Below are 139012 nucleotides of genomic sequence, written 5' to 3' on the forward strand. Positions count from 1 at the left end.
TCTATTTTTTATATTTATAAAACTTTCAGCGCTCTCCCTGAGACAGCACTTAGTCTCAGGGAGATGTGGCATTCGTGAAAGAACGCACTTTGACAGCTGGGGAATCACTCCCTCCCCCACACAGGAAGCACATAGCGCTTCCCGTTGGGTGGCCTGCCCACTCAAAATGGCGGTGGGGCCTGTTTTGGCGGCGACGATTGGCTGCCCAGCTGCCCAGCTGCCAAGCCAGTGGGGCCTGCCCACCCATCAAGGGCAAAATTCTGCTCCATGTTTTTAGTGACCATCACCGCGCATTGCAAGTGGATGGATGTGTATGAAGCGAGATCACCTACATCGTGTGCAACCATTGAAAAGCTGCACCAATGTTTTCATGTACATGGCCTACCAGAAGTCATTGTTTCAGATAATGGTACTGCTTTCACTAGTATGGAATTCCAGAGATTCATGAACTTAAATGGGATTAAACCTGTCAAAACAGCACCATATCATTCCTCATCCACTGGGTCAACAGAAAGAGCAGTACAAACTTTTAAATCAGGCATGAAGAAGCTATCCGAAGGAGCATTAGAAACACAAATTTCAAGCTTTCTTCTCAACTATCGCACAGCTCCTCATGCAACTGCATGTTCAACACCATCTGAATTACTACTGAAACACCACCTTCATACAAGATTGGGTCTGGTGTTCCCTAACTTACAGGGGAAAGTGGAGAAAAACCAGAGTAGTCAGAAAGTGAATCAAGATATTCACAGTAAGGATTGAAAATTTACTGTGGGAGAGAGTTTTTTTGTGTGAAATTTTGGGAATGGACCTAGATGGGTTCCTGGTATAATTGTCTCAGAAACTGGACCTTTGTCATTCCAAGTGGAAGTGGAAAACCGGGTTGTTCGAAGAAGTAGAGAGACAGTCCAACAAACAGTTACTCCATCTGAAACTGATCCCTGAGGTGCCAGATCGACATAGAATAGACATACCCGATGGCTCTGTTGAAGTAAATAATTCTGAACTGCCATTGTCCAAGGATGTCCCTGATGCTGCAGTTCCTGATCAAGTCGATCCAGTGGAAGAACCTCAAGCCGTAGAGTTACATCACTCTACCCGAATCTACACCTCAGAGACTTAATCTATAATTGCATGAACTGTAAATATTTGTATATGTTATGGTTTACGATATTCTTGTAAATAAGAGGTGTAAAACAAAATTAAAGGGGGAGGAATGTGGTGATTGTAAGTAAAACCTTACATACTGTTTTGGGGGTCATGTGACTATACAGACTAAACACCTTTAGGGTGGGTAATCTTAGGGGAGGAGCTTTCCAGTCCTGGACCTTGTTCAAGCATTTAGCCTCATCATGAGCTCTGTAAATAAAGTTTACTGTTTCTAACAAGAAACCTGTCTGGCACGCCAAGTTTATTACAGTTTCTTTGCAAACAGTTCGAGTTCTCAAAGTCCCTTTTTATGATTAAATTACACGATTCAATCAAATTACATTTCCACAAGGCAGAATCGACCAGTTGGGCCGAATGGCCGGGTCAGCGCTGTGAAATTCTCTGTGCCGATAAGAAAAGCACTGTTAAAGGGCGGCGGGGTTGGGGGGTGTTAAACAATTTTGCTGTTTGTGGGGCTGGGGAGTTATATTTTCTTCAAAGTTTAATAATAATAGTAACAAAAAGCCCAGAATCAACGATTCCACCCACTTCTCAAGCGGTATTAAATCGCTGGATTCGTTTTGCAGGTCTAAATCTGCTATTTGCTTTCTGTTTTTTTCCATTTCTCTCTCTCTCTCTCTGCCGCTGGTCCCCTCAGTTCCAGTCGATTTGTCGATAGATGGTCTATATTTTCGATGCATTTTAAAAATACTTAAATAAACTTAGACTCCCCCCCCCCCCAAAAAAAAATCACGAGGAACAGGGAGGAGGGGGATTACGCCGAAATTCTTTTGGTGGTGCTTCCTTGGTCGGACGATTCCTGCGAAAATCTGGAATATTTCCGAAGGAACTCGCCCTCTCCCCGTGTCCCTGGTCCACTTCCTTAAAAAAAAACCCCTCAATGCACGTATCAACGTTTCTGAGCGAGACTGACCGCTGCTTTCACCTAAAAGTAACACCAGAATGTTCTTGAAACAAACGCTTTCGCTTGGTTCCCCCTGAGTATTTCCACCCTACCACCCCCCGCCCATCTAGTTAATCTAAGGGAAAGATAGAACGATTTAAATCAGGATTTAAAATCGCGATTCAAGTCGACTTCTGCCGGATTTCGATGCTTATATTCCGTTTGGGATTGGGGGGCTGCAGTTTTGATTGAGTCTGTTTGCAAAGCCCAAAAGTCAGGGGGGGAAGTTTGTAAAGTGCGATTAAAAGAAAATATTTTTCTTGAAACCAGGTGTTGTATCTATTTCATCCTAAAAATATACCACCTGAAAGGCTGATTATTTCTGTTGTTTTCCCTAAGGGCAAAATGTTGAACAGTTTAGTTTCACTCTTTTGTCCGCTCTCGTTCTGTTAGAAGTGGGAATATGGTGAAGATTCCAAGCCTGAAATAATAAAAGAAATGTAAAGGAGCTAACACATTCCATTCTGTTCCAACACTGAGCACAGTGTCCAGCATAAAATGATTCACATTGTGGCCAGTTATTTTTGTCTCTATTTTTTTGCTCCGTTTCAATACAGTTTCTCTTCTATATTTAATTTAAAATTGGTTTCAGATTTATTTTAAAACACAGTATTTCAACATTAGTTTTTTAATAAATTTGACTGGTTTGATTTTTAAGTCATTCTCGTTCAAACTGATTCAATGTTCAATCATTTTAATTTAATTTGATATTTTTAATTTCAATCGATATTTTTTAATTTCATTTGATATTTTTACTTTGTCGCTATTTTTAATTTCATTCAATATTTTAAATTTCATTCAATAATTTTAATTTCAATCAATATTTGTCATTTCAATCTATATTTTAAATTGCATTCGACATTTTTATTTTCCTTCAATATTTTTAATTTCATTCAATATTTTTAATTTCATTCGGTATTTTTAATTTCATTCGATATTTTACTTTCATTCGATATTTTTAATTTCATTCAATAATTTTAATTTCATTAGTATTTTTAATTTCATTCAGTACTTTTAATTTCATTCAATATTTTAAATTTTGATAATTTAAATTTCATTTGGCATTTTTAATTTCATTTGATATTTTTAATTTCATTCAATAATTTTAATTTTATTAGTATTTTTAATTTCATTCAGTACTTTTAATTTCAATCAATATTTGTAATTTCAATTGATATTTTAAATTTCATTCGACATTTTTACTTGCCTTCGATATTTTTAATTGCATTTGAAATTTTTAGTTTCATTTGGTATTTTTAATTTCATTTGATATTTTACTTTCATTTGATATTTTTAATTTCATTGAATATTTGTAATTTCAATTGATATTTTAAATTTCATTTGACATTTTTACTTTTGACATTTTTAATTTCATTTGATATTTTCAATTTCATTCAATAATTTAAATTTCATTGGTATTTTTAATTTCATTCAATATTTTAAATTTCATTCGATATTTTTAATTTCATTTGGTATTTTTAATTTAATTCAGTATTTTTAATTTCATGTGATATTTGTACTTTCATTCAATATTTTTAAATTTCATTTGGTATTTTTAATTTCATGCGATATTTGTACTTTCATTCAATATATTTTTTAATTTCATTCCGTCATTTTAATTTCGTTCAAAAGGTTTAATTTCATTCGATATTTCATGAGGTGTCCACGGCTGAAATACCCAAGCAAAAATTTAGCAGCAAGACGTGTTATGGTGCAATTTTAATCCACATTGAATAATCTGATGGAATTAAACGGGACTAGGTTCTCTTTTTCTGTGAACGGCTGGTTTTAGGGTTCATTCCGCCCAATTCCGACCGGGTTTAGGCGGGGAATGGGTTCGTAACCCCAGCCTATTCGGAGTCTTAAATATTTTTTCAGCGCTGTCCTGTGTTTGAAGGATGCTTTATAAACTTCTGCTCAGGGTCACCTCGGTTCTGGTGTCTTGTCATTGTTAAAAAAAAGGGGGGTTGGGGGGGAAGGATGGTAAACGACGTCGGAGCAAACTAGAATCTCACGAATTATATAATCTTTAAAGAAAAAAATATTACAAACACACTCACAGCTCCGGACTCCACCGTATTCGTACTCTGCCCTCCTCCTCCCTGCACCCTGCATTCAACCAGTTTCTGGGTGACTTCAGTCCATTTTTTTCGGCGGTGAAAATTGCCGAATTTTCCTACCCTTTTCAAAACTGGGAAGGTCACCCTAAATTGTCAGCCGGAGCCGGTGGGAGGGGTGGGTAACTAGGAGACTTAACAGTGAAGATGGTGAGAAAGATACCGGAGGGCAGGTGAGATTTGTTATTTTATATGTATATATATATATAATATAGATTGTTAGGGGTGGAAAGCCCCATTCTCTTGTCTTTACTGGGCTGTGAGAATGGAATCAGACTGGAGCAGTTTCAGTTCAGTTTCTGATGGGTTTGAGAGTGAACTCTGCACTGTGAGGCAAACAGCTCAGACAGAATGGTCGCACGGTGGGTGGGGATGGGGAGATTCGGGGGGAGAAGCCCAGCGCCACCATCCAATATTCAGAATGAGCAAAGGGGATTTTAATCGCCGGCTCAGACACCCGTCCTGCAGGGAAATACATCGAGAAGGCGCCCGTACATGATGCAGACTTCAGCGCGGAATATGAGGATTGTGAAACGTCCTCCTAGTGAGGTGGGGGGGGGGGGGGGGGGGGTCGTCTTCAATAAAATAAAGACACCCCCCCCCCCAACTCAACAGCAGGAAGTGAAAAAACCCACCCTGACCAGTTAGTTTTATCCATGTTCAAAGCACAGCCGCTCCTCTCCCCATTTTGTCTATTTTGTCTCACTGACCCTCTCTCCTTCCCACTCACTTTCCTCACTCCCTCCTTCCCTTTTTCTCTTTACTCTTCTTCTCACTCCCTCTTTCCCACTCTCCTCTGCTCTTCTTCTCACTCCCTCCTTCCCTCTCCTCACTCCCTCCTTCCCTCTTTCCCTTTACTCTCTTCTCACTCCCTCTTTCCCACTCTCCTTTGCTCTTCTTCTCACTCCCTCCCTCCCTCTCCTCACTCCCTCTTTCCCTCTCCTCACTCCCTCCTTCCCTCTTTCTCTTTACTCTTCTTCTCACTCCCTCTTTCCCACTCCTCTGCTCTTCTTCTCACTCCCTCCTTCCCTCTCCTCACTCCCTCCTTCCCTCTTTCTCTTTACTCTCTTCTTCTCACTCCCTCTTTCCCACTCTCCTCTCCTCCTCTTCTCACTCCATCCTTCCCACTCTCTCTTTCTTCTCCTATTCTTCTCTTTCCCCCCTTCCCTCTCACGTTTATTTCTCCGAGATCTTTGCACTCCTCTAATTCTGGCCTCTCGAGCATCCCCAATTTTAGTCGCTGCACCATTGGCGGCCGTGCTTTCAGCTGCCTGGACCCCAAGCTCTGGAATTCACTCCCTAACCCTCATTGCCTCACTTATCTCCTTTAAGACACCCCATAAAACCCAATCCCTTTGACCAAGCTTTTGGTTATCTGACCTGATATCTCCTTATGTAGCTCAGTGTCTTACATGTTTAATGATGTTCCTGTGAAGCACCTTGGGGCTTTTCATTATGGCTAAAAGTGCTATATAAATACAAATTGTTGTTGTTTTGGTTTAATTAGTTTACGGATTCTTAAGACACCGGATCCTCTTTACTGGATCGATCTCAATATTTCAAGCTACATTTCCTCAAAATTTTCCACAAATCCTCATGATTTTAGCTCACTCAAAACCCAGTCGATAAGATTGAGTTAAAATCAGGACCAATTTTGGGCTTCTTGCAGTATACAAAATGAAGCAAGAGATTTGACACAGTTGATCACTGCACCAAAAGTGGTAGAAATCGATTCACTCCATTTCTCCTCCGTGGGATTCCAGGATTTTTCTCAATTGATCGGGGACCTCATTTCCCAATTCCACATTTGTTGGAAGGGGTTACGGTGAATGGTTCTGCTTTTGTTACAGGTTATCTGGGAATCATAGCCACATTCCAGGGACTGTATCATAATATTCCACCCATTATTCCATTAATTATGTAGAATACCTTATCGGGAGCTGGGACGATGTCAGGAAGCAAAGGGAAAATAGTTTTCAAGGTCCCATCTAATGTTGTTTGAAGGCAGCCCTTGAGCAACAACTGACTCCTAACATGACATTATATCAATTTATTTATCTAGGGACTTATTGCTTGCATTATGCAGTTTGAAACTATAAATTAGTGCTGAAAGTAGCGACATGTTGTCAGTTTTTCATCTTGCACTCATCAGGACAAATACAAGAATACCAAATTTCAAACAATCACAACAATTTATACTACAGGAGAAAAGGAGTGTTGATTGGTTGGCAAGTCAAATGATTGGCCTAGGCATTGCCATGGAGAAAACAATGGAGCACTATAGGCTGCTCATCCTTCTGGGTAATTTTTAAAAATGGCAACACTTTGGCCAATCAATTTTCTCCTGCAGTACATATTGTGTGTTTGAAATTTGTCATTCTTGCAATTTTCCTGATGAGGGCAAGACTAAAAACTTTGACTTTCAGCAATATTTAAGTTTTGTAAATTATTTTTATTCTTCAATATCCTGCATTTACTTACAATATAAAGAAATACTTGCATTTATATAGCACCCAAAGTGTTTTGCAGTCAATGAGGTCCTTTCAAAGTGCAGTCACTGTTGTAGTGTAGGACACATGGAAGCCAATTTGCACACAGCAAGCTCCCACTAACAGTAATGTGATAATGACCAGATAAAATGATTTTAGGGATATTGGTTGAGGGGTAAATAATTGTCATGACACTCCAAGAACTCCCCTCTTCTTCCAAATAGAGCCATGAGATCTTTTGCATCCACCTGAGAGGACAGAAGAGAGCTAATGAACTGAATGTCTCATCCCATTTCTCGGTGCAGTGCTGCACTTCCTCAGTGCTGCACTGAAGTGTTGATGTGGATTTTGTCCTTGGAGTGGAACGTGAACCCATAACCTTCCATCTCTAAAACACAAGAGTGCTACCCATAAAACATTCAACATTTAAACACTGATCTCTGTTCTGCTCACAAATAGAGTGGCCAAGGTGAAGATCCCTCCAATTTTTTTCTGACAATATGAAGTTTGTCTGAGATGTGAGGTGAATGCTATTTTTTAGATATGGTTGATTCTTGCTTAAATTGTTTCCAGTGGTGGGAGGTCAGTCACCAGTGGACACAGATTTCAGTGACTGGCAAAAGAGTCAACATAAGGAAACCTTGTTTTTAACAGCAAGTTGTTACGATCATTTGGGAATTCAGAAGAAACATCTACACCCAGAGAGCGGTGAGAATATGGAACTTGATACCACAGGGAGTGGTTGAAGCAAATAGTATAGATGCAATTAAGGCAAGCTAGACAAGGATATAGAGGGAGAAGGGAATCGAGGGTTACAATGATAGACTCAGATGAGGAAAGATGGGAGGAGGCTCGAGTGGAGCATAAATACCAGCATGGACTGGTTGGGCTGAATGGCCTGTTTCTGTGCCATATATGCTATGATCTGGAATGTGCTGAAGGGCCGGTGGAAGCAGATTCAATAGTAACTTTCAAAATGGAAATCAATAAATCCTTGCAGGAAAATTATTTATAGGACTATGGGGAAAGGGCAGCAAAGTAAGTGGGATTAATTGGCTAGCTCTACCAAAGAGCTTGCACTGGCATGATGGGCCAAATAGCCTCGTTCTGTGCTGTATCATTCCATGATTGATCAAATCTCAAAGTTAACGATCGAATTCAACTGCTGACACAGAGTGAAAACAAATATTACCTCACCAGTCTGGATGGTGTGTGTATGCAGGGGAAGAACTCTTTCCAAGAGAAATGTTTAAATACATTTTTCTAACTTAGCTCCTTGAAGGTGCTAACTTTTACTGGTTGTAAATCCACGGCAATATCCATCACTGAAATCTCAGTCACCGGTGCTTATTCTTCCATTGTCAGTTACAGACATTATCCCTCATTTGTTCTTTACTCAGTCCAACATTCTGACACAGGCACTAACCCACCAACATGTTGCCTCCTACAGTAGAAGCAACCTCACGCCAACCCATTCAGTGCTCGCAAATTGGCCTTCACACAGTGATCATTTTCACACCCACCCCCGTAAACTCCCCTTCCCTCACGCGCCTCGGTAAACACTGAAAGCCAGGGTAACGAAGAGACAAAACTCTAAGGACTCATGGTTGTTTGCAAATCCTGCCTCAAAGTTCGGTGAAATTCCCAGAACTAGTTTTCCTGGATTTTTTTTTATTCTTGAGGCTAATTCAATTGTGGCTTTCAAACGGGAATTGGATGAGCAACTGAATAGGGGAAATTTGCAGCACTACAGGGAAAGGAAGGAGGAGTGGGACTAGCTGGGTTGCTTTCGCAGAGAACCAGCATGGGCCTGATGGGCTGAATGGCCTCCTTCTGTGCTGCAACCATTCTATGATTCCATTCTCTAACTAAATACAATTTTCTAATTGTCTAATTTGTCCCAAAACAAAATGCCTACTGTTAGATGTGATTCTGCAGGTGAGGAGCACTTGCTGAACAATCCTGGCTGTGCTAATAGCTACACTAACAACTAATTTGAGATAATCATGGCTCATTTATGCTTGCTAGAAGTGACATAGAGAGACCCATTCTCTGCAAAAAAAAGGAATATGTTCAAGCCTTGCAACATTTTTCAATTACCTGGGAGCTATAGTTTCTCAGCTAATCAGAGATGACTTGCCAACCAGTCAGCACCCTTTTCTCCTGTAGTATAAATTGTCATGTTCATTTGAAATTTGGCATTCTTGTGTTTGTCCTGATGAGTGCAAGACAAAAGGCTTTGGCAACATGCCTTTTCAGCAATTTTCTTTCCTTCTCTATCGACTGTTGCTGGGGTAGAAAACAGTTGTGTTGCCGGGGGTGCAGTTTTCTTCATCAAACCTCCTAACCATCACTCAGACCTGGTGTTAAGGTTGGTATCATTGGGCACTTGCTTACACTGGATAGGGGCCAGTCTCAATGAGCAGCAGGTTCCTGAGCTTGTGCCTCTCAGATTCTGCTGGTGGGATGTAGGAGGTTAGGGTTAGGGTTTTAACAATGCCAGTGCACACCTACTACTTCCCCATGTGACAGGGATCCTTTGAGACTTGAGATTGGGGGTTCTATGAATCGCTCTCTGCCAAGGTGTACAAAATTATGAGGGGAATAGATAGAGTGGACAGGATAAAATTGTTTCCCTTGATGGAGAATTCTAGAACCAGTGGTCATAGGTTCAAGATAAGTGGCAGAAGGTGTAGGGGGGACATGAGGAAGAACTTTTTTACGCAGAGGGTAGTGGGTGTCTGGAATTCGCTGCCCAAGTTGGTGGTAGAGGCAGAAACTCTAAACTATTTTAAAAAGTACCTGGATCTGCACCTAAAGTGCTGTAAGCTGCAGGGCTATGGGCCGGGTGCAGGAAGGTGGAATTAGAAAGGGCACCTGGGTGTTCTCGGGCTGGCATGGACAAGAATGACCTCCTTCTGTGCTGTAACTTTTCTATGGTTCTAATTGATTCTTGCGATGTGGGGCACAACTGCCAAGGGTTGGCGTTTGTCCACCTTTAGTCGCCCTCTTTTGATACCGAGTGGTGTGCTAGGCCACTTCAGAGGGATGTAAGTCAACTGCCCTATTGTGGGACTGGTGCCACACACAGACCTAGGTCTGGGTAAGGGGGCAGCAGATTCCCTTTCCCGACCACCCATCACCCCCTGTGCTCGCTGACCCACATTGGCTCCGGGATTTTCCGGCCGTGCTGCGGCGAAACTCACCATTGGAGATCCAGCGGTCCAGCCAAAAGCCCATTGCATTTTGGCTGGACCGGGAGATCCCAGAGGCAGATGGGGACCAGAAAATCCTGCCCCTTGATTTTAAAATTCCCATCCTGGTTTTCCAATCCTTCCATGGCCTCTCACACCCTCCCGATCTCCGTAATCTCCTCCAGCCCCACAGCTCACCGAGATCTCTGGGCTCCTCTAACTCTGGCCTCTTGAGCATCCCCAATTTTAATAATTTCATCACTAGTGGCCGTGTCTTCAGCTGCCTGGGTCCCAAGCTCTGGAATTCCCTACCTCACTTTTAGCTCCGGCCTCTCTTTTGAGGCGTTCCCTTAAAATCCTACCTCTTTGACCAAGCTTTTGGTCATTGCCCTAATATCACTTATGTGGTCTGGTGTCAAAATTTTTCTCTCGAACCCTCCTGTCAATGTTTGGTTCTGCGGAAGGTGCTACATAATGCAAGTTGTTGTTGTAAAGCACATCAGTGAACCAGAGATAAAAACAAAAAAACTGCGGATGCTGGAAATCCAAAACAAAAACAGAATTACCTGGAAAAACTCAGCAGGTCTGGCAGCATCGGCGGAGAAGAAAAGAGTTGACGTTTTGAGTCCTCATGACCCTTCAACAGAACTGTCGAAGGGTCATGAGGACTCGAAACGTCAACTCTTTTCTTCTCCGCCGATGCTGCCAGACCTGCTGAGTTTTTCCGGGTAATTCTGTTTTTGTTTTACATCAGTGAACCAGTTGGGTGTCGTGACAGCAATCTGACTTCCCTTTTATTGATATTTTAACTCCCAGATTTCAACTGAAGTTTTTAATCTCCCCGGGTGGGATTTGAACTCACTACTTCATAAACCCCAGTGTCCAGATTACTGATACTGTGACTTTACCCTTTAATGCTGCACCTTTGGAACAGCATTGCCCTCCAGTGGACAGTGCAGGACTAACAGTAAAGAAAGCTTCACTTCAAGATGTCACACACATAGACCTTCTAACAGGAAAGCAAGCCACTAGGCCCAAGTCCCTGTCAGATTCCTCTGACACCCTACATCATATCAACAATTTCCAGTTCTCTGGCCCCAAATGCCTCCTCTTCACCATGGATTTCCAATCCCTCTACACCTCCTCCCCCCACCGGGATGGTCTGATGACACTCCACTTCTTCCTCGAACAGAGGCCCGAACAATCCCCATCCACTACTACTCTCCTCCGCCTGGCTGAACTTGTTCTCTCACTGAACAATTTCTCCTTAGACTCCTCTCACTTCCTCCAAATAAAAGGTGTGGCTGTGGGTACCTGCATGGATACCCATGTGACTATAGGCCCCAGTTATGTCTGTCTCTTTAGGGGGTATGTGGAACATTTCTTGTTCCAGTCCTACTCCGGCCCCCTCCCACAACTCTTTCTCCGGTACATCGATGATTGCTTCGGTGCTGCTTCATGCTCTCATCTGGACCTGGAAAAATTTATTAACTTTGCTTCCAATTTCCACCCCTCCATCATTTCCATATGGTCCACCTCTAACACTTCCCTTCATTGACCTGTCTCAATTTCTGGTGCTAGATTGTCCACCAATATCCATTACAAGCCTACCGACTCCCACAGCTACCTCGACTACAGCTCCTCACACCCCGCTTCCTGTAAGGACTCCATCCCTCTCAGTTCCTTCACCTCTGTCGCATCTGTTTTGATGATGCCACTTTCAAAAACAGTTCCTCTGATGTCTTCCTTCTTCCTTAACCGAGGTTTTCCACCCACAGTGGTTGACAGGGCCCTCAACTGTGTCCGGCCCATCTCTCACGCATCCGCCCTCACGCCTTCTCCTCCCTCCCAGAAACATGATAGGGTCCCCCTTGTCCTCACTTATCACCCCACCAGCCTCCGCATTCAAAGGATCATTCTCCGCCATTTCCGCCAACTCCAGCATGACGCTACCACCAAACACATCTTCCCTTCACCCGCCCGGCGGCATTCCATAGGGATCGTTCCCTCCGGGACACCCTGGTCCATTCCTCCATCACCCCTTACACCTCAACCCCCTCCCACAACACCTTCCCATGCAACCACATAAGGTGCAACACCTGCCCCTTTACTTCCCCTCTCCTCACCATCCAAGGGCCCAAACATTTCTTTCAAGTGAGGCAGCATTTCACTTGCACTTCCCTCAATTTAGTCTACTGCATTCATTGCTCCCAATGTGGTTTCCTCTACGTTGGAGAGACCAAACGCAGACTGGGTGACCGCTTTGCAGAACACCTTCGGTCTGTCTGCAAGCATGACCCAGACCTCCCTGTCGCTTGCCATTTCAACACCCCACCCTGCTCTCATACCCACATGTCTGTCCTTGGCCTGCTGCATTGTTCCAGTGAAGCTCAACGCAAACTGGAGGAACAGCACCTCATCTTCCGACTAGGCACTTTACAGCCTTCCAGACTGAATATTGAGTTCAACAATTTTAGATCATGAACTCTCTCCTCCACCCCCACCCCCTTTCCAATCCCCCTTTTTTCCAATAATTTATATAGTTTTTTTTCCCAACTTTTTCCATTATTTTTAAATGTATTTCCATCCATTGTTTTATCTCTATCTTTTAGCCTATTTTGATTCCTTCCCCCCACCCCACCCCCACTAGGGCTATCTGTGCCTTGCTCGTCCTGCTTTCTACCCTTAATGTCACCGATAGCACATTTCTTAAATAATATCACCACCATCAACACCCCTTTGTCCTTTTGTCTGTGACATCTTTGGCAATCTCTTCTTTGCCTCCACCTATCACTGGCCTCCTATCCAGCTCTACCTGTCCCACCAACACCACCCCCCCTCCCCGCCCGCACTCTGAAACCAGCTTATATTTCACCTCTTTTCTATTTTTCCTTAGTTCTGTTGAAGAGTCATACGGACTCGAAATGTTTACTGTGTTCCTCTCCGCAGATGATGTCAGACCTGCTGAGTTTTTCCAGGTATTTTTATTTTTGTTTTGGATTTCCAGCATCTGCAGTTTTTTGCTTTTATCTAAGTCCCTATCAGCATTTAGCCACATATCCTTCCAGCCAGTTTAAAAGGGGTGTCCTATTTAAGACAGAGATTAGAAGAATTATTTTCTCTCACAGGGTCGTGAACCTTTGCAGCTCTCTTCCCCTGATGGTGGTGGAAGCAGGGTTAGTGAATATTTTTAAGGTACAGGTAGATAGATTCTTGACTAACAAGGGAGTCAACGGTTATTTGAGGTAGGCTGAATGTGGAGTTGAGGCCACAATCAGATCAGCTATAATCCTATCAAATGGCGGAGCAGGCTCGAGGGGCCGAATAGCCTACTCCTGATCCTAATTCGTATATTCATACATACCTCAACCATTAACCCTGGAAATTAATTCCATAGCCTCACAATCGTGAGCTGGACATTAGAAGGGAGAGCAGGATTGGACATGCCAGTACTGTAATGCCTTACCCAGTCAAATAGCCTACCAGGCTTCAATATCTTAGGTTGACATAAGAAATAGGCACAGGAGTCAGGTCAGTGAATAAGATCATGGCTGATCCTCCACCTTTCCCGATTATCCTCATATCCCTTAACATCCATAACTCTGCCAATCTCTGACTTAAATGCACTCAACAACCAAACTTCCACAGCTCCCTGGGGTAGAGAATCCCAAAGATTCCAAAACTTTCGAGTCAATGACATTTCTCACCTCAGTCCTAAATGGCCGACCCCTTATTCTGAGTCTACGATCCCGTGTTCTGGATTCCCCAGCCAGAGGGAAAAAAACATCCTCCCCACATTTAGCCTGTCAAGCCCCTCAAGAATTTTATACCTCTCAACGAGATCACATCTTCCATTCTTCCAAACTCCCAGGGAAAGGCAAGTAAGGCGTCAGAGGGAGAGGTGACATCAGGTGTAGAGGTTCAGCGATCTGCATGGTGCAGCTCAGGAGCAGCGGGGAGGAGACCCATTCAGCATCCTCCTCACCGAGCCGTGGTATCGCAAATCTGTGTTCCCAAATTCTAGAGCGGGTACAGCCTGTCCGGCGGTTCGAATCAAACCCCCTCCCCTTACAGCACTGCCAAGGTCTTATTGTGGGATGGCTGGTGAAACAAGGAAGAACAATCGTCTCAATTGTTTAGCTTCATGCATAAGGACAATCAAGAGGTTAACTGCTCAATATAAGCGTCCCTTTGCTACAGCGGAGTTTTATATATGAACACACGCAAATACGGACAGTAGTAGGGCTGCAGCATAACAATCCTCATTCAGGAGGGTAATGGGGTATAAGCACACCTCCACCATTGATGGGAATCTACAGGTAAACAGTGTAGCGTTGGTGGAATTTAATTTAAAAAAAAAAATCTTTCTCCCCACAAAATTGTTGCAACACAGGTGTCCATTCAGCTCATCGTGTCTGCACTGGTTCTATGAATGACTAATTCACTTACTGCCATTCTCCCCCTAACCCTGCACATTCTTCCTCCTCAGATTTATTTTATCCTTTCACAGGGTGTGGGCGTCACTGGCAAGGCCGGCATTTGTTGCCCATCCCTAATTGCCCTTGAACTGAGTGGATTGCTCGGCCATCTCAAAGGGGCATTGCTGGGATCTGCAGTCACATGTAGGCCAGACCGAGTAAGGGTGGCAGATTTCCTTCTGTAAAAGGACATTAGTGAACCAGATGGGTTTTTAAGCGACAAATCGATGATAGTTTCACCAGCCACCATTACGGAGAGCAGTTTTCGATTCGCGGTTTAGGAAATCAATTTAAATTCCACCCGCTGCCGTGGTGAGATTTGAACCCATGGCCTCTGGGTTACTAGTCCAGTGACATTACCAGGACTTCACCAGCAGGTGACAGTCTCAGTCCATTTTTTTAAGGCTCCAATTGAAACTGTTTTGAGGTTACGGAGGGGCGTTCCTTCATTCAGCAAGACATCGGTTCATCCAAAGCATCAGGGAGTTTCGCTTAACAGCTCTCCATAAAACCTACTGCACCAGCCTTGCTGTGGTATTAGTCCTGGTGCCACAGACAGCAGGGGTGAGGTTTGCATTAAAAAAAACAGGGGCAAATACAAACAAAACAAAAACAGAATTACCTGGAAAAACTCAGCAGGTCTGGCAGCATCAGCGGAGAAGAAAAGAGTTGATGTTTCGAGTCCTCATGACCCTTCGACAGAACTTGAGTTCGAGTCCAAGAAAGAGTTGAAATATAAGCTGGTTTAAGGTGTGTGTGTGGGGGCTGGAGAGATAGAGAGAGAGAGAGGTGGGGGGGGGTGTGGTTGTAGGGACAAACAAGCAGTGATAGAAGCAGATCATCAAAAGATGTCAATGACAATAGTACAATAGAACACATAGGTGTTAAAGTTAAAGTTGGTGATATTATCTAAACGAATGTGCTAATTAAGAATGGATGGTAGGGCACTCAAGGTATAGCTCTAGTGGGGTTTTTTTTTATATATAATGGAAATAGGTGGGAAAAGGAAAATCTTTATAATTTATTGGAAAAAAAAGGGAAGGGGGAAACAGAAAGGGGGTGGGGATGGGGGAGGGAGCTTACGACCTAAAGTTGTTGAATTCAGTATTCAGTCCAGAAGGCTGTAAAGTCCCTAGTCGGCAGATGAGGTGTTGTTCCTCCAGTTTGCGTTGGGCTTCACTGGAACAATGCAGCAAGCCAAGGACAGAAATGTGGGCAAGAGAGCAGGGTGGAGTGTTGAAATGGCAAGCGACAGGGAGGTTTGGGTCATTCTTGCGGACAGACCGCAGGTGTTCTGCAAAGCGGTCGCCCAGTTTACGTTTGGTCTCTCCAATGTAGAGGAGACCACATTGGGCACACTGCCTGTCCGCAAGAATGACCCAAACCTCCCTGTCGCTTGCCATTTTAACACTCCAACCTGCTCTCTTGCCCACATTTCTGTCCTTGGCTTGCTGCATTGTTCCAGTGAAGCCCAACGTAAACTGGAGGAACAACACCTCATCTTCCGACTAGGGACTTTACAGCCTTCCGGACTGAATATTGAATTCAACAACTTTAGGTCGTGAGCTCCCTCCCCCATCCCCACCCCCTTTCTGTTTCCCCTTTTTTTTTCCAATAAATTATAAAGATTTTCCTTTTCCCACCTATTTCCATTATATATATAAAAAAAACCCCACTAGAGCTATACCTTGAGTGCCCTACCATCCATTCTTAATTAGCACATTCGTTTAGATAATATCACCAACTTTAACTTTAACACCTATGTGTTCTATTGTACTATTGTCGTTGACATCTTTTGATGATCTGCTTCTATCACTGCTTGTTTGTCCCTACAACCACACCCCCCCCACCTCTCTCTCTCTCTCTATCTCTCCGCCCCCCACACACACACCTTAAACCAGCTTATATTTCAGCTCTTTATTGGACTCGAATTCAAGTTCTGTCGAAGGGTCATGAGGACTCGAAACATCAACTCTTTTCTTCTCCGCCGACGCTGCCAGACCTGCTGAGTTTTTCCAGGTAATTCTGTTTTTGTTTTGGATTTCCAGCATCCGCAGTTTTTTTGTTTTTAGCAAATACAAACAATACAGGAAAGGAGAGAATGGTACAGACTAGAATAAGGGTGAACCATAACTGGATAGGGAATATATCGAGTTATAGAACAGGAGTTGGAAATAAAGTGAGAGGAATTGCAATCACGTTAAACTGTGTGTTCAGTGATACACAGTGCCCTTAATTCTACCCCCCCACCCCCGCATCATTCCTTATTTTCTTCCCTCCTTCTGCTGAAGACCACCTTCAGGTACAGGGGAGTCCTCGAGCACCCACTGTTGGTGCCCTCCCAGCCCAGGGTGTGGTTCACCAGTACCTTGCCCAAGTGGACGGCAGCTCAGCTAAGACTGTCTGGCTAGCCTCCTGATATGCACGGGATCTGCTGGTCACTGATTAAGTGAGGGACAGGCTAAGGAGATGGTCCGACAGCCAGTTATTGATCAACTGGGCCTCTACAATTTCATCTGAGACCAACAAGTGATTGGTGGGGTAGTGAGAAACAATCTTGTTTTTATCCTTTCAATGACATGAGCGTCGCTGGCAAAGCCAGCATTTGTTGTCCATCCCTAAATGCTACAACTGAGGGGCTTTACTAAGCCATTTCATAGGGCAGTTAAGAGTCACATGAAGGCCAGGCAGGAATGGTAGATCTTCTTCCCTAAAGGGGCATTAGTGAAGCAGGTGACAATCTTTACTGCTTATATTTTTATTAACTGAATTTATTAATTGAATTTAAATTCCATCAGCTGCTGTGGTGGGATTTGAACCCACGTCCCCCCAGAGCAACAGCCTGGGTCTCCGGATTACGGGTCCAGTGACATTACTACTACACCACCGTCTTCCCCTACAATCTGCATTAGCAACCCTTATATTGAGCACTTCACAACCATCTCAAGCCACTTTGCATAACCGTAGCAGCCAATTTTAATGCTTAGCGCGATCCGGTAACTAGTGACAAGACGAAGCTTCAAACAGCATCACCTTGAACAACCCCTTGAGCAGACGGCTTCAATTTCAGATCTCAGCTGCAGGGACGCACCTTCAGCGCTCCGTGTTCCAGTCCATCAAGCTGGCACGCGACACACTCCGTCGATTCATCCCGTCCTCAAACTCACCGCCTCCCCCACCCCCATCCCAAATCATACTGGGCTAATTAACGAGAATAGGACTGACAAAGAGACAAGGTCTCTGACTAATGGAGAGAGCGAGAGATAATGAATGAGACAGAGAACGGGAGGCGAGCATGGAATTAGTCACTCACGCTGTACAGAAAAAGACATTACAGACTCAAGAGAGGCACATGCGCAGAAACAGACATAGAACAAACCAAAAGAGAGAAAAGGAAAGACTTGCATTGATATAGCGCTTCTCACGGCCACTGTATGTCGACAATGAGATACTTTTGGAAATATGGTCACTGTTGTAATGTAGGAAATGCAGCAGCCAATTTGCGCACAGCAAGATCCCACAAACAGCGATGTGATAATGACCAGATAATCTGATTTTATTGCTGTTGACTGAGAAATTAATACTGGTCTGGACACTGGGGAGAACTCCCCTGCTCTTCTTCAAAATGTCTTCAAAATCTTTTACATCCACTTGAACAGGCAGGGCCTTAACTTAATGTCTCAATTGAAAGATGTCACCTCTAACTCCCTCGGTGCTGCACTGGAGTGGCAGCCTCGTGGTTTTTTTTCTGCTCAATCCCCAGAGTGGGACTTGAACCTAGAACCTTGTGAATCAGAGACGAGATGGAGGGGAGAAAACAGAGATACAGAAAGAAATGGGGAAAAGGCCATTTCACTGTTAGAGGGAAAGAGAGAGTGAAAGAGATACAGACACAAAGTGAGACAGACATTGAGTGAGAGACACAGACAGGCATGTGGAGGAACAGACACATATAAACAGGGGAGAAATGATTGACACATAACCATTGACACAAGAAAGACATAGAGCACTGTCCCCAGGAGACAGATCGAGGCATTCTGTGCACCAATCAGAGAATATTCACACTGTCGTCAAGTATTCAGTGCACATAGCATGCATTTCAGTTTGGTTGAAAACTTCCCCTCTCTGTGCAAGGAGTCACTCCTTTGACTGACTCCAATGTCCACTGCAATCCTCGTGGTGTCGTGCCCACCGTCTCGCTCGCTGTTACAGCCCCAAGTACTCCATTAGGAACACGCTCAGGATCTTGCAGAGGTTCTCGATAGTGGGCGGGTGCAAATTCTCCGCCGTGTCATCCATCGTGTGCCAGACGCGTGGAAAAGGGGTGGAAATCAGGTGCAGGATTGGAACTCCTGGAAACAAAACACAGGAGGCGTCAAAACCGGGGCAGACCCAAAACTGTTTGAGGGGCAAATAACTTCTCATGTTCCTTTATCTGTAGTATTAAAAATGCAATACGTGCAAACTGTTTTGATCAATTTCAGTTCCCCTAGCGATAATGGGAAACTCCTATGTAAACATATCACAGTGTAATTCCGCCCTCCCACCAGTGGAGGCGGTGCAGCGCCGCCACAGGCAAGAAGACGTACGTACAACGCTGCCACCTGGAAGAAGGTGGAATTGCAACCCAACCATAGCAAGTGAAGAGGGTCAGGACTGTGAAGTGAAAAGCCCGCGGCCAGCGGATTTCTCGGGTTGCCCCATCGCACCCCCACAACTCGCAGCCAGAGACAGATGTGAATCGCTCCCCCATCCGTCGCCCCACCAACCACAGATGTGGGAACCGATCGCCCTTTACCTTTCCTCAGAAAAGGAACGTGGTCATCTTCGATGGGGCCGTAGTATGTGTTTCCGTTGAAGTATGTCACCTCCAGAGGATGCAGTTGCAACAGCCCCAGGTTATGAAGCCTCTTCTCTAGACAGAAAGACTAATGTGAGTTTATGCACGCGCTCCCTCCCCCCTCGCAGCCATACATTTGTGCCCAAACCCACACATGTAAATGCACCCCCCCCACACTCAATGCAATCTCCACACCTATAATACAGCCCCCACACAAACACAACCCCACCCACAAAACATGCAACAACCTCCCCTCCAAATTTGCCTCACAAAGGCCCCAGCTCACACGGCAGAATTTACACTCCTCCGCCGGCGTGTTTGCAGGTGGGGGGGGGGGGAGGTGGGGTGGCGGTGAGGGTGTGTAAACCACCCCCCCCCCCCCCCCCCCCAAGGTGGTCTATCCCGGTGGGAGGAGTTTGGGGGTAAGCGGAGAAGCACAGCACATCACCCTGTTCAGCCCTGGGGGGTGGGGAGGGGGGAGCTGGGGGAGGGGCTCGCTTCCTTCAAGAACCCCTTTTCCACATAGGGTCTGCCCCCACCAGTCCCTCAGTGTGTTACCTCTCCCACCACTGCCCCCCACCCCCCCACCCCGGCCTCTCCATCGAGACCCCTGCCTCCCCCCCCCCCCCCCCCCACCCCCACACCATGAGACCAGCCGCACTGAACTGGTCATGGACTCCGGGACCTGCTTGCAGTCCCAGTCCCGGCCACTGCAGCCACTGGCACTGCAGAGCTTACAGCCAATCAGCTCTTTATGAGGCGGGACTTCCTCCTGAGTGAGGGGCAGACAATGAACACACCTCAGGGCATTAAGTGGCTGTGGGGATGTGTCCCCGCTGATGCCTCAGGTGGCAACCCCACCATCTGAAGAAACCTGCCCACAGTTCGGCTAGCTGAAGCCGTGTCCCGTTACCTCACCGAGTTTGGTTGAGTCTCAGTCCTCGAACTCATGGCTGGTTTAGATAAGGGAAAGCTGCTCCCAATAGCTGATGGTGGAAGGACTGAGGGACACAGGTTTAAAGCTTTGGGTAAGCCAAACACGAGGGTGGGGGGTGTGAGGAAGAACTTTTTTTTAATGCAGCGAGTGGTTATGACCTGGAACTCGCTGCCTACGAGGGCAGTGGAAGCAGAGGCAAGAAGGAATTGGATGGGCACTTGAGAGCCAGCATGGACTCAATGGGCCAAATGGCCTCCTGTGCCATAAGAAGGCAGAGCAGGATAAGGTTAGAAGGTGATGCCCTTTCTGATTAAGTCAGTCTGCCTGCCCGCACTGCCTGGACTCAAGTCACCACTTGGGTGAGAACAGAGCCCAGAGCCCATCGTCCTCCGGGATCCCTCCCAGAGTCAGCACCTCCTAGGGGATGGGAGGACATTTACAGGAAACGCTGCTGCATGTCTGACGTCCAGGCTTAAGGAGATGGCTTCTTACCGATTCCAACCAGCCGATTAAACCACTGGGCTGTGTCCTTGAAGTGATTCAGGAAGACCGGCTTGGCCACACCAAGAAGGTCCAGGAGCACAAACATGTCCTGAAACAGACGGAGGATTTATCAAGAATTCACAGGGATCCCCAAGAAAAAGGTTTCCAGGCAGCAAGATCCATCTCCACACAAGATAGGAGGAGAAGGTGCAGAGTACAGAGTTTAATAGTGACTACTGTGCAACACGATCACAAAATGGAACATAACGGACATCAAACACCCAGTAACATCATCAAACACTCCCAGGGCAGGTACAGCACGGGGTTAGATACAGAGTAAATCTCCCTCTACACTGTCCCCATCAAACACTCCCAGGGCAGGTACAGCACGGGGTTAGATACAGAGTAAAGCTCCTTCTATGCTGTTCCCATCAAACACTCCCAGGACAGTTACAGCACGGGGTTAGACACAGAGTAAAGCTCCCTTTACACTATCCCCATCAAACACTCCCAGGACAGGTACAACACGGGGTTAAACACAGAGTAAAGCTCCCTCTACAATGTCCCCATCAAACACTCCCAGGACAGGTACAGCACAGGGTTAGATACAGAGTAAAGCTCCCTCTACACTGACCCCATCAAACACTCCCAGGACAGGTACAGAACAGGATTAGATACAGAGTAAATCTCCCCCTACACTGTCCCCATCAAACACTCCCAGGACAGGTACAGCATGGGGTTAGATACAGAGTAAATCTCCCTCTACACTGTCCCCATCAAACACTCCCAGGACAGTTACAGCACGGGGTTAGATACAGAGTAAATCTCCCTCTACACTGTCCCCATCAAACACTCCCAGGACAGTTACAGCACGGGGTTAGATACAGAGTAAAGCTCCCTCTACACTGTCCCCATCAAACACTCCCAGGACAGGTACAGCACGGGGTTAGATACAGAGTAAAACTCCCTCTACACTGTCTCAAAGAACACCATCGACTCCAAGATTCTCCTCCCCAAGCCACTCAACATCCTGACTTGGAAATATATCGCCGTTCCTTCACTGTTGATGAGTTAAGATCCTGGAACTCCCTCCCTAACAGCGCTGTGGGTGTACCTACACCACATGGACTGCAGCGGTTCAAGAAGGCAGCTCACCACCACCTTCTCAAGGGCAGCTTGAAAAGAGCAATAAATTGCCAAACATCCCCGACTACAATTAATAAAAACTCACCACCGAGTCGATCAGTGTGGTGCTAGCAGTGTTTACTGGGTGTTTTGTCCTGCTCATGCGTTCAGCCAGATGACGGGAACCGTAGAGAGAGTCTGTGGGTGTCCAGCTAACAAGTGCCTCCTCACCATCCAGGAATAGCATCTGGAGAGTCAGATCCAGTTTCTGTACAAAAGAGGGAGAGAGAAGAATTTCACTGGTGAGAGCTCAGTGGGCAGCTCTTTTCTCTGAGCTCGAAGGGCATGTGTTCAAGACCCACTCCGGGATCTGACCACATTGGCTGAAACTCCCATTGCAGTACTGGGAGAGTGCTACAGCATTGTAGGTGCCGACTGTTAAATGAGGCCTTCAACCAAGGACTTGTCTGCCTTCTCAGGTGGGGATGAAGGATCCTATGGCAGTATTCCAAAGGTGAATAAGGGTGCTCTCCCAGGTTTCCCGGTAAATATTTATGTCTTAACCAACATCACAAACCTGGACATTATCACATTGTTGCTAAATCCAAAACAAAATGTCTACTGTTAGATGTGATCCTGTGATTGGACAGCACTTGCTGAACAGTCCCGAGTGCGCTAATAGCGACACTTACATCCAAATTAAGATAATCAGTCGAGCTTGTGACATGGCTCATTTACGCTTGCTAGAAGTGACATCCATTCATAGACAGGGATCACTCTCTGCAAGCAAAAGGAATATGTTCACGCCTTGCACCCTTTTTTAATTATCTGGGAACTTAGGGAGTCTATAGCTCTCTGTTGCTTCCCAGTGGCAATGTCTCGACCAATCAGAGTTGACTTGCCAACCCGGTGGCAATGTCTCGACCAATCAGGAGTTGACTTGCCAACCAATCAGCACCCTTTTCTCCTGTAGTATAAGTTGTAGCGATTGTTTGAGGTTTGGCATTCTTGCATTTGTCGTGATGGGTGAGTGCAAGATGAAAAGCTCACCACCACCTTCTCGAGGGTAATGAAGGATGGGCAATAAATACTGGCTTTGACATCGCCACCCATGTCCTGTGAATGAATAAACATTTTTTTTTAAAGAAAAGGCCTCTGATTCCTACGTCCCAAGTCTTAAATGCCCTCGCTGAGAGTTTTTACCTTGCCCTTGTGCTTAACTAGCTCTTTGTCCAGTGAGCGCGCCAGCTCCAGCATCATGGAACACGGCACAGCTGAGTCAGTGGCACCCACGTAGACTCGCCCTTGATCATCGCGCGGGAAGTACTTGGAGTCATAGTGACAGGCCAAGACCAGGCGGCGCCTAGCAGAGGGGTCGAGCGTGGCCACAATGTTGGAGAACACCAGCATGCCATGTGGAGTGCTGTCCTCAAAGGTGTCCAGTTCCACCGTCCACTGGGCAAGCAACGACTCTAGATGCCCCTGGATGTGCTGTGGGAGATAAACACAGCATTTCAGTTACGCCAGGTGTCAGCAATCTTTTTTCCAAGCCGAACATATAAAGAGACACTCACTGACACTGATGGTGGGTTGTGGAGTTAGGAGCTCTACATTTGCAAATGTCACATGCGTTCGTTTTCACCATATCCTTAATGATGCTGCTGGCATCGTCTTACATCTTCAATCCTCCCTCAGTTCACATTCTCAATCTTATCCACACATCTCATTTTTCTTCTTCCTCTTCTGCTTTTACCTTCAATTTCTCCTTCAATTGTTGCCAGGACAGCTGTTGGATATTTGTTTCCAATGTCCGTACTTGCTTTTCTTTCTCTCTCAAACTGTATTTAGGAACCCTTTTGAATCCTGATCTGACCCACTCATTTGTCTTTCTGTCTGTCCAGCTGATACTGAGCATCCTGCCCCATACCCACATTTCAAAAGCTGTTCTCCTCCTCTCATCCCAGAGTCCAACTGTCACATCTATAGAATTAGACACTCCGCACCAGAGACTGTACAGGGTGTTTTTTCAGCTTCATGCTGATGCTTTTGGGCTTCCAGACACTACTTGCCAGAGCTAACCCAACCTGGATTTCATTCGTGTAACGTCTCACTTTGTGAATAAACCTAAAACTGAGTGAGGGTTGACTTCTAGTCATCCCCTTCACCAACTGGCTGCAAGACGTTGAACACAGGATGCCTTTCAAGTTGTTGAGAGAGGACCATGAATTTGGAGACAGCACATAAACATTATCAACATCCCCAACAACTGAGGTAAAACACTGGAATTTATTGATAATTTTCACAGGGTCTTTATGCATTCTTGGTTCATGGAGCAAATATGTTCTAAAGAAGAGTCATATTCGACTCGAAACACCAACTCTATTTCTCTCTCCACAGATGCTGCCAGATCTGCTGAGTTTTTCTATACTTTCTGTTTTTATTTACCTATCAAGAAATCTATTTATTGGGAAAGTTAGAGTGTCAGGGGGTAACTCCATCACTGTCTTCTCGGTTTCCCTTAGAAGACAGAAACAGTATCATTACCAAGAACTGTATCTCATGTTTATCTATGGTATTAATTTTGTTTTGCCTGTATAATTATATTTCTTACAGTAAATTTAATTTACTGTTTAGCCTGAACCACTTGCATTTATAAAGCCCCTAACATATGAAAACATGTACAACAGAGCCTGTCAGTGCACTGTTGTTCCACTAATGTAGAGGTACCACACTACACAGAAGTGAAGAGAGTATTGGAAATTGACCTAAACTGCAACAACTCCTTTCATCTCCACTTGGCTTGAGACCTGAGCTTGGTCTTTTTTGGGACCCCCTTTGAAAATTGTGGGAGTTGATTCTGAAACATCAACAACAATAAGGGAGGAAACATTTTAGCTGCGAACGCACCTGCCGGACAAGTTTGATGCCCTCTGACCCTGGGTATCGCTCGATTAGCATTGGTACCAAGAAAATATTCCATAAGCGCTGGAAGTCGATGAGCGAGATGAGGTGTCTCACCTGACTTGACATGACACTCTTTGGTTTGTGTTCAAACTGTTTTAAAAAGAAAATGATTTTAAGATCTTAATTTTCATTCAACCTAAACACAGGAAACTGAGACTGTAATTTGCATTTATATAGCACCTTTAACATAATAAAATGCCTCAAGGCGCTTCATTGGAGAGTTATTGGACAAAATTTGATACCAAACTACATAAGGAGATGTTAGGAGATGCGATTGACAGAGAGGTTGGATTTTTAACCAGTTTAGAGAGGGAATTCCAAAACTCGGGGCCTAGACAGCTGAAGGCATGGTCGCCAATGGTTGAGTGAAGAAAATAAAAAAAAAGGATATACCAAAAGGTCAGAGTCGGAAAAATGAGACTATTTGGCCCATTAAGTCCATGCTGGTTCTCTGTAGAGCAATCCAGTCAGTTCCAGTTCTGGTTCCATTCAGTTTTGGTTCCCATTGTCAGCCAGTTCTGGTTCCAGTTCCAGTCAGTGCCAGTGCCGGTCAGTGCCAGTGCCGGTCAGTGCCAGTGCCAGTCAGTGCCAGTGCCGGTCAGTGCCAGTGCCATTCCCCTGCTCCATCCCTGTAGCCCTGCAAGTTTATTTCCCTCAAGTGCCCATTCAATTTCCTTTTGAAATCACTCACGTGTACAGCTTTAGGCTGTTGCACATCTTCATATCAAACAGCATCATAGTGCTCTCTACCCCTACTGTCCCAATATCCTTTCTATAATGTGGAGCTCAAAACTGTACGCAATACTTTAGCTGTGCTCAGACTGGCAGCCACATTCCCTACAACAGTGACTACACTTCCGAAGTGTTTCATTTGCTGTAAAGCACTTTGGGATGTCTTGAAAAGGCACATTGTAAATTCACGTCTTTAATTCATCTGGGGCCATCCTCAGGTTTTATAAAGAACATGCTTCTTACCATAAAAACTGGTACTCCATCTGTTTTTTTAGTGTCCTATTCACTTGAGGTGTTGCTTTTAATAGCTCATGGACTCGCAAATCCCTCTGCATAGGCCATTCAGCCCCTCAAACCTGTTCCGCCCTTCAAATAGATCATTTCTTGCATGTTATCTCAACTCCATCACCCACCCTTCCCCCGCCAAAGTATAAAACACTATTTAAAAAATACACCACACACACAGGCATTTACAGCACTGAAGGAGGCCATTTGGCCCATCAAGACCATGCTACCTCTCTGTAGGGCAATCCAGTCGGTCCCATTCCACCCTCTGCCCTGCAAGCTTGCTTGCCCAAAAACTTAAATCCATGATCCCTAGTAATCCCCTGACCACCAGCCCCCCCCTCCCCCCCCCCTCCAATAGGAACAGCTTTTCTTTGTCTACCTTATCTAAACCTGTTGCCACCCTGTACACCTCGATCAAATCTCCCCTCAATCTCCTTCGCTCCAAGGAGAACAGCCCCAGCTTCTCCAACCTAACCTTGCAGCTAAAACCCCTCAAGCCTGGAACCATTCTGGTAAATCTCCTCCGCACCCTCTCAAGTCACAATTAAAATGCCATCTGCCCATTTATTTGCCGAATTGTAACAATGAGTGATTTATTTAATTTAGGGAAAGAACAGGTTCTGTCTGCAGCATTAGGCTGCAAAATGGGAACACAAACGAAGGGAAAGTTGCTGCAGGCTCAGAGACCATAATGCCACAAACAGGGCGGGCACACGGATAGATGGGGCAAATGGTACAATTGCTGTCTCTGTGTGATTAAGAAATGACAACATGTTACAACAGAATTATACCAACTTTAAAGAAAAAAGATCAATCTGACTTTATATAAATGAAATTGTTTTTTTTTAAAAAAAAACGTATTTAGATTAGAGTTTAAGGTTAGAATTAAATTCATCCCAACCATTAAACGAGGGGCAACGTGTTGACCATTGGGTTTCGGTCAAGTCACACTGTTGCCGTTCTCAATGTTGCAAAGCTTCTGGTGGCAGCCACGTACCTTTCGCCGGGTCCAGTCCTCCTGTGGCTCTGCTGGTTGCTCAGCCGTGAAATACAGCCCCCATAAGACGCAAAGGACCGCCAGGGCGAAGGAAGCCGACAGCAAGAGGGCAACCCGGGGCACCCTGGCCAGACAGGAGCGCTTGTCGGCGCGGGAGGCGCGGTGATTCCTGGCTGACTTGGACATGATGTGGGTGGGGTGCAAGATCAGTTGAGCGGGTCGAATCAAACTTTAAATTTAAAACTCACACTTGCGCCCAAGGAGTTAAAAAATTAAATAAAGCAAAAAAAAAAAAAAATTCAAGGGGATTTCCTAAACATCAGCTCCGACAGGTTGGCTTCATGTCAAGTTGCTGTGCTTAGGATCCCTGCTCTCGCTGAACGGGTTTTTAACATCCCTGTTCGACAGGCAGCTGTGTAAAAGCAACGACGCAGAGTGATGACATTTTACTGTGGGTGTTGTCTATTCTTAAAAGAGGCACCTCCCCGAAGGCTGAGTTTACTGCTAACGGACAACCGCCTCTGTGACCTTGCATAATAATTGCATGTTAACATTGTCTTGTATGAGGCCCTTGGTTAGACCTGTGGCTTGAGTCAGATCAAGAATGACACTCTTGCTTTTAAATCATTCGCACTGCACCTCCCACGAGGGGAGTACTTTTGTGTCGTGTAGTCAGTCACTCGTGTGGGGTAAACGTGAAACGTTAACTCTGTTTCTCCCTCCACAGGTGTTTGTCTGACCTGCGGAGTATCTCCAGCATTTTCTTTTTGATTTCAGATTTCCAGCGCCCACGGTATTTCGCTTTTGTATTGATGACAAAAGTTAGGCGTAGTGACTCGACGGAGCGGGCAGGTTTCAACAAGAAACAGATAAACTTTATTACAGAGAGCTTTTCAGGTGCTACATGCTCGATCAGGAAGCCCTCACCACCTGCGGGGGGAGGGGGGGGGGGGGGGTTGGTGGTGGGGTGGCCAGGTTGCCGGCGCTTAGGGCTCGTTGGCCAGAGCTTCTCAGAACATCACATGACCCCTGACGGACAGCAGGAAACATAGAAACTAGGAGCAGGAGTAGGCCATTCGGCCCTTTGAGCCTGCTCCTCGATTCAATATGATCATGGCTGATCCTCTATCTCAATGCCATATTCCCGCTTTCTCTCCATACCCCTTGATGCCCCTAATATCCAAAACATGATCAACTTCTTTCTTGAATATACCCGGTGACCCCGCCTCCAAAGCCTCCTGTAATAGATGATTCCACAGGTTGACCACCCTCTGAGTGAAGAAATCTTTCCTCACCTAAGTCCAAAATGGCCTCCCCCTTATCCTGAGACTGTGCCCCTGGTTCTAGACTCCTCAACCAGGGGAAACATCCTCCCTGCATCTAGCCTCTATTTAGGAGGGGCTATAGCCTCAGTTACTACATTTTCTCCCCCTTTATATCTTTACAATTTTGATTTACAGAATATCCAACAATGTATATGTATATACAACTTCAGGTGTTTAAAGTTCAAGTCTCTGAGGTGCTCTCCTTATATGGCTAGAGTGGCGTAGCTCTCCCACTTGAGGTTCCTCAACAGGATCGACAGGATCTGGAACTGCAGCATGAGACACATCCTCAAAAAGTGGCAATTCAGGGTTTGGCAACTCTACAGAGACATCAGGCATGTCTATTCTAGGTCGATCAGTCACCTCAGGAATTGACGGTTCGACGTTAATCACAGGCGGGATAGTTGGCTGTTGGAATGTCTCTCTTGCACGAATATAATCTAGGTACTTATGAAAGGTTCTATCTTCCACTTGTAATTGGAAAGATAATGGACCAGTCTCTGAGACAATGGTTCCAGGAACCCAACAAAGTCCACTTCCGAAATTTTGCATGAATGATGTGTCACCTACACTGAATGTGCAAGCTTTGCTTTGTATGATGTGGTTAAAGTTTTGATTACTCTGATTCCACTCTACCTTCCCAGGAAAACAGTCCCAACTTCTCCAGTCTTTCCTCATAACTGAAGCGTCTCATCCCTGGAACCATTCTCGTAAACCTCTTCTGCACTCTCCCCAATGCGATCACATCCTTCCTGTAGTGTGGCACCCAGAACTGTACACAATACTCCAGCTGAGGTCTAACCAGTGTCTTATATAAGTTCATCAGAACCTCCCTGCTCTTGTACTCTATGCCCCTATTAATGAAGCATAGAATACTGTATGCTTTAGTAACAGCTCTCTTTACCTATTCTGCCACTTTTAATGACTTATGTACATATACACCCAGGTCTCTCTGCTCTTGCACAATCTTTGGAATAGTATCCTTTATTTTATACTGTCTCTCCATGTTCTTTGTACCAAAGTGTATCATCTCACACTTCTCCATATTGAACTTCATCTGCCACCTATCTGCCCACTCCACCAATGTGTCAATGTCCTTTTGAAATTCTGCACTGTCCTCCTCACAGTTTACAATTTTTCCCATGTTTTGCGTTGGCTGCAAACTTTGAAATTGTCCCTCGCACACCAAGACCTAGATCATTTATATGTATCAGGAAAAGCAAAGGGCCCCAATACCGACCCCTGAGGAACTGCACTACAAACCTTCTTCCAGCCTGAAAAATATCCATTAACCATTACTCTCTGTTTCCTATCCCTCAGCCAATTTTGTATCCACATTGCTACTGTCCCTTTTATTCCATGACTTATAACTTTCCTCACAAGTCTGTTGTGTGGCGCTGTATTGAACGCCTTTTGGAAGTCCATATCCACCAGATCAATGGCCTTGCCCTCATCAACCATCTCTGTTACTCTTCAAAAGACTCCAGCAAGTTAGTTAGACACAATTTTCCTTTAACAAATCCATGTTGACTCTTCTGAATGAATCCACATTTTTCCATGTGACTATTAATTCTAGCCTGAATAATTGTTTCTGGAAGTTTCCCCACCACCAAAGTTAAACTGACTGGTCTATAATTGCAAGGCAGGTCTTTACAACCTTTTTGAACAAGGATGTAATGTTAGCAATTCTCTGGCACCTCCCCGAATCCAGAGAACATTGAAAGATTATTGCCAGTGCCTCTGCAATTTCCACTCTCATTTCCTTCAATATTCTTAGATGCATCTCATCCGGTCCCAGTGCCTTATCAACTTTAAGTACCAATAGCTTATCCAATATCTCCTCCTTATAAATTTTAAACCCTTCTAGTGACTGAGTTTCCTTCTCTGTCACCATGGCCTGGGCAGCACCTTCCTCGTAGATAAAGAGAGATGCAAAGTATTCATTTAACATCTCAGCCGTGCCTCTTGCCTCTATGTGTAAGTCCCCTTTTTGGTCTCTAATAGGCCCTACTCCTCCTTTTACCACCCTTTTACTATTGATGCACTTATAGAATACTTTGGGATTTCCTTTTGTTAGCTGCCAGCCTTTTTTCATAATCCCTCTTTGCTTCTCGTATTTGCCTTTTCACATCCCTTCTGAATCTTCTGTATTCAGGTTCTCAGTTGTATTTGCTCCCTGACACCTGTCGTAAGCACACTTTTTCTTCTTTAACTTAATTTCTATCTCCGTTGTCATCCAGGGAGCTCTGGATTTGTTTGTCCTACCCTTCCCTTTTGAGGGAACCTTTTGACTGTGCCCAAACCATCTCCTCTTTGAAGGTAGCCCATCGTTCAGCTACTGTTTTTCCTGCCAACCTTTGGTACCAGTCTACCTGGCCCAGCTCCATTCTTTCCCCATTGACAGGTTGGATGATGCCTAGCTTTTCTAACTGGCACAGTTCTGCATCCACCTTCTCCTTCAATGTATAAGGCACAGGCCTGGCCTTAAAGAAACGTGATGTTGTCTGAGGATCCACATATATCTTGGCCTGCATGCCTTTTAACTTCCCTAAATCATCCCGAAAAATCACATTGTATTTCTTTAGCAGTTCAAGAACACCTGATTTCAAGCTTGATCTTCTGAAACCAGTCTCAGCCTAAAAGACTGGGTCCTTCTCCTTTCACTATTATCACAGGCAGCTGAGCTGTCTGTTGCCTGTAAGACACTGGTACTGTGGTGTTGTTCTTTACCTGAATAGACTCTCCCGTGTATGTTCTTAATTTAGCGGTTGTCCTCTCCAGGTATATTGGCTGTCTACCTTCAATCAGGTATTTGGAAGTGTGCTCTCCCACCACTGTAGTTGAGGCACCCGTATCCACCTCCATTATCAGTGGCTTCTCATTAGCTTGGATTGTGACAGTGATAGGTTCAGTTTTCAAAGTGGTTTTGTTATACAGAGAATAAATGTCAGTGTCGGCAGCTTCAGATTTGGCTGTATTTTTTAATTCAATCATGTTGGTTTGCTGCTTTATGGGCTGTTTCAATTTCACCCTGCATTGCCTTACTACACGACCTTTCTTATGGCAGTAATTACATTCTGCCTCCTTGAATTTACAGGTGTCCAGTCCAAGGTCACCCGCCCGCACCCGGCCCCCGCCCACCCCCCCCCCCCGCCCCAATATCGATAATAACTTAACCTTGGAGTCGCTGCTGAAGTGCTTCTACTCAGGCCTTTCCATGTTTCTAACAGCGGACATTGCCTCTCGTTTCGATGCTGTGGGTCTGGTTTTCGCGCCATGCTCAGCGGTAGGTTCCCACCCCACGTGAAGAATGGCGCCATGTTGTATGTGTTGCAAAGCCTGCGAGTCTCTCGCGGCACTTTCCATGGTGAGGGAGGGAGATTTCCTGGGCACGCTTCAAGTCGATGCCGACCTCTGCAAGTAAATAGCGCTGAACGGCTTCATCCTGAGCTCCACAAACTAATCGGCCCCGCAGCCTCTCATTTAATATGTCCCCAAAGTCCCAGCGTTCTGTCAACTGCTTAAAGTTCGCTACTTAGGTTGCGATAGACTCTCCTGGGGCCCTCACTCTGGAATTAAATTTAAAAGGCTGCATTATTATGGGCGGCTTCGAGTGGAAGTGCGTTTTTACAAGGTCCACTAATTCATTCCAGGATTTAGAACTGGGCGTGCTTGGGGCCATCAGGTTGCAAATGAGATTGCGTGTCTCATTGCCACATACACTCGAAAGGATGGCTTTCTGCTTTTCCTCCGCGGTAATTTCACTCGCTACGAAATAAAATCCGAGGCGCTCTACATGCTGGAGTCTTCCATAGTCGCATCATAAGGATCGATTCTGCCAGAGAGTGGCATGACTGGTGAGTAGTCTTTTCCTTTTTTTTTTAAAGACTCGATGGACTCATGGTAACAGGGCAAGGTGCAATGTCTGAGCTATTTTACCCTCGTCGCCAAATGTAGTGACTCAACAGAGCGGACAGGTTTCAACGAGAAACAGATGAACTTTATTACAGAGAGCTTTTCAGGTGCAAGCATGCTCGATCATGACTCTCGTCAAGAAGCACCCCTCCCGCATGTTGCCCGCGCTTAGGGCTCATCGGTCGGAGCCTCCCAGAACATCACATGACCCCTGATGGCCAGCAGGAGGCGCTATACCCTCAGTTACGACATTAGGGTTGGACTTGAGAGAAACGGAATGCTGCAGGTTCAGAGGGAGAGAGCTTAGAGCGAGTGAGGGGGAGCAGGAAAATTGAGACGGCTGATAGCACACAGAGAGTTCTCGATGAAAGGATCTGGAGAGGGTGAGAGGCCAGGAGAGGGGTCCAGGTGGAGCAAGAATTCTGCAGCTGTTCGGGGGGGAAAGAGTCCTCGTCGAGGACGTGGGTGTGAAGGCGATGGAGGAAGAGCTTGGTGTCGCACTGAACTTGCAATTCGTCGAGGTCGGGGGGGGCACATTGGATGAAGCTGAGGCCTTTGCTGAGACAAGGAGAAAGTCAAAGAGAACAGCAAAGTCCTGTTTCTTTTTTTAAATTCACTCTTGGGATGTGGGCGTCGCTGGCTAGGCCCAGCATTTATTGCCCATCCCTACTTGGCCTCGAGAAGGTGGTGGTGAGTCGCCTTCTTGAACCGCTGCAGTCCATGTGGTGTAGGTACACCCACAGTGCTGTTAGGGAGGGGGTTCCAGGATTTTGATCCAGTGACAGTGAAGGAACGGCGATATATTTCCATGTCAGGATGGTGTGTGACGTGGAGAGGAACTTGCAGGTGGTGGTGTTCCCATGCGTCTGCTACCCTTGTCCTTCTAGTTGGTAGTGGTCGTGGGTTTGGAAGGTGTTGTCTAAGGAGCCTTGGTGAGTTGCTGCAGTGCATCTTGTAGATGGTACACACTGCTGCCCCTGTTCATTAGTGGTGAAGGGAGGGAATGTTTGTGGATGGGGTGCCAATCAAGTGGGCTGCTTTGTCCTGGGTGATATTGAGCTTCTTGAGTGTTGTGGGAGCTGCACTTATGCAGGCAAGTGGAGAGTATTCCATCACACTCCTGACTTGGCCTTGTAGATGGTGGACAGGCTTTGGGGAGTTAGAAGATGAGTTACTCTCTGCAGAATTCCCAGCCCCTGATCTTCTCTTCTAGCCACAGTATTTATATGGCTAGTCCAGTTCAGTTTACGATCAATGGTAACTCCCAGGATGTTGATAGTGGGGGATTCAGTGATGGTAATGCCACTGAATGTCAAGGGGCGATGGTTAGATTCTGTCTTGTTGGAGACGGTCATTGCCTGGCACTTGTATTACTTGCCACTTGTCAGCCCAAGCCTGGATATTGTCCAGGTCTTGCTGCATTTGGACACGGACTGCTTCAGGTATCTGATGAGTGGTGGATGATGCTGAACATTGTACAATCATCAGCGAACATCCCCATTTCTGACTTTATGATGGAAGGAAGGTCATTGATGAAGCAGCTGAAGATAGTTGAGCCGAGAACACTTCCCTGTAAAACTCCTGCAGTGATGTCCTGGAGCTGAGATGACTGACCTCCAACAACTTTTCATTGGAAAGTTGCCCAATCTTAGCAGTATCTTGATCAATTGAACAACCAACACAGGAAATATTCCAATCAGGAGCAACAAATTAAACAGGGTAAATTAAATTTAGCCAACAACAACCTGAAGATTATGACCAAGGATTTGCTGAGATTCTGCATCACTCAGTCTGTTGTACTTAGTTACATGCCTGTCAGTTTTTCTTTATTCGCCCATGGGATGTGGGTGTCACAGGCATTTATTGCCCTTTCCTGATTGCCCTTGAGAAGGTGGTGGTGAGGTATTAACGAGTAATGGAAATCAAACAGCACGAGGGGGCTATTCATCCCATCATGCACATGCTGGCTCTTTAAAAGACCTGCCTTTTCCCGTAGTCATGTAAATATTGTCCTTTTCAAATTTTTATCTCTTTCACTTTCAAAAATCACTATTGAACCTGCTTCTGCTACCCCTTCTGGTAGTGGACTCCAGATCATCATAACTCATTATATTATTTCCCCAGTCAACCACCCCATCCCCTCTTGGATTTCTTTCATCAATTACCTTAAATCATTTGTTCCATGTTCCTTAAGAAATGGACTGGGGGACTGAGTTCCAGGATTTTCACCCAGTGACAGGGAAGGGACACTGATATAGTTCCAAGTCAGAATGGATACCATTGAATGGGAGACATTCAGCATCTCTGGATGAAGCGAGTAGTCATTTCATGTTCTCTGCTCCCTGGACTTTGCCTCTCGCAGGGTATGTATTCAAGAGGTGCTTGCCTGTGTGCTGCTAATCCTCCCTCCATTCTTCACGCAAGAGCCGAGGTGGTGTTGACCATGGGAGGCATTGCAGTCAAATCAAATGCATGTGTCTACAAACCTGGGTGGGCAGATTATTCAAAAGAGTGGGGAGAATGTTGAACTTACTACCATGTGACCTAGTTGAGGCCAATAGCATTGATGCATTTAAGGGGAAGCTAGATGAGCACATGAGGGAGAAAGGGATAGAGGGTTACTCTCACACAATGAGATGAAGTGGTGGGGGGGGCGATGGGAAATTTGTGTGCACCAGCGAGAGGTATGGGGCAGAATGGTCCATTATATGCTGTACATTTGATCTTAATCAAGAGCTGCAATTCTGGCCCCTCTCACCCTCTCCCCCAATCCACCCAACCAGGGGCCAAATGCAGTCTCCCTATCACCACCCCATTTGAGGTACCTCAGCATTAGCCAGGGTAGACAGGGGGAGGGAAGGCCTTGGGACCCCTCTAGTCTATATCACACCAGGCCATACATTCACTCACCCAAACTCACAGGGGACCTTGGCCAAGATCTTCGGGTCACTCCTACCACTTTCACAATTATAGTTCTTGTTTCTGCTAACACTTTGTAAAAAGAATACAAGGGTAAGATTGAGTGGCTCAGACTCTTTATTCTAGAAGAGAGATGGCTGAAAGGTGGTCTGACAGTGGTTTTTAAGATTACGAGTAGAGAGAGTAGACATGGAAAATGTGTTTCCATTTGTGGCCGAGGTCAAAACTAAGGGCCATAAAAATAAGATATTCACTAATAAATCCAATAGGGAATTGGGACAGTGCAGAGGGAGATTTACTCTGTATCTAACCCCGTGCTGTACCTGCCCTGGGAGTGTTTGATGGGGACATTATAGAGGGAGCTTTACTCTGTATCTAACCCTGTGCTGTTCCTGCCCTGGGAGTGTTTGATGGGGACATTGTAGAGGGAGCTTTACTCTGTATCTAACCCTGTGCTGTCCTGGGATTGTTTGATGGGTGTGGTAATCTGATGTGTAATATACATTTAAGAAGAATGTTATTAAGGAAGATCACACGATCTTAGTATCCAATAGCAGAGTAGCAAGGGCTGCCGCTGTAGCTAGTAGTCTGTAGTTAGTAGTTAGTAGCAGCAATAGTGTCGAGATAGAATTTCAACTGTTATCACATATTTAGATGCTGCTGAGTACCTCAGTAAATAAACACAGAGTTTCTACCTATGAAGTGTCTGCTGTTCAACTCTTATCAGTAGTACCAAATCGGCCACCGCTTTGCAACAAGCATGTGAACAAGATCCAACAAATTTACAACTAGGGTCCAACAAACTGCCAACGAGGATTAAACAAGTTAAACAGAAGCAATCAAGAGTATTGAAATCAACACTGTACCTCACACAGCAATTGCAAATAGAAGTTCTGTTCAAATCGTCAAAATAATTCCCTCATTGCATGTCACAATCTGGAAGAATTGATCCTTTCAAGCCAGCAACAGACGACTGGTCCCACTACACTGAGCGTCCCTCATTCTTTTTCCAAGCAAATGAGATTATGGGTGAAGCGAAGAGCCGGGCAGTCCTCTTATGTATATGTCAGAATAAGACTTATGGCTTGATTTGGAGTTTGAAGGCACCCAGTGCCCCAGACTTGAGAAATTTTGATGAATTAGTGGACCTGGTGAAGGGCCATTACCAACCAAAGCCCTCAGTAACGATGCAAAGGTTTGAGTTTAACTCAAGAATTAGAGCCCTGGAGGGCTAGAGCTAGGTGGCAAGTTTGAAGCAATTAACAGAGCATTGAGAGTTTGGTACATCCTTAAACAACATGCTTAGAGATCGTTTAGTGTGCACTGTGAATGAGGACATGATTCAAAAGTGATTGTTATCCGGAACAAGTTTGGATTTTAAGAAGGCGCTGGAGATTACACTGGCAATGGAAAGTGCAGCAAGAGACTCGAAAGCCAAATGGGGCACACAAAGTGGCGCCATCCTCCACATCGGGTGGGAAACCCCAACCAAAAACGGCGCAAAAATTCAAGACTCTGCCGAGAAGCAGGAAACATCCTCTGCCAGCAGTAAAATGAGAAAAAAAATGACTCAGCAGCGAAAACAAGGACTAATGTCAATAGAGGTGGAAACAAACTTTTAACGATTGGCACTTTAAAAAAATAGAATGTTTTTATTAGCATAAAAACGGACACGTAGTGAGACAGTGCAGGGAAAGAGTCAAACAGACTTTTAAACAGAAGAAAAGAACCAGTGAGTTCTACAATGTAGAAGAGCCTGAAGCAACAGATTCAGATATTTATTATAAAAACAAAAAACTGCAGATGCTGGAAATCCAAAACAAAAATAAAAATAAAAATACCTGGAAAAACTCAGCAGGTCTGGCAGCATCTGCAGAAAGGAACACAGTTAACGTTTCGAGTCCGTATGACTCTTCAACAGAACTAAATAAAAATAGAAGAGAGGTGAAATATAAGCTGGTTTAAGGGCGGGGGAGGGGGGGGTGTGTGTGGGACAGGTGGAGCTGGATAGAGGGCCAACGATAGGTGGAGATAGCCAAACGATGTCATAGACAAAAGAACAAAGAGGTGTTGAAGGTGGTGATATTATCTAAGGAACGTGCTAATTAAGGGTAGAAAGCAGGACAAGCAAGGTACAGATAGCCCTAGTGGGGATGGGGTGAAGGAATCGAAATAGGCTAAAAGGTAGAGAATAAACAATGGGTGGAAATACATTTAAAAATAATGGAAATAGGTGGGAAAAGAAAAATCTATATAAATTATTGGAAAATAAAGAGGAGGGATCGGAAAGGGGGTGGGGATGGAGGAGAGAGTTCATGATCTAAAATTGTTGAACTCAATATTCAGATATTTATTTGTTGTGTAACTTGAAGGTTGGAAGAACAGAACCAAACTGTGTAACAGTGAAAGTGAATGGTAGACCTTTTCGAATGGAAGTGGACACAGGAGCTCCCACTACAGTAATTGGGGAATAGCCCTTCAAATATCTGAGTAATGGGGAACATCAATTAAATTTGGAAGTAACAATTGCCCAATTAAAAACATATACGGGTGAAAACATCCAAGTCAAAGCATAAGTAAAGTAACTGTTCATTATGGGAGCCAGTTGGTAAAGCTACCCCTGATGGTGGTAGCAGGCATGAGACCAAGCATCCTAGGGCAAAACCGGCTAAAGGAAATTAAATTTGAACAGCCTGAAATTTTCCAATGAAGAGCAAGTGGGTTACCAGAGCTACTACAAAAGTATGCCACAGTCTTCAAGAATGAACTTGGGAAGATCCAGGGGCTGCAGGCAAAAATTCATGTGGACGCAGAGGCCATTCCCCCTGATTCATGAAGGCGAGGCCACTTCCGTACGCATTGAGAGAAAAGGTCAACACCAAACTGGACAGACTTGGGCATTATACAACCTGTGCAGTTCTCAGAATGGGCAGCGCCCACAGTTCCAGTCCTTATACCCGACCAAAGTGTCCGAATTTGTGGAGACTACAAATTGACAGTTAACAAAGAAGCTAAGCTAGAGAGACACCCCATACCAAAAATCGAAGGCCCTGTATGCCAAGCTGGCAAGTGGAACCACCTACACGAATATTGATATGATTCATGCTTATCAACAATTAAGAGTTAGATAATGCCTCCCAGGGTTTTGTCACAAGTAATACCCATAAGAGTTGTACCAATACACTCGATTGCCTTTCAGCATCTCCTCAGCTTGCACCACCTTCTAGAGAACAATGGAAAGTTTACTGCAGGGACTGCCCCAGGTTGTAGTCTATTTAGATGATGTTTTGGTGACAGGGTTCACTGAAAAAGAGCACATGGCAAACCGGGAACAAGTCTTAAGATGTTTCTTGCAGGCTGGAGTGCATTTAAAAAAAGAAAGGTGCACATTCCAAGTGAGGGAGGTAATCTATTTGGGTAGATTCACAGGGCCTCCACCTGCTTGAGGAGAAAGTGAGAGCCATAAGAGAGGCATCTGTGCCAAAGAACACTTCAGAACTCAAATCATTCCTAGGAATGATCAACCATTATAGGCGGTTCTTACCCAATTTGTCTACAGAACTGGCCCCCCTACATTACTTACTCAAAAAGAACCAATGTTGGTCTTGGGAGGTGCCCCAGAAAGAAGCTTTCAGTGAGGCCAAACAATTGCTGCACTCATTCAGCCTATTACCACATCATGACCAGAGAAAAGAATTGGTGTTGATTTGTGACGCATCCCCCTATAGAGTGGGAGCAGTGCTCTCCTATTGGATGGCATGAAACAGCCTATAGGATACGTATCAAGAACGCTCACCACAGCGGAAAAGAGAAGAGAGCCATTGCTAATTGAACTCCACAACGCGCACCCAGGTATATCCTGAATGAAGACCATAGCCCGCAGCTACCTATGGTGGCCTAGGACGGACGGTGAAATGGAGAATTCAGTTAAGAATTGTGTGCAATATCTTCAACAGCTCCATTAGACCCTTGGGAATGGCCAGAAGACCATGGGTGCGGTTACACATTGACTGTGTTGAGCCTTTCATGGGAATAATGTTTCTGCTCATTGGTGATGCCCACTCAAAATGGATGAGGTGAAATCACCAATGTTTTCTGCTACTTTTGAGAAATTATGTCAAAGTTTTGCCATTAATGGATGACCAGAAGTGCTTGTTTCTGATAACGGCACGGCATTTATGAGTACTGAGTGTCAGCGGTTTATCAGCCTCAACAGCATCACTCATGTAAAAACTACACCGTGACACCTTTCCTCAAATGGACTGGCTGAAAGGACAGTTCAAACATTTAAGGCGGACATGAAGAAATTAACTGGAGGTTCCTTAACAACCAAGCTAGCACGCTTTCTTTTCCAATACAGGACCACCCCTCATACAACAGCAATCTGCGGAGTTATTGCTGAAACGCTGTATCAGGACGAGATTGAGCTTAATTATGCCAAATTTAGGTGGGGGAAGGTGGAAAGGAGTCAGGGAAGTCAGAAAACTAGACATGACTGGCATAGTCGGGAGAGGAAATTTACCGTGGGAGAAACGGGATATGTAAAAAACCTCGTGGAAGGACCGAAGTGAAATTAGTGCAGTGACTGGACCTCTATCTTACCACGTGGAGGTGGAAGGCCGAGTTATACATGTGGATCATCTAAGGAAGAGAGAAACTATGCACCAAGAAATGAATCCACAGTGTTCCTGTTGCGAGAACACAACCCAGTACAGACACAACTGTTGTTCCTTCAAGAGTGGAAGATACTGATCTGCAGCAGCTCACCGAGACACCTGATGTTCAGTAAACCCGGAAAAGGAGGTTCCTGACAAGGCATCTGAAGTTGTACAGCTAAGACGCTGTACACGCTTAAGGAAACCCCCAGAAAGACTGAGTTTGTAAATTACTTATGTGTAAATATTTTGCCATTTTGAGAAAATTGTAATTGCAAATTCAAGATGTATTTCTGAGTAAAGGGGGAGGAATGTGGTAACCTAAAGTGTAACAAACATTTAGGAAGAATGTTATTAAGGATGGTCACATGATCTTAGTATCCAGTAGCAGAGTAGCGATGGATAGCTCTGTAGTTAGTCGTCTGTAGTCAGTAGTTAGTAGCAGCAGTTGTATAGAAATAAGAGTTTGGAGTGTTAGCACATGTTTAGATGCTGCTGAGTACCTTTGTAAATAAACAGAGTTTCTACCTATGAAGTGTCTGTTGCTAAACTCTATCAGTAGTACCAACTAGGCCACCCCTTACAACAAGCATGTGAACAAGATCCAACAAACTGACAACTAGGATCCAACAATGGGACAGTGTCGAGGGAGCTTTACTCTATATCTAACCCCGTGCTGTACCTGTCCTGGGAGTGTTTGATGGGGACAGTATAGAGGGAGCTTTACTCTGTATCTAACTCCATGCTGTACCTGTCCTGGGAGTGTTTGATGGGGACAGTGTAGAGGGAGCTTTACTCTGTATCTAACCCCGTGCTGTACCTGTCCTGGGAGTGTTTGATGGGGACAGTATAGAGGGAGCTTTACTCTGTATCTAACTCCATGCTGTACCTGCCCTGGGAGTGTTTGATGGGGACAGTGTAGAGGAAGCTTTACTCTGTATCTAACCCCGTGCTGTACCTGTCCTGGGAATGTTTGATGGGGACAGTATAGAGGGAGCTTTACTCTGTATCTAACCCCATGCTGTACCTGTCCTGGGAGTGTTTGATGGGGACAGTGTAGAGGGAGCTTTACTCTGTATCTAACCCCGTGCTGTACCTGTCCTGGGAGTGTTTGATGGGGACAGTCTAGAGGGAGCTTTACTCTGTATCTAACCCCGTGCTGTACCTGCCCTGAGAATGTTTGATGGGGACAGTGTAGAGGGAACTTTTCTCTGCATCTAACCATACCATAGCTGCCCTCCCCCTCCCAAATCATAACCCTGCCTTTTCCCCAATCCACCCTCCCTTGCATACAACCACAGTATTGTAATATCTGCAACCCAGTACCAGTAAAGCATCAGATCCAGCCCTATCTGGGCTCTGAGGTAGGCACATACAGAATGGGCCGAATGGCTTCCTTCTGCACTATAACCATTCAATGCATTTTTCTCTCAAGTTCCTTTGTCAGATACCAGGTGATACAAGGCAGTGTGACAACTTTCCAAAGTTGTTTCCATTATAAATATAATATACAGAATGTAAATATGGAGCAAGGACAGAATGTGTGTCTTTAAAATGCAGCCTAAATTACACCTGCACTCCCTCCTCTAACTATGCCCCGACTCCTAATCTAGTGTTTCTCTAACTGGGATCCACAGAGCCCTTGGGGACGAGGGGGGTGGGGCGTCGGTAGGATAATTGGGGAGCTGATGGAGGGGTTGCTGGGGGAGGGGTTGCTGTGCGCCAGGAAGCCACTGCAGTGTGGACTGGCACCCCTCAGCCGGGAGGAGAGTGTGCACGGTGAAACACTGAGAGAGGCGGAAAGATCACCAGGGAACCCGGAGGTACCGAGGCTGATTTTAGGCACCAGATGAGTTCAGCCTCAATCAAGGGAAGGGAGTTTGTAAAAAACACCAGAAGTACTACAGACTGTGCAGTGAGAAGGAAGCATACCCAATCCTCTGATATCTGTAAGTAAATGCCTGTTACCTTAAAAGCATTATTGAAACACTCCTTATATGTGACACTTTCAATATTGTAAGTATCATCATTTAGATAGGGAGTCCGCGATTACTAATCCATTTGAAAAGCGTGCTTTATTCAAAAATGTATGAGAACCGTTGCTCTAACCCCACTTCACCTGAAGCCTACACTTGCTTGACTCCCTACAAGCAATACCATGGGAGATTTGTGAATAAGATTACATTCACACCACAGTCAACCTTTGCTCACTTTAACTGATATGAGCAGGAGGATGCCATTCAGCCCCTCTATCCTGTTCCGCCGCTCAATTAGATCATGGCTGACCTGCATCTTAACTGTGGGGATAATCCTAAACTTCCCAGAGTTAACAGGCTGGTATTAATTAATTGCTCCCCTCAGTAAATTTCAATGCAAAGGGGTGGGAGGTACGTTAGTTATACAAAGCTCTGGGTTAGACCCGATTTGGAATATTGTCTGAATCCTGAGGCACCGAATCTCAGGAAGGATTATTGACCTTGGAGCCAGTAAAGTGCAGATTCACCAGAGTTTTACCAGGACTAAATTAAGAGGACAGGTTGTTTAGGCTCGGCTTGCAATCCCTAGGGTGTAGAAGATTAAGATGATCTAACTGAGGTGTTTAAAAGGGGAGGCAGTGCTGTAGTGGTATTGTCACTGGGCTAGTGTTCTAGAGACCCAGGGTAATGCTCTGGGGATAAAAGCAAAATACTACTCTGAAGAAGAGTTATACGGACTCGAAACCCTAACACAGTTGCTGTTAGACCTGCTGAGTGTTTCCAGCATTTTCTGTTTTTGTTAGCGCTCTGGGGACCCAAGTTCAAATCCCACCATGGCAGACGGTGGAATTTGAATTCAATAAATATCTGGAATTAGAAGTCTAATGATGACCATGAAATCATTGCCGATTGTTGTAAAAACCCATCTGGTCACTGATGTCCTTTAGGGAAGGAAACCTGCTGTCCTTGCCCGGTCTGGCCTACATGCGACTCCAGACCCACAGCAATGTGGTTGATTCTTAAAAATGCCCTCTGAACAAGGGCAATTAGGGATGGGCAATAAATGTTGGCCTAGTTAGCGATGCCCACATCCCATGAACAAATAAAAAAATGATTAAAATATTTGATAGGGCAGAGGGGGAGAAATTGTTTCCTTTGATGGGGGTGGGATGAGTTCAAAAAGGGGATCTTCCCCCTCCTCCAGGTACCAGGCCCTTAGAGGGCATTGGTGACCATGGACTTCCATTGGGTTGGTCAATGACTATGCTTGGCAAAGTACAGCAGTGGTTTGCCGTTGCCTTCTGCTGCATGGCTGACCAGGAAACTCACCCGCTCTTTACCACATGCCGTCAGGCGTATTGGAAAGATTTACAGGCTGATAATCAACCTGTTTGGCCACGTTATGATCACACCTTCCGTGGCCATCAAGTCCTGAAGGGGGACTTGAACCCAGACCTTCTGGCCAAGGGGCAGGGCTGCTACTGATTGCGCCACAAGACCTCCCAAAGAGGGGTATAACCTTAAAATTAGAGTGAGACCATTTGGCGGTGATGTCTAGGAAGCACTTCTTCACACAAAAGGGGAACGGAAATCTGGAATTCTCTCCCCCAAAAGAGCTGTTGAATCTAAGGGTCAATTTAAGGTGTCCAAACTGAGATTGCTTTTTTTCAGTTACGGTTATTAAGGGATTGGAACAGAGATAAGACCATAAGAGGTAGGAGCAGAAATTAGGCCATTCGGCCCATCGAGTCTGCTCCGCCATTCAATCATGGCTGCTAAGTTTCTCAACCCCATTCTTCCGCCTTCGCCCCGTAACCTTTGGTCCCCTTACCAATCAAGAACCTATCTATCTCGGTCTCAAATACACTCAATGACCTGGCCTCCACAGCCTTCTGTGGCAATGAATTCCATAGATTCACCACCCTCTGGCTAAAGAAGTTCCTCCTCATCTCTGTTCTAAAAGGTCTTCCCTTTACTCTGAGGCTCAGATGGGTTGATGGAGTTAAGATGCAGCTCCAAACTAGCACCTGAAACTTGAGCGAAGCAATTGAAGTATGTAATAATCTCATACCAACCTTCAACCAAGGTCAACATCTCATACCAATCTGTTAACTCCAGAAAGTTTAGAATGCAATGTTCCAGAATCTACCACAGAAAATGTTATGTGAGCACTACACCGTCATCGGGTGTGCAGGGTAACGAAAAATAAGGTTCAGAACAGTTAACACTCCATTGATTTTCAAGCAAATTGTTTGGTATTACATAGAATGTACAGCACAGAAAAAAGACCATTCAGCCCAGCTTGTCCATGCTGGTTTTTAGTGTTCCACACGAACTACCTCCCACCCTACCTCACCTCACCCTATCAGCATAGCCCTCTATTCCTTTACCCCTCATGTGTTTATCCAGCCTCCCCTTAGATGCATCTATGCCATTCACCTCGACTACTCTACATTCCATTGGGTTGAAGACGTTTAAATGGTTCCCCAGCCCCTTCTATCACCACGGCCGGACTCAGGTTGGGGGTTTTCAGCATTTTAATAAAATTTGGAGCCGTCCTGATAAACTCTGATTCACCGTCACATCAATTGAGGTCTGTATGGCAGGGTATTAATATGGGGGCATGTCTTCCCCTCCCCACCACGCTGCCCAAGCTCCTAATCTCAGCCAAGTTGCCATGGAGATGTGGGAAGTGGCTCACAGGGTCGGGAGAAATTGGAAGGCCACTTGCTGATGCCTCCACCTGAATGACTCAGCAAACCTGGTAAGATGGATCCCAAGATTGGATTAAAAAAATTAGTTAAACATTAGCAATTAAGATTCTACCTTGAACCAACACAAAGCGCTTCATTCACGCGAAGGGTAATAACTTGTTGTGTAGCCAACCCTGGCAACCACTCAGTGCACTGCAAGATCCCACAAGCAGCAAGATGAACGGGCTGTGTTTTTTTTGGTGATGTTGGTTAGTTGAGGGAGGAATTTTGGCCAGGACACTGGAGAGGACCCCCCCCCCCCCCTTCGCCCCTGCTCGTCTACCAACAGTGCCGTCAGATATTTTTACATCCGCCTGAGAGGACAGGCAGGGCCCTCAGTTTAACGTCTCATCCTATAGGACAACGCCTCCGAAGATGCAGTCCTCCCTCAGGACTGGCACTGGGAGTGTCAGCCTAGATTTTGCGCTCAAATCTCCAGAGTGGGGCATGAACCCACAGCCTTCTGACTCATGAGCCAAGAGGCCTGGGATTAACATCTTAGCAGACGACAGCATCTCTGGCATTGCAGCACTCTCCCTCGTATTGTACTGGAGTGTCTGTCTAGATAACCTGTTTGAGTTCTGGTTAAGTCCCCTAAACAATACAACTGTTACATCATTGCAAAAAAAAACAAGTTTATTACCAGATATGTTTAAAAAAAAAACATTCAGGGAATTTTTAACTTCCCAGTGACAGGACACTGACTCAAGCCTAATTCTGATATAGTGCCAAACCAGGCAAGCTGTGCTGAAATATTTGGATGTAACACTCTGCCGTTGAGATGTGGTTTAGTGGGTGATGATTTGGTTGATCCAGCTCCATTATTCATCCCCACCTGGGGGTTCTAATTGGAACTCAAGGCATACATTACTTTCAAGAGAATATACTTAGTTGAAAGGGAAGTCATGCCTAAGACCAAAATCAGCAGCGCCGCTTTTATGGTGGGGGTTTGGGAGGTGGATCAGGGTCATAAGAACGGGGGCATAATGTTTAGAGCCGGCTTGTTGGGTTTTCATTCCCCGTTCCTCCACCATTGGCGGCCGTGCCTTCAGCTGCCTGGGCCCCAAGCTCCCTCCCTAAAGTTCCCCGCCTCTCTTTTCTCCATTAAGACACAGTGTAAAACCGACTTTTATTGACCAACATTTTGTTTGTCCGATCTAATGACTCCTTGTGCGGCTTGGCCTTACATTTTATTTTATAGTGCTATATAAATATAACTTGCGGTTGTAATGCCGAGGTATACGTTGTATTGTTTATCAGACAGCATAGAAAGGGTTTGACCGGGGCATTAATTCGATGGCAAAAACTTTGCCACTCTCCCCTCACTCCCCAGACAGACCACGGGGCCCCAGTTTCGACCTTTGGCCTGTGAACCCCCGGTCAGGATAGTCGTAAAGTGGGGTGCTGTTATGCCCAATGTCCAGCGATGGGTAAACCAGACGAGTGATATGGTGAGGGAGTGGGCTAGTGTGTTAATGCCGCCCCCCTCACCCGCCACCTCCCCCCACCCCCCCACAACCAGCGCGTAAGAGCAGCCACTGGGGGTGAGATTGCAAAAGGCAGCTGACCCGCACCCTCTCCCCATCACCCCCCCCCTCCCACCCACCCTCACCGTGGAACTGCTACCCTAACTCAAGTGGCTAAATACCTTGGTCAGAGCTTCCCATCAGGGCAAATCCGCTGCTAGTTGGTTTCTGGTCGGCTTTCTAAAGAGCTAACCTTTTAGTCATTTCTTTTAAACAATCTGCTGAGCCTAACCTCCTCGAAATGGGAATGGCTGGCTGACCTATGTGAGCAATGTGGTTTGGATGCAATAAATATTTGTGACCTGTGCTTGGTGCTGGTTCCGATTTTCCTTTAAATCGATTCTGGGCGATGAACAGAATCACACTGTTGAAGTGAAGCTATCGGTTCCTGTGTGTGATTTTGCTGTCCTTCTACACCCCCCCACCCCCACCCCCACACACAGCGTTCCCATTTCCCGAAGGTGCTCTCTTCCTGTTGGTTTGGAAGGTGGGGGGGGGGAGGGATGGTGGGGCATTCCAATGCACCTCCCCCCCACCCCACCCCCATTCTCTGTGGTGCACCCATTGACTGATAGCGGAGGGCCAATTCCAATGCCGCCTTTGCCCGGCGCCCACTTTCAAACAACGGGGAACGGCGGGCGATCGGGTTTGGGGTGGGGGGTGCTCTGACTGGATACCACCCCGTTGCCCCCACCCCCACCCCCCTCCCACCCCTACGCACCCCTTTACTTCACACGGGCTGAGCCATGGGCGAGGTGGGTGCGGGAGGCGAGTCGGAGGGACGAGTCCCGCTAATTCTGTTCCTAAGTGCGTGGGTCGTGATCAATGGCGCCGGGAGAGCCAAGAGGGACTCTGGTCGAATGGTCAAGTGGTCACTAAGGAAACGGACCCTGGCGAGATGGGTTGGGCAGTGGGGGGTGGGGTGGGGAGCGGATGAACAAAGCTGCACTTCCATTGAGCTTAAATTACGGTTCAATATATTTAGAAAACAAGGGAAGAGAGAGAAAAAAAAAACCCCAAAAAAACAATCTTTATCATGCTCTCAACAATGAATCTCATACCATACGATCCCCGCACCCCACTTCAACAAAAACAGAAATTAAATAGCTCTAGCACACGAGAAGCCAGAATGTTCATTCGTAGGACGGAGGAGGGAGGGAGGATGATGATTTTTTTTCTCTTCTTAAAGCTTTCCTCAGGTGTCCTCTCTCTCTCTCTTTTCTCTAATGCATAAGTTTTACCTCCCCTCCTCCCTCTTTAATGTGTCAGTGGGTTGCACCCAGTTATTGTCATGGAGTCCAATGCGGCAGCCCGGTGTCTCCCTGTCTTTCCGGCGGCAGCACATCCAGTAGGAGCGTCCATAAGGCAGGTCGTGGTGATAAGGTTTGGGATGCCAGCGGCACAGGGAGACATCGCCCCTCTCATAGCGCTTCTTGCACTGCTTGCAGGGGTCGTCGCGGTAGAGGGGGTCCCGGTTCCAGCGCGAGTCGGTGGCCCGGACCCCGTAGGCCTCGATGACGGCCTTGAAGTGGTGGCAGACGCACTTGAGGGCGGCCAGGGCCCGGGTGGGGAGGTAGCTGAGGATCTTCACCGTCACGTGGTCGGGGAGGAGGAGCAGGTACTGCCGGGGCTCCAGGAGCCGCTGGATCTTGAAGCGGATCTCCAGGAAGTCGTGCGAGACGTGGCGGTAGAGGCAGTAGAGCGAGGCGTCCTGCGGGTCGGACTCGGGGCTCAGGAGGACGGCCTTGTCCTTGGTCTCCGGCAGGCCGGGCCTGGCTTGGGTGGGTTTCCCATCGGGGGGCTCATCCCCCGAAGGGTCAGTCTCGGGGCCCTGGGCCAGGGGGTGCAGGAAGAAGAGCTGGCCCGGCGGCGGGTCGTCGCAGGACAGACACTTGGCGTCTTGGCTCGGGCCGCTGACCGTCACGCAGACCGTGTCCTCCTTGTCGCCCTGGGCGCTCTCCCGGCCGAAGAAGACGCACTGGTCCACGCCGCCGGTCACCACCACCTCCACGTGGAAGCCGTTCAGGCATTCCCGCGGCGCGCTCTTCTCTGGGGGGAGGGGCAGGGAGGCGGCGGCGGCGGCGGCGGCACCCTCGGGCGGGCCGTCCTTCCGCGGCTCTTCGACCAGGCGGGGCGTCACCATCTCCACATCCGACCGGGAGAGAGCCAGGCCGCCGCTGCCGCCGGTGCTCCCGCTGCCGGGCGGGAAGTCAGGGGCGGAGACGGAGGACGAGGAAGGGCTGACGATGTGGTAGAGGTCGCAGGTGATCTTCTCCATGGCCCCGCCGCAGACGGTGTGGTTGCAGCTCATGAAGATGCAGCCGGGCCCCGCCCCGGCGGACTGGGCCTCCCCCGGCGAGCGGGCGTCCCCGCTGGCCACCCGGAAGGCGATGCGCACTTCCCCGGCCGAGCAGGCGGCCCGCTCCCCTCCCCCCACCACCCCCGCCGGCCCCCCACCCCCGCCGGCGCCGGTCCCCTCGCACCGGGCCAGCCCGTTCCGCCGCCCCCCTTCTCCCCCGCCCCCCTCCCCCTCCTCGCCCGCCCGCTGGGCCGACTCGATCCGGGCGATGGCCTCGGCCACCCGCCGGGTGTCGGCGGCGGACCCCGCCTCCCCCCTCCCCCACCGGCCGGGCTCCCCCTCCCCCGGGCGGGGGGCGGCCGGCGCCGCGGCGCGGGTCTCGCCGGCGGGCGGCTCCGGCGGGGCCGGGAGGGGGCGGGGCTGGCCCCCGGGGGCGGAGGTCGCCCGCTGCTCCACCCGGGCCACCATCTCGGCCACCGAGACCGGGTCGGCCTCGCCGGGCGGCTCCGCCGGGTCCGAGCAGACGCACAGCCTCTCCGCCAGCCCGCAGGGTTCCCGCGGCCTCACCGGGCGGCCCTTGGCCGGGTCGTGCGACTTCCGCCTCCTCTTGGGCTTCGTCCCGTCCGTGCTCCAGTTGCCTTTGACCTTCACCGCGTTACTCCGGCTGCTGCCGCCGACGCCGCACTGGTGCGCCACGAAGAAGGCGATCTTCTCCTTGGTGTTGCCCGGCTTGATGACGTACCAGGTGTCCAGCATGACCCGCCCCTCCTCCCCTTGCCCATCCCCCGGGGCAGCGTCCCCCCCGCCGGGGTTAGCGGGGGCGGGGGGCAAGTTCTCCGAGCACGAGGCCTCACTCTCCTTGGACCGGGCGTCACCCGTGGTCTTCTTGACGCTGATGCAGCATTGCTTGTTCTGGGAGTAGGTGCCAAGAGGCCTGGGGCACCAGAGTCTTATGCGAGAGAAAGTGTTTTGTTCCATTCTTCCCCAGGCCCCGCCTCGCACAGTCCCTGCTTTCACACTCCAGGTTCATTCAGGTCGAAGGGTGAGGGGTTGTGGGGGGGGAGGGGGGGGGTCCTCTCCAATTTGGGCCTCGCCTAGAAAACGAAAGAGACAGTGTGAGAGGCGTTGAACCGTGGGAAGAATTTCACCTACAATGTTAAGCTCTCTCCTCTGAGACCACCAGCCCCCCTTCCCCCCTCCTCCCCACCTTCCCCCCACCCCCCTCCCTCCCCACCACCCTCCCCCCATCCCCAATCCCCCAACCCTCCCCCCTCCCTCCTGCCCCCATCCCCAATCCCCCAACCCTCCCCCCTCCCTCCTGCCCCCATCCCCAATCCCCCAACCCTCCCCCCTCCCTCCTGCCCCCATCCCCATTCCCCCAACCCTCCCCCCTCCCTCCTGCCCCCCTCCCTCCTGCCCCCCTCCTATCCCCCCCACCCCCCAACCCTCCCCCCCCTCCCCACCCCCTCTCCCCCCACCCTGCCCCCCTCCCCCCTCCCCTTCCCCTCCCCCCACCCCCCATCCCTCCCCCCCTCCCCCCCAACCCTCCCCCCCTCCCCTCCCCACCTCCCCCTTCCCCTCCCCCTAAACCCCCCACCTTCCCCCCTCCTGCCCCCCCATCCCTCCCCCCCCCTCCCCCACTCCCATCCCCATTCCCCCAACCCCCACCCCCTCCCCTTCCCCTCCCCCCATCCCCCTCCCCTCCTCCCCTCCTCCCCTCCCCCCACCACGCCATCCCATTTCCCCCTCCCCTCCCCCAACCCCCTCCCCCATCCCCTCCCCCTACCCCCCCACCTTCCCCCCTCCTGCCCCCCTCCCCTTCCCCTCCCCCACCCCCCCATCCCCATTCCCCCAACCCCCACCCCCTCCCCCTCCCCTTCCCCTCCCCCCACCGCCCCCCCCACCCCCCCCATCCCCATGTCGAGGGGGCTTCCAGGTACGCTGATCATCCCCCCACTGCCTCACCCAGGCCGCAAGAAAGAACTTGCATTTATCTAGCGTCCTTCTCAACATCTCAAAGCGCCCGACAGGCCCCTGAAGTTCTACTACTGAAGCGCAGTCACTGTTGTGATGTAGGAAACGCGGCAGCCAATTTGCGCACAGCAAGCTCCCACGTACGGCAATGTTTGTCGGAGGGGGAGGAGGCTGGGAGGGCTGAATGGTTGACTCTGCTCCTGTTTCTCATGTTTAATGGTCAGTAATCTTCTTTTAAATCGTGTCGGTTGAGGGATAAGTACTGGCCAGGATACTGGGGAGAACTCCCCTACCCTTCCAGGAATAGTGCCTAGGGAATTTTTTTTAAACGCTCGCCTGAGAGGGAAGATGGGGCTTCAGTTTAACGTCTCATCTGAATGATGGCGCCTCTGACGGTGCAGCACTTCCCCGGTGCTGCACTGGGAGAGGCAGCCTAGATTTTGTTTTTTTTTATATATATATATATATTTTCATGTGCTGACCAGGCCAGCATTTTTATTGCCCATCCCTAAGTGCCCTTGTGCTCCACCCGCTGGAGTAGGACTTGAACCCACAACCTTCTGGCCGCGAGTCGAGCGTGTTGCCCACTTTATCACGGCTGTCAGCTGGCTGGCCGTTCCTTACCTAACAAGCGTTAGTAGCTCTTCGGCTAAAGGCAGCATCGTTCCTGAGTCTAATCCTTGCCCTAATCGCGATGTCCGCTCCCTATCTGAAGCGCCAACTGGAGAACATCTCCTTCCTCCTGGCCCTAATCAGCTGACTCAGAACGGAGTGTGGTGCCAACTTGATCCATAAGCCTCGGTACCACCATGGGTAGAGCATTCATGCGATGAGCCACATAAAAGACTTGAATTTACGGGTGCAATATTCTAAAAGACCACCCCCCTCCCACCACCATACATTCTCCGCAGAATAAATCAGTTGTTTGAACAATAACAGCAGCTGGTGTTTATATAGCACCTTTAACATAATGAACCACCCTGAGGCGCTTCATAGGAGAATAATCAGACAAACATTTGACACCGAGCCACATGAGGAGATATTAGGACAGATGACTAAATGCTTGGGAAAAAGGCAGATTTTAAATGCAGACAATGAAGTGCTTCATGAAGCGTAGGCTTAATGCAGGGAAACTTGGCGGCTAATTTGCACACGGCAAGGTGATAAAGGCCATAAAGGAAGGACAAACACATGCCTCGGACAGAGTGCAATGAAGGTTCACTATACTGAAATCCTGGGGTGAGCGGATTGTCCTGTGGGGAGAGATTGAGTAGACTGGACTGACATTCTCTGGCACTTGAAGAATGAGAGGTGATCTCATCGAGACCTATCAAATTCTAAAGGGGTGGATGTTGGGAGGACGTTTCCACTTGGCTGGAGAGTATAAAACTAGAGGTCATGGTGTCAGAATGAGGCATCAGCCACTTAGGAATGAGACGAGCAGAAATTTCTTCACTCAGATGGTCGGGAAATCTTTGGAATTCTCTACCCCAGAGGCTCAGTTGTTGAGACAAGACAGAGATCGACAGACTCTGAGATACGAAAGGAATCAAGGTGTTTGGGGATAGTGCAGGAAGGGGTACCTGAGGGAGAAGATCAGCCACAATCATATTGAATGGCCAAGCAGGCTTGAAGGGCTGAATGGCCTATTCCTGCTCCTTATTTCTTATGACCAGATGATCCGATTTTGGTGATGTTGGTTTGTGACTGATATTGGCTGGGGCATCCTTTATAGATTGGGGTACTTCCATACACAGAGAAAGGGAAAGGGATCAGAGGGATGAGTCAGCCCCGGCAATGCGTTGACATCTCGTGCTGGCTCTTTCAGCAGCAGGAGTGGAGGTAACCTCAGCAGGTTTGCTTAGTTCTTATCTTGGCTAATGAATGCTCAGATTTAGGGTTGGGAACAAAAAAAAATGAACTAATAGAAATAATGGGGTTCACTTCTAGAAGGATAGAATTGAAAAGCAGTGAAGTTATGTTAAACACATTTTGAACCTTTGTTAGAATGTGTGTAGTCCTGGTCTCCAGTAAGGATGTAGAGGTGCTTGAGAAGGTGCAAATAAGATTCACGAGTGTGATACCAGAATTGTGAGGTTACAACTATCATGAAAGGCTGTATAGGCTGGGGCTCTTTGCTCCAGCCTGAGGGTAAGTTGAAAGTTTACGAAGGGCTTTGACAGGATAGACACAGAGAAAATACTAGGGCTTGTGGGAGAGTCCTGAAGTAGGAATAAGGTAGTCACTAATAAATCCAATAAGGAACGCAGGAGAAATTTCTTCATCCAGAGAATGGTTAGAATGTGGAACCCGCTACCACAGCGAGTGGTGGTTGAGGTGAGTAGCGTGGATGCATTCGAGGGGAAGCTAGATAAACACGAGTGAGGAAGGAATAGAAGGATATGCTGACAGGGTGAGATAAAATCGGAGGAGGAGGCTCGTGTGGAGCATAAGCACTGGCACAGACCAGCTGAGCCTAAAGACGTGTTTCTGTGCTGTAAAATTCTATGTAACTTGATGCATTATGTTCCTGTTAGGGATCGTTAATATTTAAAGAGGGATCCAAACACCCAAGATTTAACTATGCCACAAGATGTCATGTTTTTAAACAAACACGAACTTCACTGTATATGAAACAAATTAAACCAAGCAAATACGATTAAGTTAACACTATAGCTTATACCCAAAACATGCTTTGCTCTTAAGTTTGCTTCTTACTTCCCTCAAGATGTCTCTTCTATATTACGGTATCTTAAAATTATTTACTTCTATAGGAACCACACAAAAGTATGCCACAGTTCTCTGGAAGTTACTTTAAATTTCCTCAGCTCCAGCTATTCTCAGAGGTAAAGCTTTCATTTACCATCTCTTGTGGACATCTCAATCCCTTGTTCTGGTTACTTTTTCAATGCTTCCAAGCTGACCTGCTGGTTGCATTCTTTGGCCACAAGACTCTGCGAGGACCACTGTAGATTTTTCCACTAGCTTCAAACTTGAACAAACCTTCCAACTTCTGTTCCCTCACAAAATTCAAACTGAGATTAAGCTTCACCCACATTACACGTGACAAATGATGAAGTTACTTTTTTCTCTTCTTACAGTGCAGGCCTAACTGTCATCTACTTTGGCTATCTTCTCTCAGAGAGCTGTAAGCTGCACACACCAGGTCCAAGCTGCAACTAAACTCTCAGCAAACACCCAGATAAATTGAAACCAGAGAATTCCCCTAAACTCTACGTGTCTCCACGATGATGTAGCATGCTCTGGGATGTCCTTGAACAGACCTTTAAGTTAAGTATCTCTAAATTAAAATTCCTTCTTTGATACAAAGAAAGAAATGGATTTTACAAACTTTCAGGGTTTACTGAATGCTTTTAAACTAATTTAGTTCTAACTCCCAAAATAAAAACATCTCTCTGGACTGCCCTTACTGTAAAGATTGCAGACATCATGTCTCTAGTTCTTAAGCTGATTAAGCCCACCTGCTGTTTTATGATCTTCTCTTTATAACTGTTAAGCTCTTAAGTCAACATGACCCCAAACTTTTACGTATAATAAACTCTAAGCTTGACTGAATTGCATTTCTCCCAGTGTTGCTTATTAGTCTCTCAACTAAATGTCCCCATCTTCTACAGTTAAAACTTTAATTCCTAAATTAAAACTAAACTCCTAAAACTCAACATTATATTCATCCAGCCCATGCTTGCAAAATTCAAAACATAGTGCCCAACATTAGGTGTGATTCTGCGATTGGACAGCACTTGTTAAACAATTCTGATTGTGCTAAGAATTACACTGACAACCAATTTAAGATTATCAGTTGAGCTCACTGTGGCTCACTAATGCATGCTAGAAACTACATATATTCACACACAGGGCCCTGTTCTTTGCAAACAGAAAGAGCATGTCCATGCATTGCACTTTTTTCAACTAAACAAAAGCTTGGAGGATAGCCATTCCCTGATTCATTCCCCATGGCATTGCCTGGACCAGAGTTGACCTCCCTGATTTGAATTTAAACAAAAGCTTGGCAACTGACTGTTCCTTGGTGCATTCTCCATGGTAACGCCTCCATTAATCAGAATCTACTTGCCTACCAATCAGCACTCTCTTGTCATGCAGTATAAATTGTTGTTCCCTTAAGTTTGGTTTTCTTACAAATCTGTCCTGATGAACACAAGACAAAAAGTTTTGACAGCATGTCTTTTTTTCAGCAATACTCAAGTTCTGTACTACCAAGTGACTATTTATATTCTAAAACACATTGACCATGAACTTGATATTCCCAACAGATATAAGAATTGTCTTTAGGAGAAGAGAATTGCAGGGACTTGGAGAGGAATTCCAAAACTTGGGCCCAGGCAGCTGAAGGCACGGCCACCAATAGTGGAGCGATGAAAATCTACGATGCGCAAGAGGCCAGAATTGGAGGAGCGCAGAGATCATTGTAGTGCTAGAGGCTAGTCCGAAAATGGGAAGGGGTGATACCATGGAGGGATTTGAAAACGAGGATGAGAATTTGTTAGGCAGGAGCCAATATATGTCAGCAAGCATGGTGGTGATGGGTGAATGGGTCTTAGTTTGAGTTACAATGTGGGCAAAGTTTTGGATAAGCCCAGGTTTATGAAGGATGTCTGGTGGGAGGCTGGCCAGGAGAGCACTGGACTAGTTGAGTCTAGGGGTAACAAAGACATGGACAAAGCAAGAGATGAACTGATGCAGGGATGGAGATGGGTGATATTACAGGGGGTAGAACGATTATTGTTATGGGGGCAAATGGAACGCATGACCTGAATCCGCCAAGATCCCACAAACAGGAAATGAGATGAATGATCAGTTAATCGATGATCAAAGGAGGAACGTTGGCCAGCACTCCCCTGCTCTTCTTCCAATAGTGCTGAGAGATCTCTGTGGAAAGAGGCAAATGAGACCTCAGTTTATTGTCTCATGCAAAAGACACAACTGAAGCTTGTATTGCCATCTCCCATGGGGTGGTCAGCCCCAGAGTGTTGTCCCTGGGTGGGGAGCAATGCGCAGCCAACAGCATAACTTAGGTCTACCTGTCTTATTGTTATCTGCAAGAAAGAGGGATCTTGCATTTATAAAGAACCTCAAGACATCACTGACGTGTCTGAAGGGTTTATCTTTTCAAGTGCAGTTGCTGCCATTGTAGAACTTGCTTCTTCTACTCAAGTGAGGCTATCTCTCCCTACTACTGACCTTAGAATCATACAGAAGGATGCCATTCAGCCCACTGAGTTTGTGCAGGCCCTTTGAAAGAACCATCCGATTAGCCCTACTGCCCTTCCATTTCCACAAAGCCCTGCAAATTTCTCCTTTTCAAGTATATATCTGATTTCATTTGAAGATGCTATTAGATATGCTTCCACCACCCTTTCAGGCAGTGAATGTTAACTCATAATGTCCCTGCATAAAAATTCTTTTTACTTCCCTCCTGGAAGATTTGACAATAATCTTAAATCTGTCTCTTCTGGTTACTGACCCTCCTACCAGTGGAAACAGTTTCTTCCTATTTACTCCAGCAGGCTCCCTCATGATTTTGAGCATCTCTATTAACTTTCCCATTAACCTTCTCTGCTCTAAAGAGAATAATCCCAGCTTTGCAAATAGGGTGAGATGAAGATGGGTGGAGGGAGGCATGTATGGAGCATAAACACTAGCATGGACCAGTTGGGCTGAATGGCCTGTTCCTGTGCCACATCTTCTATGCAATACCTATTAACAAGATCAGCTAGTGATTGGATGCAGTGCTACAATTAGGATTATAAAATGCTTGTGCCACAATAACAATGCAACTGGGAAAAGACTGGCCTCGTCTCTCTGTCTGTTGAGCCCCTGAATACACACAAGAAATAGGAGCAGACGTAGACAATGTGGCTTGTTGAGCCTGCTCTGCCATTCAATAGGATCATGGCTGATCTTGGGCTTCAACTCTACCTTCCTGCTCATTCCCTATATCCCTGAGACACCAAAAATCTGTCTATCCTATCTTAATTATATTTAATGATGGAGCATCCACAACCCTCTGGGGTAGAGAATTCCAAAGATTCACACCCTCTGAGTGAAGAAATTTCTCCTCCAGTTCAGTCCTAAATGACCAGCCCCTTAAGCTGAGACTGCCCCCATGTTCTAGATACCCCAGCCAGGGGGAAACAATCTCTCAGCGACGTATACCTTCCCAAGCCCCTTCAGAGTCATAAAGTATGAAAGGACCTCATATTTATGGCTGCAACTGAGAGGCAACATCATGAACTTGCCACGAGGCTCATTGCTCCTGTTCCAGTGACTTAATTGCTAGGTGCCAGCCTCACTTGTTCAAGTTTAGAGTCTACATTTTGGGTGCCAGTGGTAGCTGGGTGGGTAGTGCTCTCAACTCTCAAGTCAGAAGGTTTGTGGGTTCGAGTCCCACTCCATAGAGATGAGCATGTTTTTCAAGGCTAACACTCCAGTGCGGTACTGAGGGCGTGCTATATTGCCAGGAGTGCCGTATTTCAGATGATATGTTGAATCTGCCCTCTCAGTTGGATGTAAATCACCCCCATATCACTAAACAGATTACATGATCATATCACATTGCTATTTGTGGGAGGTTCCTGTGTGCAAATTGGCTGCCACTTTTCCAACCTGACAACAGTGACTACACTTCAAAAATTACTTAATTGATTGTTAAGCGCTTTGGGATATCCTGAGGTTGTGGAGGGTGCTACATAAAGGCAAGTCTTTCTTTCTTTCTTTACATGGTGGAGGCCAGAGCCTGATAAACAAAGGCTGTTCTCCTGAAACACTAATACAGTCAATTTTGGAATATCTATACTGCACTTTGCAATGTTGATGTTATACATGTCCAGCTGGACACTGTATATGTTGGACAGGGTGCTGGTGTGTGTTTATACACTGTAGATTGGATTGAGTGTGGGCCTGTGTTTGTACAGTGTAGATCAGACTTGGTATGTTTCTGTGTTTATGCAGTCAAAATTGGATTGTGTGTGGGCCTGTGCTTATACAATGTATGTTGCACTTTTTATGGGCCTGTGTTTATACAGTGTAAATTGGATTGAGTGTGAGCCTGTGTTTATACAGTAGATATTGTATTGTGTGTGGACCTGTGTTTATACAGTGTAAATTGGATTGAGTGTGAGCCTGTGTTTATACAGTAGATATTGTATTGTGTGTGGACCTGTGTTTATACAGTGTATATTGGACAGTGTGTGGACCTGTGTCTATCCTGCACATCAGACTGAGTGTTGGCCTGTGTTCGTTATCTTGCTATCAGGCCATATGGCCCTTTGTGCAATATCTGTACTTCAGAGAATAACTACAATGGGCGGTGCGGTGAAGAAAGTGCAGTTGTTGGACTTCGCAAATGGTAAATACATTTTTTCTTTGAAATGCAGCCACCTTTGTAATGTTGGTGAAAGTTGTGGCCGTTTTGTTTATTGCTTGGAGGTGAATGACCACTCACTCCGGTCTCGTTGGTATTGATTAAGGGAGGAATGTTGGCCAGGAACCTGAGAAGAAGCCCTGTTTTTATTCAGACCGTGATCTTTGATGGCCACTTGAAGCATTAAAATAGGCCGAATAAGATCCTGGTTTAGCGCCTCATGTGGCTGGCGACACCTCCAGCAATGCAGCAACCTCTCAGTACTACACTGAGGTTAGGGTTAGATCAGGGGCTTGTCTTAAGGGTCAGGCTTAAAGTCACAATCTCTTGAGAGACAAGTGAGTTACCAACTGAGCCAAGCTGACACTAAGTTGAGTGGTAACAGGGTTCACAAATGCCTACATTGTCAGAATCCCTACCATCTGCTCGGTATCCAGTGATGCCAGTTGTAAGCTAGGAATGTTTGGATATCATGGATGCCAGCAGCAATAACTTGCATTTACATAGCACCTTTAACATGGTGAAACATCACAAGGCGTTGCACAGGAACGTACCCAGACAGAATCTGACACCGAGTGACGTAAGGAACTATCAGGATGGGAAGGTGGGTTTTAAAGGAGGAGAAAGAGACGGGAAGGTTTGAGAAGGGAATTCCAGAGCTTAGGGCCTAGGCAGCTTTAGGTACGGCCACTAATAGCAGAGCGACGAAGATTGGGGACGTGTAAAAGGCCAGAATTGGAGGAGTGCAGAGAGCTCAAGAGGGTTACAAGAGATAAGGAGGTCAAAGCCAAGGAGGAATTTGTAAACAAGGAGGGGAATTTTAGAATTGATGCATTGTTATACAAGAACATAAGGAGTAGGAGCAGGAGGAGAGGCCATTCGGCCCATTGAGCCTGTACCGCCATTCAAAACGATCAAGACTGATCGTCAGCTTGAACTCCACTTTTCCGCCCGCTCCCCATATCTCTTGATTCTGAGAGACCAAAATTTTGCCCATCCCAGCCTTAAATATATTCAACGATGGAGCATCCACAACCTTCCGGGTACAGAATTGCAAAGATTCACAACCCTTAGTCATAAATGATCAGCCCCTTATCCTGAGACTGTGCCCCTGTGTTCTAGATTCCCCAGCCAGGGGGAAACAACCTCTCAGTATCTATCCTATCAAGCCCCTTCATAAATCTTGAATGTTTGAATGAGATCGCCCCTCCTTCTTCTGAACTCCAGAGAGTATAGGCCCAATTTACTCAGCCTCTCATCGTAGGGCAACCCTCTTACCCCAGGGACCCACCGAGAGAATAAAAACAAAAAACTGCGGATGCTGGAAATCCAAAACAAAAACAGAAACAGAAATACCTGGAAAAAACTCAGCAGGTCTGGCAGCATCGGCAGAGAAGAGTACAGTTGACGTTTCGAGTCCTCATGACTCTTCAACAGAACTAAGTAAAATAGGAAAGGGGTGAAATATAAGCTGGTTTGGGTGGGGGGGGGGGGGGTTGTTGGGACAAGCAAGCAGTGATAGGAGGAGATAACCAAAAGATGTCACAGACAAAAGAACAAAGAGGTGTTGAAGGTGGTGATATTATCTAAAAGAATGTGCTAATTAAGAGTGGAGAGCAGGAAAAGCAAGGTACAGATAGCTCTAGTGGGGGTTGGGTGAAATAAGACTAAAAGGGCATAAAAGGAATAGATAAACGATAGGTGGAAATACATTTAAAAATAATGGAAATAGGTGGGAAAAGAAAAATCTATATAAATTATTGGAAAAAACAAAAAGGAGGGGGAAGAAACGGAAACGGGGTGGGGATGGAGGAGGGAGTTCAAGATCTAAAATTGTTGAACACAATATTCAGTCCGGAAGGCTGGAAAGTGCCTAGTCGGAAGATGAGGTGCTGTTCCTCCAGTTTCCAGTTCCCTATCTAGAGAATCTTCGCTGTACCACCTCCAATGTAAGTATATCCTTCCTTAAATATGGGGACCTAAACTGCAGACAGTACTCCAGATATAGCAAGATTTCTTTAATCTTGTACTCCAATCCTCTTGTAATAAAGGCCAACCTGCCATTTGCCTTCCTAATTGCTTGCTGCACCTGCATGCTAACTTTCTATGTTCCTTGAATGAGCTCACCTAACTCTCTCTGAATGTTTTTTTAAACTTATTCTTCCATAGGATGTGGGCATTCGTTGCCCATCCCTAACTGCCCTTGAACTGAGTGGCTTGCTAGGCCATTTCAGAGGGCATTTATGAGTCAACCACATTGCTGTGGGTCTGGAGTAGGCCAGACCAGGTAAGGATGGCAGATTTCCTTCGCTAAAGGAAAGATCCCTAAACAAAACAAAATGTTGACATTTACAAGTTTCACATATTTTTAAAAATATTCTTTTCTTGCGACCAAAGTGAATAACCTCGTACTTTCCCACATTATCCTCCATCTGCCACCTTGTTGTCTACTCAACTTAACCTGCATACATCTCTTTGCAGTCTTTGTATCCTCCTCACAGCTTGCATTCACACCCAGCTTTGTATCATCAGCGAACATAGATACATTACTCTCTGTCTCTTCATCTAAGTCATTAAGAAACTTCTTTAGCCAGAGAGTGGTGAATCTATGGAATTCATTGCCACAGAAGGCTGTGGAGGCCAGGTCATTGAGTGTATTTAAGACCGAGATAGATAGGTTCTTGATTGGTAAGGGGATCAAAGGTTACGGGGCGAAGGCGGGAGAATAGGGTTGAGAAACTTATCAGTCATGATTGAATGGCGGAGCAGACTCGATGGGCCGAATGGCCTAATTTCTGCTCCTATGTCTTATGGTCTTATTAATGTAGATCATTAATAGCTGAGGCTCCACAAGTCACAGCCTGCCAACTTGAAAATGCCCCCTTTATCGCTACTCCCTGCTTCCTGAACCAGGAGTCAATGTAGGTCAGTGAGCACAGGGGTGATGGACGAACAGGACCTGGTGTGAGTTAGGAGACAGGGTGCTGAGTTTCAGTTGAGCCCCAGATTAAGGACAGGGTCAAACTTGGCTCTGATCCCCACTCAGTTGAATAGCCTTTCACAACTCGACGTTTTCATGCCATCAGTGGAAAATTCTGGATGCACGGATAATTGGTAGAGGCATTGCCATGGAGAGTTGACCAGTGTCCACATGCCAACCAATCAGCACTCTCTTCTTATACAGTATAAATTTGTTGTTTCTCCTTACATTTGATATTCTTGCAAATTGTCCTGACGAGTGCAAGATGAAAAGATTCAACAAAATGCCTCTTTCTTTCAGGGAGACTAAGATAATTTAGATTCCAAGGGAAGGCACAATTTAGAAGCAGACGCTTATTTATGTGGCCTGGATGGTTATGCAGCATTTATCTAGTTGGTCGCTGAGTCATACAGAGCTGGAAGCTATTGATCCCCATCCCAGCCTGAGCTGAGATAACTGATCACGGCTGGGCTGGGGACAGGGGTGCTATAGTTGGGCCTTGGCATCCCTGGGGTAGGAAGGGGGACACTGGTTGGGGTTCTTGTTCCTGATTGCTACCGGGGAGTCTGGCTAGAAGATCGGGCGCCTGTGTGTGTGGAGGTCGGGGAAAAGCCTGGCTTGCATTGCTCACTGACCTAACTGGTTGTAAAACCGGTTTGATGCCACTCACTGAAAGATCACTCATGCAAGAAACTGCAATGTGCACCCACAACCCCCCCCACCCCCCCTCCCTCCCCGACCCCTCCACAAGAGATATGGCCTTTTAGGGGAGATATGGGAGGGAACTTGCGCTTTTACTTTTTTCATGGGACGTGAGTGTCGCTGGCAAGGTTAACATTTGCTGTCCATCCCTAATTGCCTCTTGAGAAGGTGGTGGTGAGCCGCCTTCTTGAGCCGCTGCAGTCCATGTGGTGTAGAGAAGGAGTTCCAGGATTTTGACCCGGCGACAGTGAAGGAACGGCCGATATATTTCCTAATCAGAATGGTGTGTGACTTGGAGGGGAACTTGCAGGTGGTGGTGTTCCCATGTGTCTGCTGCCCTTGTCCTTCTCGGTGGTAGAGGTTGTGGGTTTGGAAGGTGCTGTCGAAATAACCTCGGTCGGTTGCTGCAGTGCATCTTGTAGATGGTACACACACTGCTGCTACTGTGTGTCGGTGGTGGAGGGAGTGAATGTCTAAGCTAGGGATGGGGTGCTGATCAAACTTTAGAAGATGGAAGGTGGTTTAATGGAGGAAAAATGTACTCTTAAAGCCAAGGAAATGTTGACATGGTGAACAGAAAAGTTCTAAAATCTGCCTTCCCTTTACTGGACTGGTGGGTCCTGGGTTCAGGATCAGAGAGGCAGCTCTTGCTGTCTGGCTTCTGTTAATGTCACTCTGTTTTCAGATGGTGTGAGGGAGGGGGTACACTCCTACCTCCCTGAACCTGATTTTCCCCTTTCTGGCTGTGAGATGGGGGCAAGGGACAGTACGTGTTTGTGCTCAGTCTGAACCTGCACTAAGCTCTAAGACTGTGAGCTCAGTGCATGGAAACTGGAGGTTAAACCCTCATCTTACCCATCTCCCCTCTGACTATTTGTGCTCATGTGAAGAGTGACCATAGGGGACAGGTGCTGGGGGTCAAAGGACACCTGAAGAACTTCATCCCAACAGGAGTAAGGACCCGGGGAGCTGTACCCCAACAGGAGTCAGGACCCGAGGAGCTGTACCCCAACAGGAGGCAGGATCCAGGGAACTGTACCCCAACAGGAGTCAGGACCTGGGGAGCTGTACCCCAACAGGACTCAGGACACAGGGAGCTGTACCCCAACAGGAGTCAGGACCTGGTGAGCTGTACCCGAACAGGAGTCAGGGCCTAGGGAGCTGTACCCCAACAGGAGTCAGGAATCAGGACCCAGGGAGTTGTACCCCAACACAAGACCTGGGGAGCTGTACCCCAGCAGGAGTCATGACCTGGTGAGCTGTACCCCAGCAGGAATCAGGACCTGGGGAGCTGTACGCCAACAGGAGTCAGGACCCGGGGAGCTGTACCCTAACAGGAGTCAGGACACAGGGAGCTGTACCCCAACAGGAGTCAGGATCTGGTGAGCTGTACCCCAACAGGAGTCAGGGCCTAGGGAGTTGTACCCCAACAGGAGTCAGGAATCAGGACCCAGGGAATTGTACCCCAGCACGAGACCTAGGGAGCTGTACCCCAACAGGAGTCAGGACCCGGTGAGTTGTACCCCAACAGGAATCAGGACCTGGGGAGCTGTACGCCAACAGGAGTCAGGACCTGGAGAGCTGTACGCCAACAGAAGTCAGGACCTGGGGAGCTGTACCCCAACAGGAGTCAGGACCTGGGAGCTGTACCCCAAAAGGAATCAGGACCTGGGGAGCTGTGCCCCAACAGGAGTCAGGACCTGGGGAACTGTACCCCAACAGGAGTCAGGACCTGGGGAACTGTACCCCAACAGGAGTCAGGACCTGGGGAGCTGCACCCCAACAGGAGACCTGGGGAGCTGTACCCCAACAGGAGTCAGGACCTGGGGAGCTGCACCCCAACAGGAGACCTGGGGAACTGTACCCCAACAGGAGTCAGGACCTGGGGAGCTGTACCCCAACAGGAGTCAGGAACCGGGGAGCTGACCCCAACAGGAGTCAGGGTCTGGGGAGCTGTACCCCAACAGGAGTCAGGACCTGGGGAGCTGACCCCAACAGGAGTCAGGACCTGGGGAGCTGACCCCAACAGGAGTCAAGATCTGGGGAGCTGTACCCCAACAGGAGTCAGGACCTGGGAGCTGTACCCCAACAAGAGCCGGGTCTTCCATGGGAGAAGTGAAAATTTTGCTTACATCTTCACAGTCAATGCATAAATTTTGTGGACTCCAAAGCACAGCAGATTTTCCAGAACTCTCTGGCTGTGTCCCGAAGCAAACCTCAGCTCTCGAGTGTTTTTGGATACACTGGGGATAATCCCGGGAAACAATGTGCACAATAGTTGCAGCAACACCCACTCCCACCCTTCCTGTACCTTGTTTATTCAATCCTCTCATCTTGCTAAAGCACTGATTCAGCCCGAGGTTCGGGTTCCACAGGTGCTGGGTGATACCTAACCTGAGTGAGCATGCTCCACATGCAGGTCTAGATGCCAAGTACCAGGCTGTTTGATTATGGGAGGCATCACAACTGTTGCCCAATTCCCCTTGACCTTCCAAGGTAGAGGGGTCAAGGGGATGGCGGTCTGGGTGTATAGTGGTGACTCAGTGGGTAGCACACTCGCTTCTGAGTCACAAAGTTCCGGGTTCAAGACCCACTCCAGGACTTGAGCCCAAAAGTCTCCACTGACATTCCAATGCAGCACTGAGGGAGTGCTACACTGTCAGGGGTGCAGTCTTTCAGATGAAATACATCCCCATCTGCCCTCTCAGGTGGATGTAAAAGATCCCATGGCACCATTTCGATGAAGAGCAGGGGAGTTCTCCCCGGTGTCCTGGCCAATATTTAACGCCCCCCCATCAACATCACAAAAAGACAGATTACCTGGTCATTACCACATTGCTGTTTCTGGGAGCTTGCTGTGCACACATTGGCTGCCACATTTCCTGCATTACAACAGTGACTACACTTCAAGGTGGACCTCAATGGCTGCAGAGCGCTTCGAGGCATCCGGTGGTTGTGAAAGGTGCCATATAAATCTTTCTTTCCTTTTCAGGAGCTGGAACACTGGCAGGGAGGGTCGTGAACACCACCACTGACTCAGCACAGGCCTGGTATTGTACTGAGCTCAATACCACAACAGGCCATCCGGGGGTGGGGTGGTGGTGGTGGTAAGGGGGTAGTGGGTGGGGAGATGGGGGTGGGGGCGGGGGAGACCAGGTTGAGGTGGGGGGGGGGGGGGGGGGGCGGGGGAGAGGGAGCGGTGGGACCCTGCTAATCTTCCGTTGCAAACTGCAACTTCTCCAGCAACGTAAACAAGGCCGACTGCAAATCAGAGCGCAACAGAGTCACAGTGGGTTGGGAGGGGTCAATGTTTAAAGTCTGTTGGGGGGTGCTCTACAAGGTTAGAAAGAGAGTCTTCCCCCACCCCCTCCCCCCCCACCCCCCCCCCCCCCCCCCCCCCCCCCCCCCCCCCCCCCCCCCCGACCCCCCCCCCCCCCCCCCCCCCCCCCCCCCCCCCCCCCCCCCCCCACCCCCCCCACAACATTTGACATTAGTCGCTTAGATTGATCTGCGGACAACCCAGGATGAAGGGGCGATCTCGAAAGCTCAGCCTCCAGCACAGCCACAACCTCCAACACACACTCTAGCCACAGTCCTGTGTAGATCGATGACTGTAATTCCATGTTATGCCACTTTTAGCCTACCCACCATGCCTGAACTGCATCTAGCTATGCGTTCCCAGGCCCTTAGTGCTGTGTGATGACGACTCTCCCAGTCCCCCACAACTTTCCTCTTACCACCCCAAGAAACTCAAGCTTGGCCCCCACCCCCCCCAACCCCCGCAACTCCCGCAACTCCCTAGACTTACCCCTTCAGCTGCACTGGGCAGATGAAGCCTCTCATTTTGCCTCCTCAATGCAAGTGGATAAAATAACAGTGAGGTGAAGCATGTTGCATTACAATCTGACTACCCGCGTGGGCTTTACCTTCCAATTTGGAGATTGTTCACCTCGTGGTGGGCGAGTGGGGTACTTATGTTAACCCCTTTACCTCGAGGAAGTCTGACTGCAGTCTCTCTGCTCTTTGGAGTCCCTCAGAATTAAGGGGAAACGTGAGAGGAGATGGGGGGGGGGGGGGCGGGGGGGAGTTCAGATTCCTTGCGCTGCCTCACAAACAGGTCCACAGGCTGGTGCACACTGACTGGAGGTGGTGACATAGCGGTATTGTCACTGGGCTAGTATCCCAGAGATCCAAGGTAAGGCTCTGCGGAACCAGGTTCGAATCCCACCACAGCAGAGGGTGAAACTTCAATCCATTAGTAATCTGGAATTAGACGTCTGCCAAAGGCCGTGAAACCATCGCCAATTTTTGTTAAAAAAGAAACCCGCCTGGTCCACTAAATGCCCCTTTAGGGAGGGAAATCTGCCGCGCTTACCTGGTCTGGCCTACACGTGACTCCAGACCCCCCACAGCAATGTGGTTGATTCTTAAATGCCCCCTGAACGAGGGCAATTAGGGAATGGGCAAAAAAACAATGCTGGCCTAGCCGGCGGCACTCACAGCCCATTAAAGAATAAAAAAAGTAGACCTGAGTTACTGAGGCCAGAGGGAGAGATGCCAACTCTGGGGTTGGGGGATTGGATTGGGGGTGGGGGGGGAGGGGGGTACGGTTTGCAGGGAGGGGGATTGGTGAGGGGCGTTTGAGGGGGGGAGGGGTGGAGGGGGTTGTTGGGAGGATAGAAAGTCAGACAAACTGCACAGAAGCCAAGGAATGAGACACGTTGGAAATAAGTGGCATTTTCTTTTTCAATCCACCTCAGGGGGGGATCTCGCTCCTCACAAAAATAAGAGGGAGACACACGACAGGTCTGGAGAGGGACTGGAGTTAAGCGTCCCACGCACATAGCTTCAGGAGCGAGCTCTGGTAGCTCGTGGCAACAGAATCTTAAATTAGGGACATACCAAAAGCTGTTGCCTTCCTGATGCTAACTGGCAAGTCCTTTCAAGCAACCGGACCCCTCCACTGCACCCCCCACCTCCCCCCGCCCCCAACCCCTCCCGGGTCTCCCTTCTTACCTTCATCACAAAGAAGTAGGTAGCAGAGTGTGGTGACTCCTGTCCAGGGTTGCTGCTAATCTAGTCCCCTGCTTTGCCATCTGCTGCAGGCCACAAGTGGGAAGGTCTTAAACACACACACACACACACCACACACCACACACACTCACACAAACACACAGACCAGCAAGAGAAGGCGAGAGAGAAATGATTCAGATTCTGCGGCACGCTGCATCCTGTAACATCTTCCCGACCATAAATCCTTCCCCCTCCACCCCCTGTTCAAGGTGAAAGCGGCCGGGGACGCTCAGCATTTGGAAAGCTGGAATACTGTAGTACCTTTTCACTTAAACAAAATCTGCAAAGCAAAGGGGAGGGAGGCCATTTGTTGACAGACATTTGCGAGACACCAAGAGCCTATCATGAGGCAGAATTCACGGCATGTCTATATATGGATGGCAGAGTTACTCTGATCTGCCAGGGCTTGTTAGGAAGAATAAAAAACTCAACATAGCCACGGAGTGTGGAGTGAGGAACACTCGTGCTGAGAGTGTTAACACATTCCTGCCTGCTAACCTTCTCCCACACAGAGAAGGCGGTGTCAACACAATGCAAGGAATACAGGAACTGCAGGAGGCCATTCGGCCCCTCAAAGCTGGTCTGTCATTCACAGAATAGCACAGGAAGTGGCCATTCGGCCCCTCGAGCCTGTCCTGTCGTTCACAGAATCGCAGCATGGTTTCAGCACAGAAGGAGGCCATTCCGTCCCTCGAGCCTGTTCTGTCGTTCTCAGAATCGCAGCATGGTTACAGCACAGAAGGAGGCCATTCCGTCCCTCGAGCCTGTTCTGTCGTTCACAGAATCGCAGAATGGTTACAGCGCAGAAAGAAGCCATTCGGCCTATCGTGTCTACGTCGGCTCTCCAAAGGAACAATACACCCACTGCCATTTCCCTGCCTTCTCCCCACAGCCCTGCACATTCTTCCTTTTCAGATATTAACCCGATTCCCTCTTCGGTGCCTCGATTGAACCTACCTCCACTACACTCTCAGGCTGTGCATTCCAGATCCTAACCACACGCTGTGTGAAAAAGTTTCTCCCGGTGTCTCCAATGCTTTTAATTAGATCATGGCTGATCTCGTTTGTAACTTAACTCAATTTACCTGCCTCAATTGGCCCTATATTCTCTTAAACCCTTGCCTAGCAAAGATCCTTCCATCTCAAATTTGAATGTTATTAAGTTGCTTTGTGTGAGAGGGAGTTACACACAGGCATTTCCTAATGTCCCTCCCAAATATCTCGGCTCTGATTTTAAGGCGATAGCCTCCACCCACCCACCCCAACCTTACAATTGGAAAAATTAGACATTTTTTTTATAATACAGAAAGACTTACATTTATGTAGCACCTTTCATGATTTCAGGATGCCCCAAAGCTCTTTGAAGCACTTTCTGAAGTGCAGTTACTGTTCCAAGTGCACAGCAAGATCCCCCAAACAGCAATACAATAACAGCCTATTTCTTATACTCCTTTATTCATTCACAGGATGTGGGTGTTGCTGGCAAGGCTAGCATATGTTGCCCAGCCCTAATTGCCCTTGAACTGAACAGCTTGCTCGCTCATTGCTGTGGGGTCTGGAGTCACATATGGGCCAGACCAGGTAAGGACAGCAGATTTCCTTCTCTAAAGGAAAGCAGTGAACCAGATGGATTTTTATCACAATCGACACCAATATTGAGGCTAGCTTTATATTCCACATTTATTAACGGAATTTAAATTTCCCCAACTGCTGTGATGGGATTTGAACCCATGTCCCCAGAGCATTAACCTGGTCCTCTGGATTACTAGTCCAGTGACAATACCACTACACCACCATCTTCCCCTAATTGATACCAGTTGAAGGATAAGTATTGGCCAAGACACCATTGACCAGAAGCTGAACTGGACAAGCCATATAAATACCGTGGCTACAAGAACAGGTCAGAGGCTGGGAATCCTGCGCCAAGTAACTCACCTATATATATATATAAGAACAAAAAAACTGCGGATGCTGGAAATCCAAAACAAAAACAGAATTACCTGGAAAAACTCAGCAGGTCTGGCAGCATCGGCGGAGAAGAAAAGAGTTGACGTTTCGAGTCTCGAGCGCAAGTTCTGTCGAAGGGTCATGAGGACTCGAAACGTCAACTCTTTTCTTCTCCGCCGATGCTGCCAGACCTGCTGAGTTTTTCCAGGTAATTCTGTTTTTGCCAAGTAACTCACCTCCTGACTCCCCAAAGCCTGTCCACCATCTGCAAGGCACAAGTCAGGAGTGTGATGGGATACTCCCCACTTGCTTGGATTAGTGCAACTCCAACAACGCTCAAGAAGTTCGACATTATCCGGGAAAAAAGAGCCCGCTTGATTGGCACCCCATTCACAAACATTCACTCCCTCCAGCACCAGTACACCATGGCAGGAGCGTGTACTATTTACAAGATGCACTGCAGGAATTCACCAAGGTTCCTTAGACAGCACCTTCCAATCAAACCCAAGACTGCTGCCATCTAGAAGGACAATTTTTTATTCTAAGGTGGTGGATTCAACTCCCACCCCAGAGATCTGAGCAAAAAATGGCCCTCCCAGTGGAATACTGAGGGTGTCCTGCACTGTCGGAGGGTCAGTATTGAGGGAGTGCTGCACTGTCAGAAGTACCGACTCTTGGTGAAACGTTAAACCGAGGCCCCTTCGAATACATTTAAGACTGGGATAGGCAGATTTCTGGTCTCTCATGGAATCAAGGGATATGGGGAGCGGTATGGTCTACTACTGCTCCTACTTCTTGAGGAGTTAAGGCCACAATCAGATGTGCCATGAGCATACTGAATGGCGGAGCAGGCAAAATGGGCCAAGTGGCCAATTCTTGCTCCTATTTCTTATGATCAGACCTCTCAAGTGGACGTAAAAGATCCCATGGCACTATTTTGAAGGAGAGAAGGGGAGTTATCCCCGGGGTCCTGGTCAATATTCGTCCCTCAATCAATCAACATCTCAAAAACAGATTAGCTGCCTGTTTCATTTTGCTCTTTGTGGGAGCTTTCTGTGCACAAGTTGGCTCCAGAGTTTCCTACATTACGACAGTGACTAGGCTTCCAAAGTACTTCGTTGGCTGTTTAGAAATTTGGAACATTCCAAGGTTATGAAAGTCACCACATGAAGGCAAGTTTCTGGTGTTGTTGTTGAATATTGGATACATGGTATTGACACCAAGGTCAGCTTTGATTCCTGTATATTAATAGTTGGAGGATTGCAAAGGAACTGCTGATTTGCAGTCTGCAGCCAGGCATGAACAACATGTCCAAGATGAAGAACAAGCTTGTTTTTTTTAAAATCTGTACAGCATCTTTTCTCCCATAGAATCCAGAGTTCAAACATTTCCACACGCCAACTCTGTCTCTGGGCCCTGACAGTGTGCGTCAGCATGCTATTCCTCTATGGGGGGCATCACAGTTGACCCCAATACCGCCCCTACCCAATGTGCCCCCACACGTGCACTCCCAGCCAAAGGCTGCCAGAGAGGAACTGGAACCACTACTACCTTCCATTCACCCATTCCCTAACCTTAGGAGAAATGGAGATGTCCTTTGGTATTATCAATCCCCCTCCCTAATTAGATTCAATGCTGGGTATTCATTATTTTCTATATAAACCCCACGATTAGATTCCAATCTGTAACTCACTCCTGGGTATCTGTTATTCTATACATAAACCACCCGAACCCCTCGATTAGATTCCAGTCTGTAACTCACTCCCGGGTATCTGTTATTCTATATGTAAACCATCCAAAACCCTTGATCAGATTCCAGTTTGTGACTCACTCCTGGGCGTCTATTATTCTATATATAAACAAACCGCCCTAAACCCCTCAAATAGGTTCCAGTTGGTAACTCACACCTGTGCATCTATTATTCTATATATAAATCACCCCAACCCCTCGATTAGATTCCAGTCTGTAACTCACCCCCGGGTATCTGTTATTCTATATATAAACCACCCCGAACCCCTCAATTAGATTCTAGTCTGTAACTCACCCCTGGTATCTGTTATTCTAGATATAAACCACCCCGAACCCCTCAATGAGATTCTAGTCTGTAACTCACTCTTGGGTATCTATTATTCTATATACAAACCCCCTGAACCCCTCGATTAGATTCCAGTCTGTAACTCACCCCCAGGTATCTGTTATTCTATATATAAACCACCCAAACCCCTCGATTGGATTCTAGCCTGTAACTTATTCCTGGGTATCTGTTATTTTATATAAAAACCACCCAAATCTCTTGATTAGAATTCAACCTGTATCTCACCACCATCCACCCACATATATATTATACGATACAGAAATCGCCCAAATCCCTTGATTAGATTCCAGTCTGTTATTCTACTTACTAAGGACATACTTGCATTGGAGGCAGTACAGCGAAGGTTCATTAAATTGATCCCTGGGATGAGGGGGATGTCCTAGGTTGAGAGGCTGAGTAAATAAAGCCTCTATTCTCTGGAGTTTAGAAGAATGAGAGGTGACCTCACTGAAGGGGCTTGACAGGGTAGGCACTGAGAGGTTGTTTCCCCCTGGCTGGGGAATCTAGAACACGGGGGCATAATCTCGGGATATGGGGCCGATCATTTAGGACTGAGATGAGGAGAAATTTCTTCACTCAAAGGGTTGTGGATCGTTGGAATTCTCTACCCCAGAGGGTTGTGAATGCTCCATTGTTGAATACATTTAAGGCTGGGACAGACAGATTTTTAGTCACTCAAGAAATCAAGGGATATGGGGAGCAGGCAGGAAAATGGAGTTGAAGTTGAAGATCAGCTATGATCTTATTGAATGGTGGAGCAGGCTTGGGTGGGCCATGTGGTCTACTCCTGCTCCTATTTCTTATGTTCCATCCACTTCTCTTCCATAATTAATCTGGATGATTCGGGTAAATAATCTGCTTAGGTTAGCTTTATTGCCACCATATCTGTTGGTCTATACACTCCCTAGACTTCAATAAGGTCTCTGGTCTTAATGGTATTGCTACTCATATCCAGAATGTGTGCGTATCTGAATTTACCCAAGTCCTTCTCACACCCAGTCCTGTCCTGTCTCTCACTCCCAGTATACCTTTCTGTTTCTTCAGTACCTGGGTTCATGCTCACTCTGTCGTTAAGAAGGAAAGACTGGCATTTATCAAGCGCCTATCACAACCTCAGGAGGTTCCAGTGCGTTACGCGCTTTGAAGTGTTGTCACTGTTGTAACGTAGGAAATGTTGTAGCCAATTTGCGCACAGCAAGCTCTCACAAACAGCAATGTGGTCAGGACCAGAGTCTCTGTTTTCGTGATGTGGATTGAGGGATAACTATTGGCCAATACACTGGGGAGAGCTCCCTGCTCTTCTTTAAACAGTGCATTGGGATCGTTTACATTCACCTGAGAGAGCAAACGTGGCCTCACTTTAATGTCTCATCTGAAAGACAGCATTGCTGGCAGTGCAGCACTCCCTCAGTATTGCACAGCAGGTATCAGCCTAGATTATTTGCTCAAGTCTCTGGTGTGGGACTTAAACCCACAACCTTCTGCTTCAGAGGCGAGAGTCCTACCCACTGAGCCAAAGCTGACACCTAAGCTGGTCCCTCGTATCTAACTCCCACTGTACTTCCCTGACCTCAGTACTTTCTAAGCTTATAGGTACAGCTGCCATCTCGCAAATGATTCACTGTCTTTAAAGTTCTTTCCTCAGCCACTAAACCAGTCTTATTCCCCTGTGATCGCCTTGTGACATCCTGCATCTCTGGCACCCTGCTTTCAATCATTTTGGTGTACAGGCTGAGGCACTATGCACTTCTAAACCAGTTCCCTCATACCTCACCTACCACCTCAGCTATGTCCAGAACTATCTAACCTCCACAACAAGAACAGAATTACCTGGAAAAACTCAGCAGGTCTGGCAGCATCGGCGGAGAAGAAAAGAGTTGACGTTTCGAGTCCTCATGACCCTTCGACAGAACTAGAGTTCTGTCGAAGGGTCATGAGGACTCGAAACGTCAACTCTTTTCTTCTCCGCCGATGCTGCCAGACCTGCTGAGTTTTTCCAGGTAATTCTGTTCTTGTTTTGGATTTCCAGCATCCGCAGTTTTTTTGTTTTTATTACTATCTAACCTCCTCTTGCTGTGTTGATTTGTCCTCTGACTCTGGTTCCATTAACTCAGTTTGTCCCCCCCCGGCCCGCCCCACACAGCACAGGGACTATGGGCTTCCTCACAACCGCCTGCTTCTCCATCATCAATAGCCTTCTCCACTCTCTAACCAACTGTTGTGGAGTATCTAGAGACACTCGACGCAGAGTCAGCTGTAGGTAAAGCAAGCAGCAGTTTATTCAATACAAGGGAATGCTCCCTCAGAATGCTCTAAGAGGCAATTCAAAGATACACAGTTTCCATCGGTCATTTATACCATCTTTGTGATAACACATCATTAACTCACAATGCTCTTATCTTGTACATCTAGTTCGGTATGTCCGTAATTACAGGTGAATTTACAAAATAATCACGGAAAGTCCTGACCTTTAACACAAACGATGCCCACAGTTTAGTGAATCATGAACTTTGCCTTATCTGTTCTGATGGTTTACTACAGTGCCTAGTGATCTGCATATCTTAGCCCACCCTGAGGTCAGGCAATCAGTTTTATCACGGTATAACTCATCACCTTATTCCATGTGTCCCAAAGGTCACATTCCTTAGCTTATCATGGACTGTCCCATAGGCTAGCAATCAACTTCCTGGCCTGACCGAAAGGTCACATTCCCTATTACATCTCCTCTAATTTTTTTTTTAAGTGCAAACACTTTTAAAACTTAAATCAGCAACTCGGTCAAGCCTGGATGATCCCAAGATACACGACTTCACAACACTCTGCCCATTCTCCGACACCCATTACTGTTTCACACCATAGAGCTGAGCAATGGGAGTAAAAAGGACAAGGCGTCTCTGATCTAAAATCGTTGAAGTCTGTCATTGTTAGGAACGAGCATTTCACCAACACATTTCCAACTGGGAATCCTGAAGCCTGCAAACTGAAGCCAGGTCCTCCACTAGGCCGAAACCCTCGGTTATCATTTTTCTGTATTGTTGACACACATTTTTCTCGTCATAGCAGATTGATCAAAAAATAGCTTTGTCAGTAATTCTGTTGTTTTTCTTAAGGCAACCTGGCTGTCTTGGAGGTTAGGATGGGATAGTGGGGGCATTCCCCGGGAGCGTGTCTATCTTTACAGGGGTCCCCTGGAATGTGTCTGTATTTACAGGGGGTCCCCGGGGAGTGTGTCTGAATTTACAGGGGGCCCCCAGGGAGTGTGTCTGAATTTACAGGGGGTCCCCAGGGAGTGTGTCTGAATTTACAGGGGGTCCCCGGGGAGTGTGTCTGAATTTACAGGGGGTCCCCGGGGAGCGTGTCTGAATTTACAGGGGGTCCCCGGGGAGTGTGTCAGTATTTACAGGGGGTCATGGGGAGTGTGTCAGTATATAAAGGGGTCCCCTGGGAGTGTGTCAGTATTTACAGGGGGTCATGGGGAGTGTGTCTGTATTTACAGGGGGTCCCCGGGGAGTGTGTCTGTAGTTACAGGGGTCCCCAGGAATGTGTCTGTATTTACAGGGGGTCCCCAGGAGTGTGTCTGTACTTACAGGGGGTCCCCGGGGAGTGTGTCTGTATTTACAGGGGGTCCCCGGGAGTGTGTCTGTATTTACAAGGGATCCCCGTGAAGTGTGTCTGTAATTACAGGCAGTCCCTGGGAGTGCGGCAGTACTTACAGGGGGTCCCCAGGAGTGTGTCAGTATTTACAAGGGTCTCTGTGAGTGCACCAGTATTTACAGGGGGTCCCTGGGAGTGTATCAGTATTTACAGGGTGTGCCCAGGTAGTGTGTCAATATTTATAGGGAGTCCCTGGGAGTGTGGTAGTACTTACAGGGGGTCCCGGAGAATGCATCAGTATTTACAGGAGGTCCCCGGAAGTGCATCAGTGTTTACAGGCGGTCTTCAGAAGTGTGTCAGTATTTACAGGATGCCCTCAGGAGTGCATCAATATCTACAGGGTATCCCTGGGAGTGTGTTAGTATTTACAGAGTGTTCCCGGATAGTGTGTCAGCATTTAAAGGGGGTCCATGGGAGTGTGTCTGTATTTACATGGGGTCCTTGGGAGTGCGTCATTACTTACAGGGGGACCCTGAGACTTCATCAGTATTTACCAGAGGTCTCCAGGAGTATGTCAGTATTTACAGGATGCCCCCGGGAGTGCATCAATATTTACAGGGCATCCCCGCGAGTGCATCAGTATTTATTGGGGGCGTCCCTGGGAGTGCATCAGTATCTACAGGTGGTCCCTGGGCATGCGTCAATGTTTACAGGATGTCCCTGGGCGTTCATCAGTATTTACAGGGGGTCCCCAGTAGTCAATAATTACAGGGGGTCCCTAGGAGTGTGTCAGAATTTACAGGATGTCTGCGAGACTGCATCAGTGTTTACGGGGGCCCCCAGGAGTCCATGTATACTTACAGGGGTTCTCCAGGAGTATGTCAGTATTTACAGTGGTGTTTAACAAGGGGCTCCCTGGAGTGTGTCAGAATATCCAGGGATTACTCAGCATTTGCAGGGGCCCCAGGGCATGGATCAGCATATGCAGTGGTTCCCAGAAGTGTGTCAGTATTTGTGTGGATTTCGCAGGAGCGCATCAGATCTCTTGACAGTGTTTCGAAGAGGAGCAGGGTAGTTCTCCACAGTGCCCTGACGAACAATCATCCCTTAACCAACATCACTAAAACCTGGTGAACTGGTCATTAACCCATTGCTATTTGTGGGAGGTTGATGTATGCAAATTGGCTGCTGTTAGCCACCGCAGCGACCTCACAAGTATTTAATTGGCAGTCAGGCACTTTGGGACGCCCTGAGGTCGTGAATGGTGCCGTATAAGAGTCGTTTCTGTAGATCGTCTCATTGACGCAGCCAGTAGCAGAATCACAAGAAAATCTCAGCTCTGATTACTGCTTGTATCGAGTCAGCTGGCAGTAGTTAACAATGCTACCACGATGTGTTAGTCAATGCAAAAAAGCTTAAAATGCTTTTCCCATTAAGATGTCCATCAAAAATAAAACTAGTTCACAGCAAGTCCTTTGTGGCTCTGTTATTTACATGGAAATCTGATTTAACACATAATCTCATTTTCTCCTTAATTATAATTTAATCTAATTTAACTGATAATCCCTTCACCTCCTTTTAAAATAAGGCACATCTTGTAAATGTCTCTATCATCTCCTATTGCCCAGGTGTTAACAGGTGAGGTGTTTACCTGTGCTCCAGCTCTGCTCCCTCTCCTCCATTCAGGGCATTTAATCCCCACTTCCGGGCGACGTTCAAAACAACAAAAAACGTCATGACGTTCAGCAGTGGGCGGGACACATTGGGTACGTTCGCAATGGCGTCTGGGAATTGTAGTCCGCCTCCAAATTGCTTCTGGGAATTGTAGTCCATCTCTCTACAAATTAGCAATTACAGACAAGACCAAATCCTTACTGATCCATTTGAGTAATTTCAACAGTACTCCACCCACAGAAATTATTATAATTATTTTTATTTTCAAAGGCAAAGCCAATTTGACACATAAATTGCTGAAAGATGTAATCCCAAATAATCTTTTGCAATCTCCCAGGCCAACCCACAATGGTTACAATACAGAAAGAGGGCATGTCTGAGCCAGCTCTTTGCAAGAGCAATTCCCCTAGTGCCATTCCCCCACCATTTTTTCTCAAGATAATGATCCAATTCTCATTTAAATTTCTCACGGTTGGCTCTGCTTCCACCACACTCTCAGGCAGCGCATTCATTCATTACAGATCCTAACCACTCGCTGCGTGAAAATGTTTTTCCTCATGTCGCCTTTGATTCTTTTGCCAGTCGTCTTAAATCCTTCCACCAATCGGAAGAGTTTATCCCTCTTTTCTCTGTCTGGACCCCTCATGATTTTGAAAATCTCTATCACAATCTCAATCTTCTCTTCTCCAAGGTGAACACCACCAGCTTGTCCAATTGATCTACGTAACTTAAGTTCCTCATCCCTGGAGCTATTCTTGTGAATCTTTTTTGCACCCTCTCCAATGTCTTCACACCCTCCCTACAGTGTGACACCCAGAACTGGACACAATACTCCAGTTGCGGCTGAACCAGTGTTTATTACAGGTTTATCATAACTTCCTTGCTATTGTACTCTGTGACCTATTTGTAAAGCCTAGGATCCCACATGCTTTTTCAACTGCTATCTCAACCTGTCCTGCTACCTTCAATGATTTATGGGTGACAAGCTCCAAGCTGTGTAATCTACCCCTGGTGATATTTAACTGACTTCTGTGTACCTGAATACATTGCACTTTTGTCCAGTCTTTCATCTCCTTAGGATTTTTATTTATTCATTCATGCGATGTGGGCATCACTGGCTGGGCCATCATTTATTGCCCATACCTAATTACCCTTAGAAGGCAGTGGTGAGCTGCCTTCTTGAACTGCTGTAGTCCATGTGGTGTAGGTACACCCACAGTGCTGTTAGGGAGGGAGTTCCAGGATTTTGACCCAGCGACAGTGAAGGAACGGCGATATATTTCCAAGTCAGGATGGTGAGTGGCTTGGAGGGGAACTTCTTGGCGTTATTGTTCCCATGTGTCTGCTGCCCTTGTCCTTCTGGATGGGAGCGGTCAAGAGTTTGGAAGGTGCTGTCTAAGGAGCTTTGGTGAGTTGCTGCTGAGCATCTTGTAGATGGTACACACTGCTCACTGTGCGTTGATGGTGAAGGATGTGAATTCTTGTGGATGGAGTGCCAATCAAGCGGGCTGCTTTGTCCTAGATGGTGTCAAACTTCTTGGACTAATATTGTCTTTAATGTTGTCAAGGGTTTGATAGGGTAGATGTTGAGATGTTTTGACTGGTGGGGGCATCCGAAACTAGGTACCATAAATATAAGATGGTCACTAATAAATCCAATATGGAACTAAGGAGAAACTTCTTTTCCCAGAGAGTGGCTTAAATGTGGTACCTGCTGCTATATTCATGTAGGCATGATCTGTCCATCTTGGGAGATGATGGACTGTGCCCAGGGTGTATGTCACTTCTGGATTGAACATCGTCTGTTTTGGCTGTAGAGGGTGACGCGTAACTGGCAGTCCCTTCCGCAGCTGGCACAGATGAATAGCACTGGCCCGATCTCGACTGATGTTTTTTCCTTCCAGCGGACTCTCTTTTCCGTCATCTGGTCGCTTCTTTTTCTCGTCTGCTTTTTCCACTCTCTGCCTGACTGCTTGTCTCCAGGCACTCTGGTCAGCAGCGAGGACTTCCTGCTCATCGACTCCGATCCTGGTCAACCCGAGCTCTCACCTGCAGACGTGCTTGTATCGCAGATGTGGGCAACCCCATTGACCTCGTGCCAATAGTTAGCTCACCATAGAGCATGTCCATGGGATAAACGTGGCCGTCATCCATTCAGCTCACACGACCCAGCCATTGGAGTTCCACTGACTCAAGAGTGCAAACGTGCCACTATATAGAGTGGTGATTATTACCAATGCATTCAAAGGGAAGCTAGATAAATACGTGAGGGAGAAAGGAACACAAGAGTATGGTGATAGGGTTAGATGGAGTAAAGTGGAGGAGGTTGGGAGTTTAAGCATTTGTTGGGGCAAATGGCCTCTGCTGTGTTTTTAAATTTGATGTAACTCTATGTAACTGTTTAAACTAGGTCATCGAGCTGGGCATTCACCATCTTATCTCCTCTGTGGTTCCTGTTTAGCAGAGAGAAGCGATCCACTTGTGCGTGCAGAATACCATCCCTTAAGGACTCAAGAATCCAGGAGCAGATCTTTCCAACAGGAGGGGGCAGGTTGGGGTGGGGCACTGGGGTCTCTAGGTGGGTCATTCTTGTACATGTAGAAAGAGGTGGGAGAGGGGCAGTGAATTTATTCCTCACTAGAACAGGGTATCTGTTGTACAAATCAGAGTAAAATGTAACAGCACAATGGCAACACGGTAGAGCTCGTATAAAATATAACTTAATTTTTGCATAGCCAGTGTAACGATAGACTTTAAAGTCACAGTGTGTCTTTTTCCCTGGATCCTGACTTGGCAACACGATTTCGGATTGCAGTGGGCTTAGGTAATGGTGATGTATTCTGTTCCAAGACCGAGGGCCAGGAGACACAGCGTTCATTTATTGGAGATAATGAGAAAATGTGAACACTCCAAAGCTGGAGTAGTACAGAAACTGCAGGGTGCACACGCTCAGCAAGACAGCCAGTATCTGAAAGAGAAAGACTTATATTCTTACAATACGGTTGTCGTCTTGGCTCAGCGGTTAACATTTGCACATTTAAAAAAAAATTCCTGGAATGTGGGCTTTGCTGGCCGGGCCAGCGTTTATTGCCCATCCCTAATTGCCCCATGAGAAGGTGGTGGTGAGCTGCCTTCTTGAACCGCTGCAGTCCCCGTGGTGTAGGTACACCCACTGTGCTGTTAGGGAGGGAGTTCCAGGATTTTGACCCAGTGACAATGAAGGAACGACCGATATATTTCCAAGTCGGGATGGTGAGTGGCTTGGAGGGGAACTTGCAGGTGGTGGTGTTTCCATGCATCTGGTTCAGTGTCAGATTTTGTTTTATAATGCTCCTGTGAAGCACCTTGTGATGTTTTATTATGTTAAAGGTGAAATATAAATATAAGTTGTTGATGATAATTAGGCTAAATTGTGGATATGTAACTCAGTCCACAGCATAAATTCCTCATCTTTACAACTTGATTCTAAATTCCCAAATCCTCATTTATAATGGAAAATGCTATGTAAACTTCTCGTGCTGCAATTCCAGCCTCCTGCCATGGGTGGCACTGCAGTACCTCCACAGGGGGGGATGTTTAACTGCAGTGTGACTAAATATTGCACCTTTCATGACTTCACAAATTGCCATAGCGCTTTGCAACTAGTGAACTATTTGTTAAAAATGTAGTCCCTAATATAATGTAAAATGACTTAGCCATTTCAATTGCTTCTTACTGGTCATTTGGTAGTACAGAGCTTGAGTATTGCTGGAACGAGAGACATGTCGAAGCTTTCTGTCTTGCACTCATCAGGACACTTGGCAAGAATACCAATATAAGGGGGAAACAACAATTTATACTGTATGAGAACTGAGTGTTGATAGATTGGCAGTTGGACTCTGATTGGTGGAGCTGTTGCCATTGCAAATGCACCAATCGATGGTGGCTTACAGTGGGTAAGATGCTTACTCCTAAGTCAGAAATGGGTTCAAGTCCTACTTCAGCAGTTGAACAGAAAATCTAGGTGGGTACACCAATGCAGTACTGAAGGAGTGCTGCACTGTTGGAGGTGCCACCTTTCAGATGAGCTGTTAAACCAAAGCCTCATCTGCCCTCTCGGGTGGATGTAAAAGATCCTTTGGCATCATTTTGGAGAAGAGCAGGACTGTTCTCACTGGTGTCCTGGCTAATATTTAACCCTCAATCAATTAAAACAGACTATCTGCACAAGTTAATATTAATGAGTTCATTATAAATGTAAAGAGTTGGGCAAAACTTTACATTTTCACCCTTCCTCTATCAAATTCAAACATCCTGTGTCACATTTTAAAATTAATTTCAACTTATTTCAATATAAAACCATTACTTTCTTAACTGACCAGAATCTTGCCCTGCTCCGATTGTTGGATTATTGAAGAGTTGCTGGTGCAAAATTAAGGGAGAAAGTTTTGTTTTAAACTGAATAGTGTATGTAACAATGTATAGAAATACTCTCCAGGGACTAAGCAATGTGGAGCCACTAAGTCTGCAGGCTTTAACTGACCTTGCCCAGAACTTGCTCTGATCTCCAGCACTGAATACAATTTAACCTTTGAATGAACTGATCAGATCAATTAGACCTTTGAATCCCCCAATTTAGTCTTAAAGGGGTCCACACCTTTGCTTTATCAGGTTAACTGTTTCTAGAACAATGGAATGACTTGTAGCTCAGTGGGTAACACTCTCACCTTGGATTTTTTTGAAGGCTGCGTTCAAATCCCACTCCAGGCTGATACCTCTTAGTGCCATCTTTCAGATAAGATGCTAAATGAGGCCTTGTTTCAGGTGGATCCTATTGCACTACTTCAAAGAAGAGAGGGAGTTCTCACTAATATAAAAACAAAAAAACTGCGGATGCTGGAAATCCAAAACAAAAACAGAATTACCTGGAAAAACTCAGCAGGTCTGGCAGCATCGGCGGAGAAGAAAAGAGTTGACGTTTCGAGTCCTCATGACCCTTCGACAGATCAAGTTCTGTCGAAGGGTCATGAGGACTCGAAACGTCAACTCTTTTCTTCTCCGCCGATGCTGCCAGACCTGCTGAGTTTTTCCAGGTAATTCTGTTTTTGTTTTGGAGTTCTCACTAATGTCTTGATCAATTTTTATCCCTTAACCAACATCACTAAAACTGATGATCCGATACCCTACAGATCTCTGCACTCCTCTAATTCTGGCCTTTTATGCATTCTCAGAAATAACCACTCCAGCATTGGCAGCCATGCCTTCAGTTGCCCAGGCCCTAAGTCCTGGAATTCGCTCGCTGTGCCTCTCCGCCTCGCTTACCTCCTGTAAGATGCCCCTTAAAACCGACCTATCTGTTCCACTCATCTCTTCATGTGGCTCAATGTCAAGCTTTGTTTCATAACGCTTCTGTGAAGCTGCTTGGGATGTTTCGTTATGATAAAGGTACCACATAAATATAAGTTGTTGTTATCACATTGCTGATTGTGGGAACTTGCTGTGTACAAAATGGCTGCTGTGTTGCCCAGCAACAATAGCGAATAAATTTCATTGGATGCAAAGTGCTTCCAGATGTCGTGAAAGGCGCTATCTAAATGTAAGACATTCTCTCCCCTTCTTGGGAATGGCACATCCTCTGACAATGAGCAACATCACAAGAGATTAGCTGTGTCTGGCATAAATCCATCCTCCTTCAAGCACTGCAGTTTGGTTGAATTCAAAAAGGGAGGAAAGCCATTCGATTCATGTGACTGTGATAACCCAGCCTCACCATTGAAAGAGAAGTCCGGGATGTATGGGCAGCTGCCAACCTGTGCCAAAACTCCGGTGAGGAATTGGCCTCAGGATGTGCCAACGATCTCTGAGCAGCAGCCTTAAAGGGACAGGCCAGGTTAAACATAGCTTCATCTCAGCGTGTCGTAGGGTATCCATTTCTCTGGGGGATTGCGGTGGGGGGGTGGTTTCTCCCCAGCTGGGACATCCGGAAGGAAGAATCCACCTGCAACAGTCTGGGGCACGTAGTTCTTCAGGAGGACCAAAGTTGATCAGCCGGGTAAATATCAAATAAAAATAATGGTGGAGAAGCGTGAGTTGTGAAGGATAAGCAAGAACTGTGCCCCAGTGCATGAAACTGTACAATTTTAACAAGGAGCGGAGATGGCAGTGTCGGTCTGAGCCTGAAGTTTTGTGAGTAGGAGGATAAGCTGATATAATTGTCAAGAGAAATCTTCAAATAAGTTTTTTTATACATAGAGGCATTACATGGAAAAGCGGAAGTAATACTTAACCTCTACATAAATATAATAATAATATAAAAACAAAAAAACTGCGGATGCTGGAAATCCAAAACAAAAACAGAATTACCTGGAAAAACTCAGCAGGTCTGGCAGCATCGGCAGAGAAGAAAAGAGTTGACGTTTCGAGTCCTCATGACCCTTCGACAGAACCTGAGTTCGAGTCCAGGAAAGAGCTGAAATATAAGCTTAACCTCTACAAGTCATTGGTTAGACCATTGTTAGAATATTGTATCTCAACTTAGGTGTCTTATTTTACGAAGAATTACATAGAATTTACAGCACAGAAAAAGGCCATTTGGCCTATCTGGTCCATGCTGGTGTTTATGCTCAACATATGCCCTCCTCCCAACCCTCTTCATCCAACCCTATCAGTATAAATTCCTTTCTCCCTCATGTACTTATCTAGCTTCCCCTTAAATGCATCTATACTATTCACCTCAACTACCCGCTGTGGTAGCGAGTTCCACATTCCCGCTATTCTCCGGGTAAAGACGTTTCTCCTGAATTCCCTATTGGATTTATCAGTGACCGTCTTCCATCGATGGTCCCTAGTTTTGATCTGGTGTTGTCCGGTAGTCGTCAGCGGCTGCCCCTCGATCCGAGGATGACGTCTACGCAGGGTCCTGAGTTTCTGCCATGGGTCTGTGCACTGATTCGTGACCCCACCGACCTTTGGGCAAGTGGGGCAGGACATCCCATGAGGTAATGGGATCCGGAGCGCTGGATTTGCTTCTTTTCCCCGTCCTCTCTGCCTCGTCACCACGACGTTGCGACTCAGAGCGTGACGCAGCTTGATGGACAAGCCGTCGCCATCTTGAACGATGGGCGGAAAGCTCCTCCCGGTCATTAATGTCAACAGCTGCTGCGCTTCAAGGAAAACTTCGGAGTGTCTTCGAAGCATTTTCCTTGTCCTTCCCTGGAACGTTGGCCATTTGAGAGTTGAGAAAACAGGAGATAACGATAGCAAGACCTGTCCGATGGTAGTGACCGACTGGACACAGGTGTGGCGACACCTGACACTGTCACCTGCACCAAGTTTAGATGAAAATGCCTACACACACATACAGGTAAAGGTACTTTGCTGATGTATATTTACTTAACAACTGTCTACTGCCATGTCCTAACCAAGGAAATAAAACACTCTCAACAATCAAATAGCGCTGACTTTGCTTTTCATCTTACCATTTCATTAACAAACATGCAAAAGTGCCGAGAGACTGCTTCTCTGCCCCGGCTGGAGAGTTTAGAACGAGAGGCTTCAGTCTCCACGGAAAGGGGTCGGCCGTTTTGGACTAAGACCTGGCAGAAATTTCTTCACTCAGAGGGTTGTGAACCTTTGGAATTCTCTACCCCAGAAAGCCGCGGATGCTCCAGTCTTTTTGAGTATATTCAAGATTGAGGTGGATAGATTTGCGGACTCTTCAGGGAATCAAGAGACACGGGGAGAAGGCGGGAAAGTGGTGCTGAGGCCAAACGTCGGCCATTATTGAGTGACGGAACAGGCTCGAGGGGACAAATGGCCTACTCCTGCTCCCATCTATTAAGCTCTTATGCTCTGAAACTTTTAAAATTCACATGACTGGGCCACAAAGGGCAGTGCCATTTTCTTCAGTCACAACCAAAAGCCAATCGAGCACTTTTGAAGCGTGGCGACTGTTGTTATGTAGCAAATGTGGCAGCCAATTTGCGCATAGCAAGATCCCGCGAACAGCAATGTGATAATGACCAGAGAATCTTCCTTTGGTGATGTTGGTTGAAGGATAAATATTAGCCAGGACATGGCAGAGGACTCTTCAGCTCTCTATGAAATAGCGCCAAGGGATCCTTTGCATCCACCTGAGAGGGCCTGTGGTCTTACATCATTTAAAAAAATTTATTAATCAGGAATACAAATAGCCCCTGGATGAACCTAATGACAACCACGTTGCACTAGGAAGGATAGCAAGGCCGTGGAGAGGGATTTTACTGAGAAGGAGAGTTTTGTTACGAGAAACTGAATCACAGTGGGTAACATCCCTCTCTCCCGGGTTCGAGTCCCACTCCAGAGACTTGAGCACAGAATCCAGGCTGACACTCCCAGTGCAGTACTGAGGGAGTGCTGCACAGTCGGAAGTGCTGTCTTTTGGATGAGACTTTAAACGTTGTCCACCCTCTCAGGTGGATGCAAAAGATCCCTTGGCGCTATTTCAAAGAGGGCCGGGGAGTCTTCCACCGTATCCTGGCCAAAATTTATCCTTCAACCAACATCACCGAAGAAAAATTCTCCGGTCATCATCACATTGCTGCCTGTGGGATCTTGCTGTGTGCAAATTGGCTGCCGCGTTTCCTACATTACAAGAGTCACCACGCTTCGAAAGTACTCCATTGGCCTTGGTTGCGACTGAAGAAAATGGCACCCTCTCTGTGGCTCAGTGGCTCTTTGGTATCGTGAATGTTCAACAGGGAGCTTGTGTTTGGAGACTTCAGTAGATCTTTTAAGGGATTACATTGTTTACTGCTTTCCCTTCCTGCAGCACCCCCTCCCTCCCTCTCCCAACACACACTAGACAAGTGCAAGCCCAGCAGACATTGGGTCTGGTCTGCAGATTAATGTGTGGAGGGAGACTGCAGTTAATTGCACATGAAACTTGCTGTTGACTTTTCCATTCTGCATTCACTCAATGGAGCAATGCAAGGAGACAAAAGGAACAAGGCAATTCTGTTAAATTTAATAAAAGTTTAACACTTTTGTGTCAAGTGCTGGGGGGTGTGTAGAGAGAGAGAGAGAGAGAGAGCAGAATTATCTGTCTGTCAACTTGTTACCTGTCAGGGAACCTGGGACCAGAAGATTTAACAAGCTGGCCTTTAAAATTAAAATACTCCTGGGCACACCCCCTTTGTTATTTCAGTGCTACAACCCCTCCTCTTCTCACCTTTAATGATTTGTGGTGGAAAACTCTTTAAAAAGCTGGAAGGGGCCATGGAGAGGTTCACCCACAAACATCCTGGAAACCAGGAGTTTGATATATGGAAGGACTATCTGCAGCTGTCGATGAGGGTTGAGGAGATCTGGCGGCCTGGCACAGGTGGGCAGGGGCGCGGCAAGGTCAGCCCACCCACCGAGGGCGCCTTCCGCCCGCTGGTGGTGGGCAGGGACCCCCCCTCCTGCTCCGACGGGGGCGCCGTGGGGCTCGACAACCCACTGAAGAAGGGGAGCGGCATCTGCACCTTCTGCAAGCACAATGGCGAGTCGCGGAAGGTCTACTCCTCGCACGTGCTGAAGACGGAGGGCGGGAAGGTGCTGTGCCCCATCCTGCGGAACTACGTCTGCCCCCTCTGCCAGGCCACGGGCGACGCTGCCCATACCCTGAAATACTGCGGCTTCAACCCGGAGAAGCAGTCTCTGTACCGCAGCCACGGAAGAAACTCAATGGGCAAGAAATCAAGGCGCTAAAAGCTGGAGTACGACAAGGAAGGCAAAAAGAAAGACTTTCGGCTAATTGTAAAATAAATGTAAAATAAAAAGAAGAAATATCTGTAGATAGTAATGACAGTGATAATAATGTTCAAACTAAGGACATGTTTCTGAGGGGCAAGGGGGATGGTTTTATGTTTATTTATATTTAAGTCGGTGACCTGTCGAAGTTTTTGTTTTGGACAGTGGAAAGTGGCTGGATACAAAGTTGTCGAAAAGTGACTTGCCTTAAAAAAAACACTTTACTTCTTCCCCCAGAAGCATCGTTGTATAATAAAGCTTGTTTTTCTTTGCGAAGTCTGGCTACCTTTCCTCGGATTCCTTTGCACTGCGTTCCGATCCCTCTTTGTACAGAAATGGGCGTGTGGTCGTTTTCTTAAACGTTCACGGGATGTGGGCTTCGCTGGCTGGGCCCAGCATTTATTGCCCATCCCTAATTGCCCCTTGAGAAGGTGGTGGTGAGCTGCCTTCTTGAGCCGCTGCAGTCCCTGTGGTGTAGGTACACCCACAGTGCTGTTAGGGAGGGAGTTCCAGGATTCCGACCCAGCGACAGTGAAGGAACGGCCGATATATTTCCAAGTCAGGATGGTGAGTGACTCGGAGGGGAACTTGCAGATGGTGGTGTTCCCCATGTGTCTACTGCCCTTGTCCTTCTAGATGGTAGAGGTCATGTGTTTGGAAGGTGCTGTCGAAGGAGGTTCGGTGAGTTGCTGCAGTGCATCTTGTAGATGGTACACACACTGCTGCCACTGTGCGTCGTGTTGGAGAGGGTAAATGTTTAAGGTGGGGGGGTGGGGTGCCAATTAAGCGGGGCTGCCTTGCCTTGGATGGTATTGAGCTTCTTGAGTGTTGTGGGAGCTGCACACATCCAGGCAAATGGGGAGTATTCCATCACACTCCTGACTTGTGCCTTGTAGATGGTGGACAGGCTTTGGGGAGTCAGGAGGTGAGTTACTTGCTGCAGAACTCCCAGCCTCCGACCTGCTCTTGTAGCCCATGCATTTCTGTGACTACGCCAGTTAGGTTTCTGGGTATTCTGGTAGTGCGGGTAGAATAGCTGAAAACTGGCAGCCCCTTGTGACTGAGACAGTGCCGGCTTTCGTATCCTGTCCGCTTTCAGAAAAGAAAAATCATAAACTTATTGGAATAAATGGGGGCATGTGCAATCAAGAGAATAATTTTCTTCAGAATGCGTATCGAAGTTTTTCTATCCATCTGAAATTTCAGCCTTTCTCGAACACTTCCCTGCCCAGAAGCTTCACCTGTCTCTTCTACCGATGCTAACCAAAACTGGATGTGAAGTATAGGAGGTATCTGCTGGCTTTTTTGACATGTTGGCCTTAACTTCTTTTTGCCCTGCACGCTGTATCACTATCACCACCCCGTGGCAAGCCTTCTATTCCTTTTAACCTGCACAGATTTATCAGTCATTGGGGTTGGGTTGGGCGCTCCTACGCGGGTCAGGTGGTTGGGGCAGGGTCGGGTCGGGAGGGTCAGGCCACGCTGGGTTGGGTGGGGTCAAGGGTCGTTCTGACCACTCGGCGCGTCAGGCATGGGAAATCGATAACGCCATCGCGCTGAGGCAGCCCTTCCCCGAACAAGCCAGTAAGCTATCTCGCTCGTTCGATAGGACTTAAAATTTCTCCCGGGGCCCGCTTTGCTAAGAATGGTGTTCGAACATTTTCGGTTAGCCAGGTCTGAGTAACTGCAATGCAGCCAATAGAATATGGTTACGGAGTAGGATAATCAAATCCACACTTCAAAATACAACATGAAAGCAAGAAGCCAAGAGTAAAAATTGTCATGTTAAGTAATTTAAAGTTCGGTGAGTAGCACTTTTGTCTCTGAGTCAGAAGGTTGTGGGTTCAAGCCCCACTCCAGAGCACCTAATCTATGCTGACACTGCAGTACTGTGGGAGGGCTGCACTGTCAGGGATGGCATCCTATAAGACAAGATAAAAGCGAAATACTGCGGATGCTGGAAATCTGAAACAAAATCAGAAAAAGTTTGGAACAGCATCTGCAGAGGGAGAAATTCAAAAGTTTCGAGTCCGTATGACCCAGATGCTGTCAGACCTGCTGAGTTTTTCCAGCATTTTCTGTTTTTGTTTCTATTAGACCAGATGTTAGACTGAGGTCCAACTCTGTTTGTTTGGGTGGATGTAAAAGATTCCACATGCGGCACTACTTCAAATGAGGAGGAGGGAATTCCTCCCCAGCGTCCTGACCAATATTTAACCCTCGACCAACATAGCTAAAGCACATCATCCGATCGTTGCTGTTTTTGGGTGCTTGCTGTGCTCAAATTGTCTGCCACGTTTCCTGCACTGCAACAGGCACTACACTTCAAATGTACTTCCTTGTAATATGCTTTACCAAGCCCTGAAGCTGTGAAAGTTGTGGGAATGCCAAGTACACCAGCATGTCATTGTACTCTCCTGAAAGAACTATGGTGGACACAGAATCTATAATAGTTTTTAAAAGGAAACAACATGAAAAGTATTTTTTTTAATGAGTATGGCAATTTGGGTGGTGGGGGGGGTGGTGCAGAATTGGGCTAAGTGGACAATTCCATTAGAGAGCAAGCACAGGAGCAGTGGGCTGAATGGCTCCTTTCAATAATGTCAAATTCTATCATTTTATGTCACAGGGATCTCCTTCTTTCATAAAGTAGCAACAAAAAACAGATCAAATATCAACATCTAAGTCATATCCAGGTCAAAGCTTCTGGTATAACAGTGTGGATATCCGAGGGGTAGAACATGATGTTGCGAGTGTTTCATTATTCATTTACAGGCTATGGGTGTCGCTGGCGAGGCCAGCATTTGTTGCCCATCCCTAATTGCCCCCTTGAGAAGGTGGTGGTGAGCTGCCACCTTGAACCGCTGCAGTCCCTGTGGTGTGGGTGCACCCACAGCGCTGTTAGGGAGAGAGGCCCTTGGATTTATTTAGCTCCTTTGCATTTCACAGGTGAGTCAAGCAGAGAGAAAAAATGACAAAGAATCAAATAAATAGGCACTAGGACAGGTGATTACAAAGATTTAAGTTTTAAGGAGCATCTACAGAAGGCCTTGCTGGAGTGATGGAGAGCTTCAGGGAAGAAGTTGAGCATGGTACATCTGGAGGCATTAGGGCTGCCAACTGTGATTAAATGTGTTCCTGGAGGTTGCATCACATGACTCGCCCCCCACACTCCAGCCATTAGTTGGCCAACACGTCCATCCTTGTGACGTACGGCCTTCCTACGCCAATTGGAAAGCAAAAAGACTCATTGCCCAATTGGATGATGCTTGACTGTCAACCAAACAGCCTTTTGCTCCCCCATTTTCAATATTTTATATCTGGTAAAGAGAAATGTTCAAAGAAAATGACAAAAAAAATCATTGTTACTATCCCAATGAGATTTCTCCAGGATTGCACACAGCAGTGTCCTGGAGATTGATCTTCAATTCCTGGAGCCTCCAGGCTAATCCTGGAGGGCTAGCAACTCTGGCCTTTCTCCTTCATGTGTCTATCTAGCTTCCCCTTAAATGCATCACCTCATTATCTTTGAGTTTACTGAGGACCCGCAGAAGAGAGACAAGTCAAGGTCAACCCAAGAGGAGGAGGCGGTGGGGGTGTAGGGACCAGTAGTTAATTAGAAGTCCCACTCCAGGAATTCAAGGCAAAAATCCAGGATGACCCTCCCAGTTCCTGGTGGTGGTGTAGTGGGATTGTCACTACACTAATATTCTAAAGATGCTTTGGGGATCCAGGTTCAAATCCCACCCCAGCAGAAAGTGAAATTTGAATCAATAAAAATCTGGAATTAAAAGTCTGAAACCATTGCTGATTGTCATAAAAACCCACCTAGTTCACTAATGGAAGGAAAATCTGCCATCCTTACCTGGTCTATATGTGGCTCCAGGCCCAGTGGTTGACTCTTAAATGCCCCCTGAAGATGGGCAATTAAGTTGGCCTAGCCAGTGACACCCACATCCCAGGAATGAATTCAAAAAATAACTGCCCTCTGTCCCCTTCTCAACTCTCTTCAATTTAAGAAGGATTAATGCAATCCTGGAGAAATCTCATTGGGGCATTAAAAAGGATTTTCTCTTTACCAGATATAAAAATATTGAAAATGGGGGAGCAAAAGTCTGTTTGGCTGACAGTCAAGCATCATCCAATTGAGCAATGAGTCTTTTTGCTTTTCAATTGTAACTACAAATTCATAGAGTACTTCATAGGCTGCGAAGAGCTTTGAGACATCCAGTGGTCGTGAAGGGTGCTATATAAATGCAAGTCTTTCTTTTTTAAAACCATGTTGCTGTTTGTGGGTTCTGGCTGCAAATTGGCTGCTCCCCCTCCCTTCCCTACATTCCAACAGTGACTGCACTTCAGAAGTTACTTTGTTGGTTGTAAAGGAACGGCCTTTGGTCGTGAAAGGCGCTATGTCAATACAAGTCCATTCTCCTCCCCCCCCCCCCCCCCCCCCGGCAGGTGTAAAGCGTGGGGGAAACGACAAACCTCCCAGCAGAGGAACTACAACTCCCGGCGTACAGCGCGCCGCTGGGGGGACCGCGCATGCCCTGCCGCCAGGGAGGGCGGGGCTAGAGCGGTGAAAAACCGGAAATGCCTGGAACGTTGGCCCGGGAGGCCTCGAGGAGCTGAGTAGCTGTCACTCAAGAGTGTAGCAATTTGTGTGTCCGTTTGGAAAGGAGAGTGGGGGTTGTTTAAAAAGAGGTGAGTTTCCATGGGTTTAGTCGAGTCATAACAAAAATAAAACAATGCATCGGAGTAATGTCGCGAAAGCCCCAGCTTGGATGGAGGAGATTGTGCAAAAAAAAAGAGAAACTATGTTTATATAAAACCTTTGCAGGAAATAGCGCGGTCATGGCGAGGCTTATGTGATTGCACCGTGTGGATGGGCCGGTTACTCGTTCTGCAGCTTTTTGGCCCTTGCAAAAGGGAAATGCTATGTGCAAGGAGGAAAACGGTGTGCGGTTTGCAAGGGGGACGGCAGCTACGTCGTCTTATTGCCAAGGGGATGGTTATTTGGAGCTAACTCCTCCATTGCATCCCTGGTGGAGAGGAACAGTGTCTCCTTCCTATTCATTAATTAGTTGGGATTCGATAAATGGAGATCCAATCCTCATGTATCCCAAGGACCTGCAATGTGGGTCCCCTTTTCCCCACTTCTGAGGTTGCCAACTCTCCAAGATTGTTTTGGAGCCTCCGGGAATTAGGAATAATCTCTGGGACACTACTAGAAGCAACCCAGAAGAAAAATCACTGGGGTATTTAAAAGAAAAATATTATTTGTGCACTTCTGAATACAAGTTAGTTAATATTGAAGATGGGGAGGGAGTAGTGTTTGGGTCATTCTTGTCTATCAGTCTGGTAGCAGTATTTGTTTGACTACTGATGGTGGGCACTCAGAGTTGGCAACCCCCTCTCTTATTTCTTCTTCCTTCTGTTTCCTCTTCATTTCCTCTTCTGCTAAGATATCAAGCCCAGGTCCCATTTGCCTGTTTACATGCATGTTAACGATCACATGGCATTTATTTGAAAAGTAGGGATGGTGTTCTTTCCTCTTGTGTACTGGGCAACACTTCTCTCTTAACCCCATTGGCTCTCAAACCAGGGTCCACAGAACTCTGGGGCTCTGTGGAGACTTTGCAGAGGGTCTGCAAAATAATGTGAAGGTGGGAGTGGAGTGCAGCTACCCTACGTGTGCAGTGCCGAGTGCGATGTCTCTCTCTCCCTTAGGAGGACAGTGTTCATGGCAGAACACCAAGAGAAAATGAACATAAATACCCATTTCCTTAAAAGTGTTGTTAAACTGCTGTTTATGTGCAGCACTTTAATATTGTATGGTATTATAATTTAATTGTGGGTCTGTGATTTGAAAAGGGTCCTTCAACCAAAAAGGTTTTGAGAACTGCTGCCTTAATCAATGCCCAGCAAAAGTAGAGTGACCATGCTATTCAGCATTGTGCTATATTGTGGGATCTCACTGCACAAAAATGTCCTACAGATCAGCAAATGAAGTTGATAGTAATTGGCAGTCTGTGAGGTGGTTTTGGATTAAAATTAAAACAAAGTGCTGGAAATACTCAGCAAGGCTGGCAGCATCTGTGGAGAGAGAAAAACTGAGTTAAGGTTTCTAGTCCAATATGACTCTTCTTCAGAGCTGAAGGGAGGTGGAAATATGATGGGTTTTATGTTGTTGAAAAAGTGGGGAAGGGGAGGAAGAACAAAAGGGAAGATCTAAGGTGGGGTAGAGAGCTGGAGAGATTAAATGACAAAGATGTCATGGAACAAAAGGCAAAGGGAATGGTAATGGTTGTAATAAAGGAACAAAGCATTTGTCCAGAACAAAAATAAAAATACCTGGAAAAACTCAGCAGGTCTGGCAGCATCTGCAGAGAGGAACACAGTTAAATGGCAAGCGACAGGGAGGTCTGGGTAATGCTTACGGACAGACCGAAGGTGTTCTGCAAAGTGGTCACCCAGTCTGCGTTTGGTCTCTCCAGTGTAGAGGAAACCGCATTGGGAGCAAAGAATGCAGTAGACTAAATTGAGGGAAGTGCAAGTGAAATGCTGTTTCACTTGAAAGGAGTGTTTGGGCCCTTGGATGGTGAGGAGAGGGGAAGTAAAGGGGCAGGTATTGCATTTTCTGTGGTTGCATGGCAAGGTGCCGTGGGAGGGGCTTGAGGTGTAGGGGGTGATGGAGAAGTGGACCAGGGTGTCCCAGGGGGAATAATCCCTGCGGAATGCTGCTGGGGTGGTGAAGGGAAGATGTATTTAGTGGTGGCATCATGCTGGAGTTGGCGGAAATGGCGGAGGATGATCCTTTGAATGCGGAGGCTGGTGGCTCAATTTAGTCTACTGTATTCGTTGCTCCCAATGCGGTTTCCTCTACATTGGAGAGACCAAACACAGACTGGGTGACCGCTTTGCAGAACACCTTCTGTCTGTCTGCAAGCATTACCCAGACCTCCCTGTTGCTTGCCATTTCAACACTCCACCCTGCTCTATTGCCCACATGTCCATCCTTGGCCTGCTGCATTGTTCCAGTGAAGCTCAACGCAAACTAGAACAGCACCTCATCTTCCGACTAGGCACTTCACAGCCTTCCGGACTGAATATTGAGTTCAACAATTTTAGATCATGAACTCTCTCCTCCATCCCCACCCCCTTTCTGTTTTTTCCCCTCCTTTTTGTTTTTTCCAATAATTTATATAAATTTTTCTTTTCCCACCTATTTCCATTATTTTTAAATGTATTTCCATCCATTGTTTTATCTTTACCTTTTAGCCTTTTTCGATTCCTTCACCCCATCCCACCCCCACTAGGGCTCTCTGTACCTTGCTTGTCCTGCTTTCTACCCTTAATTAGCACATTCCTTAGATAATATCACCACCTTCAACACCTCTTTGTCCTTTCGTCTGTGACATCTTTTGGTTATTTCCACCTATCACTGGCCCTCTATCCAGCTCTATTTGTGTCCACCCCCCCCCCCCTCCCCCCAACCCCCTGTCTCCCCCTTAAACCAGCTTACATTTCACCTCTCTTCAATTTTTACTTAGTTCTGTTGAAGAGTCATACGGACTCGAAACGTTAACTGTGTTCCTCTCCGCAGATGCTGTCAGACCTGCTGAGTTTTTCCAGGTATTTTTATTTTTGTTTTGGATTTCCAGCGTCCGCAGTTTTTTGCTTTTATCAAAGCATTTGTCCAGAGTGAGTGTTAATGGCAGAATAATGAACAGCTCTGTTGGCAGGCAAAGGCATGGAAATAAGATAAAAGCAAAATGTTGCACATACTGGAAATCTGAAATAAAAACAGAAAATGCTAGAAGATCTCAGCAGGATCTGTGCAGAGAGAAACAGAGTTAATGTTTTGAGTCCATAAGATGAAGAAGGTGGCTCTGAAGAGCAGTCATATGGACTTATTAACTCTTGTTTCTCTTTCCACAGATGCTGCCAGACCTGTTGAGTTTTTCCAGCAATTTTTTGTTTTTATTTCAGATTTCCAGCATCTGCAGTATTTTGCTTTATAAAAAAAAATATATTTTACATCGGATGTGGGCATCACTGGCAAGAATAGTATTTACTGCCATTCCCTAACTTCCCTCGAGAAGGTGGTGGTGAGCCGTCTTCTTGAACTGCTGCAGTCCATCTGGTGTAGGTGCATCCCAGGGTGCTGGTAGGAAGTTTCAGGATTTGGACTCTGTGATATGCTTGATGATTTTTTTTTAGATGTTTGCATGTAGACAGGAAGCTGTGAGTTTGGGGCTATTTTGTGCAAGAAATTCACACCCATTTGAAACTAGGGTGTGACTGACTAAACTCATTTCCTTACAGCCAGTCGAGGCTTTCATCCACTGGGCTGGATTTGATCCAGATTTGACTTGGACGAAGGGACTGAAGGAATGGTGGTTAAATTTGCTGATGATACAAACATAGGTAGGAAAGTGAATTGTGAAGAGGACATAAGGAGGCTACAGAGTGACAGAGGTTAAGTGAGTGGGCAAAGATCTGGCAAATGGAGCATAATGTGGGCAAATGCAAAATCGTTCATTTTGGCAGGAAGAATAGAAAAGCTTATTATCTAAATGATGAGAGATTGCAGAACTCTGAGATTCAGAGGGATCTGGGTGTCCTAGTGCATGAATCACAGAAGGTTAGTGTGCAGGTACAGCAGGTAATTAGGAAAGCTAATAGAATGTTATCATTTATTGTGAGGGGAATTAATTACAGTAGTAGGGAGGTTATGCTTCAGAAGTACAGGGGATGGGTGAGACCACACCTAGAGTACTGTATACAATACTGGTGGTCTTATTTAAAAAAAGATGTAAATGCGTTAGCAGTTCAGTGAAGGCTTACTAGGCTAATACCTGGAATGGGCAGGTTGTCTTATGAGGAAAGGCTGGACAATTTGGCTTGTATCCAATGGAATTTAGAAGAGTAAGAATTGAAAACTTAATTGAAACCATTAAGGTCCTGAGGGATCTTGACAGGGTGGATGTGGAGAGGATGTTTCCTCTTGTGGGACAATCAAGAACTAGGGGTCACTGTTTAAAAATTAAGGGGTCGCTCATTTAAGACAGGAGGAGAAATGTTTTCTTTGAGGGTGGTGAATCTTTGGAACTCTCTTCCTTGAAAGGCGGTGCCAGCAGAGTCTTTGAATATTTTTAAGGCAGAGCTAGATAAATTCTTGATTAACAAAGTGGGGGGGGGGGGGGTGTGTGAAAGGTTATCTGGGGTAGGTAGGATTGTGCAGTTGAGGTTACAATCAGACCAGCCATGATCTTATTGAATGACAGAGCAGGCTCGAGGGGCAGAGTGGCCTACTCCTGCTCCTAATTTGTATGTTCAAATATGATCCAAGGGCCTGGAAGGAGTAATTAACTGGAACACCCTGCTTATTTTTAGTCTGCGGTCTTAAAAGCAAGTATTGGTAGTAGGGGAGGAGGGAAATATACGAGCTCATCTAAAACTCTGCTGTCCAGATCTTAACTTGTCCCAAGTGCTGTTCATCCCTGTGCTCGCTGACCTACATTGTTCTGGTTCGACACCACCTTGATTTAAAAAAAAAAATTATCATCCTCATTTTCAAATACTTCCAAGGACTCCACACCACCAATCACTGTAACCTCCTGTCTGAGAACTCTGGGGGGTGATGTAATACTAATGTTCTGGACTAGTAATCCCAGAGGTCCAGGCTAATGCTGTGGGGACACGGGTTCAAATCCCACCACGGCAGCTGGTGGAATTTAAATTCAGTCAATAAACTCTGGAATTGAAGCGGGCGACTGTGAAACGATCATAAAATCCCATCTGCTTCACCAATGCTCCTTTAGGGAAGGAAATCTGCCGGCCTTACCTGATCCACAGCAACGTGGTTGACTCTGAAATGGCCCAGCAAGTTCCTCAATCTAAGGCAGTTAGAGATGGGCAACAAATGCTGACCTTGCCAGAGACACCCACGTCCCATGAAAGAATAAATTTAAAAAAAAAATCCCTTAATTCTGGCCTCTTGAACAACTCTGATGTCCTTCACTGCACCATTGGCAGCAAGGTCTTAACCTCTCCGCCCCTATTGCTCTCCTGACACTCCTTAAATCCTGTTTGACCCAAGCTTTTGGTCACCTGTCCTAATAATCTATGTGGCTCAGTGTCAAATTTTTGCCTGTCTCTACTGTCAAGCATCTTGGGATGATTTTGTGATGTTAAAAGGCGCCTAGTAAATGCAAGCTGTTGATGAAAGCCCTAAAGGGATAAGGTACTGTGCCGCCCGGCCTCTCTTAGCGTCTGTTGAAGTTGTTGCTCTCAGCTGGAAGGAAGTGTCTTGTTTCGGAGGATGTTTTTTTTTTAATTGTGGTGCTTATGGTCTGTTCCAGGTGGAGGGCAGGATGCAGTCGGTCAGCCACAGCGAGCACGTGCTGCAGCAGCTCTGCTCCCAGCTGGAGTACGGCTTCCTGTGTGACTGCTCCATCGTCGTGGGCGACGTCCACTTCCGGGCCCACCGGGTGCTGCTGGCGGCCTGCAGCTCGTACTTCCACAAGCTCTTCGTCAACCGCCCGGGGGAGGCCCAGCAGGTGTTCCTGAGCTCGCAGGCCGTCAGCCCGGACCACTTCGACTTGATCCTGCAGCTGATGTACACCGGCCGGCTGGAGTCCCCCCCTTCCGACCCGGAGCGCTTCAGGGCCTCGCTCCACTTCCTGAAGCTGTACAATGCCGCCTGGTTTCCCGGCGCGGTGGCCCCCACCGCAGCAGGAGAGAGGGAGGGCGAGGGGGAGGTTCCGCTCGCCTCCGGCAAACGCAGCCCACTCGTCTTTGGCGTGGAGCTGCACCAGGACAAAAACCCGCCCGCCGAGGCTTCCACGTCGCCAGCTAACCACAGCGGTCAGGCCCCGGTCTCCATCAAAGCCGAATCCCCGGAGAGTGCGCCTGAATCGCAAGCGTTCCTGTGCCACCACTGCGGCTTGGCCTTCGAGGAGCAGCGCAGCCTGAGTAACCACCTGCAGCTGCACGCCGAGAAGCCGTTCCACTGCCCGCTGTGCGGCCTGGCTTTTGAGGGCACCCAGCTGCTGCAGGAGCACATCACCGGCTGCCTGCGCCGGCAGGGAGAGGAGGAGGAGGAGGAGAGCAGGAAGGCAGAGGAGAGGTGGAGCCTGGCCCCCGAGGTCAAGCGGGAAGCGGAGCCGGCCGAGGGGCACGGCTCCGAGGGCCCAGAGGCAACGTACAAGGTCGCGGGGTCTGGCTTGGAGAAGCCGAAGGTGGAAGACCCCGAGGAGGAGGAGGAGCAGCAGCAGCAGCCCCTGGTTCTGGAACTTAGCGGCGTCACTGTGGTGAGAGTTGGCGGGGAGGATGCAGGCGTCTCCCCCCCCGGCTCCTTCGGGCAGGCTGAGGATTACGAGCTGGAAGAGGGCGAGGTGAGGTTCCCGGGCGATGACGATCTGGTGCTGGAGAACGGCTCAGACGACGGCTCCTTCAGCAGCTCCGACAGCAGCCTGGACGGCGACAGTGAAGGCTCGGCGCTGACGGAGCTGAGCGACGACGAGGGCGCCCCAGGCGGCGTGGGGACCAAGGCGCCGCCAACGCCGCCCTCTACCAGGGGAGGCCAGCCCGCCTACCGCCCGTGCAGCATCTTCGGCGCGGAGAAGCGCCCGGCGTCGCGGCGCCGGGGGAAGGCATGGCACTGCCAGGCTTGCGAGGGGTGCCGCTCCTCCGAGGAGCAACCGAGGGGTCCCCCGGGCAGGGGCAGGCTGGGGGCCAGCAGGGGGGAGGGGTGGAAGAATGCCGTGTCCACCGCTTCCGCCTCACGCCGTTGCCCGCCGGAGTGCAGCGGGCGGAACGGCCCGTGCCACATCAGCCAGCAGCGCAACCGGCAGGGCCCAGGCTGGGAGCGGGTGCAGGGGGCAGGGCGGGCGATGGCCAAAGGGGCGAAGGTGCCGGCCCGCAGCCACAGCAAGAAGGGGGCGGCCGGCAAGCACTTCCGGGTGCCTCGCCACAAGAAGGGCACCGAGGCTTTGGAGGAACAGCAAAGGCGCTTCACCAAGACGGCCAGCTCGAGAAAATGCGGCCGACTCAAGCACTGCTGCGAGTTCTGCGGTAAAGGCTTCCTCCAGCCAGGCCACCTGACTGAGCACATGGCCACCCACAGCAAGGCGAAGCAGTTCCCCTGCCAGCTGTGTGGGCAGAAGTTCCTGCGGGAGCGCGAGCTGCGGCTCCACGTGGCCATACACACCAGCGACGCCCGCTACGAGTGCCAGGTCTGCGGCCAGGGGAGCTACCATAAGCGCAGCCACCTCCGGCACATGGCTTGCCACCTCTCCCAGGGCCAGGCCCTCTGCCAAGTCTGCTTCGAGATCTTCCGCGACGCGGTGGAGCTGGAGCGGCACCTCGAAAGCCACCTCCACCCGTGCGGGGCATGTGGCGAGAAGTTTAAGCTGAAGAAGGACATGGTGACACACGCTACCAGCTGCTGGACAAAGAAGTTGTTGGACTCTGAACTGGACAAGTCTTCCCGATCTTCCAAGACATGAGGATTGACTCTCGAGATTTCCTCTCCCTTACACAGATAAGCCACATTTTTGTAATGCAGAATCTTCCATTGCATCGTAGGCCCATTGGGTGAACTCTGCAGAACAGGAAGATCCTAGGTTTGATATCGTGCCCTGTTACGGAGTTAGCCTCTCTTGGCCAGGACAGTGGCAGAGGGATGGGTAGGGTAGGGTTGGCTATAATTGAATACAGCACATCTCACCCCCTCCCTAGGGTAAGGGAGGGCTAAATTCAGCCAGGGGTTTGCAACTCCCATCACCATGAATCGGTTCAGGTGGAGATGGGGGTGGGGGTACGGGATTGCACTTGGATAGCAGAGAGTGGGATCACGAGACGCTATTTTGTGGAAATGATGGGCCTTGCATAGTTGGAATGGCCATGAGGAGCTGGACTTGGAGCAGTATAATTCCCCTATGCCATGTCTGCAGTGAGCCTCTCCTGCCACCTGCAGCAGCACTCGTGCATTAGCTCTTGTTGATAGGCAGCGAGAAACTTCACGGTCCTACCATCCAAAGCCTTGATCCTGTTGCCTTTTTAAATGCCATTTTGCACAGGCATACCTTTCAGTGCAGTAGTCGCCCCATGGTGAACAGGTAAACTCTAGTAAAAGCAAAATACTGCAGATGCTGAAAATCTGAAACAAAAATAGCTGGAGAAACTCAGCAGGTCTGACAGCATCTGCGGAGAGGAACACAGTCAACATTTCGAGTCCGTATGACTCTTCATCTGATGAAGAGTCATACGGACTCAAAACGTTGACTGTATTCCTCTCCGCAGATGCTGTCAGACCTGCTGAGTTTTTCCAGCTATTTTAGAAAACTCTGGGTTTGGTGGTGATTGGTAAATTTAAAAGACACAGGGCTGAATTCTGATTACCACCACCTCCAAACCACCCCCCTCTCCCCCCAAAAACAAAATCTTCCAATGCCACCCCTTACACATCCAAACAAACTGCCGACTGCCTAGGCTAGTGGAGAGCAGCCAGGAAACCCATGTGGAATCTCTTTGCCAATGTGGAGTCCGTGCCATCTGTGGAAGAGGGGCAAAAGTGTAGGGAGGCACACGCTGGCACAGGTGGTGGTCTTTGCCTGATCACAATACCTGGTCAGTTGCTTAGTATGGGCTAGGCTGATTCATATTGAGACTGTGATGGACAATTTGATGATCGACATGTGCAGATTTGAAAACCCACTGCCTGAGGTTTCAAACAGGATATTCATTTGTCGAATTGAGTTTTGTACAGTATTGTTATTGTTAATTGGAGGGTCTTATCCAATTAATAAAAATTTGTGATAATGCCTTTTTTGGTTCTTAAGCTTTGAACAAAATTGTTGGTGGCTTCAGTTGTGACCTGGCCTCGAGTATTGCTCAGGCCTGATAGTCTCATTCTCAATCCAACTATGGTGATGCCCTGTTGAGTGGCCCTTCCCCTGGGTCGAACAATAATACCTCAATCTAGTCCTGTCGCACTGCCCACTGCTTTATTAATAATCTACCTCTTTGTATTGTCAGACTGTAGCTTCTCTGCATTGCCCGCTGCATCCTGACTGATATCAATGCAACTCTCCCTCACAATGTTGCTCGGGAAACTCTTGTCCCAGTCGTGCATTGGACTATATTTAAACCGATGTTATTCCAGCTTCCGCGCTCTTACTCAGTAAACTCTTTTCCCCCCCACCACCAGTGTCCTGTTTTACTGTATCCCCACCATTGTGACTCCAGTTCCCTCAGGATAATAAATGCTGGGCTTGACAGCAATGCCCATATCCCATGAACAAATTTAAAAAAAGACATGAAATTACACAGGAGGAGGCCATTCAGCTCCTGGGACTGTATTCGACCATTCAAAAGAAACAGAGGCAGGAATAGGCCATTCGGCCCCTCGAGCCTGTTCCGCCATTCAATAATATCATGGCTGATTTGATTGTGGCCTTAACTCCACTTTCCTGTCTGGGCACCCCCCACAATAACCCTCAGCTCCCCTGTTGATCAGAAATCTGTCTAACTCAGTCTTGAATATATTCAATGACTCAGCCTCCACTGCTCTCCGGGGAAGAGAATTCCAAAGATTCACGACTCAGTAGAAATTGCTCCCTCACCTCCGTCTTAAATGGGAGATCCCTTATTCTGAAACTGTGACCCCTGGTTCTAGATTCCCCCAAGAGGGGGAAACATCCTCTCAACAGCCACCTTGTCAAGCCCCCTCCGAATCTAAAGGGTCACCTCTCATTCTTCTAAACTCCAATATTAGAGGATAGGCCCAACCTGCTCAACCTTTCCTCGTAAAACAAACCCCTTCAACCTAGGAATCAGCTTTCTCCGAACAGCTTCATAGCGATCTTGACTGATCTGTATCTCAACTACTACTCCTTCTCCACCTTTGGTTACGTGACATTTGGCTTAAGGTAGTGGCTGAGGTACTGGTGGCAACCCTGGTGGAACTGAAGGACAGAGTCAGCCTGATTAGGGGTGACTGCCAGGATTTGCCACCCACAGCACAGCAATTCCAACTAACACTCTCACAACAAGTTTTATTTTTTTTTGGAAAAAAAAAATACATTGTGAATTTGAGGGGGAAATGGTCTTCAATGTACAAAAGGATTACATCGGGATAGATGCAGCAGCCTCAGAGGAGGAACACAGGCACCCGGAGGGCTGGATGCAGAACAGCAAGCAAGCTGCTGCATCATGACAGAAGCAAGGGTTTGTCTGGGGGTGAAGTTTGCTAATGGGAATTAGAAAATGTGCATTCAGACAAAAAGCCCTCAGGAGCTGGGTGAGGGGAGGAGACAGTCTTGTCAAATGTACAGCAGCGAAGCTGCTGCCGGCACAGCCCCACGTACCTCAGGGTTACTGCACTGTAAACCAGGTGGTGGTGTAATATTTTTGAACAGGTAACGTCCTCAGGAGTTTCAGTCACTGATTAACGTTTATCCTTTTTCTTCTTTTTCTTCTTGTGACCCAAGTCCACCTCGCAGGGCTCAGTCTGTGGGATCTCTGCGTTTGCCTTTCCTCCTTTCCTTCTCCCACTGTGTCCGAGCTCCAGCGATCCCGTATCCGAGTGTTCGCAGGCAGCCTCCTCTTGCTCGTCGCCCCTCTTCTTTCTCCGAGTGTCACCCGTGACTTCGTGGTTAGGCTCGTGCCCTCTGACTGCCGTCTTTCTCGCCCCCTTCCTCCTCTTGGCCACGGGCTCCTCCCCCGCGTCACCCGACTTCGGTGTCGTGGCCGCCGCCCCGCGTCGTTTCCGAGGCAGCTGCCTGGGCGGGGTTGCGCCGAAAGGCTGGAACCTCAGCTTCAAGCCGGGCGGGATGCTGGGCGCCGGACTGACCGGGATGGAGTGTGGCTCGTCGCTGCCGCCCGTATCCTCCCAGCTCTCCCCGATGGAGATGCAGCCGGCAAACGGTGGGCAGCTCTCCATGTGGCCTGCCGTCTCCGAGGGGAGGACCAGGCAGACCCCACCCGCTCCGGTGGACATGCCAAACACGTTGTAGCGTTTGTCCCTGCATGTCTTTGACTTGAGCGTCTGAAATCCGACCAACGGGATCTTCCTTCCAGAGAAACTGAAATAGAAAATGAATAAAAACGTATTGAACAGTTAGACCCAAGTGCAAATAGAACAGTCTCTCTCTCTCTCTCTATGCAGGCTTTGGGTAACCAACTTGCATTTAATTTACTTTAACTTTCAAGCGATCAGGGCATTTCAAAATATGTTATAGCCAATTAAGTACTTTTGAAGCGTAGTCACCTGTCAATTTGTGCACAACGAGTTCCCACAAACAGCATTGTGATAATGACCAGATAAATCATTTTTTAAAAGGGATGTTGATAAGGGATAAATATCGACCGGGGCACCGGAGAGAACTCCCTGTTCTTTGAAATAGTACCTTTACCCGAGAGAACTGATGGGGCCTCAGGTCGACATCTCATCCATGAGGCAACATTGCAGCACCACCTCCGCACTACACCGGACCCACAACCTTCTTGAGTTAGGAGGGAGAGTGCTACCCATTTTTTTTAATTCGTTCATGGGATGTGGAGCTAGGCCAGCATTTATTGCCCATCCCTAACTGCCCTTGTCCAGAGGGCATTAAGAGTCAACCACATTGCTGTGGGTCTGGAGTCACATTAAGGAAGGCAGATTTCCTTCCCTAAGGGGAACCAGATGCATTTTCACAAAATCGACAATGGTTTCAATGGTCATTTAGACTTTTAGTTCCAGATTTTTATTGAAGTTAAATTCCACCATCTGCCATGACAGGATTCGAACCCCGGTCCCCAGAGCATTACCCTGGGTCTCTGGATCACTAGTCCAGCAACAGTACCACTATGCCATCGCCTCCCACTGACCTACAGCTGACAGGCAGAGCTCAATTGTTTCCCCATGAGCTTTACACAGCATTTACTGAGTGTTATCATTAAAATGCCCAACCGAACCGGAGATTTGTGGGTGATTCCAGCTTCCGGGCCCTTCCTCAATCTCCCTGGACACTCACCCGTGGGGATCGAAGTCCACGGGGGCTTTGATGAGCCAGAGCTCAGTGGAAGGGCCGTTCACCTTCTCCGACGTGAGATCACACAACTCTGCAAGTGGGCACGGGATAAATTCCGACGGGCATTTGAACTTCGTCATCTTACCAGGTTCTGAAAATACAAGAAATCGAAACAGCCTCAGCAGATGGCAGGTCGAAAAGAGCCTCTACAGGCTTCATTGTTTGTTCATTGGATGTAAGTGTCACTGGCAAGGCCAGGATTTATTGTCCGTGCTTTGTCTTTTTGTTCCCTCCCACCTCCAAAATCTGCTGGCAGGATCAGGAGATCCCTTGGAATGGGGATGGGGAGGGAACAAGGGGAGGAGTGAGGGTTTACACCTGACACAATTAGGAAATTTCTGATCCATTCTCCTCCACATTCTTCCATCCCCCTCTCAGGGTGAGGGGTTCAGGTCCATCCCCTTTAACAACCCTGGGGGTTGGGGGTTCAGGTCCGTCCCCTTTAACCACCCTGGGAGGGGGGGGGATTTCAGGTCCGTCCCCTTTAACCACCCTGGGGGGGGGGGAGGGGTTTCAGCTCCGTCCCCTTTAACCACCCTGGGGGGGGGGGAGGGGTTTCAGCTCCGTCCCCTTTAACCACCCTGGGGGGGGGGGAGGGGTTTCAGCTCCGTCCCCTTTAACCACCCTGGGGGGGGGGGGGGGAGGGGTTTCAGCTCCGTCCCCTTTAACCACCCTGGGGGTGGGGAGGGGTTTCAGCTCCGTCCCCTTTAACCACCCTGGGAGGGGGGATTTCAGGTCCGTCCCCTTAAACCACCCTGGGGGGTTCAGGTCCATCCCCTTTAACCACCCTGTGGGGAGGGAGGTTCAGGTTCGTCCCCTTTAACCACCCTGGGGGCTGGGGCGGTGGTTCAGGTCCCTCCCCTTTAACCATCCCTTGGGGGCTGGGGAGGGATTCAGCTCCGTCCCCTTTAACCACCCGGGGGGGGGTTCAGCTCCGTCCCCTTTAACCACCCTGGGAGGGGGGATTTCAGGTCCGTCCCCTTTAACCACCCTGGGGGGTTCAGGTCCATCCCCTTTAACCACCCTGTGGGGAGGGAGGTTCAGGTTCGTCCCCTTTAACCACCCTGGGGGCTGGGGCGGTGGTTCAGGTCCCTCCCCTTTAACCACCCCTTGGGGGCTGGGGAGGGATTCAGCTCCGTCCCCTTTAACCACCCGGGGGGGGGGTTCAGATCCGTCCCCTTTAACCACCCGGGGGGGGGTTCAGATCCGTCCCCTTTAACCACCCTGGGCGGGGGTGGTGGTTCAGCTCCGTCCCCTTTAACCACCCTGGGAGGGGCGGTTTCAGGTCTGTACCCCTTAACCACCCCCCCCCCGGAGGGCTGTGGACCGGAACCATTGACTCTCTCCCTCCGCTGACGCTGCCGGCCGGACCCCCCGCCTCTTTCCCCGGGTTCCTCACCCTCCACCTCGCCGCTTCCCCGCGGCTCCGAGCCCCGGGCCTGGGCCTCACTCTCCTCCTCATCCTCGCTGTCGCTGCTGGACACCTCCCAATGCTGCCTCTCCCTCTCCACCGCCGCCATCACCAGCGGCCGCTGCTCACCGAGCGAGGCGCCGGGGGGGGGGGGGCGGTGCGGGGGGGTACTAGGCCCCGTTTCCCGGGGCAACCACGTGCCGCGAGACCTTTGACCCTAACCGTCCCATTACTCACAATGATGGGGGGGGGGGAAGAGTCAGACAATCTATTCTCCCCTCAATCATTCCAACATCTAAAACCAAACTAACCCCCGTCAACAAGCTCTTTTTAATAATGTCCACGGCCCCAATTATAACGGACTGAGTTTTTAATAACTCGACAATACTTCGTTCAAATTCTCCACAAACATCTCCACCCCCCCCCCCCGCCTCTTCTCAGAATGAGACAATCCCTGGGTCGCCACATGGAATCGACTCATATTCTCATTTACTGCGGAAAACCACCCAATTCGGATATCATTTCGCGAAGGTCAATGCTCGCGATTGTTTAATTGGACATTTGGAGTCATTTCAGATGTTTAGAATGTGTTGGTTTAAAAATCTTATAACCAGTCCTCCCCCTATAAAATGGAATGGTGCAGTCCCATCATTGAAGCTCATTGATGGGTTAATCCACTCAGATGGGGATGATGGGGGGGGGGGGGTGGAATGTCCCTATTTATTTTTCTCCCCCCTTTCCAGTCACAGTAATCACTGAGCATATGGCTTTCTTTTTCCATAATCGGTTAGATTAAATCTATGTTTCCTTTTCCTTTATGTTTGAATGCATTTCGTGAAACGTGTCTGGTGGTTAGTTCCCAGAACAGGTCCTTTAAAGGGATGCGGTCAACCCAGTCTGCCGACGGAAATTCCAGCTGGGCTGCTGACAGCAGGGGGCGCTGTTCGCCAGGATGGGCAACAAAACCTGAAAATAAAAACAAAAACAAAAAAACTGCGGATGCTGGAAATCCAAAACAAAAACAGAATTACCTGGAAAAACTCAGCAGGTCTGGCAGCATCGGCGGAGAAGAAAAGAGTTGACGTTTCGAGTCCTCATGACCCTTCGACAAACTTTGGAACTTGTTTTAGTGTCTCAGATACAGTCAGACTTAAAGTTTGACTGAGCTAATGGAGTGGGGCTAATAGTGATGGGGGAAAGGACCACACATTTAACATTTTCATCCTTGTTTTTCAAATCCCTCCACGGCATCGCCCCCTTTCCGTAACCTCCTCCAGCCCCACCAGCCTCCTTAATTCCGCCCTTTGAGCACCCCCCGATTTCCATCTCTCCACCACTGGCGACAGTGCCATCAGCCTCCTGGGTCCTAAACCCTCCATAAATCTCTCCGCCTTTCTGCCCCTCTTCACGATGCTCCTTAAAATCCACCTCCTTGACCAAGCTTGGATTCATCGGTCCTAATTCCTCATTATACAGCTCCGTCAAATTTTGTTGATGACCCTCCTGTTAAGGGACAAGTCACCGCATTAAAGGCGTTGCATAAGCGCAAGTTGTTGTTAGTGAGTAGGGGAGTGGAACTACAGGAATGAGACTGAGGGTACTGACTCAGGGAAACCAAACCTGGGAGGGGAGATGAGGTGTGGCCGTGTGAGTGAGACCAGAGTAACGGCCGAGGGGAGTGGGTTTGTGGGTGGTTGGATTAGGCTAATGGGAGTGGGGGGGGGGGGGGGGGGGGGGGGGGTGGTGGGGGGGAACAAGGGCCAGGGGAGGAGGGCTATGAGGCTGCAGTTGCACAAAGGGAGAGGGAGTGGGCCTAGAGGAATGGAGAGAAGGGGGAGCAGAGTTGCAGGGATGGGCCTAGAGGAATGGACCTACGAGATTAGACTGGCTAAGTTGACTAGGTAAGTGGGTGTAAGGGACAGGAGAACAGGGCTGGTAGAGTTGGTGAGTAGGTCTTTTGGCGCGGTGGGTAGCACCCCTGCTTCTGAGCCAGAAGCTCTGGGTTCAAGTCCCACCTCAGGACTTGGTGGTCGAGGAAGGTATGTTCACAACACAGCCAAATAGCTTGAATATCAGCCTGCAAATCCTTCCAACACAAGCCAGTGGTAAATGGTGTCATGACCACCGATCATAGCCCTGCATTACTTATGGACATGTTGAACTTTTCAGTAAGACATTTTTTTTTGAAAAGGACCTACAAGCAAAAGCTGGCTGGTACTGTAAAGTAACCACTTGCTATAAAATTCCTATGTGGATTACACTTGACCAGAGGACGAAATGTCACACCTAAAAAGGTGTCACAGTCTACGTCAAACAGAGGCACTTCAAAAGAAAAGATGCAATGCATAAACTGAACTGTAATCTCCTGTGGTTGTGGAGATAATGAAGGCCGATTGCTATTTCAACAGAAACCATCTCCTGTGAACTACACCCCGACTGTGGACATGGTGTGAATTGAAAAGAAAGTAGATCTGGGTGAGACATGTTTGTTTTTTCCCTTCCAGGAATACACAAGAAAAGGGGCTGAAAAGCCAACTGCAACTCTAGTTCACTGTGCTAGTTTTGCTGCCCCAGGCTTGGTGGGCGAGGATGTGCCGTGAAGGTCACGGCTGAAGAACATCAACCAGGCATCCCTGCACTTGCAGGTAACAAAAAAAGTCCTCTCTCTCTGATTGCTGGAAGCAAGTCACAAGTCAGCAAAGCCACAGTGGAGAAGGAAACAGGACAACTCCTTTCAGCTAACCCGCAGAACCAAAAACCTCCCAACCCAGTGCTCAACTGCCCAAAGTCAGCTCCACCGGAATCATTCAACTTAACGGCCGCAACGCTTCATCATCTACTCCTCATGGACCAGCCAAAGACTGATTCGTATATCTTCTTAACTCTTATTTTTGGACTCACCTCTCATTCCTAATCTGTGTGTATGTGAGTTGCATTTTTATTATTTTGTTTCATGTTTTAGTAATTAATATGCTCACTCTTTCTTTGACTCAAGAAAACCTGGTTAAATTGGCTCCTTTTAAAACATATAAATACATTTTGGAAAAGGTGCCCACGAGGGAAAGGATCCCTTTAAATCAACCTTGTTACGACCAACTGAGGCGGGGTTGAATAAACAAGGGGAACCAGTTCATCCCTCCTCACCCGAGAGCATAACAATTTGGGGTACCTCGTCCGGTATCATAACAAATTGGGGGAACCTCGGCCGGGGACTGGTTGCTACAGCGGTAAGAGCGGGAGAGATTCCTGGTCAGCTGTGAGATGGGAAGTTGGGACCTCTACCATGACTATCCATAGCTCCAGATAACCACACGCATGTAAAAGTGTATTTTGCCACTGCAACCCAGACTCCTTGGTGGTCTTCCAGGCTTAACATTGAGTTCAACAACTTTAGATCATGAACTCTCTCCTCCATCCCCACTGCCTTTCCGATCCCCCCTTTTTCCAATAACTTATCATTTTTAAAATATATTTTTCTTTTCCCACCGATTTCCATTATTTTTAAATTTATTTCCATCCATCGCTTTATCTCCACCTTTTAGCCTATTTCGATCCCTTCCCCCCACCCCACCCCCACTAAGGCTATCTGTACCTTGCTCGTCCTGTTTTCTACCCTTAATGTCACCATTAGCCCCTCCTTTAGATAATATCACCACCTTCAACACCTCCTTGTCCTTTTATCTGTGACATCTTTGGCAATCTCTTCTTTGCCTCCACCTATCACTGGTCCCCTATACAGCTCCACCTGTCCCACCTTCCTCAACCAGTTTATATTTCACCTCATTTCTATTTTTCCTTAGTTCTGATGAGTCATTTGGACTTGAAACGTTGACTGTCTCCCTCCCCGCAGACCTGCTGAGTTTTTCCAGCTATTTTTGTTTTTGTTTCAGATTTCCAGCATCCACAGGATTTTGCTTTTTTCTCCTTGGGGGTCTGTTTGGCTCAGTTGGCGGGATGGTCGATGTAGATCAGATTGGTGCCAACAGCATGGGGTTCGATCCCTGCTCAGGTTGGGGGGTGGGGTGGGGGGGGGTGCGGGTACCTGGGACCTGCTTCCTTGCCCCACCTGCGGCAGAGGTTGTGGTGATGTCGGTTGGACCTCCCTTGGGGCAGAGATCTCAAGAAGGAGAGTACGGGATGGGTGGAGTGGGGGAATGGACCGAGAGAAAGGGAGCTGGGGGCAGAACCGAATCCTGGAAAGGGGCTGGTGCAATGAAACTGGAATATTAGGGCCATTTTCACCTTTGGAACTCTCTAGCCCAGAGACCTGATGGTCAACAGACCTGACTCCCTGAACAGCATTCTCAACACTCAGCTACCGCGGTGCTGACTGTGATATAGATCAGACCCCAGGGTGTGCACCAGGGTAAGGATGTAACCATTTTCACTCAGAGCAGAAATGCCGTCCCCATATCAATGCCAGCCATAGCGCCAGATAAAAGCCAACAGTTCAGTCACTCGGTGGAATGGGTGCTCTCTGGCACGTTCCCATACAGGGTGCGGAAGCGAAATGGAACATATTTTTTGACACTATCTACAGCACGACACTCTCAGTGTATGGGAAGCAAGAGTGGAAGAAAGGCTACATTGGCCGCTATGGAACCCACCACTCAATCCAAGCCAACAGCTCTCATTAGTTGCAAGAGAGATCTGAGCGAGACCTCTCCGGCTGCACTGAGAATCGCTCGAAATAAAAGTCCGACAGACTCCTGGGAGGCACGCCAATGACTAAAAGTGACATCAGCACAAAGGTGAGAGCTGACTGGTGGGTAGTGGGTAAGTGTTTTTCTCCAGTTTTTCTCCAGTTTAAAATAGATTAAGCTAAGGGAAGGTAAGCGTTCTAGTTTTTATTTAAAGCGCATAAATAATTTAAATCTTTTTTTGCTGTATTTTACTTAGCGTAAGGGTTTTTTTTCAACTAGAGGCATGGCAGGGCAGCTCAGTCCCATGTTATGTACCGCCTGCGACATGTGGGAAGTCCTAGACGCTCCTTGCGCTCTGACTGACCACGTGTGGAGGAAGTGCCACCAGCTGCAGCTACTTGAGCTCCGAGTTTCAGAGCTTGAGCTGGAGACACTGAGGTGAATCCGCGAGGCTGAGAGTTTCGTGGATAGGACATTTTTAGACATGGTCACCCCACAATTTACGGAAGTGCAGACAGAGAGGGAATGGGTGACCAACAGTCAGAAGAAAGGTGTCAGGCAGATAGTCAGGAAATCCCCAGGGTGCACCTCGCTTGAGAACCGTTTTTCTGTGTTGGAAAACAGTGAGAAAACGGTTCCTCTGGGGAGTACAGCATGCTCATGGCACTGAGAGTGGCTCAGCTGCACAGGGTGGGAGGACAAAGAGGGGAAGAGCAATAGTGGTAGGAGACTCGATAGTAAGGGGAACAGACAGGCACTTCTGTGGCCGTAGTCGTGACTCCAGGATGGTATGTTGCCTCCCTGGTGCCAGGGTCAAGGATGTCACTGAACGGCTGCAGGACATTCTAAAGTGGGAGGTCAAACAGACAGAGGTCGTGGTACATATTGGTACCAATGACAGGGGTAGAAAGAGGGATGAGGTTCTGCAAGCAAAATTTAGGGAGCTAGGACGCAGATTAAAAAACAAGACCCCAAAGGTAGTAATCTCTGGATTACCTCCAGTGCCACGTGCTAGTGAGTATAGAAATAGGAGGTTAGTCCAGATGAATGCGTGGCTGGAGAGATGGTGCAGGAGGGAGGGCTTTAGATTTCTGGGACGTTGGGACCATTTCTGGGGGCGGTGGGACCTGTACAAGGTAGATGGGTTGCACCTGAACCAGAATGGGACCAACATCCTTGTGGGGAGGTTTGCTAGTGCTGCTGGGGAAGGTTTAAACTAACTTGGCAGGGGGTGGGATCCTGAGAGGAGGTTCAGCAGGGTGAGATGCACAGCCAAAATTAGAAGAGAGAGCAAGTGAGTCTGGAAGGCATAGAAATTATAGGCCAGTTAAGGCACAAGTGAATTTGGCAACGTTGGATGGTATTTATTTTAATGCAAGGAGTCTGACGAATAAGGCAGATGAGTTGAGGGCACAAATTAACACACGGAAGTCTGATGTCATGAGAGAGGGGCAGGATTGGCAGCTCAATATTCCAGGATTTAGTGTCTTCAGGTGAGACAGGAAAGGAGGTAAAAGAGGAGGAGGTATCGTAATACTGATCAAGGAATCAATTACAGCAGTAAGGAGGGATGACATCTTAGAAAGCTCCTCAAATGAAGCCATATGGGTATAACTTAAAAACAGAAAAGGGGCAATCAGATTGCTGGGAGTGTACTATAGGCCCCCACACAGTCAGAGAGAAATAGAAGAGCAGATATGTAGGCAAATTTCAGAGAAGTGTAAAAATACTAGGGTAGTAATAGTGGGGAATTTCAACTTCCCCAACATTAACTGGGTTAGTCATAGTGTGATAGGTTTAGAGGGAGCGGAATCCTTAAAATGCATCCAGGAGAGCTTTTTAAGCCAGTACGTAGAAAGTCATACAAGAGGGGGGGCGGTCCTGGATTTAATTTTAGGGAATGAAGCCAGGCAAGTGGTAGAGGTATCAGTGGGGGAGCATTTTGCAGATAGTGATCATAACTCCATTAGATTCAAGGTTGTTATGGAAAGGGACAAGGATGGGCCAGAAATCAGAGTCTAAATTGGGGGAAGGCCGATTTTAATAAGAACATATATGATTTGGCCAGACTCGGAGCAGCTACTTTTAGGTAAATCTGCATCAGAGCAGTGGGACTCATTCAAGAAGGAAATAGGGAGAGTACAGGGCAAACATATTCCAGTAAAGACAAAGGGTGGGACCAACAAATCCAGGGAACTCTGGATGTCGAGGGATATACAGGATTGGATAAAGAGAAAAAGGGAGGCTTATGGCAGATACCGAGGTCTCAAAACAATGGAAGCCCTAGAGGAATATAGAATCTGTAGGGGGGGGGAGGAACTTAAAAAGGAAATTAGGAGAGCAAAAAAGGGCGCATGACAAAACATTGACAGGTAAAATAAAAGAAAATCCAAAGTTATTTTACAAGTACATTAAGTGTAAGAGAATAACTAGGGAAAGAATAGGGTCCATTAAGGACCATAGTGGTAATGTGTGTGTGGAGCTAGAAAACGTAGGTAGGGTTCTAAATGAATACTCTGTGTTGGTGTTCACAAGTGAGAGGGACGACGTGGGTATGGAAATCAGGCAGAAGGGCTGTGATATAATTAAGGAAATTAGCATAGAAAGGGAGGAGGTTCTAAGTGGTCTGGCAGCCTTAAAAGTAGATAAATCTCCAAGTCCGGATGAAATGTATCCCAGGCTGTTGAGTGAGGTAAGGGAGGAGATAGCGGGGCACTGGCAATAATTTTCAATACCTCTCTGACCACAGGAGAGGTGCCAGAGGACTGGAGGGCAGCCAATGTAGTACCATAATTCAAGAAGGGAGGAAGGGATAAACCAGGGAACTACAGGCCAGTCAGTCTAACCTCAGTGGTGGGGAAACTATTGGAAGCAATCCTGAGGGACAGAATTAATCTACACTTGGAGAGGCAGAGATAAATCAAGGACAGTCAGGATGGTTTTGTTAAGGGGAGGTCATGTATACCAATTTGATTGAATTTTTTGAAGAGGTGACCAGGTGTGTAGATGAGGGCAATGCATTTGACGTAGTCTACTTGGACTTCAGCAAGGCTTTTGATAAGGTCCCTCATGGGAGACTGATAACAAAGGTAAGAGCCCATGGGATCCAAGGCAATTTGGCAAATTGGATCCAGAATTGGCTGAGTGGCAGGAAGCAGAGGGAGATGGTAGAGGGGTGTTTAGACTTGAATGTAGGAGGGTTGATCAGTAAGTTTGCGGATGACATGAAAATTGTTGAGATGGTAAATAGTGAGGAGGATAGCCATAGACTACAGGAGGATATAGATGGGCTGGTCAGTTGGGTTGATCAGTGGCAAATGGAATTTAATCCGGATAAGTGTGAGGTGATGCACTTGGGCAGGACAAACAAGGCACGGGAATACACGATGAATGGTAGGACCCTGGGAAGTACCGAGGATTAGAGGGATCTTAGTGTGCATGTCCACTGGTCCCTTAAGGTAGCAGGACAGGTAGATAAGGCGGTTAAGAAGGCATATGGGATACTTGCCTTTATTAGCCGAGGCATAGAATATAAGAACAGGGAGGTTATGCTGGAACTGTATAAAGTGCTGGATAGACCACAGCTAGAGTATTGTGTACAGTTCTGGAATCTGCATTATAGGAAGGATGTGATTGCACTAGAGAGAGTGCAGAGGAGATTTACCAGGATGTTGCCTGGGCTGGAGAGTTTTAGTTATGAGGAGAGATTGGATAGACTGGGTTATTTTCCCTGGAGCAGAGGAGATTGAGGGGGGACATGACTGAGGTGTATAAAATTATGAGGGGCATAGATAGGGTAGACAGGAAGGAACTTTTCCCCTTGGTGGAGGGATCAATAACCAGGGGGCATAGATTTAAGGTAAGGGGCAGGAGGTTTAGAGGGATATGAGGAAGAATTTTTTCACCCAGAGGGTGGTGGGAATCTGGAACTCACTGCCTGAAAAGGTGGGAGAGGCAGAAACCCTCATAACATTTAAGAAGTATTTGGATGTGCACTTGCGATGCCGTGGCGTACAGGGCTATGGGCCTGGTGCTGGAAAATGGGATTAGAATAGTTAGGTACTTGTTTGACTGGCGCAGACTTGATGGGCCGAAGGGCCTTTTTCTGTGTGATGACTGCTAGTTACAACTTTGCCAGACTATCCACATGTCCCTCAGCCCTGGGAATGTCAGGGGCACGTATGAAGAGATCACAAAGACAACAGATCCATCAGTGAAGAAGACAGCATCAGTGAGGCCGGCTGATTCTTGTTCGACAAGATTTATGGTGGACAGGGAAAATGGGTGATATGAAATTTGGGAACTGCAAGGAGGTTAGCTTTTTTTTCATGGGATGTGGGTATTGCTGGCTAAGCCAGCATTTATTGCCCATCCCTAATTACCCTTGTTCAGGGAGCAGTTAACAGTCAACCACATTGCTGTGTAGGCCAGACCAGGTAGGGATGGCAGATTTCCTTCTCTTTAGTGAGCCAGATGGGTTTTTACAATTGCGATTTAATGTCATTAATCAGCCTTTTAATTCCAGATTCTTATTGAATTCAAATTTCACCATTTGCTGTGGTGGGATTTGAACCCTGGATCTCTGAAATACTAGTCCAGTGACAATGCCACTACACCATCACCAACCCGCACCTAGTGTAGAGCTTCAAAAGGACATAGACAAGTCAGTGGTGGGCAGATAGGTGGCAGATGAAGCTCAGTGTGGAGAAATGTGAAGTGATTCATTTGGTAGGAAGAACATGGAGAGACAACATAAAATAAAGGGTACAATTCTATAGAGGGTACAGGAGCAGAGAGACCTGGGTGTACGAGTGCATAAGTCATTGACAGTGGCAGGACAGGTTGAGAGAGCAGTAAATAAAGCATATAGTATCCTGGGTTTTATTAATAGGGACCTAGAGTACAAGAGCGAGGAGGTTGTGTTGAATTTGTATAAGACACTGGTTTGGCCTCAATCAGAGTAGTATTGCACTGGTTCTGGGCACTGCATTTTACAAAAGATGTGAAGGGCATTGGAGAAAGTGCAGAAAAGATTCACGAGAATAGTTCCACGGACGAGGAACTTCAGTTATGAAGATAAGTTTGAGAAGTTGGGACTGTTTTCCTTGGAGAAAAGGAGGCTGAGAGGAGGTTCGATAGAGGTGTTCAAAATCATGAAGGGTCTAGACAGAGTGGATAGGGAGAAACTGTTCTCATTGGTGGAAAGATTGAGAACCAGAGGGCATAGATTTAAAGTGATTGGTAAAAGAAGCAAAAGCAACATGAGGAAAATCTTTTACACGCGTCGAGTGGTTAGGGTCTGGAATGCGCTGCCTGAGAGGGTGGTGGAGGCAGGTTTGATTGAAGGGTTCAGGAGGGAATTAGACAGTTATCTGAAAAGGAAGGATGTGCAGGGTTATGGGGGAGAAGGCGGGAGAATGGCACTAGGTGAATGGCTCATTCGAAGAGCTGGCGCTGACGTGATGGGCCGAATGGCCCCCTTCTGTGCTGTAAGCCATTCTGGGATTAAGGCCAAGGTCAGATCAACCTGAACGGCGGAGAAGGCCTGCTGGGCTGGATGGCCCTACTCCTGCTCCCATGTTCCTATGTTCTTAAACAGGGGCCCTGATAGTGGGGTCTCCCTCTTCAGACGAGGCCCTGAAGGATAGAACGTCTCTGTTAGGACGAGTTGCTGTGATTTCCCTTTAACTAAGGCCCTTGTGACAGGACTCGATGTGTTTGTTTTGTTCCTCAGACTATAGCTACCCCTCCTTGGAGAGAACTATAATCTTGGCTTTGTGATTGGAATGTTTTGTGGTACTGGAGCCGATGAGAATGCCCGATTGGGACCTTTCCTGCTCTCCCAGCCATGGGACAGGGCTCAGTCCCTCAATCCCCTCCCTGTGCTCTGGCCCCGGTGTCACAGGCCACAACGATTGAACTAATTAAGGATGAAACAATAGACCTTAAATCTTGGCTTTTGCAGAGCGGAATCTCTCCCAGTCCTCGGAGGGGAGTAGCGTCAGTCACAATTCCTGATCAGAAGAATTGTTGTTGGATTGTTGCCGAACAGGAGGAGGCCATTCCTGTCTGCTCCGGCTCTCCAAGTGAGCTGCTCAGCTGGTGTTGCTCCCCTGCCTTCTCCCCGTAACCCTGCACGTTCTCCCTTTTCAGGTAATAACCCAATTCCCTCTTGAAAGCCTCGCTCGAGCCTGCCCCCTCACCGCTCCCTCAGACAGCGCATTCCAGATCCTAACCACTCGCTGAAAAAGTTTCTCCTCGCGTCCCTGTTGCTTCTTTTGCCAATTACCTTAAATCTGTGCCTTCTGGTTCTCAGCCCTTCATCACCGCGAACAATTTCTCTCTATTTACTCCGTCCAGACCCCTCGCCATTTTGAACCCCTCTTTCAGGTCTCACTTCGATCTTCTCTTCTCCAAGGAAAACAGCCCCAACTTCTCCAGTCTATGTACGTAGCCAAAGTTCCTCACCCCTGAGACCATCCTCGTGAATCGATGTAAAAAGAGACTTCTCAACGACCTCTGTCCCTCTGCTTGCTGCACCGCAGCCCCCTACACCCCACAAGCAATTCTGTCATAACTGACCAAAATGGTCCACTCCTGTTTCAATATGGACAGGCAATTAAGGTGGGGGCCCGGGGTTGAGTGGGGAGAGGGTGCAGCTAGTGGCAGGATCACTGGACCTGTGTACATCTCGCAGTGTGGCATAGAGCAATACTCAATGGCATCAAAATATACCTTCAAGAGGTGTAAGGATGTTTCTCTAATCAGCACAGCGCTGAGCCAAATTCTCCCTCTGGACCTCCCTCCTCTTTCCATTCACCTTGCCTCCCTAATTTGCTCTGCTCCTCTCCCACTCTCAGTGTCAGGCACTGCGCTTGTGCCCTCGATGAGCCTCATCGGTCATTCAGCCGCTGGGGGCGTCACAGTTGGTGCCCAGATCCTATTCTTCCGGCCGGGACCATACAGGCCAGAAAGGCCCAAAGTTTGACTCTTGGCCAATGTTAGCTGATCAAGAACGGTTGTGTGTCCAGTTCTGGGCGCTGCATTTTAGGAAGGATGAGAAGGCTTTGGAGGGAGTGCAGAAAAGATTCACGAGAATGGTTCAGGGGATGAGGGACTTCAGTTACGTGGATACATTGGAGAAGCTGGGGCTACTCTCCTTAGAGTACAGAGGGTTGAAAGAAGATTTGATAGTTTTCAAAATCATGAGAGGCCTGGCCTGAGTAGATATAGAGAAACTGTTCCCATTGGTGGAAGGGTTGCAAACCAGAGGACACTGGTTTAAGGTGATTGGCATTCCTCTAGTTCTGGCCTCTTGAACATTCCCGATTTTAATCGCTCCACCATTGGCAGCCATCCTTCAGCTGCCTGGGCCCCAAGCTCTGGAATTCCCTCCCTAACCCTCTCTACCTCACTTTCCTCGTTTAAGCCACTCTTTAAAACCTACCTCTTTGAACCAAGCTTTCAGTCATCTGACCTGCTGTCTCCTTATGTGTCTCAGTGTCATACTTTGTTCTATAATGCTCCTGCAAAGCCTTGGGATGTTTCTTTACATTAAAGGTGCTATATAGATATAAGTTGTTGCTGTTAAAGGTGGAGGAGGTCTTGTGGTGCAGTGGGTAGTGTCCCTGCTTCTGCCTCTGGCCCAGATGCTCCAGGTTCAAATCCCACTTCAGGGCTTGATGGCTATAGAAGGTGTGATCATTAACGTGGCCAAACAGGTTGATTATCAGCCTGTAAATCCTTCCAATACACCTGACAACAGGCAGTAAGAGTGGGAGAGTTTCCTGGTCAGCCATACTGGAGAAGGCAACAGCAGAACACTGCAGTACTCTGGCAAACATAGTCATGGACCAATCCAATGCAAGCCCATGGTTGCCAATGCTGTCTTAGGGCCTGGGACCTGGAGGAGAAGGAGATTGTTAAAGTGAAATGAATTATAAAGTTGTTGGCTCTAGCTCAGTGTCCATTGAGTCAGAAGTCTTGTGGGCTCAAGACAAGTCAGTGGAATACTTGCCTGGATGAGTGATGAGTGCAGCTCCAACAACACTCAAGAAGCCCAACACTATCCAGGACAAAGCAGCTCCGCTTGATTGACACCCCATCCACAAACATTCACTTCAGTGTGTACCATCTACAAGATGCACTGCAGCATCTCACCAAGGCTCCTTTGACAGCACCTTCCAAACTCACAACCTCTGTCACCTAGAAGGACAAGGGCAGCTAAAGGTGCATGGGAACATCACTGCCTGCAAGTTCCCTCCAAGCCACACACCATCCTGACTTGGAAATATATCGGCCGTTCCTTCACCGTCACTGGGTCAAAATCCTGGAACTCCCTCCCTAACAGCACTGTGGGTGTTCCTACACCACAGGGACTGCAGTGGCTCACCACCACCTTCCCAAAGGAAATTAGGGATGGGCAACAAATGCTGGCCCAGCCAGCAAGGTTCATATGCCAAGAATGAATTTTTAACAAGTGAAACAAGTCCCACTGCAGGGAATTGAGCACTCAATCTGGGCTGAGGCACCCAATGAAGTGTTGAGTGGGTACTGCACTGTGGGAGTTGCGGGCTTTTAGATGAGATGTTAACTCCAATGCCTATTCTCTCAGGTGGGCCTATAATATCATCCCATGGCAGTATTTCTGAAGGAGTTCATCCTGGCCAATACTGATCCCTCCACCAACATCATCGAGTCAGGTTAGCTGGTCATTATCGCATTGCTGTTTCGGGGAGCTTTCTGTGAGCAAATTGTTTCCTTCAAAAAAGTACATCCGTTGACATGGCGAGCTATGTTCTGGACTGTGTTGCCTGAAAGGATGACAGAAGCGGTTTCAACAGTAATTTTCAAAAGGCAATTTGATAAATATTTGTAGGGGAGAAATGAGCTCCGGGAAAAGAGCTGGTGAGTGGACCCTTATTTGGGCAGATCATTCAGGGAGCTGACACAGGCACGATGGGCCGAATGGCCTCCTGCGTTACTAATTCTACGATGCATGGGCTGTAAAGTGACCTTGGAAGTCCCAAGGTCGTGAAAGGGAGTATGCTGTTGCTGTGAATGGGGATTTAAGCCACAACCTGCTGACCAGTCGAGCGGCAGCTCTCTGTGACAATTGCTGTGCCTTTAAGACTTTGATCTTCACCACTGCCCCCCTCCCCCCCCCGCCCCCTCCCCCCAGGATGACTGCATTTGGCTTAAAGAGGTCGTCAATGTTTTCGTCCAATTACTGTGTCTCTGTGTAAAGTCCCTGCGTCCAGGGAGCGTGTGAATTGACCTTGTCAGTGCCCTCAGGGATCCTCACACACAAATGCACTCACATGTTCACCTCCCAGAAGATATGATCGGCCCCAGATGCTGATTTTCCTTTCAGTCTGACTGCAGTTCACAGTGAGCTCAAACAGTTTGAGGTTCCTGGAATTGCAGCTGTAGGATTACAGTGTGCAGGGTGGCCTGACTGAACTTAAGAGGGAGGGCAGCTGGAAAGTTGGGTGCAAGTTGCGAGAGTGTGGGAGTGGAAGAAAACTCTTTGAAATGAATGAGCAAGGAGCAGCTACTGACTGTCACGCCCCCATATAGAACCAAAAGGAATCCATCATTTTAACTCCCGCAAAATGGAAAATATTAACAGCCAATGTCCCCATCAAACAGTCCCAGGACAGGTACAACACGGGGTTAGATACAGAGTAAAGCTCCCTCTACACTGTCCCCGTCAAACCCTCCCAGGACAGGTACAACACGGGGTTAGATACAGAGTAAAGCTCCCTCTACACTGTCCCCATCAAACACTCCCAGGACAGGTAAAGCACAGGGTTAGATACAGTGCAAAGCTCCTTCTACACTGTCCCCATCAAACACTCCCAGGACAGGTACAGCACGGGGTTAGATACAGAGTAAAGCTCCCTCTACACTGTCCCCATCAAACACTCCCAGGGCAGGTACCGCACGGGGTTAGATACAGAGTAAAGCTCTCTGTCTCTCTATCTCTCCGCCCCCCACACACACACCTTAAACCAGCTTATATTTCAGCTCTTTCCTGGACTCGAACTCAAGTTCTGTCGAAGGGTCATGAGGACTCGAAACGTCAACTCTTTTCTTCTCCGCCGATGCTGCCAGACCTGCTGAGTTTTTCCAGGTAATTCTGTTTTTGTTTTGGATTTCCAGCATCCGCAGTTTTTTTGTTTTTAAGCTCCCTCTACACTGTCCCCGTCAAACACTCCCAGGACAGGTACAGCACAGGGTTAGATACAGAGTAAAGCTCCCTCTACACTGTCCCCACGAAACACTTCCAGGACAGGTACAGCACGGGGTTAGATACAGAGTAAAACTCGCTCTACGCTGTCCTCATCAAACACTCCCAGGACATGTACAGCACAGGGTTAGATACAGAGTAAAGCTCCCTCTACACTGTCCCCATCAAACACTCCCAGGACAGGTAAAGCACAGGGTTAGATACAGAGTAAAGCTCCCTCTACACTGTCCCCATCAAACACTCCCAGGGCAGGTACAGTATGGAGTTAGATACAGAGTAAAGCTCCCTCTACACTGTGCCCGTCAAATGCTCCCGGGACAGGTACAACACGGTGTTAGGCACAGAGCAAAGGTCTCTACACTGGTCCCTTCAAACAGTCTCAGGCCAGGAATGTCATTCTTACCTCAGTCAAGAGGTGGTGCTGTAATCTCTGCCTGCCGTTAATTTTACTGTATATACATATCTCTTTACAATGTATCTATCTTTATCTAATATCCTAGCACTAGCAAATACTTCTAACTGACTTCAGGATTCTCAATTAAAAAAGTAGAAATAAACAACTTGATCTCTAACTGACCTCCAGAACTATGTAAGAACAATTAGCCTCCAACTGACCCAGAAAAGCATGATAATTACACCTTGCAACCTCAATGAATTGCACCCAGCAATCTCATGAGCAGTAGGAATCTGCTGTGCTTCACATGCTGAAATGTTCCCAACCTTATAACAAAGCACATCCCCTAATCAGCATGAACGGTGCTACATGAGATCCCTCAGTATTGTTAAACAGGCATTAATGCGTAAATAAGATTAGGAGGAAAGGAGACCATTCAGCCCTTCCATCCTGTTCTGCCATTCCATTAGATCATGGCTGATCTGCATCTTAACTCCATTTACGCACTTTGCTTCTGTGACCCCTACAATCCTTACCAAAACAAAAATCTATCTCGGTTTTGAAATTGTAAATTGGCTCCCAGCCTCAACAGCTTTTTGGGTGGATTTCCAGATTTCTGTCACTCTTTGTGGGAAGAAGTGCTTCCTGACATTGTCCCCGAACAACCTAGCTGTAATTTTAAGGTTATGCCTTTGGGCCTGTGCTCCACCCACCCCAAACCAACTGGAGAGCCTGATTTTTCCAGGATGGGCTTGGGGCGGAGTTGTCATGAGATGGGAGAAGGAGGTAGAGATTGAGGGAAAGAGTTAGAGAGAAGAGTGGTGAGGGGTAGGTGGGGGTGGGGGGGTGCGCGGGGTGGTGGTGCGGAGAGAGAGAGGCAGGAGAGGGGGAGCATGAAAAGACGAGGAGAGAGAGAGGAAAGTAGAAGAGGATGGGGAAGGAGTGAGCTAAGAGACGGAAAAAGGGATAGAGAGGCAGGGTGAAGAAAGCAAAGATGGGTGCTGAGAAAAGAGAGATAGAAAAAGTGGAAAGAGAGAGAGGGGACTGTAAGAGGGACAGTGTGAGAGAACAAGGAGGAGGAAGAGAAATGAGGAGACAGACAGTCACAGTGAGAATAACACACAGAGTCCAGTTTAATAATTTGTTCCTATCAGATCTCAATATAAATATTTAAAATGGATTAAACTAAAACTGGCCTAAAAACGGCTTTCAGATGTAAGAAGTTTTGACCCCAGTTCTGTAAACATTCTCTGATAATTCCCCTTTCCACGAAATTGCACAAACTATCGTGGGTGACTTAAAGTTCAAAACTGTTTTGTGGTAACTTAAAAACCACAGTGTAAAAGGGACAAATGTTGGTGATTCTCTTGTGCTGATTAAGACAAAAGCTGTCACTGTTCCTAGTGTCGGAGGGGTCAGGAGGGTATGCATGGAATGCACAGTAAAGGAACCTCTACAGAAATCGAAAATGCTACACTGGTTAAAGCACAAGATTTGGACAGTGTAGAGGGATTTTTACTCTGTATCTAACCCCGTGCTGTACCTGTCCTGGGAGTGTTTGATGGGGACAGTGTAGAGGGAGTTTACTCTGTATCTAACCCCGTGCTCTATCTGTCCTGGGAGTGTTTGATGGGGACAGTGTAGAGGGAGCTTTACTCTGTATCTAACCCCGTGCTGTATCTGTCCTGGGAGTTTTTGATGGGGACAGTGTAGAGGGAGCCTTACACTGTATCTAACCCTGTGCTGTACCTGTCCTGGGTGTGTTTGCTGGGGACAGTGTAGAGTGAGCTTTACTCTGTATCTAACCCCGTGCTATACCTGCCCTGGGAGTGTTTGATGGGGACAGTGTAGAGGGAGCTTTACTCTGTATCTAACCCCGTGCTGTACCTGGCCTGGGAGTGTTTGATGGGGACAGTGTAGAGGGAGCTATACCCTGTATCTAACCCCGTGCTGTACCTGCCTTGGGAGTGTTTGATGGGGACAGTGTAGAGGGAGCTTTACTCTGTATCTAACCCCGTGCTGTACCTGTCCTGGGAGTGTTTGATGAGGACAGTGTAGAGGGAGCTTTACTCTGTATCTAACCCCGTGCTGTACCTGTCCTGGGAGTGTTTGATGGGGACAGTGTAGAGGGAGCTATATCCTGTATCTAACCCCGTGCTGTACCTGCCCTGGGAGTGTTTGATGGGGACGGCGTAGACGGAGCTTCACACTGTAACACAACACGGATATTTTTCCACCATAAAGGTTAATTATACAATGAAACTTATATATTTATCATTAATTTAGTTTGCTTATGTAATATGATTATAAAATGTATTGTGTAATCTCCAGAGCATTTCTGAAGGAGTGCTGCATTGAAAGGCAGGGGATCCTGGAGGTAAATAATGAGTGAACAGCTTTCTAGCCTTCCCAACTGGATGAAGGAGGTCCTAAGGAAGAATTGCTTAATATGCTCTGTTGGATGCACTGGTGTTACAGAACAAAGAGATGTTTGTCTTTACTGAAACACCTTTCGGTGAATTTCAATGCATCGCTACTGAGAAACTGATTAACTGAAGGTGGCAGATAATTTGGGAAATATTCTTGCGATAATGCATCAGTGTTGGGGGACATTCAGCAAGCCATTTCGTGGGCATGGAAGGATCCCAACAATTCCTGTGCTATTCAGAGTTATATTTTTGAGCGAGTAACACCGCACCTGGTTTAGACACATTCTGTTCACAGAGATTCTAGACACAGATAATGTAAAACCCAATTCAAAACTCAAAAGAGAATTGGATAAATAGCTGAAAAAAGACATTCGCAGGGCGACAGGTAAAAGGTGGGGTTGTGAGATGAAGTGACTTGATTTTCCCAGATTTTCACCAAGTGTGGTAGCGGGCGGGTAAGACGATGTTTTACCCGCTGGCTGCAATGGCCTGCTCTCCTGCCAACGTGGATGGACAATCCAGCAGAGGGGACCAGCTGGCCTGATAATGACGCACTGACGTATGACAACGAGGCTCCCGATGTCCGATGGCAGGAAACCCAGCCCTCCATTGACGGGCAGAGTGGACGGCCGTGAGCTGGTTTCACACTGGCATGAAACCGATCGTGCCGTGCTGTCTGCTCACGCCACCGATCACGCCCGACGCCAGCGGGCAATGGAAAATTTCGCCCTTGGTCTTGCAGAGAGCTGGCACAGAGACAACAGGATGACTGGCCCCCTACACGCACAAACCATGCTACGACATATTGCGCAGAATTTTAAGACAGCGAGATTTTGCGTTCCCGCTGTCGTCAATGGGATTTATAATGGCCCGCTGCATTTTACAGCCCCTCCCCCACTGAAACAGGGTCGTAAAATTCTGCCCATTAACCCTACGCGCTTAGCCCCCCACTTTGTTCAATAACTAGGAGTTAGATGCAATTTTAGTCTTCCTTTAATTTAGAGAAAAACTAGCACAGGCATTAACCCTCAGCATTACTGGCACCCAATTGAATGAGTAGGTAGAAATTGGAAACTCTCCCCTGGTGATTCTATTGTTCGTGTTTCATAATTAGTTGCTTGCTAGTACAGAACCTGAGCATTGCTGAAAAAAGATACATGCTGTTGAAGCTTTTTATCTTGCACTCATCAGGACAGATTCGCACAAATACCAAATCTCAAAGGGAACAACGATTTAACGATTTAAATTGCTGCCTTTCTTTGAAATTTGGCATTCTTGCAGCTGTCCTGATGAGTGCAAGACTAAAAGTTTTGACAACATGTCTCTTTTCTTGGCAATGCTTTTTCATTATTATTCACTGATTGCTGTGCTGCTCCTTACTAAGTAACTGAGGGAAATCCCCAACCTTTTTGATGCTGCTGATTAGGCGATAACCTCAACGCAATCTCTTTGGCCCAGTCCTGGTTTATCTCTCTTTCTCCCTGCACCGGATCACCCTATCCCCTACGTCTGAAACACGATGACAACACCGCCACCCCCCCCCCCACCCCCCCCCCCCCACTCTCTTCCTACCCCCGCCCAACCCCACCCCACCTGTAATCACTGGTCTGATTGGCTTCCCATTGCCTGGCCAAAACTCTGAATAAGCCGATCAACCTGATTTGGCCAAATCTAACACCAAAGCGCAAGTTAGACAGAAATTATTGGTCAGCAGAGCAGTGGATTTAGAGGATGAATGAAACAAGAGCTAGCTCCTATCAGTTACTTTTGGCTTGAAAGCTTCTCGCTGACCCCTAGGGGACCCTGATTAGGGACCCCTAATCTATCTAACCCCTGCTCCAACTGACTGGGTGTTGAGTATTGCCGGAAAAAAAGACATTTTGTCAAAGCTTTTCATCTTGCACTCATCAGGACAATTGCAAAAATACCAATGTCAGGGGAAGCAACAACTTTATACAGTATGTGAAGAGAGTGCTGATTGGTTGGCAAGTGGAGACTGATTGGTCGAGGTGTTGCCATGGAGAATGCACCAGTTATGACACCATTACCAATCAGAATCTACTTGTCAACCAATCAGCACTCTCTTCTCATACAGTATAAAGTTGTTGCTTCCCCTGACATTGGTAGTCTTGCAATTGTCCTGATGAGTGCAAGACAAAAAGATTCAACAAAATGTCTCTTTTCAGCAATATTTGAGTTCTATACTACCAAACGACTATTTGACTGGGTATTGTTCGATATATACATTCCCAGCACCAGTCCCTCACCTTGATGAACTCAAAGTTCAACAAGGACAATATAGGTAGATTCCTTGTTGACTATTCTGCACAGATTTATTGGTCCAGCTCCGCTATGGATCAAGGTCATCAGCCAATACTCCACTATACAAGCCCAGTAGCCACCTGTTTAATTTTCGGAGTCTGTGTTCAGTCACTGACCTTGGCTGAGGCAACACTGGGCAATCAGACATAATCATGATGCCCCCATGGTCGAATAGCACACCAGCATTCACTGTCTACACAAAATCTGGGCTACTTAGGTATTTTAAAAATTCTTTCTTGGGATTGGGCATCGCTGTCAAGACCAGCATTTGTAGCCCATTCCTAATTGCCCTTGAGAAGATGAGTCACCTCCTTGAACTGCTACAGTCCATGTGGTGTAGGTACACCTATAGTGCTGTTAGGGAGGGAGTTCCAGGATTTTGACCCAGCGAAGGAACGGTGATATATTTCCAAGTCAGGATGGTGAGTGGCTTGGAGGAGAACTTCCAGCTGGTGCTGTTCCCATGTGTCTGCTGCCCTTGTCCTTCTAGGCAGTAGGAGTTCGAAGAAGAGTCAAATTGGACTCAAAATGTTAACTCGATTTCTCTCTCTACCGATACTGCCAGACCTGATGATTTTTTTCCAGCACTTTTTGTTTTTATTTTAGGCAGTAAATGTCCTGAGTTTGGAAAGTGCTGTTGAAGGAGCCTTGGAAAATTGCTGCAGTGCACCTTGTATATGGTTTACGGTACTGCCACTGTGTGTCAATGGTGGAGGGAGTGAATGTTTAAGGTGGTGGATCAGGTGACGATCAAGCGGGCTGCTTTGTCCTGGATGCTGTTGAGCTTCTTGAATGATGTTGGAGCTGCACTCATCCCAGGCAAGTGGGGAGTATTCCATCACACTCCTGACTTGTGCCTTTTAGATGGTGGACAGGCTTTGGGGAGTCAGGAGGTGAGTTATTCGCTGCGGAATTCCCAGCCTCTGATGTGCTCTTGTAGTCACAGTATTTATATAGCTGGCCCAGTTCAGTGTCTGGTCAATGGTAACCCCCAGGATGTTGATGTTGGGGGATTCAACGATGATAATACTGTTGAATGTCAAGGGGAGATGGATGGATTCTGTCTTATTGGAGATGGTCATTGCCATGGTACTTATTGGTCAGCTAGTGTTGGTGGAACTGAGTGAATCTCCATCTGGGTGTGTTCCTGGGGATTTCAATACATAACCTCACACCTCAACAACCCCAATTCCACACTCCGCTATTGGCCCATCCCTGCTCTGCCTCCTCATGTCAATTGGAAAGGGAACGTATCTCCTTGTGTTACCCAATTGGATTAATTTTCACTGATGAGTAAAACAAGATTCTTTTCTCCATTTTTAATATTTTTATAATTAATAAGATCACAGAACATAACAAAAATGCAATTTTATTTTTGCAGTCTCCATATTCTAAGAAGGCGAGGGGTCAATGCACAAAAAATTACCTGGATGATACCAGAACAGGTAAGTTATACTTCTCAGGAATGACTGAGCAGACTGGAACTGTTATGTTAAAGGTATAAAGCTGAGTGTTGACTTAATAATGATTGCTAAAGTTATGAAGGGGCTTGATAAGGAAAAGGTAGAGGAGGTTTTCTCTTGTGGAGTGACCAAAACTAGCAGGCATGAAAATAAGATAGCCACTGTAGTGTATTGAAAATTGCATTGTGCATTTTGACCACTTGAACCAACAAAAAACACATGTACCAGCAGAGGGAGCCTATTAGGAAGGATCCATGTTTAACAACTTGTGCTATTTGAATTCTGAATGTCCCTGGCTGAATATATAATTGTTTCTGACCCAAGAGCTTCACAATGGTGACAGGATGGTGAAAAATAAGAAACATTGCTTACAGGTATGAAACCTTTGGAGGTTTTTGTCTACATCATTTTAAGTTGGCGATTTAGGGAAACAATGCTGCTGTGTTAGAGACACACAGATAAGAGGCACTCCAGTTTGCGCTTAGTAATGGAAAAGCTCATACAGTGTAAGCACACACACTGATCTTGCAAAAATAACCATCTGATGTAGTGTATTGAAAATTGCATTGTGTACTTTGTCCACTTGAGACTACCATGCACACATGTACCAGCAGAGGGAGTCTGCTAGGCAGAGTTAATAAAGGTTCCATGTTTAACAGCTTGGGCAGTTTTAATTCTAGGTGTCTCTGGATAGTATGTAACTCTTTCTATCCCAGAACTTCAGAGCCACCAATAAATCTAATAGAGAATTCAACCGAAAGTTATTTACCCAAAGATTTGTAAGAATCTGGACCCTTGCTAGCAAGAAAACAGTAATCGAGGCGAATAACATTGATGCATTTGATGGAGAAAAGAATAGGATATGTTGAGATAAAGGGGGTGGGATGAGGCTCATAAAGAGCACATATGCAGGCATCGAGCCGTCAAGCAAATGGCTTGACTTCGTCCTGTGAAAACATTGTAATTTTTAGTGACCTTATGATTTTTTTCCTGGGTGTTGTTTGCAACTGTGTCCTGGAGATTAGTTTTCAATTCTTGGAGATTCTAGGCAATCCTGGAGGGTTGGCAACCTTGCTGGAACCTTTGAGGTGGGGGTGGAGTTGGGGGGGTTGGTGGTGATGGTGGATGATGTAGGCGGCACTTTGTAGATGTGGAGGAGGAGGAGTTCAGCGATCATGTTGGAGGATAGCCTGTAACAGTGAAACCGCTGGATTTAACCCAAACCCGTCCTGCCCAATGATTGTGAGGAGATGGTGAGCTCAGTACGTCAGTGGTTTTTTAAAAAAAATGCTTTGTGTGCCCTTAACCTCACAGCCACAAAGTGAGAGGGTTTTAATGCCTCTAAAAAAATGCTTTTGACGTGTTTGTGGGACTGTACATAAACATAACGTTTACTGCGATAGACAAATGTCAACCGTGGCTAACCTATTCTTTGGGAAAATAATTCTGTCAAGTTTCAGTCTGTTCCAGGATTTGGATTAAATGCTTATAGCTCACACACTGTGAGGGTTTAACCCTTAGTGGAAAGGTTCTGTGAAATAAAAGCACTTCATCTGAAGTTTAGCCAGTGTTCTAAGATGGGAGGATCTTGTGGTGCAGTGGGTAGCATCCCTACCTCTGAGCCGGAAGCTCTGGGTTTAAGTCCCACCTCAGGACTTGATGGACACAGAAGGTGTGTTCATAATGACTATCAGGCTGTAAATCTGTAAATTACTGACGGCAGGCAGTAATCACAGGAGAGTTTCCTAGTCTGTCATACTGCAGAAGCCCATAGCCACCTCTGCAGTACTTTGCCAAGCACCATTGTGGACCAATCCAATGGAAGTCCACAGTCACCAACACCATGTTAGGGCCTGGTACCTGGAGGAGGAGGAGTCACTGTTGTAGTGTAGGATATTTGGCAGCAAATCTGTGTGCAGCAAGCTCCCATAACAGCAATGTGATAATAACCATGTCACCTATTTTTTTACTGATGTCAGATTGAAGGATAAACAGTTCTGATAAGCTGTTCTTCTCCAAAATAGTGCCGTGGAATCTTGCACGCCCACGTGGGAGGGCCCTCGGTTAATAGTCTCATCCAAAAGTACTTCATTGGCTATAAGGTGCTGTGGAATGGCATGAGGTTGTGAAAGGTGCTATTGAAATGCAGCTTTCTTGTCTGAGATGAAATGGTCTCGCCTTACTCCGTTGACTCAGAAGATCCCTGCAGCAAAATAATTTGACCTGCCCTAGCCTAGTTTCTCATTGGGTTTTTGACGTGACACAAATAAAGGGAGCGTTACTCTAATTGTGGCCCTTATTGTACTGGCCGTGTGCTTGATACAGCTGATTCTCAACCACATAGACCATGGGTCAAGCATCACTCTACCCGGCACACATTTCCTTTCCTCCCATCTTGTTGCTATAGAGGTCCCTCAGTTAGCCACGATACTTGAGAGCTGAGCTCCTCTCTTGAACTTTCCACTTGCGGTTTCCAGTAGCAGTGATCAATGGGATAGAAATTCGACTGGGGGAGGCTTCGAACGCCAGTACACCAGCCTCCTGCTATACGCCCCGCTTGATATTCAGTTGTGAGTGTGGGACTGAATGTGGGGGTGGAAAGTACAACGAGCCCAATGGTCAAATATCCAACCTCAAGAGTCTTGGCTTTTGTTTTTGCCTTGGAGTCGTGGGGGAGGGAAGATGTTGAGGAGGAGAGTCCCACCAAAGTTGGTTAATTGCCTCCCATCCCTGGCAAATCAATTTAGGCTGAGGAACTTTGGCCCCATCCCATCCTAATTATCCAACCCCAGCATTGAGATTCTTTGGAACAATGTTGGCATGTGCAGGGCTTTTTATAAATGGTCTTCCCACACACTGCAATATTGCACTTCAGCTCCTGGTGTCTCCTCAACATTTGCCACTTAATTGTTTCTGTGGCCGACTAAGCCGAAATACTCTGCGTACATAGCTGGGTGTGAGAATTGCTGTCAGCCTTCTGAAATTCCAAATACTGTGTTTGTGTTTCCTGAACGCTGGCAAAACGTCAGATGGAAGCTTCCAGCATCTATGCCGCTCGCTCGTGTCTTGCCTTGCTCTACAAAGCTAACTCAGGGAGGAAATGTAAGGCCGGTGCTGGAACCAGGTGACAACGGGAGCCCACATCAAGTGTAGCATAGGGTTGCCAACCCTCCAGGATTGGCCTGGAGTCTCCAGGAACTGAAGATCAGTCCCCAGGACACTGAGAAAAATCATCGGGACATTAAAAAAGATTTTTTTTGTCATTTTCTTTGAACGTTTCTCTTTACCAGATATAAAAATATTGAAAATGGAGGAAAAGGCTGTTTGGCCGACAGTCAAACATCATCCAGTTGGGGTAATGAGTCTTGTTGCTTTCCAATTGGTGTAGGAAGGCCGTACGTCACAAGAATGGATGTGTTGGCCGACTAATGGCTGGAGTGTGGGGGTGAGTCATGTGATGGAACCTCCAGGAATACATTTAATCATAGTTGGCAACCCTAGTGTAGAGATGTTCAGCTTGGTTGCAGTGAGTAGCATTTGTGCCTCTAAGTTGTGGGGGGTCAAGTCTCATCACTCCGCAGACAAAATCAAGGCTGACACTCCAGCCTGGGGGACTGCTGCCTTGTCAGAGGTGCTATGTTTTCAGATCAAATATTAAACCGCGATCCCATCTCAGATGGGACACTTAAAGCTCCCACGGCTCTCCAGAGTAGGGGAGTTCTTCTGGAGTCCTGCGTCAATACTTATCCCTCAACCAACTGGCTGCTGTAAAATCTTGCTGCTTGCAGTGTTCTCTACATTGCAGTGTTTCAAAATACCAGTCACATAGCCACTGCACAGTAGCAGTGTGAAACAGCTTGCTTAACCTCTTGTTCAAACACTTGAGACACTTTTGCCTCTCTAGAGTAATTTGAGATGGACCAGGCCTTTTTGAAGCCCAAAAGTGATGGGCCTTTGGGCCCATTTGTGAGTTTGTGTGATACACAGTGAGCAATGATCGGATCAGCACAGCCATTGTCCCCCTGGATAATTTTGGTGGGCTCTCTTTCTCTGTCAAGCTTCCAAGGTGAGCTCGAGCCCTACTTACAGGATTGCTGTTGAGAAGCCATACGAGTCCCAACATCTATATTGACCAGCGAAGGCAGGCTTGCTGTAGACAATGGTGGAGAACCCATTGGTGGATTTCTCAACGAACAGGTTGATCAAAGGGAGCATTATCGGGCTGCTCCATCCCAATAGTGAATTTGAGTGTGGGAGGGACTGTACTAAGTTGCGTAAAGAAATCCTGACACGCGAGTGCAGATTCAAAGATCTCAAACATATCGTCTCTAGTATCAGAAACATTCGCGGGGGCAGGAGGTTGGTGCTCGTTCCATCAAAAGCCCCCTTTTTCCCTGTGGAAATCGGTGATAATGTTAGCGAGGGCTGGACCTTCTGACCGGTCAATATACACTTTGGGGATTCACGTGGTGTCACCGCGCTGTAAATAGCGCCCCAGCCATTTGCTCATTTTGCAAGCCGGAGGGAGAAATAGAGCGAGCCAAAGCTACCCTGCGGGATAACGGCTATCCCGATCGGATCATTGTTTGCTGCAAACTCACTAATGGATCAAACGTCACCACTTTCAGGCCCGAAAAGCACCCGGTCTATCTCAAATTGCCCTGGAAAGGAAAAGCATCTCAAACGTTTCAAAAGTGTTTTGGTTAGTCCCGAGGCTGTGAAGGGCGCTATATAGATGTAACCTTCCTTGAATTTGAAGACAGTTTTGTTTCCAACTTTTATGAAAGCAAAATACCGCAGATGCTGGAAATCTGAAACAAAATCGGAAAAATGCTGGAAAATCTCAGCAGGTCTGACAGCATCTGTGGAGTGAGAAACAGAGTTAGTGTTTTGAGTCCGATACGGACTCGAAACATTAACCCTGTTTCTCCCTCCAAAGATGCTGCTAGAGTTGAAGTCTCCAGTCGGTATGGGTCATATGGACTCGAAACATTAACTGTTTTTCTCTCTCCACAGATGCTGCCAGACCTGCTGAGCTTTTCCAGCATTTTCTGTATCTGTTTGTTTTCAATTTTGTGCCCCTGAAAGCATTAAGACTGGGGCTCACCCACGGCCACATGTAAACCTTGAGTGTTAGCCAACAACTTGACCTTAAAGGTTAAAGGTCACATCTGACCTGTAAGGCACAGTGGACAAAGATCCAACTGGGGGAGATGGTGGTACAGCGGTAATGTCACTGGACCGGTAATCCAGAGGCCCAGGTTAAATTCAATGGAACTTAAATTCAGTTAATAAATCTGGAATTGAAAGCTAGTTAGTCCCGGTGATGGTGACCATGAAACTATCGTCGATTGTTGTAAAAACCCATCTGGTTTACTAACGTCCTTTAGGGAAGGAAATCTGCCGGCCTTACCCGGTCTGGCCTACATGTGACTCCAGACCCACAGAAACGTGTCTGACTCTTAGCTGCCCTCTGAAATGGCCTTAGCAAGCCACTCAGTTCAAGGGCAATTAGGGATGGGCAATAAATGCCGGCCTTGCCAGCGACCCTCACATCCCATCAAAGGATAAAAACAAAATTGATGGGTAGAATTGGTAAACAATAGCACATTGATCAGGCAAATAACTTGTCATCTTGGCAGATTTTGAGTGGGATGCCTCAGGACAAGAGATTACAATGAGCAAGATACCAATACGCATAAACCTTTTTATTTACAGAGTGCAACATTTGTACCAAACTCTTCGATGTTGTCGTGAACCGAGAGAGTCTTTCAAAACACAGTCCGCATTCACACGCTTGAATTCAAGTCAATCTCATTGACTGCAATAGAAAACCATCATTACAGTACAACACAAAATGGAAGAACAGTGAGACAATGGTCCTTCACATCAGTAGGTAAGGTTATAGTCAGTGCTGGAGGCTCCTAATTCCTATTGATAGTGCAGTCACACTACCCTGCACAAACCGGGCGGCATTAACTTACAAAACGGTCTCTTCCCTTGTTTCACATGAAAGAAAAAAAACCCCCAAAAGCCAAGGGTCATAAGCGTAAGATGGCCACTCATAAATCCAATAAGGAATTCAGGAAAAGCGTCTTTGCCCAGAGAGCGGCGAGAATGTGGAACTTCCTACCTCAGGGAACAGTTGAGGTGAACAGCCTAGATGTATTGGAAGGGAAGCTGGCTAAGCACTTGAGGGGGAAAGGAATAGAAGGTTCCGCAGATTGGGCGCGATGAGGAGGGATGGGAGGAGGCTCATTTGGAACATAAACACTCGGAGAGAGTAGCCGGGCCGGAAATGGCCTGTTCCTGTGCCGTAAATTCCATAGGGAGAGGGTTGCAAGGCAGCCGATTGTGATCAGATGGCTGGTAGCAACCAATCCAAATCTCTAATGATAATATGTCTCCCTGTCTGGTTGGGTCAGCGCCCAGCCACTTGAGTAGGCCTTCTAAAAATTTCTAAATTCCAACTGGGGATTCTACTTTTAACCAACAAAGAAAAGTATACATTTTTCACTTCTTTTTCACTTCTCATTAAATTCTTTCCTTCACTAGTTGTGAGGAGTCACAAATGCCAATTCAACCCCCCCCCCCCCCGCCACCCCTACAGTACAGCCTGATCCCATCGCCCATCTGCTCGGTAGGTGGTGGACCCCAAATTCATTGGACAACATCCGTCAGTGCATTCGCGAGAAGGCAGAAGTGGTCCGATACCCCACGGCGTGTCTCTGGTTTAAGCTGTGGAATTGACCCAGGGCTTGAAGTGCAACTGGAAGATAAGGTTAATCACTTTGTGTTTCTGATCGGTCCTGTCCCCTTCATCACTGTGTCCTTGTCTCTCATATTACTAAAGTAAAGGGCTGGAGGGCACCTTGATCATGTAGCACAATGGCACAACAATGGGACAACAGGACATCCACTCCCAGAGCTTCACTGTCCTCCATCAGGGAAGATTGGAACAGGTTGAGGCTCCTTTGTCCTGGAAAAGATGGAGATGAGGAAGTGGAGGTCTTTCCTTTTCTGACAAGATTTGGATGGGGTAGAGCGATGCTGCTGCTTTGTGGAGAAGTCCATAACCAGGGATTATGAAATATAATATGGTCACTGATAAATCGAATGGGGAATTCAGGAGAAACTTATTCACCCAGAGAGTGGGTGGGAATGTGGAACTCGCTCCCACAGGGAGGGGTTGAGGCGAATGCCAAGCACATTGCCAAAGCTCAGAAAGGTGGGGATGGAGGTAAAATCCCTTAAAATTGAATGGAAGGAAAGAATGTATCTGTCTTTCAGATGAGATGATAATCCAAGTCTTTTAATCAATGTCTGCCCTCTCAGGTGGGCATAAAAGATCTGATGAAGCGTTGGGGGAAGAGGGAATGGGGGTGAATTCTCTTTGATGTCCTGACCAATATTATTCCCTCAACCAACATCGCCAAAACAGATGATCTGGCTGTTATCTTGTTGTGGGAGCTTGCTGTGCACAATATGGATGCTGCATTACAACAGTGACTCCCCTTTGGCTGCCAAGCGCGTTGGGATGTCTTGACGTCATGAAAGGTGCTATATCAATGCGACCCAATCCTCCTTCCTTTGAAAAGAGTCCGTGTTTACTTCAGTCTAACTCCTGAGGCACCTTTTCCTGTCACTTCACACGTGCTGTCAGAGACAGCAGCTGACAAAGGAATTCCCAGCAGAACAGGGAACGTAAAATCCCTGGAATCATTTAGGAAATGGGGAGTTGCTGGTGGTGCTTCCCAGAGGGATGAACTTGGAGGAACGGAGGAACGGAATGGTCTTCCACATCCTCCTCTACCCCGGGAGCATTTGTTACTATACCTCCCAGTCGGATGTTTCTGTCTCCCTCGCCATGAAGCTACAGCCCACTTGCCTCTCAATTTAACCTATACTGGGGAATATTGAATCAAGCATCATCAATGACCAAAGGCACAGCAGCCTCAATGTCACCAAGTACAAGACTAAGCTCGCAGACTAGAAGGGACCCAGTTAGATACCCAGTTCAATGCAGAAAAGCCCCCTCGCCGACTAACAATTTGAAGTTGATCTTTGCAATACATTTCAGGTTGGATGTGGACCAGAGTAACAGTCCCTGCTGGAACAGTGGCTGGAATAACAGCTCATACAGTAACATTCCCTGAGGAACAATCCCTGGAGTTACAAACTATGGAGTAACAGTCCCTGGGGTAACATTCCCTGAAGAACAATCCATGGAATTACAGTTTATGGAGTAACTGTTCCTGGAGTAACATTCCCTGAGGAACAATCCCTGGAGTTACATTTGATGGAGTAACAGTCCCTGGAGTAACATTCCCTGAGGAACAATCCCTGGAGTTACAGTTTATGGAGTGACAGTCCCTAGAGTAACATTCCCTGAGGAACAACCCCTGGAGTTACAGTTTACAGAGTAACCGTTGCTGGAGTAACATTCTCTGAGTAACAATCCCTGGAGCTACAGTTTACAGAGGAACAGTACCTGGAGTAACATTCCCTGAGGAACAATCCCCAGAGTTACAGTTCTTGGAGTAACAGTCCCTGGAGTAACATTCCCTGAGGAACAATCCCTGGAGGAACAGTCCCTGGAGTAACATTCCCTGAGGAACAACCCCCAGAGTTACAGTTCTTGGAATAATAGTTCCTGGAGCATAGTTTCTACTCTGACAGTTTCTATAGTAACAGGTGTTATAGAAGGAAGTATGCCTCTTGCTGCAGTATTCGCAGTCTGTCAATTATTGATCTCACAAGTGACAATCTCACTTCTCTGCTTAAAGTGAGAATGTTTTAAAGCTGTGGTTCCATCTGCTCTGCTCACCCAAGGGTGCCAGCTTATATTGGGTGAGCCTCTGTGGGTGCTGACTGCCCTTTCCTAATGGGTCCGAGTGATCGTTCTTCATAGAGTCATTTACAGCATAGAAGGAGGCCATTTGGCCCATTGTGTCTATGCCGTCTCAATGTGGAGCATGAGTTGGTTGTGGGGGGAGGGGGGTGCGAGGCAGGGAATTTTTTGAAAGTATTCCCACCTCCAAGCGATTTTTCCGGAGACAGAATCAGACTGGTATTGGCTACTTGCTTGGCAGGAGAAGGCAGCCAATTAGTAGCAATGAAGCGCCACACGAGGGCAGATTTGTGACACGATTGGGATCTCCCCGAAAGCAGACTGACCCCCGCTGCTCTCAAAGTCCAGCAGGAGGCTGGAGGCCAACCAGGCCTCCTATAATTCCCACCCCCATCCCAGGAATTGTGGCACCAGAGGGCCACAGCTTCGATGTCGACCTCCTCTTGAAGAGGCTCCCCCTCCACAATGATGGTTTGGCAGCTGTGACCATCGTTATTTTTTGCCCGCTAGGATATCGGAAGTTTACAGTTGGCACCTCCACCTTGAGGCGCCCTCACAGTCTCCCAGCTACGTGGGCAGCGCCCACCTCTGGGAGGCTAAGTAAGGTTGGCCCTCCCTCCCCTGTGGAGCCCACCTGCTGTCCCTTTGTGGACAAGGCTCCTGGAGGCAGCCTGTTAATTGGACGATGGTGCAGGCAGGGTGGGACTCGGACACTGTCGGGGGCTGGGACCCGCGTGGAGGATTCCACCCTCGATATCCGTGCTCACTCACACAGGGGTCAGAGAAAGTGAGCGAGAGTACAATCCAGGCCGGTTTCTCACATCTCAGCACCCCCCCCCCCCACCCCCCCACCCACCCCACTGGAGCATGTCGGATGAGTCCTCCGTGATGATTCCCAGGCTGAATAGCTCATGGGCAACTCACTGTCCAGTACTCACAGGTGAGGTACCACAGGGCCATCAGGACTTGTACCCCAACAAAAAAAGTCACTACTTTCAGGAGGGGGGTGTGGGGAAGGAAAAGCGTCCGAGTCCAAATTGGGGTTGGGTAACTGCTGATAACGAAAGGCTGGCATGGAAACCACTGTTTTGCCACTGGATGCCACTCAGCAGACACTTTTGAGGGTGTAATTCGAACCTGTAGTGGCGTTGGAGGGGATTCTACGGAAGGCAAATGCCCTCCTGGGGGAGCATGCTACATCGCCAACTGCTTCTGGCTTGGCCCTCACTCATGGCGCACCATCTTGAGATGGGCAGTCGTACGGGTGCCCCCGTTTGTGCCTGAAGCAGCTGAATGTCAGCATCATGCCGCCTCTACTGGCCGGTGTGGCACCCAACGCCCAACTGCCAAAATTGGACCAGTCATGGTCTGTTGGGCAAATTCCTTTGTCACTCAGCAAAGACCACTTGGGGCCCCTGCGTTAGCGCTACTTAAAGGGCCAGGCCTCCAACCAGTAGCAAAGGCCATTTTTAAGAACTTCTGCTATCGCAAAGCTGCTGGAGGGAAGAGGTCACATCACCTACAGCCCACTCATCCTGCCAGATAGCCGATGGGGCTGAGCTGGGAGTTGAGAAGGGGGATAAGGCAGGAACACGATGTCATCCAGCAATGCTGGATGCCATGAGCTCCTTTGCAGCCGGCACCGTGAGGCCAAGATCCATCTCCTCTGTAGGGCTCAGGAGATGGAAGGTGTCCTTGTGGCCCACTGGTTCTGCTCCGTTTCCTTCTATTCTGTTCTACCTTGTCCTGCAAGAGAGAGGGAAGAATGTCAATGATTGCATGGCACTGTGTTTGGGTGATATACCTGCCATAGCTAAATAGCTGGAGGTGGTATGCCTACCATAGCTGAATAGCTAGAGGTATGTGGAGGCAGCGAAAGGTGGGTGTGAGGCTAGCAGCGTTAGTAGGGTGAGGTGAAGTATCTAAATGTTAGGCTTGCTTCCTGAGTGCCAGGGACTGGTGCTGGCTGAGGGGGGTGTAGTGCATTGAGCAGCGAGAGGTTGGTTTTGTGGTGGGTAGGACATGTCACATGAAGATGCATTCACTGACTTTGACTACCCGTGTGAGGTCATTAGACTTATTATGGCACTGCTGACAAAACCTTGGGGCCAGAGGCCAGGAACTGATCTCCCTGTCCCCCTGCTCTCCACCCTGTCTGAGGATGATTCTTGACGGGCCTCCTATCCCCTCCCCTTGGAACCATGATATATCTCCTCTTGTCCAGCTCACCATTAAGTCCTCTAGTGCCTCACTTGTGACCCTGGAGCCTTCTCCCTGTCCTGCTGTTCCATTTTCCTCATTTAACTTGTAGCAAGAGCATTCCAAAGCCTCCTGTAATTCAGTGCAACTTCCCTCTGAGAGGGACAGACTGTCTTTAAGAGCAGAAGGCCGGCTGCACCACGTTTTATTAGCAGTTGCTGCTCAGTTCCCTGCTGAAGGTGGAGGCAGCACAGGATACGCTTGGCCCTATGATACAATCAGATAAACGAGGCGGGGAATTAAATCTGAATGCTACCCCCCTCTACCTCAATAGGTATGGATAGTTCATGAACCACAACTACCTTCATCCAAAAAAAAAGTGCAGACCAATTTTTAGCCCTTAGTTACTCCCAATTCACAAAGCACACCAGCGACACCTAGTGCTCAGAAGATTATTTTTCTCCGTCTCTAATTTCTGGCCTTCAACACCGCACTGATTTCAGAATCCTAGATACAACAGTGATTTCAACAACTTTTTAACTAACTGGAATTTTATCCTAATTGTCACAGGTTCTGAGGCAGATGCCACTCTCTATGTATTTCGCACGTCCCTGATTTTAATCGCTCCACCATTGGCGGTCATGCTTTCAGCTGCCTGGGCCCTAAACTCTGGAATTCTCTCCTTAAACCTCAACGCCTCTCTTTCCTCCATTAAGGCACTCCATAAAACCTTTTGCCTGTCTTAACATCTCCTTATGTGGCTGGGTGTAAGTTTTAGCAACATAGAAACAGGAGGAGGCCATTCAGCCCCTCGAACCTCTTCTGCCATTGAATGAGATCATGGCTGACCTACGACCTAACTCCACACACCCGCTTTTTCGCCATGTCCCTCCATACTTTTGGATAACAAAAATCTATCAATCCCAGATTTAAAGTTGACAATTGATTTAGCATCAATTATCATTTGCGGAAAAGAGTTTCAAACTTCTACCACCCTTTGTGTGGAGAAGTGTTTCCTAATTTCACCCCTGAGAGGTCTAGTGTAAAAGTTAGAGCTATCTCCTCCCACCAGCACCAGCACTGCACCCCCGCCAGCGCCCTCCAAACAATCTTAGGCTCCCCAGCCAACAAAATCAAAGTTTGTTGATGATAGCGCTCCTTGGGACGGTTTACTATGCGAAAGGTGCTATATAAATGCAAGTTGTTGTTGTAGCCAGGACTGTCATTTCATTGGTTGGCTCAAGGGTCACTTTCCCATTTAGACTGTTTAGTTACCGCTGAAACTGGAAATAGCCGGACAAGGCCACCTCATCACAGAGCAGACATTTATGACTTACAAGATAGCAAGGCCGGAATGGAGAGAGGGGAAAGGGGGCATTTGAGGAGAGGGCACTAAATGTCCCCTTTCCCCAGCTGTGAGGCAAATCTCCAAGTCATACGTTGTGCAGAGAGGTGGAGAGACTGCCTGGAGTAGAAGCCCTCGGAACTGTAGCGGAATTATTGAAAAGGACCACAGCCTTTCCTGTATCTGGTGCTTTCAACTGTTTCTTAATATGGCCCGGTGAGAATCAAATTGGCACCCGTGATGGTGGGGCCCCTCAGGAGGGGACTATGCCTCACCCGCTTGGCACTTATGGCCGAAGATGGTTGCAAACACCTCAGCCTTTTGCCCCTCACGTGCTGAGCTCTGCCATCATTGAGGGTGGGATATCCATGGAGCCTCCTCCTCCTCCTCCTGTTAGTTTAATTGTCCACCACTATCCATGACCAAATATGGCAGGAACAGAGCTACGACCTGATCCATTGGCTGTGGGATTGCATAGCTCTGTCTACCGCATGCTACTTGCGTTGTTTAGCATGCATGTAGTCATGTGTGGTAGCTTCACCAGGTTAGTTCTTGCTTTTTAGGTACATCTAGTGCTGCACCTACACTTTGTTGAACCAGCCTCCCACCGGCTTGATGGTAATGGTAGACTGAGGGATATGTTGGACCATTAGGTTACACATTGAGGTTGCATACAATTATGTTGCTGCTGACAGCCCACATCACCTCATGATGTCCGAGTTTGAGCAGCTGGATCTGTTTTGAATCTATCTCATTCAGCACGGTGGTAGTGCCACACAACACAACAAACAGCATTCAGATTGTGAAGACCAGACTTCGTCTCCACAAGGACTGTGTGGTGGTCACTCCTATTTGTAATTCAAAGCTTAAGGCCTTGGCAGCTGAAGACATGGTCATTGCTGGCAGAGCAATTAAAATCTGTGGGTTCAAGATGACGGCTCACCACCACCTTCTCGAGGGCAATTAGGGATGGGCAATAAATGCTGGTCTAGCCAGCGATGCCCACATCCTATGAAAGAATAAATTAAAAAAAAAACAGGAATGTTCAAGGGGCCAGAATTGGAGGCGCATAGAGATCTCGGAGGGTCCCAAACACAGTGTCCGGCCTGTGTTGAGTTTGCAGAGTTCAGGTGCCAACAAGTTGGCAAAGTGAGCGGGCACTGGTCTCGGTATCCAAGATAACGGACGGGGTGGGGGACGCGGGAGGGAGAATCAGCTCTTGATCTTCGTGTGGAAGATGTTGGGGGAAGGGAAGGATCGAGCTCTGCTGTGATACGTTCCCCCCCCACCCCCACACACACACACA

General features: G+C 47.5%; 4 protein-coding genes and 1 long non-coding RNA gene across 8 annotated transcripts; 3 read left to right on the top strand and 2 right to left on the bottom strand.

The window, feature by feature from the left end:
* Positions 1 to 17352: 17352 nt before the first annotated feature.
* LOC121272598 (glutaminyl-peptide cyclotransferase-like) lies at positions 17353 to 75657 on the bottom strand. Of its 4 annotated transcripts, XM_041179251.1 has the most exons (9): positions 75544 to 75573; positions 66200 to 66536; positions 48693 to 49219; positions 24684 to 24830; positions 22980 to 23267; positions 21883 to 22044; positions 20661 to 20760; positions 19190 to 19306; positions 17353 to 18743 (listed from the first exon to the last, which is right to left on the bottom strand). In XM_041179251.1, exons 3-9 carry the CDS (start codon positions 49101 to 49103, stop codon positions 18598 to 18600), a joined length of 1371 nt encoding a protein of 456 aa, XP_041035185.1. In that variant the 5' UTR covers positions 49104 to 49219; positions 66200 to 66536; positions 75544 to 75573; the 3' UTR covers positions 17353 to 18597. The 4 variants fall into 4 exon arrangements, with proteins under 4 accessions (XP_041035185.1, XP_041035186.1, XP_041035184.1 ...); XM_041179252.1 differs by lacking the exon at positions 66200 to 66536 and having other exon boundaries at positions 75544 to 75657; XM_041179250.1 differs by lacking the exon at positions 75544 to 75573 and having other exon boundaries at positions 66200 to 66600.
* Positions 75658 to 84800: 9143 nt separating this feature from the next.
* Positions 84801 to 85274, top strand: LOC121272564 (nanos homolog 2-like). The gene has a single exon (XM_041179214.1). It carries the CDS (start codon positions 84801 to 84803, stop codon positions 85272 to 85274), a length of 474 nt encoding a protein of 157 aa, XP_041035148.1.
* A 4657-nt stretch (positions 85275 to 89931) lies between these two features.
* Positions 89932 to 97828, top strand: LOC121272565 (zinc finger and BTB domain-containing protein 1-like). The gene is made up of 2 exons (XM_041179215.1): positions 89932 to 90017; positions 95681 to 97828. The coding sequence occupies exon 2, from the start codon at positions 95693 to 95695 to the stop codon at positions 97826 to 97828; it is 2136 nt and encodes a 711-aa protein (XP_041035149.1). The 5' UTR covers positions 89932 to 90017; positions 95681 to 95692.
* Positions 97829 to 100358: 2530 nt separating this feature from the next.
* polr1g (RNA polymerase I subunit G) lies at positions 100359 to 103981 on the bottom strand. Its single transcript, XM_041179354.1, has 3 exons — positions 103797 to 103981; positions 102341 to 102488; positions 100359 to 101407 (listed from the first exon to the last, which is right to left on the bottom strand). The coding sequence occupies exons 1-3, from the start codon at positions 103915 to 103917 to the stop codon at positions 100771 to 100773; spliced, it is 906 nt and encodes a 301-aa protein (XP_041035288.1). The 5' UTR covers positions 103918 to 103981; the 3' UTR covers positions 100359 to 100770.
* Positions 103982 to 108432: 4451 nt separating this feature from the next.
* LOC121272594 lies at positions 108433 to 131168 on the top strand. The gene is made up of 3 exons (XR_005941892.1): positions 108433 to 108559; positions 125230 to 125293; positions 131030 to 131168. It is a non-coding gene; the product is annotated as an uncharacterized LOC121272594 (long non-coding RNA).
* Positions 131169 to 139012: the final 7844 nt, after the last annotated feature.

This window comes from Carcharodon carcharias, chromosome 34, assembly GCF_017639515.1.
Source record: "Carcharodon carcharias isolate sCarCar2 chromosome 34, sCarCar2.pri, whole genome shotgun sequence".
NCBI classification, from domain to species: Eukaryota; Metazoa; Chordata; class Chondrichthyes; order Lamniformes; family Lamnidae; genus Carcharodon; species Carcharodon carcharias.

Excerpts from the sequence above, each read along its gene's own strand:
- LOC121272565 (XM_041179215.1), top strand. The coding sequence starts at position 95,693 with ATGCAGTCGGTCAGCCACAGCGAGCACGTGCTGCAGCAGCTCTGCTCC.
- LOC121272598 (XM_041179252.1), bottom strand. The coding sequence starts at position 49,103 with ATGGAACAAAACACTTTCTCTCGCATAAGACTCTGGTGCCCCAGGCCT. Across the intron at positions 20,761-21,882 it reads CCACACTGATCGACTCGGTG|GACATGTTTGTGCTCCTGGA; the intron begins GTGAGTTTTTAT and ends CGTCTGTTTCAG. Across the intron at positions 18,744-19,189 it reads CGTTCCTTTTCTGAGGAAAG|GAGTTCCAATCCTGCACCTG; the intron begins GTAAAGGGCGAT and ends TTTTGTTTCCAG.
- polr1g (XM_041179354.1), bottom strand. The coding sequence starts at position 103,917 with ATGGCGGCGGTGGAGAGGGAGAGGCAGCATTGGGAGGTGTCCAGCAGC. Across the intron at positions 102,489-103,796 it reads GGGAAGCGGCGAGGTGGAGG|AACCTGGTAAGATGACGAAG; the intron begins GTGAGGAACCCG and ends TTGTATTTTCAG. Across the intron at positions 101,408-102,340 it reads GTGGACTTCGATCCCCACGG|TTTCTCTGGAAGGAAGATCC; the intron begins GTGAGTGTCCAG and ends TTTCTATTTCAG.
- LOC121272564 (XM_041179214.1), top strand. The coding sequence starts at position 84,801 with ATGGAGAGGTTCACCCACAAACATCCTGGAAACCAGGAGTTTGATATA.